The sequence below is a fragment of the Colletes latitarsis genome, chromosome 6 (genome assembly GCF_051014445.1).
Source record: "Colletes latitarsis isolate SP2378_abdomen chromosome 6, iyColLati1, whole genome shotgun sequence".
In the NCBI taxonomy this organism is placed as follows: Eukaryota; Metazoa; Arthropoda; class Insecta; order Hymenoptera; family Colletidae; genus Colletes; species Colletes latitarsis.
In genome coordinates this window covers 19,846,754-19,980,176 of record NC_135139.1, presented here as the reverse complement: position 1 = coordinate 19,980,176, position 133,423 = coordinate 19,846,754, and the positions used below count along the sequence as shown (strand labels likewise).

Below are 133,423 nucleotides of genomic sequence, written 5' to 3'. Positions count from 1 at the left end.
GAGCAGAACGAACTGGAACAACGTACTATTGTAAAGCTAAGTGTCGAAGCGAACTTTCGAGAAAAAAGAAAAGAAAAGAGAAACGAGTGCGAGGAACTCTGTCACGAAATGGATCTCTATTATTCGACAGACTACGTTTGTGTGTATAAGTTGTAAAGAAACGGAAACCACGTCGCGCGTTTAAGGATCGAAGCGTATCACAATTGTACAAGTCGCGAGGAACTATCCTTTAGCCAGTCGAACAGCGGGGCAATTGCATACCAAACGGGAGAAAAAGTTTATTATGGAATTATGTGATCAAGATACGCGTTTGAATTGCGTTACAGCTTATCGAATAAGTTCCATTTTTATTTTATATTTTCAAATGTATGCAATACGGTTCAGTTTTTGTTTTTTAACCGCGTTTGATATGGAAATGCCCCATTGTGCGCCGCTTCGATAACCGCGCTCGCCGACCTCCTATTTATATTTATAAATATCAATAAATGTTATTATTAATTTAAGTCCGCCGCGAACCAGATTCTGTAGTATTAAAACGTTCTTTGCTATAAAAATAATGGTGTTTGTTGCTTTGATCGCGTCGACTCTCTTCTTCCTTAACATCAATAATAACGCGAGGTCTCAAGAAAGCTGTTTGCTACAGTCCAGAGAATCCAGTGGCTCTTTCAAAGGATTATGCAGGAGCCAGTAACTCCAGTGATTTCGTACTTAAAAATCCCGTAACGTTAAGAAGATCCATAGAACAACGTTTACGACCTCGGAAACTTGGGTCTTTTTTTCAAGATTTTTCATCTTTCCTGAGGGGAAAAAAGGGAAATAAAAAAAGTCTGAACTCCAAAGATTCCGCTACTTTTTTTCACAGAATTAGGAGCCAGAAAGCCTGGCTCCTTTTTTGGTTATAATGAAGATAATACGGTCGTCAACGGTGCGACAGATTTCTATTGGAACAGCTTGTTGCCTGTCCCTGCCATAAAAATGACGAACACGGAGTTTCCTTTCGGCCAGCAAGGATACACTTATTTGAGCAATATGGAGTTCCCTCGGACGTTCTTTCGGTCATGTGTTCAAATAGTCCCGCGGCACCTTTTGTGAACGTTCCTATAAATCATGTGTTGCACCTCTGCGCAGTCACGTCGACCACAAGTAAGAGAACGAATCATTATAAATCGTACAAGTACCCATAGTGCTTTTCCACGATCCTATTCGACCCAGAGAATCGAGAGACGCGATTGCTTATGTAATAAATTACAAAACACTGCGCGCGATAGCGAATCGCATGTGGTGTCGGCTTGCGCGAAACAGATTCATCACAGACATTAATTACCCATTAAGATTTTTCTTCCCGACGAAGGCGTCACCTATCGTCACGTACAATGACGTAGTGGATTCGTATATTAGAAATTACAAATATCGTATTTAAAAATTTTCAAATGTTTAATGATTATTTAAAAAATTTTTCAATAAAATACCTGTAAGGCAGCTAAACGGATGTAGTAGCGTTTTTATACCAGCCACGTATGTACTTTTTGGCGCCATTTTACAAGGTCACAGGTAAACGTCCTTAAAAGTGAAAAATGAACTATTTTAATATTTTACTTATTATTCGTAAAATAATACTGTTTTTTGTTAATCTGTTATATACAATTAAATACTCGAGTGTAAAATTTCCTAACCTTACATCTCTTTATATTGGTAAAATCGACATCGACATTATTTGGGCGCCAAAAAATGGCGGGAAATGGCTAAGTATTTTTTGTCCCGTGAAAGCCGGTTTCTTGATCGATTTTTATTGACAACACGCGATCCCGATACTAAATTGGTACGAAAAGAGCCACTGCTCGTCCGAGGTCGTCTGGAATGCACGTAAACTGGAGGACGAATATGCACGAGGTGCAAGAGGAGTCACTCAATGATGCCGCTGACAGGCTATCCGCTGTCTTCTGGTTGTGCTTCGATGAGTACAGCGTTTCTGCGATATTTCTCGAGATAGATCGTACATCTTATCCACGAAAGTTATAAGTACATTTTCTAGCATATCTATTATCTTAAAAACCAGAAGAATATACTATTCACCGATACTGCAGAAAATGTAACGATCATGGCAACTTTTGCTGCCCTCTATGAATACATTATGCATTCATTGCGACATCTATCTCGATGTAGATTTTTTAACTTGAAACCATACTTCTACCACAGACGAGGTATACAAGTAGACCTATCACCACAGACGAGGTATACGAGTAGACCTTTCACACAATGTATTTTTTCGTCCCATTTTTCTGGGGCTCTAGAGCCCCAATTACCATTTTCGTGTCACTCGCAACGTTACCAACAGATTTAGAAATAAACGCAAGTGCAAGTGAGACAGAAATTGAAATTACAGAGATTTTAGTATTTTTTAACGAAATGAAAGCTGTACAGTCCAGAATTGAGCACCAATCGATTAAGATCATTTAAAGATATCAAGATTATTAAAATACGTAAGAATGTACCTCATTGATAAATACGCCGCAAATCCTCTATTTTTTTATTTTGAATTGTAATGTATCGTTTATTTAAAAAATAACTCGGTAAAAATGTATTTGCGACTCGAAATCGGTGTTATCAGACCGCAAACCGAGACGAAGAAGGTATGTGAAACTATAAGAAGAACGCAGCCATTAGCTCATATTATTTGCTATGTAATTAATAATTATATTAATTGCATAGTAAATAATAATCCCCAGGTCTCACCGCGCGGAGGTTGCTGCGTAAGGAGACCCACCCTAGCCTCGCCCCAACCACCCTACCTTTGGCGAGGAATTCGAATACCTATCTAAGAGAGAAGCTACAGGAAAGTTAGAAATGAGTGAGTTCTTAAAAGAACTACTCAATCAAGAGATGAAAAACCTAACAAAATGTCAATACATGTGAGATAGTCCACCACATGTTTTCTGGAAATGAAATTGGAATGTGCAACTGCACGTACAAACTCTGATGAAGAGATCGAAAACCTAACAAAATGTTGATACATGTGAGCTAGTCCACCACATGTTTTTTAGAAACAAAATTGGAATGTGCACAACTGCACATACGGACCTTGCATATTAGAATACCAATATGTACCTTAATAGTAATCATTCATACTTAAATGTGCACACACGCTTCGGTAATATTTAATAGGACACCGGGGAACACTTCTTTATCTTATAATCTATATAAATTTGTACTTATATTCTAACGCAATTTGTAGAAACGAAGAAATACGAGGAACTATATTTTCTTCTTGGTGTCTTCGTCAATCCCACGACGTTTTTCTAAAAAAGAAACTCATATACAACAAATATAACCGACATAAAACGAAGAAATACGAGGAAATATTTTCTTCTTGGTGTCTTCGTCAATCCCACGATGTTTTTCTAAAACAGAAACTCATATCCAATAAGTACAACTCATACAAAACAAAGAAATATAAAAAGATATTTTCTTCTTGATATCTTGATTAATCCCACGATGTTTCCCTGAAACAAAAACTCAGACAATAAATAAAATTGTACGAAATATTTCCCTAAGAACGATCAAGTTTAAATCCATTTACTATTTTCAATTTCGTTCTTCAATGTTTATGTACCCTGTAACAAAAACTTGTCCAAAAGATTAGTAGCTGAAATAAAAGTGTATTAATGGGCACAGAAAAAGAAGAAGCTTCCACGAGTAAAAATTGATATTAAAAAATTGAAAAACATAAATATTACGCGATTGAAATCGAATGAAAAATTAAACTCGTCTCAGTGTTAAGATAAATACGAAATAGATTGAAAATTTTATTCATTTATTACCGTAGATTTTATTTTTCGTTTCGTTTATCAAATGAAAAATTTTTCAAGACGTATACATTGCAATAATTATATTTTACTGTATTGAAAATTAAATTAGGTTCGTACAAACAAAGCAATAACGAACAAAAATTTCGATTCCACGCGGAAATTAACTCTCAATATGAAATATCGAATTGCAATTTGCATATCCTTTTGATGCAAACATTCTATTTTCCATCAATTAAAACAATGATCGCGAACAAACTTTGATTTATGCAAAGAATACGGAATATTTATAAAAAAATTCACTATTTATAAATAACAATTGAGTTGCAAAGGTTATTATATCCCGTAAAAATTACCAACTCTAATAATGAATAATTAGTGATATATATTGGAATCATGAATTCAATCTACAATAAAATTAATCATAATATAGCATTTTTAAATGCATCACAAATCTGTGTTAAAAATATATTCACATAAATTACAGACTTTAACACGTTATAAATTCGTCTATTTACAACAGTACTTTCAAGCAGTATTTCTTTTGAGAAATATATAAAGAAAAGATGTATTTCAGATAGAATAATCGTCCACTCGTCTTAAATTCAAACAATCCGTGAGTGGACCATTCTTTCTTTCGCAACACTAATTTATTAATATAAAAAAGTATACGCGAGTGGTGCTTGTTATTCGTTAAATGAACCACACAGGGTTCCCTTATTAATTAAATCGCGTGCACCCATATTCAATAATGCGCAACACTAATTTTAATAAGAAAGTTGAGCCATTCGAGGCTTTGCAGAATCCCAGCTTGCTTCTTGGATGATCCTGGGTGCAGTGGACAGCGTTTTGGTCAGCTTTTGGGCATTGGATCGCAACTCTAATTAATAAAATACGCGACAAGTCAAGATCGCAACGCTAATTTATAATAGAAAAATTCCAAACGCGATTTGTAACAATAAAAGCAACCGCGAATGGTAATTATTCGCAACACTACCCTGAAAAGTAAACGCGAAAAATAGTAATTCGCAACACTAAGAGCAAACCGATCGGTTAATTCGCAACACTATTCTTCAATAACAATAAAAGCAATCGCGTATGGAATTCGCAATGCTAACCTGAAAAGAAAACGCGAAAAATAGGAATTCGCAACTCTACAAGCAAACGCGATTATTGTATATTCGCAACTCTATTTTTAATGGAAATATATTTATGCTTCGCAACGCTAATGCAAATCGCGTTGCCCAAAAATGCTGGATCGGGTGCTGGCGTCTTCGGTTGTAGCTGCAACATACATGCACGAAATAAACTAACTACTTCGAGCTATTTCAAACTACAATAGAGTGGCACATATGGGGATGAAGTTAGACGTTTTAATATCGCAACACTACGGGGCAACAACGCGATAAATCAACAATCGCAACGCTAATTTATAATAGAAAAATTCCAAACGCGATTTGTAACAAGAAAAGTAACCGCGAATGGTAATTATTCGCAACACTACCCTGAAAAGCAAACGCGAAAAATAGTAATTCGCAACTCTAATTCGCAATCGCGTTTACTAAAAATTCGCAACGCTATTTTTAAAGCAAACGTCGGGTTCCTAAGTTTGCATTAAAAATAATCGCGAATCGTCTTTATAAGCAACACTAACACATCAACGCGATAAATTTTTGGTCGCAACTCTACGAGCAAACGCGAACATTGTACATTATTCGCAACTCTAACTTAAATCAGGGTGTGATGGTACATGTAAATTCACATGTACTAGCCACAAACTAACTACTTCTAATACTACAGTTGGGGTCGAATTTTGGCATTTAAAGTATCGCAACGCTAAAGAAAAAATCGCACGATTAATCAAGATCGCAACGCTAATTTATAATGTGAAAATTGCAAACGCGGTTGATATCCATTATGTGTACAAAAGAGTAAAAATGCAACGCGAGTCGTGATTGTTCGCAACACTACCCTGAAAAGCAAACGCGAAAAATGATAATTCGCAACTTTAGAAGCAATCGCGTTTATCAATAATTCGCAAAACTATTTTTAAAGCAAACATATAGTAGCTAAGTTTGCATAAAACCAATCGCGTATCGTGTCAAGTCGCAACACTACCCTGAAAAGGCAACGCGAAAAATAACAGTTCGCAACTCTAAAAGCAACCGCGATTATTGCACATTCGCAACTCTATGGATATTAAAACCGCGAGTTGCCCTGATGGCTGGCATGCATGGTGCAATCATGTATACATGCATACGTGAGCCAGCCAGAAAAATAAACAAACTACAACTACAGACGAGTTAAGCGACAAAGTAGTAACAGAAATGACTTTCCATCCTCATCCAAAGATGAAGATGAAAAGCCATTTGTTGTAGCCCATTCTTGAGACAGTTTGTCAGGGCCTCTTCAGCTCATTGAGAGCCTTTTCTTTCTTCGGCGGTCCTGCCGATACCTGAAACTTACTGAAGACGTGGCTCGAGATTTTGTGCAATACGTAGTCTTCCAACAATATACAAATTGTTGAAAGAGCATACGTGGTGAATCTCGAGGGGACGAGCGTTTCGTAAGGGACCTAATCGCGACCGCGAGCGCGAGAGAGCGACTTTAAGAGTCGCGCGATTCGAGAAGTCGAAAATAAAGCTAAAACAAACAGCATGCACTGTTTGGATCAGCAAGATTTCTACTCTCGAAATCGTAACTACAGGAACAGAACTGCCACGCGAGAAACGCGCCTGCCCGAATTACTAATGTGGACAGTCCTGCCCTGACCCTACCTACTTAAATCTAGCACACATACCAGAAAGTTACCTACCTACCTAACCCTATATTTAAAAAATTGCAAAACTCAGTCTCTCAAACATACACTCCACGGTTCTCATTCTGAATGTCCGGGCGCGACCTAAACTAGAGAGGACTCCCCGGGGGTTCCTCCGACACCCGGACATAACACTCCATTCATACTCTAAATGTACATACCAGTTTCTGAAATCGTCTGACAGAGGCTAGTGTCCATTGCGTATTTTTATTATATGCATAAATATTTGTATAGAATGTTTTAATATATGGAATATAGTATTTAATAAAATATATTGTATGGATGTATCATTATAGAAAATTGAAAAATATTAAGATTGAAATCCATTAAGGTCGACAATTTTCAAATAAATGGTAAATTGAAAATTGATATTATTACTGATAAAAATCTAATGTTATAAAATTCTGTATGTAAATGACAATTATAAAAATATCTGAAACGACGCACTTCCACAACCTAACCACAACACACACATGTGGACAGTACGTCGCGCACGATTCACTAACCAATGTCAGTCGTTAATATGTCGTTGAATTGTTATAAATAAAGTCATCGTGCCCCGTTGCCTTCGCTCGTGCAAATAGCACCTGGGCATGTGCATGAACTTGGGCAACGAACACGGAAAAATTAGTCTGGAAATCCTAACTAGAAAAACTGGTTAATAGAGCTAAACGGTATTTCGTATTTAATTTTTAGTTAAAATGACTCGACTTGTTATATGTAATATATCAATAATAAAATACGTTAATATTGAAAAATACTATTATTCAAACAAAACTGATATGATTGAAATTTAATTACTTAAAATGAAAGACTTTAATTAAGATTTCATGATAAAATAATTTACTTAAAAAATTGAAATGAATTCATTAAATTATTATTCAAAATATTCAATTATCCTTGGTCGATTCTGTCGTCAAAGTAAATTTTTTAAAAAATCAAACTAATATAAAATGCATGTTACTTTGACTCGAAAATCGACCTGTCGCGAAATGCCTTCTTGCACGTTAAATACATCATACGATGTATTAATTAAATAAACGATCGATATTTAATAATTTATATTAATGTTGTAAATATTATTGTACAATGTCATATTATCATTCATATTCTACTCGATCACGTGATAAATATAATGTTTCTCACATTATATTAATTCATTTTCTATTCGATCATACAATTCATACAAAGTTAATAAAAATATTTCATATATTTTATAAAAATTGTATTATATATATTTGTAAAAATTTTATAATAATCATAATGTGTAATATTTATTTGTGGTATTAAGAAACGCGAGTGCAAGAAGACCCTAAAACCTGCTCTAAAAAATATAACAGTTGATGTTACTACTCACGGGTATTTTTCATACCCGTGGTCGCTTAACTCATCAAAAATAGCAAGTATACAACTGGTCACCCGTGTTGATTCGGATCTTTCATCCTACAACATGGTTGGGGACCAGAGGAACACAAATAACATGCGACTGACCTGTGATGACTGTAAATCATCCAAGTCCTCCATCAGTCAGCATGGCCCTGTTGGTTGGGTTCAGGATCAGGTCCAGATACTGTAAGAAAAATGCAAGAAAATTAGAATTTATTGTTAAAATTACAAAGATTTTTAGCTAATAAATTTGAAAGTATAAATTTATACTTACGTTGTTCGCTCGTGGTCCACCGCCCGATACCCCCCGAGTACTGCTGCTGGTTTCCAAAATGAGGTCCATATACTGTAAGAAAACTGTAAAAAAAAACAATTAGAATCTATTCTTAAAACTCTAGAGATTTCTAATTAAACATTTCAAAGTATAAATTTATACTTACACTGTTTGCTCGTGAAGCATCGCCCAATAGTCATCTTCGGTGATGCACTGACTCTAATTCCGGTAACGAGGAGTTTAAATTTCAAATTGAAAAAATAATTAATTTGATTAGAAAGTATTAAGTTAGAGTACCGCGACCGAAGATTGAAATCGGCGAGCAAAGGATTCTATTTACGCGATTCAGGAAACAAGGAGAGCCACGATGCTCTGTAAGTAATTTAAAAACTGCGTAAGAAACACTGACGCTATTATCGCGTAACCTAACACGAAAACGGCTCAGGGTCACTTCGCCCCGAGAAACAAACTTGTTGCTACGCACAAACACTGAATCTACCGGCCGCATTGCGCGCGGCCAACCAAATTTCCTGGAAAGAAAAACCTGAAAAGAAAGGGACAGGAGACAAGAAATACAACAAGCACACGTGTGCTTTTCCTATCAGTTTTTCTCTTTTCTTTTTCTTACTAGAGTTCGACAACAGAAATACTGCTTTACTTGGTACTGCTGTCTACACAGTTTGTCGCGTAAAAGGTTAATGCCACGAAGGCGAAATGTTCTTAATCAATGAGAATTTCAGATATTATCTACAATTTATAAACATTATATCACCAAGTTACATAGTTAGAGTTGTAAGCATGATTATGTTTACTTTATCGAACGTTAGAATATCCCGTAATTTTTATAAATATTCCGAAATTTCCAACAATTAAAGTTCGTTGGTTATTTATGCTTGAATAGCATATTCCAACTCCGCAGTTACTACGTTTACTGAAACTTGTATCGAAATATATATGGAAATTGCAATTACAACAATTCATAAAGAAAGGAATATAAACAATCAATTAAATAAATAACGCTCGGAAATATTCAATCGCGATCAGAATACAGTTAAATATAAATTATTCCAATTTATCGTTGATATCTACCGACGCCATTTCTGTATACTTCGATATATATCGAAGCGGATAAAAAGTTTGTTAATGATATTTATATTTTATCTTAACAATGGCCGATTAGAAAATTATGATCATGCTTGCAACGAATGATTTAATAATGAAATAAAAATGTATAAATATTGATATGCCCGTTAATTTTTGTTATAATTGTTTAAACGTTACCAATATTCCCTCCAAAATTTGTCGATTTGCCTGCCATCTGTTATGGTGTCGTTTACGCGCCAATAAAAGTTTCCATGGCGTCGAATTTCAATCAGAGACTGCAACAGAAATAAAATACAAATCAAATCATAATTAAACAATAATTGATAATAATGACGCAATATATCAAAAGGTTAGAAATACGTACTTCGTTGGTCGCGATACACCGACACATCTTGTATTTCGAAAGGGAATTTCTTCATTTCGAATTCCAATAAGAGACTGTAACAGAAACGAAATAAAGATTCATTAAAGTACATAAACGTTTATTGTAATTAAGTAATAAATGGAAACCGTATGACAAGAGATCGTAATTAAAACGCGAGCTGTAATAATGACGAAATATGAATAGGTTAGAATTACGCACCTCGGTCGCGAAACGCCGGTACGTCTTGACGCGTCTTATTACGTTAATCGTCAGAGTACAAATGGCGACACCTCGGTAATGCTCGCGAATTGAGGGGCGGGGTGGGGGAAGGGCCGATGTCTCGCGAAGCTTGTATTACGAATCCGAGGAATGCCTCGGATAGAAACACCGAATGCAAACAAATGAACGAAGAACGAGGATAGAATTCACAACTTGGTAGGAAAAAGGACAAAATTTCTCGGTTACTTACCAGAACAACGTATAATACCTTGACTTTAGAATCATATTGATGGATGGCGATACATATAACGTACAAATTAAATATAACTCACACTTTTGTCGATTTATAATAGCAGATGACAGGATTCTTGAATTTGTTAACATTATTCACTTCGATGATTACATGCAAATTACTTACAACTTTAACTAATCAAAGAATCGCGAATAATACGTACTTCTCAATTCATATGCATTTACACGCAACTAGCCTGTTTGCCTATCACACTAATTCAGTGAGTTTGTCAACTGACCACCATCCATGAGAAGAGGCCGCTAAAATCACCTCCGAATTTTCAGGTCGGTATGGCAGACAGATTGGCCCACGAAAGTCCATAAGGTGAAAGCACAGACGATGTATACGAGTAGACCTTACACCTTATGGACTTTCGTGGCCCAATTTGACTGCCATACCGACCCGAAAATTCAGGGATTGAAATTCATTTCTAAATCTGTTGGTAATATTACAAATAGCACGAAAATGATAATGGGGGTTCGAGACCCCATAAAAATGGATCGAAAAAATACATTGGGTAAAAGATCCACTCGTATACCTCGTCTGACAATGCTCTAGAATCTTTGATGAATCAATGAGAATCAAAACTAACCTAGCGAAGAAGCTCTAAATTCATGATGACCTATGCAAGGCGGATCGCAGCCAATTTGCTAATATTATTTAGTTTTTAATTAATAATTGCATTACCCAGCTAAGAGTGATACGATTATTAATTAAACGTAAATAATATTACCCAGGTCTCACCACGAGGAGGTTGCTGCGAATGGAGACCCGAAGGGAGATAGATGGAATCCAAGTTCCATCGATCTCCCTTTTACATCCTTAGAAACTAGATTAGTCATGCCAAGTAATTATTTTGTTTAAAAAGGGATGAAGCTAAATTGTTGGAGACGCGACGCGACGCGATGCTGAACCGCGCAGCAGATCTTCGGATCGAATCAACACTACCCTTGGTAGATTGATTTCTATTTCTAGAAATCGATCTATCATTGGCAGGCGACTAGATCTTTCGGACAAACTGGGCGGCCGATCACATGTTTCGTTCGTCGAAACAGCGGTGATCGAAGCGAGAAACGAGAGAACGAGTCGAAAGAAGCTACTTGTTAAATAATTACTTGGCAATATTAGGAGACGCATACAATAGGGACTTAAAATTAACGTCGAAGCTCAAGTCTAGTCAAGTTGAAGCTAAAATTCGGACGATAGAAGGAAACAAAGTTCCTTGACTTAATTGTACCAAGCAATTATGTGGTTAAAAAGAGGGATGAAGCTAAATCGTGGGATACGCGACGCGACGCGACGCGATGCTGTACCGTGCAGCGGATCCGAGGATCAAACCTACTGCCCTTGCTAACTCGATCTCAACAAGAAAACAGAGAACTGCAACTCCGAATCGAGGTCTCCATTTCTCCAACGCAACCCGCCGGGAGCCCGAAGGACCCGACTTAGGCTGTCTGACAAAGAGAGAGTACCTGAGACAGAGTCGACTTCCGCTGGAAGGTATGCGTTTCCGCAGAATACGGAAACTCCACACCTTCCAGCGAAGTGCCGTTTTCCCTCAATCAAGCTTACCAAGGGAAGGCGATTAGATCTTTCGGACCAGATACACGGCCGATCACATGTTTCAATCGATGAAACAGCGGTGACCGAAGCTAGAGACGAGGGAACGAGAAAACGAGAAGCTACTTATTGAATAATTGCTTGGTAAAACGCGAAAATATGTAGAATAAAGAAATCTTCGACGTTAATTTTAAGATTCGCGACGAAGCTTAAATCTAACCGACTTAGAATTAAATGTCCCTCGGCGGATGTGGCGTACTCCCTCGATGTCCCTGCGAATAATCTGAAACTAAAATTGATACCCATATTAGTGACATACGAAAGGAAATTTAATAAACACCATGCAAACTAGACGAAGCGATGGAATAATTAGTCGTGCTGATGTACCTAAAAGTGAGAATCTATAAGATTCTCGATGCTAGACTTACCTAAGGAAATGTACAAAATTTACACATGTTACAAACAAAGTATTCTACCTATACTTGTGTAACGAGAGTATAATGTCGAAGTAAAATAGCAAATGACTACAAAAATTGTCCGAAGAACCATAGAAATTTCAAAGACGAACAAAAACAAAGATTGAAAATCCAACGCAGAATTGAAAATCCAACGATGAAATCAAAGAATGAAAATACCCAAGAATTAAACAAAATATCTTAGCGAAATAGAACAAGAATAAAAATCTTATTCTAATTAGTGACATCGAAATTCATAAAATAATATACAAACAAAAATGGTACATGATCCAACACAATTATGCCAATTCAAAAAATAAGGCAGAAGTAGAAATAGAGGAGGAACACATAATAACCAGATAAAACCGGACAGTAAAACAACACCGAATTATGACCAAACAAATAAAATAAACTGGTCAATTCTGTGATAATAACATAAACAAGTAAAGTGAACTTACTACTTGTTGAGCATTAGTTACCATTACCAAGGAAGCAGCACCAGAGGTCCAGCTGTAACATAAGAAACGATTCGTAATTTAGCAAAAGCGTTAGACAGTTCCATAACGTTAAATTGGTGTCAAACGACAAAATAGAAGTGGGGAGAGCAATTTTAAATAGTTCTTACCAGTGGTCATCACGGTCCGGCACTGGTCAGTAGTGGTCAGTAGTGGTCAGTCATCGGATCTCCACTGGTCAGCACTGGTCAGTAGTGGTCAGTTCTGGTCAGTCCTGGTCAGTCCTGGTCACTCCTGGTCCCCCCAGTGGTCACCGCTCCACGAATGGCCTGACTTCGGCCCGCGAGACCCGATTCCCCTGGATGCTCCAGGGGTACTGAAGAATTTGTCCAGCGATAGTCTTCGAGGGGGGAAGTCGAAGAGTGGGGAGACAGTGACAACATGAAGAGATAAGAACCGTTAGAGAACAATGCTATTTCGATTGATCCCATTTCTTGACCCTTTCTGGATCTTCACTGGACCGCTGACCTTAATGTCAATCTCACTGTTGACCACCAGTGACCATAAGCTAGCCATTAATCGACCCATTAAAACCATTACGAAGATTAAAGCCTTCTTACGAGGATCCCCTTACAATTTGATGCATGATCTTTTTAACATTTTGTTCCATTTTGGAGGAGAGTATCTTATGTTATAAGACACTCATGGTACAGCGATAGCGTTCATCCCACTAACGATAGGTCTAGTCTTTACCTCGGATTTCAACTGTTTCGAAAGCAAGAAAAAAAGACTCACATTCGCCTTCTTTCTTGAATTCTCGAAGCTGTCCATGCGTAAATACATGTGAATTGCGGTATACGTATCATTGAGATACATCCTTAGCTATTTTAACAATCTTGAAATTTTTAAATAATCTTAATCGATTGATTACTCCAATGAAATTAATCGATTAATGTTCAATTATGAACCGTACAGCTTTCATTCCGTTAAAAAATAATAAAATTTCTGTAATTTAATTTTCTGTTTCACTTCCTCTTGTGTTCATTTCTAAATCTGGTGGTAACGTTGCGAGTGGCACGGAAATGGTAATGGGGTTCTAGAGCCCCAGAGAAACGGGCCAAAAAAATACATTAGGTGAAAGGTCTACTCGTATACCTTGTCTGTAGTGAAAAGTCTACTCGTATACCTGGTCTGTGGTAAAATCACCGTCGGTAAAACTTCGTGCTCGCTCGGTAATAAATATGCTTGAAGTGCCATCTACGTAACTCGAACATTGTACAGGCAGTCGAAGAATTTTCGTCGTTCGTAGCGGTGCTATATCTTGTTTAAGTAACACAAAAGTCAGTAGACACGTTAAAATATGTATCCATAATAATTAAGTTGTCTACTGTGTTTGTAAATGTTTTTATTTGTAAATTAAACAAATTATATGAAAAGAAAAATTGATTTAGAAATAAATTTTGTTCGCGGTTTATACATGTAATATCGCGCATGAGCATTGAAATATCATATGGACGTCACCGACGACACCAACAGGTCAGAGCAACGGTGGTAGACAGCCGGCTACTTTGTTCGGAAGTACTATTAAATACATATTTTGTTATTAACATTAACTCGATAATGGAGGAAATACTATCGAAGTTACTTGTAGCTGATAACACAACGGTTGAACAGGTATGTCCAGAAAAATGACTGCTTACAATAGGAATAAATGTTACGATGTTCAAAACGCGTGTTCGCATCGGCTGATAACCATTTTAAATGCTGTCGAAGTTATTTTATTAGATTCACGTCAGGAATTTTATCAACGATGCTGTTTTTTCTGTACGATCTGCTGTTTATTGTACGAAATAAATTAAATACCGTACAGCCTGTATCGCTTTTCCTATAGCTACCACATTCATAATTTAATATGCGTGTCAAGTAGCTTTAAGTCTTAATAAAGACGGGCTGCGCTTCATTTATTAGCATGTAGCTGTCAAGCACCTACACGCAGGCACTTTTATGTTTTACATAACTCAGCAAAATATTGTACTGATGTAATTTCCAGGGAACAGCTGAACTCACAGAGGCTATTAAAAAACCAGAGAGTATATCAACATTATGCCAACTTATAGTATCGTCACAAAAATCTCAGGTTTGTACTTTTGCTGTGTAAATACCCTATTTGGTAAATATACTGATGAATCCTGTAAATCAAGAAAATTGTGTTATGTCCAGATACGACAATATGCAGCTGTATTGCTTAGAAAACGTTATGAAAAAGGGAAACATTGGCTACAATTACCACAACATATACGCAGCCTATTTAAGACAGTAATATTGCAGGTAATAATATTATTTAAAAAATCACGTTTTTAAAAAAAATTATATATAATCATATGATTTGTATTGTTTCAGGCATTGGTCAATGAACCAGACAAATCTGTAAAAAATGCAATTGCACAGTTAATAGGTTTAATAGTCAAGCATGAATTGCCTACTAATGGTTGGCCAGAAGTTTTACAATTTGTTCAACAATTAGTTACTAGTGAAAGTTTATCTGATAAAAAGGTATGAAATTATTCTTTGAATAATAGATGACAAATAAAAACTAAGGGACAATTTTATTATAGTTGGGAACCTATACTTTATCAATTATGACAGAAATGGCACCCGATACATACCTACCACATGCAGAGTCGCTGATGAGTCTCCTGAATCAAACTTTAAGTAGTTTAGAAGATTTAGGAAACCCAGTAGCATATTACGTTCTACGGACATTGCAAAACCTTGTCCCATTAGTTCAAGGCAATCAAATGGTAAGTTTGTACAATGATTACAAACTTATCGAAAATAGTGTTAAACCATTTTTATGATTAATTACTTTTAAGATGGTAAACGCTTATCATCAAATGATGCCACTAGTAATGACCACAATTCAATTTCGTATTGCTAACAATGAAGATGGTGTACAGTGCTTTGAACTAATAAATGAACTATGTGAAAATGCAGTTGCTGTGATAACACCTCATGTCAAACTTCTTGTCAGTATGTGCCTTGGTATTGCTAGTAATAAATCGTTGGATAATGCACTTATAGTTGAAGCTGTTGATTCCATTGGCTTGATAGCCAGAATAAAGAAGAAAGCCATATTAAAGCATAAACTTGTTGAACCCATTATAGGTAAGTTATATTACATGTATGATTTTATATCGTTGCGTAGGGATATAATTTCCTACGGCGATTTTGTAGACATGTTGTTCAATCTTATGTCCACACGATCCGAGGACGAGGATGATGAAGTTTATTTTACCGATGATGAAGACAATACACTCGTAGCTTGTGCTGCGCAAGTTTTGGATGTACTTGCACTTAATTTACCTCCAGAGAAATTAATTCCTCAATTGGTATTATTTAAAACACATGTAATCCTTCTCTTTTTAAAATATTAGTTTAATGTTTTGTTTCTATATAATTTTTATAGTTGCAATACATAGAACCTAGTCTTCAGGGAACAGACATATACGCTAAAAAAGCATCGTATTTAGCAATGGCAGTGTTAGCGGAGCGTTGTTCGGAATACATCCGTACTAAATATCTTGAATCTTTCTTGCGTTGCACTTGTCAAGGGATTACAGATTCCATTACTGTAGTACGGAATGCTGCTCTTTTTGCCCTGGGACAATTTTCTGAATATTTACAACCAGACATTTCTCAATATTCTTCGGAATTATTGCCTGTGTTACTTGAGTATCTCGGTCAAATATGTGCTCATATTAAACAAGAGAAGAAAGCACCACCCTCAGTCGATCGTATGTTTTATGCATTGGAAATGTTTTGTGAAAATTTGAATGAAAGTCTTCTGCCATATCTACCGACTTTAATGGAGAGGCTTTTCGAAATTTTGAATACCGACACTCCGATTCACGTTAGAAAACTTTCATTGAGCGCTATTGGCTCGGCTGTTCTGGCCAGTAAAGAGCACATATTGCCATACTTTGAAAAGATCATTTCCATTCTTGATAGTTATCTTATGGAAAAACCAACGGAAGAAACTATGTATCTCCAAGCACAAGCTATTGGTTCGTATGTTCAAAAGTACACTTAAATGATAAGTAATAGTTAATAATATTGCTGAAAGTTAATCGATATTATAGATACTCTTGGAATAATTGCAAGAACAATAGATGATAAAAATTTTGCACCTTTGGCTGCCAGGTATCTTAATTTTGGAATGAAATTACTAGAAGAAACCCAAGATCCCGATTTAAAAAAATCTATTTACGGACTGCTTGCCTCGATCAGTACCGTAATGAAAAAGGAAATGGCGAGTGCTTTGCCAGAAATTATCGAGCACATAATACTCAGCATACAAAGCTCAGAAGGCATAGTGGTATGTAAATTGTAAAAAGAGTACAAATAACGCAATGATATTTTACAATTATGTCGCTTTATTTTTTTATAGGCTCACTATAAGGAAGATGAAACTTCTCTTTTTCCAGTGTACGAAGATCTTAGCGACAGTGGAAATGAAAATGACGAAGAAGATATTGAAAATACAGATAACGAAGAGGACGATGACGATTATGACGTGACGCGTTACAGTGTGGAAAATGCATACATCGATGAAAAGATAGGAGCAATTTTAGCCTTAAAGGAAATCGCCGAACATACAGAGTAAAATATTTATTACAAACATATTAATTGTACATGTTTGATTATATCATTTTTATATTTATTACTAAATATAAATTATTGTAGAGAGGAATTCCTGCCATATCTTCAAAAGTCTTTTGAGGAAACTTTTAAATTAACGAATTATCCACAAGAAGACATTCGTAAAGCTACCATTGATGGTCTTTTACAGTTTTGTATTAATTTTTCCAAAATTGATAGTAATGAAGGAAAGGAAGCGCTACTGAAAGCTCTTTCTGTATTTATACCGAAATTATCAGAATTGATAAGACTAGATAACGAACGAACAGTAGCTATTAGAGGTTTGGATGCTTATTGCGAACTTTTAAAAGAAATTAAGACGGTTGTTCTTATTGGAGAAGGCCATAAAGATGCTATAATGAATTCTGTCACAGATGTTATGTCGGGTAAGTAAAACAAGTTGATTACATTTTATTCTTTTAGTAATCGTATATGTATGCAAGATACTGTTTATTATAGGTAAAACAGCGTGTCAGGACGAAGAAGATGCAGAAGAAGTGGAGACTGAAGCCGAACAAGATGAATTATTGATTGAATGTGCGGGTGATGTGTTATCTAATTTTGGAGATGTAATCGCTCCAGACGATTTTGCGCTTTACTTCCAAGCTGCATTGCCAATGCTTATAACAAGATTGGTATGATTCTACCTATACGTGTAGTCGAACATTGGCTGATTATACGTGTAATAATTAATTAATATTTTCAGAAAAAGAATAAGTCCGAAGCACAGAGATCGTTTGCGGTTGGTACAATTTCGGAGTGCTTCTCAGGACTTAAACATACAGTAGCAGCTTTCGTTCCTCAGCTTCTTCCAACATTATTGAGACTCACAAACGATCCTAGTGCCGAAGTTCGCAATAATGCGATTTATGGAATTGGTGAATTAGCTCTACATGGCAAAGATGCTGTTTATTCGTATCCTTTTAATTTGTCATTTAAAAATATTCTTAGAATCCTGTAGCGTAATTTTAAAAAAGAGCAAAAGAATAAGATATTGAAATGTTTCTTAACAAAAGCCTCAGACATTACCCTGATATTTTGCAAGTTTTGTCAAGTTTGATCGCTAAAGAGACTCATGCAGGAGCTCGCGATAATGTTGTCGGAGCAATTGCACGGCTCATTATTGCTAATTACTCCATTTTGCCTCTAGACCAAGTATTTCCAGTTTTTGTTAATCAATTGCCATTGAAAGAAGATTTCGAAGAAAATAAGGCAGTTTTTAAAAGTATATTAGTATTATATGAGGCTGGTCATTGCATTTTACAACCGCATATGCATATGTTGCTTAAGGTGGCACTCAGGGTATTACAAAAGGACACTACTACCGATTACGGTGTGTTACACAATTTTTTTTTTTATTATACTATCAATTATTAATATATTATTATAATACGTATGTAACTACTACGATTAATATGTTTGTTATATATTTATATTTGTTGTATAGAGACGATCAGCTTTGTCGTGGAATTTATCAAATCTGCGAAACGAGATTTTCCAAATGAATGGAATTCTGTGTACACCGAACTTCCAACAGAAATTGGGAATATAGAATATATGCTTCTTCAGATCTCCATATAAATTCGAAAACAACGATCCTTCATTGCTCCGCATTAGATAGTTATCAAAATTTGATAACTCATGCAGACTGATATACGAAGATATTTTTGTCTCAAAGAAAATGATACAGAAGATTGTTCTTTTCAACATCAGTTACTCTCGTTTAAAATCATTCATATATGTATATATCGATTGGACGACCTATATTAAATTCTAGTCTCCCAACTTTTCCTTTCTTTTTCTTTTTAATGCTTGAAAATTCATCATATAATTGTAAATTGTTTTAAAATAATAGAATTTAAAATTGAAAAATTTCAATCAGCAAAGTTGAACCTATTGCTATCAAATCGCACGAACTGGTGATTTGAAATGAAGGATATACGCTCTCCATAAAGACGTAGGCATAAGAAATGTTATTAATGAGCGGATTTTAACATCGTGTCTCTTGTTTTATTATAATCGAGAATGCTCGTTATTATATGAAGCATTGCATGTACACATTGAACATAAATGTATTATTTGAAGAAATAAATCTATTGTGCTATATCCTTTTTATAAATAATACTTGCCTTCTTTATTTAAAAACTGCATTGTTAAAAATATTTGTAACCTTACTAGTTAATGTCACCTAATGCAACTGGAAAACTTTCACTAAACATATATAACGTGTCCGGTTTTTAAAATGCCATGTTATACGTTTATATTTATTCCAAAATGTGTAATTTAGATGCACGTTTTGAAATGATATTTAGAAGTGTCGACAGATTCACTATATTTTAACTTTACAACCGATTATCACGTCTGTCTGAATTTAATTACGATTTCTTGAAATTTTATTTCGTTTCTGTTACAGTCTCTTATTTGAATTCTAAATCAACGGATTTCTGTTCGAAATAGTAGCTATTCTGACAGCGGAACTCCCCCCCAATTCGCGAGCGTTGCTGCATAACTCGATTGAAAGAAAATGTTTCTTCGCTGAAAGGTGTGGAGTATCCGTTATATCTTTGTTAGAATTCTGTATAATTCACTGACAAGAAATGAAAGATGAAAACTTATGCAAAAGAAAGTATCGTATAGAGGTCAAAAGATCGAAGAAATGAATACGTGATGTACGATCTTGATTCTCGACAGAAATTCAAAGAAACTTTCAATCTCCTCGAATTTGTCCATATTTTCATACCTATTGTTCGCAACAATTATTAATTAACATCAGGCAATAGTTAAAATAATGCTCTATAGCATGTGTTGTACAAATAATCGTTTTTGATACCCTTTCGCGTGGAATATTCATTTTTTGGTCGAAGAAACGAATATGTGATTTACATGTCTGACCTTGGTTCTCGTTAGAAACTGAAAGAATCCTTTAGTCTCCTCGAATTTAACCATATTTTCATTCCTATTGTTCGCAACAATTATTAATTAACATCTGGCAATAGTTAAAATAATGCTCGATAGCGTGGGTTGTATAAATAATTGTTTTTAATACCATTTTGCGTAGAATATTCATTTTTCGGTCAAGGACACGGTTAACTGTTAATTGATTGGTGAACTTGCCAAGGACGGTCTTCCCCACTCCTTTAATTCTTCTGCCTGAGGCTACGTTGCACTGCCGGTGACCAGCTCTCTCCTTCTTCTCTGGGCTGGTGGACATGGCGGAACGTCGTGGGGCTGCGCGCCATTTCTACTGGCCACTACTGACCACTGGCGAGCTCTGGTGACCGATACTGACCAGTACTGACCAGCAGCGCCCACTAGTGGCCACTAGTGGCCATGACTGATCACTCGTGAGAAGTTCGTGAGAACTGTTGACCACTACTGACCAATACTGGCCATTGCTGACCAGTGGTAAATTATATCAGAATCTCACGTCTACCATTTCTGTTCCGAAATTTACATGTCTGCTGGCCTTGAATGTGTCGATTCGCCCCGATTTTGTATATTTGACCCCCTTACAGGTATGACTTCTTGCTACTGGCTTGATTCGTTTGGTGCATATTTCATATTGCACATACAAATTTGTTTCACCGACCAGTAGTGAGTGAATTCCGAATCTCCCGTTTGTAATTTCTTTTTCGACCTTCAAGCGTCTGTTGGGCTTGAATGTGGGGTTTCGTCTCGCTTTTATTTCTCTAGTCTCCTTCCACATTTTACTACTTGTCCCTTCTTTGGTTTGTTCGATGCATATTCCATATTGCACGTACAAATCTCTTTCACTGACCACTATCGACACAATGGTGAGTGATATCTCAATCTCCAATTTCTCACTTCTTTCTCGACATTCAAATCTCTGCTGGGCTTGAATCTATCGTTTCGCCTCGTTTTCATTTGCCTGGTTTCCTTATTTTATTTATATCTCTAATGTTACTGGTTCCATATCTTGTGCTCCTCTCCATGTCTATTTTCACGTCACTGATTTATCTCTGCCCATTTATTTTATTTCAGGTCTTAGTGTCTAACGACAATTGATTATAATTAAATGTTTAATTAATAGCAAATGCAGCCTTTTTCAGTTTCAGCTTACTTACAGGCCTTCATCATCGCGGGACATCGTGGGATGACAACGCAAGGACATCAAAGGACTTTTATTTCCAGTGTGCTTAGGATAAATTTATTTTTAAGGCCGCGATACCAAGTAATTATTAACTTAGCTTCTCGTTCTCTCGTATCTTGATCGTTTCAAAGATCCGCTGTACGGTACAGCATCGCGTCGCGTCTCCCATAATTTAGCTTCGTCCCTTTTTAAACAAAATAATTGCTTGGTATAATTAAACTAGATTTAAGCTTCGACGACCATTGTACGCGTCTACGTATGTGCCAAGTAATTGTTCGCCAACTAGCTTCTCGTTCTCTCGTTCTCTCGTATCTCGCTTCGGTCACCGCTGTTTCGTCGAACGAAACATGTGATCGGCCGTGCAGTTGGTCCAGAAGATCTAATCGCCTTTCCTCGGTAGCTCGATTGAAGGGAAATGTTTCTTCGCTGGAAGGTGTGGAGTTTCCGTATTCTGCGGAAACGCACACCTTCCAGCGGGAGTCGTCCTTGTCTCAGGTACTCTCTCTTTGTCAGACAGCCTAAGTCGGGTCCTTCGGGCTCCCGGCGGGGTGCGTTGGGGAAATGGAGACCTCGATTCAAGGGCGCAGCATCCGTTTTCCTATTGAGATCAAGTTGGCGAGGGCAGTAGGTTCGATCCAAAGATCCGCTGCACGGTTCAGCATCGCGTCGCGTCGCGTCTCCCACGATTTAGCTTCATCCCCCAGTTTAAATCAAATAATTACTTGGCACAACTAAACTAGAAGATCGAAGGGACTTTGGTTCCTTCTATCTTCTCAGAGTAGTCATTCTGATTGTAAAATTGCGAAAGGGAGATCGATGGAACTTGGATTCCATCTATCTCCCTTTGGGTCTCCACTCGCAGCAACCTCCACGTGGTGAGACCTGGGGATTATTATTTACTATGTAATTAATATAATTATTAATTACATAGCAAATAATATGAGCTAATGGCTGCGTTCTTCTTGTAGTTTTACGTACATACGTTCTTCGTTCCGGTTTGCGGTCTGATAACTCCGATTTCGACTCGCAAATACGTTTTTGCAGAATTATTTTTTAAATAAATAATGTATTACAATTTAAGATATAAAATAGAGGATTTGTGGTGTATTTATCAATGGGGTACATCCTTACGTATTTTAATAATCTAGAAATCTTTAAGTAATCTTAATCGATTGGTTACTCCAATGAAATTAATCGATTGATGCTCAATTCTGGGCCGTATAGCTTTCATTCCGTTAAAAAATACTAAAATTTCTGTAATTTCATTTTCTGTCTCACTTCCACTTGCGTTTATTTCTAAATCTGTTGGTAACGTTTCGAGTGATACGAAAATGGTAATGAAGCTCTAAAGTCTCAGAGCTTTTTTAGTTACTTTTCAAATGTTAAAAGCATCATTTGTTTGTATTCGTAACACTGGTCAACAGAAATAAATTCTAGTCCCTGTTATGACTCTAATTACGAAAATGAAAGTTAAAGTAAAATATTTACTCCAGTTTTTCAACACAAACTGAAAGTAGACATTTTATAATATCCAAAAAGGGGTCACTTTCGTCGACTTTTCGACACATAATAAATCACCTACAATGCAATCAATTATCGACAAATTTAACATGAACCTTAATAAAGATATTAACGAGTAAAAGTTATGTAATTAAAACGTGAAATGCGAGATACACATAACAAACAACACCTTAAAACGAAATATGTCCGTAAATGTTGCCTATATCGATACCATACAATTTCAGTAAAACTGTTGATCTCGGTCATGTACGTAAATTTTCTCTGTAAAAAAAATTAAATTAAACACGTAGATAATGTGCGAAATACATATGTAGATGCCATAACGTAGAGATGCTATGTAAAGGTATCATAACCTGTAATAATGTTAACGCTTTCCAATAAAAGTAGAATATTAGACATTTTTAAAGCGTAAATTTTGATGATGTAACGCTTTAACGTGGCCGAAAGAGACTACAATAAATTTCCTGCTTCCGTGTAACGTTTTCTTATTAACGACTAAGATAATTTTCACTAAGTATTTATTTAGTGTTATTACTTTCGTGCAAATAATTATCGATTTCCATATTCGACGTGATCGAAAATTGAAATACTCGTACCACCTGTTGTTGTCCAGAAATTAGATGGCAAAATTGGAAGACGTGATATCTATATGGAGGAACGCGGATGCAGTCACATTTGACGTCGATTCCACTGTAATACAAGAAGAAGGAATTGACGAACTTGCAAAATTTTGCGGAAAAGGAGACGAAGTTGCTGCCTTGTAAGATGTTTTTTTTTTCTCATTTCTGTTGACTCAAACACTCGTCCGTTTTCGAGTTAACTTTCACGACACAACCGTGCTTCTAATTTTTTATAGAAAAAATAAATTGTAAATGCTTTTAGAACTAGTCAGGCAATGCAAGGCAATGTGACATTTCATCAATCGTTAACGGAAAGATTGAATATTATAAAACCAAGTTTTATGCAAGTGAAACAATTCTTATTGTCCCATCCACCAAAACTTACGCCTGGTATAAAGTAAGAAATAATTTCAATTGAGAAAATATTAATGCAATATTCTTTGTTTCTTCTAAAACTAATTAAGAAATTTTCAGAGCTTTGGTAACAGCCCTACAAATTCGTAAAAAGCAAGTGTTTTTAGTATCTGGTGGTTTTCACTGTTTAATTGCACCAGTTGCCATATCGCTTAATATTCCAGTAGAAAATGTCTTTGCAAACAAACTAAAATTCTATTTTACAGGTTATCATTTATTATCTATTCCCCCTTGATTAGCTTAATATATCTGAAAATTCAATAAACGGTACTTATAGGAGAATATGCAGGATTCGATGAAAATCAACCGACTGCTGCAAGTGGTGGGAAAGCAAAAGTAATTGAATATCTTAAAAAAGAAATCAGACTTAAAACTATTGTCCATGTTGGTGATGGAGCAACAGATCTAGAAACTATTTCAATAGCAGACTCGTTTATAGGTATATCTCAATTACTTTAAACACTAATTTATTATATATAAATAATTTTGCTTGTTTCTATTTAAGATTAATATTATTTTTGTCTCAGGATATGGAGGAAATGTAGTTAGAGAAAGCGTTAAGTTAAGAGCTCCATGGTTTATTACCAATTTTAACGAACTTACAAATGCTTTATAAAAGCAAAGAGATGATATTCTAAACGTTAAATTATTCGTAACGATTCAACAACGACCGATAAAAATGTTTAAACGAACGTGTAACATATGAAAACTTCATAAATCAATTTCGATTTAATCAATTGATAAAAACTAAATTTACACTATATATTTCGATAATTGAAATCAGTTTTATTTCAAATTCGTTTATAACACTTACCTCGGTCAAACTAAATATAAGAAACTTCGTAAAGTGCAATTTTTACATTCATCATAAAATAACAAACGTTTAGCTCTATGTTTACATTGTTACATAGATTATCATAGAACACGATATTTTGCACAACATGCAATATCGAAAGTTCTACAAAAAGACATCAATTACAGGACAAAATTGATATTTGTACATATCTATAATGAGAATTTGTATACAAAAATATATGCCCTTGTATATTATAAAATAACAAAATTTAAACTGAAAGACATAGACACATGGTGGGTTTGCCATAGATCACGTTTTGCTGTCTTTGTTACCTGAAACCTTAAGGATTTACTGTATTTATCCATTTCTTCACAGCTACGAAACTTGACAAATATGCTATGCATACAATCGATCGCCAGCTGAGTTTTATTCTTGAATAATCACTAAGAACTTCGTTTCCTTTCTTGCTTCTTTTGTTGTACCCATTCTCGTATTCGATGTTGAAGTTCGACATCAGATTTTACCATATCCAGAGTGAGGGGAGATCGATTAAATGGATCGGTTTGATCGCTTAGTAAATGCCTAAAGAATATCGATAGTAAATATGATTTAATATACTTAATCATGTTCCTTATTATCAGTATCAACCTCGAAATAGTTTGACGATCGATAGTTATTTTAGAAGATGGAAGAATGACAGGATCCATCATCAGTGTAGACATAATAGGATCCAGGAATTCTTCGGGAGCATTGACCAAAATTTCATCCTCCTCTCTCTTGTTAGTTGCAGCCGCTATTACATTTTTTGCAAATTGATCCAAATCACCTAATATACCCACACCTCCAATGCGAACTGAAATATTATTGATCGCGTTTAGAAATTCACATCATATTTTGTGTTCTTTTTACTAAAATTAGTCGTGCATAAATACTTACCGAGAACATTATCGGCTAATTTAAAAAGTTCAGGACTGTATGATCGACCGTCTTGAGAAACGGCGAGCGTAAAAGATTCACTTTGACTAAGATTTATATAAATTTCACATATATTTAATACTAAATTAGCTGGATTGAATGCATATTCTTTTTGATCGTTCACCTGAAGACAAATCAATCTATTAAAACTCTTAGCATTCAACAAATATGGATGCATGATTATACTTTGTACCTTAAGATTCTTCTTGTTTGGTCCAACCAACTGAAGTAGTAAATAATTAAGCATAAAAGCAATGCGATCTACCATTGTTGGATGACAAAAAATAGATTTGATCTCTGTCGTTAACATTTTTAACGTCTGTATAGTTTTTCTACCTAATATGTTGTCAAATCGCGCAGTCATTCCAAGATGTAGAAAATAGTGAGCCTGTTGATCGCGTTCGTGTTGTGGTAATTTATTCCATTCGCCACTTTCCCTTTCAATTGAAATTAATATCGTCTTACTTAACAACAAAAAAACTGCAAAACTCTATCGACTACTGATTAAATTCAAATCAAAATCAGAATTGAATATTAATTATGTATACATTACAACATATAACAAATGGAATACCTTGCATGAAGCAATTGTCTCAACTGCGCCATATTTAAAAGTGCTTCGTCTAACAGAAAAATTGCATCATTCGTTAAAAGATTAATAAATCGCAAAAATAATGGTGGTTGAGCTGCGTCCATATTAGCCTCTGCTTCTTCGGCTAAAGCACTATAAGGCAAATATTCAAACTAAAGTATTAATATCAATTTGTACTTCATGTAAACAGCTTATGTATGTACTTTACTTTTCACTTACATGAAGTTATTACGATGTTCTTGAAGTTTCCATAAATACTCCATAACAACGTACATTGGTCGTCGATAATTAAACTTTTGTTCAAATTGTACGCTTTGTCCAGTCATTTCAATGCTTACAAATACTTTAAGTAAATTGGCAACGATCTATATTACAAAAAATATAATTTCATGAGAAAAAAATATTTTACAAATTCAGAAGCAATTACATACATGCTGTCTATATGGGTGTGTCATAAATAATTGTTCTCTATGGAATGTTCCCAAATTGGATGTTGAAGGGCTCGTGGTTTCATCCATTGTAGGTAAAAGAGCTTCTAAACCCTCTGCCAGACGGGCTCGTAAATGAGGATTGTATAAACGTTGTTGAGACTCCATTAACACTATAATCTAAGGTAACATACCTAATTATTTTACTATATCGCGTTAATTTTAATTTATTAAACATACTTTTGGCTCACCTCTGTTAACACCGGGGTCAAAAAAAATGAGCCTTGTTCTTCAAAAACATTTGGGTTAAAACGGCGCAAAAAACACAAAAATCTAATGGTATTTTCTACCACGAATTCGGGAATGCATCTAAATGCAAGTAATGTCTCGTTAAAAACGAAAATTATCAATACGAATAAAAAAGATGGAACATTCAGAAGATTCTTCATACATACCTCAGAGTATCTGGAACAGTTTCTGGCAAAGGAAATGTTACCGTTTTATATTCCTTTGGAGCATAATTGCTCTGTTTGCTATCATCAACTTGTACATCATTTAGATAAACTTGCACTAACCAGAATGCTGTTGTTGCATGGAATTTAACCAAGAGTTTTAACATTTCTGGCGCCAAAAGACTTGCTCTTAAAGATAGATACCTATAATTTACGATAAATTATTCACAATGGTGTATATAAGATACATATTTAAAAAATGTATTGCATAACAAATATTTTTAGATTTGAAAATAACGAGTTCATACTTAGTCATTTCTTCGTTCATGCGCTGAGATATTAATTCTGATACTTGTGAACTACCGCCAGTTTGTGCATCCTGAAATACTCTTTGTATTCTCACCAAATCATGACTTGTTCTACAATTATGAAAAATAATAATTTTGTTAGAAATTTTACTTTCTTCCTAGAAAAATTGACAGAAAAATTACAAACCTTAAGAACTTATCTAATACTACTCTGTAGCCAAGGTCTAAAGCTCTATGAGTTAAAAAAAAACATTCTGTAGTAAATCCGAATGTCTTTGCTACTGGTCTCGTATCGTGTTCCGATACTGGTATTAAACAAGTTTCAGAAGACATTCCTTTTAAATGTATAGTATGGTTTAAACATTCATTCTCATTATTTGTCTAAAAAATTAATTAATCTTTATAAAATACAATGCTTCATGATACCCATTTGTTAAATATTGACTAACCTCTGCAGCACAATATGTTGGATCTATTTTAGGCACTTTTGATTCGTTTAGTTTAATGCAAAAAGGCTGACAAAGGCGTAATAACACATTTCCCAGATTTAACATAAAACCATCAGAGACACACGCGGCGTTAAAACTCACATCGCTCTGTACATTCCAAATTTTTCCCCTACTCGAATTTGAATAAAGACAATTCCCTATCCATTGTAGAGTTAAATGACGAACTTCCGCCGAACATTTTAACAACAAATGGAAAACCTTTTGCAAAGATTCACTTAATACATCTAGGCCTGTCCAAATGTTATCTTCGATAGTAGAATTAGACTACAATGCAAAATTTAAATAAACGTACATAAAAAACAGTGCCAGTTTGGAATTCGGGATTACTTTGATGTATTACTTGCCTCGTGGAATGGCGTTTCAAAAAAATTGAATTGTTCTTCTACTGTTTTTGGTAAACAACTTAAACTAAAGAGCGCACCTAATAATGTATTTTCATAAGCGCGACCTTGATTATCTTCGGGACTATTATGATTAATTATTAATTTGGCTAAAGATTCGTTCAAAGAAAAGAGCTGTAATATAGTAAACCAGTATTTATGGTACAAGATAAAATTACTCTGAGCTACTTCTTTGTAAATTATATTAAGAATAGGACTAAATGATGCACCAATTATATGGGTAGCATTTTCATTGTTTTCTACTTGCAATTCAGTTACAATACCATTGGTAAATGATATAAGGTCTGGTTTCAAACCAGCTACATCCATACATAATGTAATAAATTGTTTGTGAACCTGAAATATATAACAAAGTTAAATTCCATTTTTCCAAATGTCATCTATCCTTTCATCTTTGTAAACATTGAACAAGATACCATATATAGGATGCTTTGGAAATATGTTGCTAAACTTTGGTATCATTTTCCACTCTCTCAAAAAAAGGTGATATAAACATAGCTCTGGAAACTTTTCCTCTTCAAGATACAAGTGCTTGTTATTCGTCTCAACATATTATACGAATAGCTGTAGAATTACAATTATTGTCAATACTTCTGTTAGAAGTAAATACTAATATCAAAAACAGCATATGATTATGATCTTAATAAATAAGATAGTCTTATTAGGAGAGCTTATTCTAATATCAAGTGAGCAGAGTTTCTACCAAAGAAACCTTTCCTTTTCACATGTGACAATATTTGCAATAGACCAGAAATTGTTAAACATGTTCAACATATTTCTAAAACATTGATGTAAAACATATATTGTTGCTAAAGAAAATCAGTTTCAAACAAATTTTAAACAAGTTTCAACAGTTCCTAAAATACTTCACTGTAAAGAAAACTTATTTATATCTTGAAAAGGAAGAGTTTCCATGCCTATTAAGGAGAATAGAATATGACACCAAAGTTTGGCAACCTATTTTTAAAGTACCCTCTGTACAACTATATATGTATATACCTCTTGTCCTTCAAACAGGTATGGCTCTTGTAATGCAACACCTGCATTTTGTAAAATAACCTGATGTATCTGTCTGTAGATATCAGATAATTCTAATTTATTATTGTATCGTTGCAATCTGCAATAGCTTTCAAATAAATAAGATATTGCTTGTTCGTCTAATGTATGAGAATCACAGGGCATTTCCTGATAATCTTCCACAGGGACCAATTTAGACTCAAGATCAGGAAGCATTAATCGCTCGAAAACTGCTTGTTCGATCGTATCAACGTCAACAAATATCAATCTCTGCTTTTGATGGTCGTTCGATTCTGTTGCGTGCAATGTTATCCCAAATATGTCACCGAGTAGCTGATTAATCTGAATATTGATTTTCGAATCTTTGGAATTTTTTAAATCTGCGGGTTCCGTCGCATCATGAACATTTATATTCTCAAGTTCCGTAACACAATTAGTTCCATTATTTTCGTCGATAACCGTCTGATTTTGAGACGAGAATGACATGGCATCGTTGATGGTTGAAAACAATCCAGCGAATGGATTGTTGTTCACATTATCGCACATGGTTCTTTCGTTAAAATTCGATCACGGTTATTACAAACATAATTGATGTAAAAATAAATTGCTGAGATTTAATTTTCAAATTAAAAAGTGTTACAAACGAGATAGAATATCCTTGTAATTACTCCCCACTACTTCGTTCAATTCCGTTCACGGAGTATGCATACAGAGTACGGTTATACGTATATCGTATAAAAACGAAGTTACATTTAGTCTTCGTGCTCGCATCGCCAGGAGACACTGACGTCGAGGATCACACTTTTTTTGGTCGCCTATCTTAGAGCTTCGTGTATGATCCGTGAAAATATCTAGATATATGACTCGGAATTCTTTTGAACATGAACATTACAAAATGTAATCAGCTGTTTATACTCAATCATATTAATAACATACACATGTATACATATGCTCATTCATAGGAATAATAAAAATAATTTCTTTTTTCAATAGTTAAAACATGATCAGGGGGTCTTAAAACGTGTATTTCCGTGTACATTTTTTTTCATTATGAAGTTTGCTTATAAAAATGCCTGAGCAGTCGAGATTCGAAATTGTACTGTGCTTCCACGAGAAGAAGGCACAACGTGTTACATCCCCACTCTGTTGCAGCCCACTAATCACAGGTATTGGTCGAAAACAATGACGAAGTCAGTGACAGCCAATCAATGGACTGCAGCAAGAGCGGGAATGTAAGTTGCGTTAATTTGATATGTCGACTTTCCTCACTAGATGCTAAGGAAGTTCGTCGTTAGTAGTGTCGCCAGTCGATGCATTCAATTATGCCAAATCTGGCCACACTAGTCTAACCCAACCTGTTAAATCATTAATAACCGTAACGAAATTAGACTGTTGTATTTGCTTACTTACAATTAAGGTAAACAGTGATCGATTTGATGTTTTAATTTTCAGATTGCAAAGAATATACGAGTAATTAGCGGAATTTTTTTTCTTAGATATTAATTTGTGTTAATCTAGTGCTTTTAACGTAGAATTTATTATTAAATCAGAATCGTGTATTGGTCTTTCAACGTTTTTAATAAATACAAACAGATACTTTGGTAATCAATTTTCATTATTTATTGTAGTATGGTTTGAAATACTAATCATAAAATATAAGATAGAAGTAAGTGATGGTTAATACTAAATAAAATTTATCAAATTATTCAAATCTTGAAATACTAAGAAGTTGTAAAACAGGTATCCAGTATACTAAGTTTATAGTTTCTGTTGTACAAATATTTACTTATGTTGAATTCAATTATATTTGTTAAATGTGCATTTTAATGTCCATAAATTCTATTTCAACTTTACCATATTTTTTTTTAAATTATTGTATAATGTACGACTATACTTATGAATAAAAGCTACCATCATTTTCTATAATGCTTTATTTAATTTTTTTCCAGATTACTATGTAACATTGTCATCTAATTATTTTGTTCATATTTTTGTGAAAACGAACGGTATGTTTGTTAATATAATATTTTCTGATTGGTGTGCAAAGAAATATTTTGTTTTCTATCCACCCTAGACAAGAGCTATTATCAAGACAAATAAGTATTCTTTGGTTCATTTATGTTTGCTGTAAGTACATATTTAACATCATTTTTAGCAGATCTGTTTAAAGAGTTAAAAATATGGAAGCTCATTCATATATTTCATGTATCAAAATTAACGGAGTTCCTATCTTACCACCCATGGTATGCATATTAATTATGTTGTATCATAATAATATTTATTGGACAATGTTTACTCTATAATAGGACTTTATTATTTACAGATGACTAAAGATATTAAAGAAGAAATGTCTAATTATAAACAAATTGCAATTAATATAGAGAAAAAATTGGCAATTTTACATGTTGCTCAAGAACATGACAATTTCAATGCAAAAACAATTAGGAAAGAATCTAAAAATTTGCAACTTAGAAAAAGAATTTGTAATTTGAAAGAGAATTTAGTTCCTTTTGAATGCAAGAATATTGATCAGAATAAAAATAATGTTATGGCTATTAATGATATTTCAACAGACACTTCTGAAAGTCCTAATGAAAATGTAGAAAAAGTCACACAGTGGGATATGCGGAAGTTAGATACAGAATATAAGTCTGAATGTCAAATAAATCCAGGTTCCAATATTTATTCAAAACCAGAGTTGATTACTATTGGCATTGACACAGACCATTGTTTAAATCAAGTAACTTCAACGAAATTCAGTACTTCTAAAAGAGAGTCAGAGATTTCAAAACCACAAGTGCCTAAAACATTAGATATTATTCCATTGATATTGAGTAATTATAATTCCAGAGAAGATGAAAAATATCAAAGGAACAGTTTATCCAATACAGGAGATATTCCTAAATTAGTGCGTCAAGGTTCTTATGTGCTGGATACTCCAAGTCCTATACTACTGGCACACATGCAAATGGAAATGTCTAGTTCGAATTCTGACCCTTGTTCAGAATATGTTCCAACAACGTGTACAAATACAATACGTCGGAAAGAATGGAATATTGCACAAGCCAAGATTGAGTGGCAAAATGAATCCAAGAGTAAAGAATTTGTTCCTCTAGAATCATATAGAATAGCTCCTAAACAGAGAAGACATTTATATTCTAGTACCAATCCCAAAATACGTAAATCACATTCATTGCAGTCAAAACCTGAATCTGTTTATGTAGCATATCCAGCTACAAGATCTGTTGATTGCATTCAAACAATGTTAGCCAATGAAAATGGTGACAGAAGTAATGCACAAACTAATTCCAATAGACACCATGCTATGGACCATAAAAATGAAAAGAAACACCGATTTCAAAAATGGAAAAAGGACAACAGCTCCTTTACTTTTCAATCAACGTACAAACATGGTGGTTCTTTGGAAAATTTAACCAGCATTAGTGTACCATTTTCCAAATACATCGAGAGCGAGCATAATAAAATTTCCATGAATAATAATTTCACAAGAGAAATTTCAAGGAACATAGAAACAGAAGATTCTATGTCCAATTTAAAATCTTCCATCGCATCTGATAAACTTCTAACAGTTTACAAAAAGGTGCAAGAAATGCATAAAAAACAAATGAATGAACTAGTGTCTCGACAGCAAAGGGAGCAGACACTGCTCCAGAAGGAGTTTGAAAAGCAACAATTACTTTTACTCACAGAAATCAGAAAATCCTTCCCGGAAATTTCAGTTCCGTTGCTCTCTGAAAATATTTTGTCTTCCGCTTTTAGTCAGGTTACTCCCAATGGAGAAAAACATTTCGAAAATAACAATGATACTACAGAAAATATCAAAAACCTAAAAAGTAATTTACAAGAGGAAAGTGAAATAGGGCATTTACGAGACAATAATGCAAGTTTGATTCCATGCCCACTGGATTACATTTATTCCGAAATGAATGTTTGTAACTTGGAACCTTGTTCTACTAAATGTTCACATTCAGTTGATACATTAGAGTTGAAATCATCGTGTAAAATCAACAATCCTGTAATAGCAGTTGGAAACAAAGACTCTGAGATGCAACTAGATAATAAGACTCATGAAAAGATACCGGTAGAAGAAGGCCGCGGGTGGAAACGTTTGAACGTTAGTCGACAACTATTTCCTTTAGATAGTAAAACTATTCATGTACCAGTGCTTGATAGGACAATGTATGGGACAAAACATGTAAGAAATCATATTTCCAAATTCATATTTCCATTTTAAATGACAACAAAAATCTTAAAACAGTTTTTATATTACAGACAGAGGCAGTAAACGTGATCAATGCATATACAAGGGGCTATTTAGTACGTAGATTGATGCGAACAGAACGCGTGATTGCTTTGAAAAATACATATAAGGAAGCTTTACACTATATGCTCAAGCTTCACGTTGATGCACCTCTTAATCGGTCAGAAATTAGTTTTCTACATCGCCTTCAACTACAGGTAATATTAGCAGCAATTTGATAGAATCATATGCTTCTTTTATATTTAGTAGTTTACTCGTTAAAATCTAGTTTTACTAGTTATACATATACATAGTAGTATGATATTTGTCATTTCTTCTTTATTATTCATATTTTATAGTTATTGGCGAGTAATAAGATATAATAGAGAAAATATTTTATACTTGGCAAGACCTATTAAATCATTGTTAATTTTCATATATGACTTATCGAAGTTATTATCTCGTTATCGGCCATAAGTAAAAATAAAGTCATCTTGAGACTGAAAACTTCCACTAAAAGATTGTTTATAAAAATTTTGTGATTTCTAAAAGTGCGATGCAGCTTCTATGAATATAGTGGAGTTATTTGCCCAAAATCCCGAGAAAAGAATGCAAGTAATAGCGCAAGATCGTGAAATCAAGCAATCTCGCATAGAACGTCCGATGTCTGCCAGATCATATTCGTTTGCAACTCAACGGACCTTAGCCAGGAAAAAACAGAAGGAGTATGACTCTGCATAGTATAATTTACTTTGCCCTCTGTAGAAAATTCGATAAATACTTAAGATGTAGAACTCTATCAAAAAAAAATAAATTATTTCATTATTTGTTGTTACCATTTGCATTAAATGTATTTATTATCATAATTTTGTCAATGAGTTAATATCTGTCGCGCATACTTAACAACTGGCTTTGTGCAATGCTGCTTTGTGTTCTAAACATTTAGGCGGCTTCTTTTGTACAAAATGGGAATTTGAAAATGAACAATTACATGTATATTATTTCCATTCTTATGTCAATGTAGTATATAAGTATTTAAATTTTAAACAGTAATAAATATGCTGTGATTTATTTATTTATTTTTTTTTTGTCTTGTCAGGATGGAAGAATATCAACCAACTTCATTTGCACGTTCATGTTTATCTAGATCTAGATGTCAAACTTGGACGTCTGATGTTAAAGAAAAACTTATTTCCCCAAACATTTTATGTAAGTTATTTCTTTTTAATGCAATGATTAAACTGTAAAATTAGTTATCACAAATAGCTTACAAATTACTTTAATTCTTCTGTAAGAGTTTTTTATTTATTTGTTTGCATATTTGATTTGGTCATATTTATAATAGACTACACATTCGTAACAAAAAGCTTTTAACTTTCAGGTCATAGTATTAAAAGGAGTACTAGTGCTGGGACTGTAAGGAAACCATGGCGGTGAAACTATAATAGTGCCTTTTATTATTCTAGTTTTATTACTTTGCATACATGTAAAAAATATAATATGTAAACAAGCCCACTCCGTGCCTGAATTTTTAATAAATTTGTTTTATATTAAGAAATAATTTTCTATGTAATACATATAGATTACTTAGAACTGACCAACATAAGCCCAAAATATTAATTTATGATCATAATGCAAATAATTTTGCACTAATCAATCCTGATGTTGTGCATCATTAGCACCTCTGCAACTAAAAATAATTTTTTTAAAGCGATTTGAAATTTTCTAATTTTTCGAACTGTTTCACACCTACTCCAATTTTTTTCTAGAAAGTGGGTAGGATTTCGGGGGTATGTCTATTGACCAAAAATGCTTATAATTGACCCCCGCAACCAAAACTAATTTTTCCAGAACTATTTGAAATTTTTTAATTTAATTTGTTAATAACTGTTTAATGAAGCCTCAGTCAAGAAATTGATATGCTTGATTTTCACCTTATTTTGGCCTCTAGAATCTCCCATTCAAATTTTTCCCAGGGATAGCCGAACACAGCTGTTCAAGAGCAAGAAGGAAAGGCTTCCATTCACGTTCTTTATCGAATTCCCGAAGTTGCATGAAGTGCTGACCTAGTATAATATGTGGCTGTTACGGTAGGATATGTCGGCTTTTCCCACCACTCCGTTAAACATTAAGGAAGTTCGTCGTTACTAATGTCGACGTCGATGCATTCAATTATGCCAGATCTGGCCACACTCGTCGTGTGGTAAGATATGTCGGCTTTCCCCTTAAACGCTAAGAAAGTTCGCCGTTTCTAGTGTCGAACTGTCGACGTCGAGGCACATGTTCATTTAAACAAACTACGACCAAACTAATCATTATTAAATAAAAAAGAAAAAAGGATGGATGCGTATGAGCTGTTTCAAATACTTTCTAGTGGTGTAAAATTTGACAAAAATCGTTTTCATGCTGAAGCAGAAAAATTTCAAGTACTTTTCCAAAACAGTAAAATAAACACTTTAAATATACTTCAACAGTTTTATAAATGTTTTGTTTGTCGTAGCTTGTAAAAAAACAGACAGAAAATGGGTTCCAGCATAAAAAGAAAACCAATACTTCAGATAACGTAAATTCTTTAATATTGCCCGCAAAAAGAAAATATGACGAAATTAATAAAGAAACAGAAAACACCAATAGGTTAATACTGCTCGATGGAATATCTGTTCCTAAAGATGGTAGTAAAATAAAGTCTAAGAAATCTAAAGAATCTTTAAACGAAGAGAAACAATTAAAGCTAAAACAAGAAAAGGTTTAAAACATTTTGTTTATACAATTCAAATGGTTGTAAAAATTAATTTTTAAAGAACTATACTTTTGTTTAGATTAATCAATACCGTAATCAACATCATATAAATGTGACAGGAAGTCGTGTGCCTGATCCAATATTAAAATTTACGGATTTATCTACAACTTACTGTGTCCCTGAAAGATTAATGAACAATCTTGTAGAATGTAATTATGTACATCCTACACCAATTCAAATGCAAGCTATGCCCGTTATGTTACAAGTAAAGTAATTGTGGCCTATAACTTCTAATGTTTTAACAATAACAAAAATTTTGTTAAGAAAAAAAGTATTGATTTTTTATATTTATGATTAAAAAACAGGGTAGACAAATATTAGCATGTGCTCCAACAGGATCTGGCAAAACAGCTGCTTTTTTGTTACCAATAATTTACCATTTAAGTGAAGCACAGAAGAAAGGATTCAGAGCTATTATTTTAAGCCCTACGAGAGAATTAGCTAAACAAACATATAGAGAATGTGTACGCCTTGGCGAAGGCTATAATTTGAGAGTTCATATTATAAGTAAAATTAACCAAGCATTAAGCAAATATGGATCTAAAAGTTCACAAAAATTTGGTTAGTAAATATATATATAGAAACTTGCTTCCATAATAATTATTTGGTTAGTTGCAAAAACTGTGACATTTTTAATTTATAGATATACTAATTACTACACCAAAAAGAATAATATTTCTTTTAAATCAGGATCCACCAGCTGTGTCCTTTAGCAAGTAAGATTCATCAATTTTTTTTCACATTGATTCCATTTTAATAAAGCATAATATTTATATGATTAAATTTACATAGTGTTGAATGGCTGGTTGTGGATGAAGCAGATAAACTTTTTGAAGATGGGACACGGTGTTTTAGAGATCAGTTGGGAGAAATTACAAAAGCATGTACAAACAAAAATTTACGCATGGCAATGTTTAGTGCAACCAATACTCCTGTAGTGACAAAATGGTGCAGACATAATTTGAAGGGTCTCATAACAGTTACCATTGGTCATAGGTATACATTATTTCCTTTTATTCTTTTTCTAACATTTAATCGTGAAAGTTCTACATTATTTTCCTAAACAATGTATTTACAAGCATTGTACTTATTACAGAAATGCTGCGACCAATTTAGTAGAACAGGAACTTTTATTTGTTGGAACAGAAAGAGGGAAACTCGTAGCGATTAGAAATATTATTAAAAAAGTAGGATATAATAGTGTATATAAATGATTACTATTTCTACTCAAATACTTTTATTTTATCTATTTTATCTTCTCTATATTCAATAAAGGGAGTATTGCCACCTGTACTTGTGTTTGTACAAAGTAAAGAAAGAGCACAAGAATTATTTAACGAACTTATATATGATGGAATTAACGTCGATGTTATTCACGCTGACAGAACACAGACACAGGTAGTTTTTTTTATATGGATTATTATTTATTAATAAAATCGAATTCAGTACAAAAATTGTTTTCCTTTTGTTTTAGCGAGATAATGTTGTTCGTTGCTTTAGAGAAGGAAAGATATGGGTTTTGGTATGTACAGAATTAATGGCAAGAGGTATCGACTTCAAGGGTGTAAATCTTGTCATTAATTATGATTTTCCGCCATCTGCTATTTCTTATGTTCATAGAATTGGTACGTATTTCTAAATTCAATGTAGAAATATGTAGCTTAAAATTCTAATCGTGGATTAAATAAAATAGGTCGTACCGGCAGAGCTGGACATAAAGGAAAAGCAATTACTTTTTTTACTGAGGAAGATACTACAAACTTGAGAAGGTAATTATTAATAATCGATAAAATTAGTAGCACAAGGATAAGTAGCTCTGTTATACATATTAATATTTTAGTATAGCTGCCGTGATGCGAGAATCTGGGTGTAATGTTCCTGAGTACATGTTAACTATGAAGAAACATACAAAAAAAGAAAGACGAAAACTTGAACGTAAAGCTCCTACCAGAGAAACAATATCTACAATACCAAAATTTAACCGGGTACATAATAAAGGAAAAATAAGGTATAATACTTTCGTATATACATTTGTAATCGCATAAGGGCGGTCGCAAATTAGATGCACAATACACGCGTAAAAGCATGTGCACGTGCGTGAAGTGCATAGTTTGATCGCGATCCGTAATATACGAACAGAATTTAATTATCTTTGGGATACGATGTCCAACTGTGATTTATATTGGAAAATTTAGTTTTAATGAGATTACGAATGCATCTAGTATAGTTTCCATTTAAACTCTGAGGTTAGAATTGTTCGAACGTACACACACATGAACACACATCCAATGAGTGACCGACCCGAAACATTACTATTTATAATTGGATTCTTTCGTTTTTTTTTTTCTTCTAATTATAGGAAGACAATTAAAAACACTCCTGATATTAATTCAAGTTAATTTTGGATTAAAATAAAAAAAAAAAACATTACGAAAGACGTAAAAATCATGGATACCAAGGTAATAATTTATTACTGTTTCTAAAAATTTTTAATTAAACATTATACGCAATAAGATAAATAATAACATTTCATGCATTTTGAAAATATCCCATCAGTATATTTTTATTATAAGATATTAATGATAAACACCAACAACAATTTATAATAAAAAATATCACATCTTTATTGCGCAATAACAAATAATTAAATTTACGTATTTGATTTGCGTTATTATCTTGCATTGAAACATACCACATTTCAAATCAATTATAATAGATTAATATTAATTGATATTTACCGAAGTAAATTATTTTAAATTAAGAGTGGTCACAATATTGCTTGCAAATAATTGTACTACAGCTTTTAGAACAGTACTAAAAGCGTTAATTAAAAATTTAAATTACTTAAACAACATTTATAATTATAAATAATTTTATAATGTTAATTATTGTCGAAACTTAAAATGCACAGAGGTTCACTAACCTATTAAAAGCAATAACATTTAATCAAATTGCTATTGAAAATCTCAAAATTTAAACAGTTAATCGTATTAGGTTAACATTTTAGTCAGCCTTTGAGAAATTTGCGACTAAAAAATTACTGTACACAGTTTACATTTCCCTTAATAATGGTTATCACATTATTCTTTAACCAATTCTGATCTTTCTTTTTCACTGCAATACATCGTATTTATAAAATTTGATTTACTCGCGAAGCTGCCGAATAAATTAACCACGTATATACAGAACTTACTATAATTGCAATTACATAGCTATATGCAACAAATTTATAGTTTAAGTAATCGTTCATATAAAAAATATTGCTATTTATTTTAATATTCCAGTTGCATATTACTGTCTATCTCTGTGGTCACGTGTGTTTAGTACATATAGGAAGGCACTTAGAAAGAGATGTAGTATATAACAGAATATTAACACATTCACGATGACACTTGATTTCGTTCAGTAGATCTCAGTATTGTTATAAACGATTGACGATGACTACTTATATATAATTTGTTTTATGGTTCAGTACGAACGAGTAAATACTCAATAATTTACTTTGTGCGGATGACAGAGCACGAGTCACCGATAGAGCCGTCGTGAGCGTGTTAATAAAATGAACGATGTTCAATTTTGTAGAAATAGTGTCAAGATTTTGTTTTGCTTGATTCAGTGAATTATGAGTAACAATATAACGCTAGGTCTCGCATAGCCAGTCACAAGGTAATTTTGGCATTTTGTTTGCTGGCCATGGAAGATAACCTGCTGTTTTAAAGATCCAGTAATCATAAGATACTTTAGCTATCAGACTTATTAAAAGTACGACTTCCGTGGCAATAATATAGTAAATATAATCTGTCCAATCACCTGGATAAACGCACATCTTTGATGGTTCTAAATCAACGACTTTTTCTTTTACATTTTCGCATAACACTTCGTCTGAATCTAATATGCGGGATTGCAGCCAAACCTGAGATGTAATTTTAAATATTATACATATATACTTATCTCCACATTTAAATAATGTATACGGACCTTTAAATATTTAGCCGTATTGCAATCGCAATGTAGTTCATTTCCTCCAAGTTTTACCAACCGCGAGCTGATAATACTTTTATCATGCGTATTATGGCTCAAAATGTACGTTGGAAGCTAAAAATTTAAATCAACATTGATATTGTTCTCAACGTAGTAACACTCGCTATTTATTACAATCTTGTTACTGCTTTTACTTACAGATTTGATTTTATTATATCGCAGGCTAAGTAGAGCATAGTTATCTAAAAATTTGGAACCTTCCAATTTATTTATGGACGATATATTATTATAATCAGCATAAAATTCTCTAATATCTTCGTAACACGGATTAGTACTAAGATCGTCCAATGCAGTAATCTGTAACAGTAAACCATAGTGGTTACAGACATTTAAACAGTTTTTACTAAATTAAAGGAATGAAAGGATAAAAAGTGTACAATAAAGTACAAAAATAATATTTTTTCTCATGCAATACCGACAATAATCGACATAAATAATGCAATAAAGTGTAAAATTTACGTACATTGTTATACGACACATTCAGTGTTATGGTATTGCGAGGTAACTTTTCAGGTAATTCGGTAATTTGAATTCCACTGCAATCCACGTTTACCGCTAAAGTTGGTGGTTTACCTGCAGCAATATCCCATCTTCCAAAATTGCATTGACATTGCCATGTATCCCCCTTAGGGCATTCTGTTTGTAACTGTAAGACAGTAAAAGCATTTTTAAATATTGTTATGCTAAAAATGTTATCTGTATTACATTTTTAGAAAATATTACCAAACTAAGGTATCGAACTTGTTTCAGAGGAACTTGTTCCGTAGTATTGAACCAGTGCCATGTCTTACTTGCTGAACATACAGTTTCATTTTCACGATTGAAATTAATTTGTTTTTCCCCTGTTTTATTAATATATTCATAGATATCGTGACACCAAAGTGTGTTTGTTCCTAAATGTAACAAACTATATTACTTGTATGCAATACTTAAAAAGTACTAGTATCAAAAGAAAAGTATCTTTTCTCTATGTCTATGTGTTTATATACCTGAAATGTCCAGCCAGAATTCGCGGCCATTCATTGTATTTAAGGCTGGTAAATGTGTAAGATTGTTGTAAGACAAATCCAAAGTAGTAAGTTGAACTAAGCGAGTAAGCGAATTATTTTCTACTTCAATGAGAGCATTGTTTGAAAGGTTTAAACACAATGTTGGTGTCATCATCCGAAATTGTCCTTTCACTCGATTAATTCTTCCATCGGTTATTGCAAGTGACTTTAATCTTCTCCATCGAATTTCACTTACATTAAATACATCTAATGTTGCATTTCTTATATGTATATAAGATATATTTGATGGAAATCCTACAAAGTATACACAAGCATACCATCTACAGAAATTGACTATTTTATTGAATGATAATATAATAAAATAGTCTTATAATGACCTGCACAAGCAAGCTCAGACTCAAAGTTTTTGCTGTCCAGATTACAACAAAGAACAGCATTGCCCTCAGGATTATTATGAGCAAGAATGATCTTTTTGCAAGAACATCCAGTTGCCTCGATGCTAGGACACTCGGATGATTGTTGATGAAAACATTGATCCAAAAGTCCACCAGACATTCCTGTAATCGAGATCGATGAAGATGTTTGTTGATCTTCTTCGGTTCGTGCACTTGCTACTCCTGCATATAAGCACATTATTATGGCAAACCACTGCATCTGTAAATTTGATAAAATTTTTTAAAGAAATAAAAATGCAAGGAATATTTTGTACTTTATATAAAAAATGAAATTGAAAAGCATAGAGAGTGCCAATGAAAAATGTAGTTTTTGTATGCAATTCATTTCTCATTTTTAATTAAAACATTTTAATAAAAAATTATATTTAAAAAAAACTAAAATTTTAATCAAAACACTTTTGCAGTTGGATGCAACTTCCATTATGACTTTCATAATTCGTCAAATTGTTCTTAGATTATACCGCGTTGTTTCCGTAAAAATGTGTGCTAAGTAATTTCATTGAAATTAATAACCCAACTGTTTTAATCATATTTCTTCTGGTTTTATTCTTAAACGAAATATTAATTGCATATATGTATTGCTCAACACTTTATTTTTTTCTCGTACCCTCGTATATTTAGCAATCGAACATATTCAACTTGTACAAACAATGAGACACATCATTAAGAATTTGTCTAAATTTTGGTAAATTAAACTTAACGGCAATAAATCTTTTAAATTCACGTTTCCTTACGAATATTTATCGCTACACATTAAATATAATAGCATAACGATCGCAATACTAAGATATTACGACAAAAAATTAATATAATTTAACTCAACTTTTCTGCAATACCAATCCATCATATTATTATAAACATATGTTAAATCCATATAAGCAATAATCTTTTAATGTCAGAATTAAAATTTCTATGTTCGAACTTCAGTTACGTTGATGAACGTAACGCATAATTTTTCTTGTATATTATTGCATATTTCATAGTTATGTACGCTTTGTGAGAAATTTTATGCATATGATTGCATATACGGAAGTTTACCGCCATACATTTCTATATTTGTCATATTAAACAATTAAAAAATATCGAGTAAGTCCTATAAGCATATACGTGTATGCATAATTCACATACACGAGGATAAAAATATTGCAACAATAAAACATAATTGTGACTCGAATAAATTGTTTTTTCTTGGAAAAATATAGTTAATCGCATATTGTTTGTAATATAAAATTTAACCGTTGATTTTTCGGGTTCATTTACAAACAAAGCAACAAGAATTATGTATTTAAGTTGTTCAAGTGAAGTTGTGAAACTTCAAATAAAAGTAATGTATATTTAAAAGAGAAAACCAACACATATACAATTAATAATCACATACTATACAAATATATACAACTGTGTATTTTATATAGTATTAACTGTGTTGAACAAAATTTACAAGATTTATATATTCTAACAAATTTATACGGTATTAAACTATATCAACAACTTTGACAATAGGGAAAGATAACGTAATTGCGTTGATTATATTAATTTGTTTTAATAACAGGGTATTTAAATCGGATTGGTTGTTTGGTCATTTATTGGGAATGAAAATTATGTGTTTGTATTTTAATCGATATTATCGATTACTAGTGTGAAAAGAGAAATTTTGCGATAAATGGTTTTTATTTAAATTACCTTCATATCGCATAGGTTTATGATAAACAAGATTACGATCGCGAGAATTCCACCTACATTGCATGGAATTTCTTAAGATGAATAGCCTTCAATTTATAATAGAACTATATTGTTCATGCAAATTGTACATACAAGATAACTCTCCCAAACAGAAGTAATCACGATTGAAAACAAGCAGAATATTGTTTTTGCAGGGAAAATGTACACATTGCGTATTCGCACTAAGAACGTGGGTAAATTAATTCGTTTAGTAGTCTCTGACACTTTGGGTCATACGGGTCGACCTATTAATGAATCAAAATTGGTTAGCAGCTAGCAGAATGCGTCACTTTATTACACTCGTTTGCCCTGCACGAACGATAAATCACTATACGAACGAAGTCAACGTTGTGTTTCTCTACTACTTTACTTCCATGCATTTTATTTGTTTCATTTTCATGAATTGCAATACATATGCCAGTAGTAATGTTACAGTACCATCTATAATTTCTCACTGTGCATCGAAATAAATTTTAAACGTAAACATTTGTAAGAATTGTTCTTTGTTGAGAATGTTGAACTAAATACTGTACTTCCTTAAGAGATGCATGTATTCGTAATTCGTACTACCGCTTACAAATTTTATAGTAAGAAATTTAGTAAATTATTAATGATATCCTTCTACACTCAAATATTATTAATTACCGAGTAAGAGATTTGTGGCTATGTGAAAAAATTAGTTTAGATCAATTTTCAACTCAATGTGTCTGAATTATTCAATGGATTTTAACAACTGTATTACTAATTATCTATTTGATAATTATTTAAATAATTTAATTTAAGTTGTTTTCAAGTTCTCGTTGAGTATTTGAAGGGAATGTGTCGTCTAGTAGCTTAGTAACATGATATAGTCCTCTCGACACAATGAGTCATCACGTAGTCTCTTTTTAGGGAAAGTTAATTAGTTAATAACATAATGACTCTGCTCAGTTATGTCGCTCAACCGTCAAACGTTAAGAAAACGTTGTAAATTCGGTGCTAGTGATTTTCCCCTCAAAGCGTGGTCATATGTTACTCTATGGTGTATGACCAGAGGTTACCACTAATGACAAAGATGGCATAGTCGAGCTGAGAAATATGGTTTTTTTAATACGATTTTGGATAATTGAACACTCAGTGGATTAGTATATAAATGGCCATTATAACTAAGTGCTAATTATAGCTGAAGCAACTATTACGAGTAAAAACCTACCATATATTTTAATATGCAAAGTAGGAAATATTAGATGAATTGGCGAAAGGATATTTTCAAAAGCTGGACTAATTTAAAACCATCAAAATTATCTATGTTGTTATTTTTAAATAATAACCCAGACCTAACCCAGCTTTTCTCATTGCTTAGACTACATTACCATGCAATTAAAATGTGGCGCATTTGTAATTCTTTGAATTTCCACTGAGGGGAGTTAGCGGAACACTAACGATCACAGTTAATGTGAACCAAAACACAATCTTTCGGGTCACGGTCGTGAATGGAATTTAATCACGAGCGTGATCGTGATTTTGTGATCACTGTGTTTGCACACTATCTCTACTGGCTAGTAGAGCAATTTTCTAAACGCGTAAACATTGTCGAGTAGTGTCAAAATAGAGAATATGAGACACGTTGTATAAAGAAGCATTGATTTAACTGTGCACAATAAATACTTAACAAAGTACAAACTTTCGCTGTATATTACTTAAAGCACATTTGTCAAGAGATTCAATTATTTCGATATACAAAGTTAACCTGTCTTGTATTGAAAAGATTTAAACGATGTAGACAAGTGAAACAATTTCGTTTGTCTTTTGATAAGAAATACCAAAGTATCGAACGAAGAAAGTACTGTACAAAGTCAGTATAATTTCTCTTCAGTTGTGACTTGCTTTAGCCTTTGGCATACGTCCATTTGAAAGTACAATTCAAATGCAATGAAAATAAACGAGAAAAATATGGTAGCTTTCGCGACTTCGGCAACACCGGTGGATCGTGAAGGTTGGTTAAATAAACGCGGTGAACTAAATCGTGGTTATCAAAAGAGGTGGTTCGTTCTCAAAGGAAATATATTATTTTACTTTGAACGACGTGGTGATAAAGAACCAGTGGGTATGATAGTCTTAGAAGGTTGTACTATTGAATTAGCAGAAGATGAGGAACAGTTTGGCTTTCAAATTGTATTTCATGGACCAAATAACAGAAACTATGCTCTTGCAGCAGAATCCCAGGTAGAAATACTATTATAGTGCCATGCTTTGTTTGTAGTCGGTACAAACATGTGTGCATTAATGTTTTAGGAATCAATGGAACAGTGGATGAAAGCTTTGGCTTGCGCGAGTTATGATTACATGAAACTTATGGTGGCAGAATTACAAAGACAGTTGGATGCTGCGGAAGAGGAAACTACAGTGGTTGTACCTCCCGCGCAATCGCCTAAAGCACCACCAAGACAGCGACATAATCCTTTTAATCGTCCAGAATCTCATCATCGTTCGCAAAGTGTCAGATCTGCTCCTGGCAGAACTGAAAATATTCCACGAACAAGGATAACATTTCGTGAACTGCACACTATGTACGGTAGGAGAATTTTAGCTGATTTAAATGAATGGAGGCATGCAAGGAAAAATGCAGAGGCTCCCTTAATTACTCTTTAACATTATGTCGCGTGTGAACTGTAAATATTTAAATGGGAATCATAACCTTAATTACGAAGTGTTATTAGAAGGTATCTTTTATTTTTTGTAACAAGTTTTACAATCGGAATGTAATGAAATACTTTTGATCATCATTAAGTGATTACAAATTATTATGATCCCTTGTAAGGCAATAATATATTTGTAGATGAGGCACAATCACGTTTTACTTGGCAATCATGCTACTTTGAAAATATGCACAGTTATGCTTAAAATGTAAACGGAAGATTAATCAAAATAACAGTGTATTAACATTATACAATGTTTAAACATTACAAATTTAGAAAAAAAAACTATTATAAAATGAAACACATAACGTCTATTATATGAGTTTAAATTTTATTGTACAATTAGTATAAATAGAAAAGTTTATGAATATCGTTTCGTTTTAATAAAAATACTCAACGCGCAAACGATGTACATAGTCTAGTCTAGGTACTATATGTTGAATACATCCGACTTCCTTCTTTTAGTAAATATTTTATTACAATAAATACCAATATCTAGGGGCAGGAATAGTAGACTACTTAAATTTGAATACTCCTTTCTTTCTCGCGTCACCGGGTAGATGTCTAGCTCCTAACAAAAGTCGAGCTTTATCTTCTTCTTGCGGGGCGGACTCTTCCTGCGGGCCTCTTGGCTTGATCTGTAATTTTTGTTTAATAGCCTGACTTAATATTACGCGTCTAGAATCACTTTTCATAGCCAGAAGTAAATCGAGCCACGTCCATGTGACATTGTGATATTCCAATGTAGGTATTACTAGAGCAAAGTCACGAACGTCTTCTAGATTTTTTTCTTTATTTCCCTATAACGAAACAATCAATTCAGAACGTTTGCCATTATAAGATAAGTAATTTAGATGTCTTCGTTGTTTACATAGATACCTTGTAAGAAACACGAACGGGTACTTCTGGTATTTTTATGTATATAAAAAGTTTATTTTTATCCGCTCTTTCTTTCATCTTTTCAACATCATCTCTTCTTTCAATTGGTACGTAAAACGAGGAATCTCGTTGCGGCGCAGGTGGTTCTTCTATTCCCTCTGGATCTCTCTCGGGAAAACAGAATTTGAGCATGGTGTTGAAAAATTTCTTCGTCAAACCTAAATCAAATCAGAAGTTACAAATAGTGCGATCGACAAATTCTATAATTTTTAGTTGATTTTTGCAGAAAATAGAATCTCAAGTTACCTATCGTTAAAGGAACCACGTTGATCTCGAAATGTTCTTTCACGGATATTCCAGCAACCGGTGCTTTTTCCCTACAAAAAACTCGAAGGGCTCTTTGCCTATCAACGGGCATGTTACTTTGTAATTCCGTGGGTGTCAATACTTCTGTGTAAATTTGATTTGGTAATAAATTAGTCATCCTAACATATCCCAACTCGAGAAGATGCTCGACTGAGTCGTCGGTTTTGCTAGTTTTGGTGTATAAGAAATTGGTTAAGATAAGGTCAGCGATACCCAATTGTCCATCTGCGTCCGTCAACCTCCATTGGGCATGCTTGAAACAAATTTCAGCCACCCTCGCAACCGCTGCTGGTTTATCCTTTAAAGTAGTCGAGGCTGTGGTGGGGGCGGTGGTTTCTTTATAGCAGCTTAACATTACATCAAGCTCTTCCGCCTTTGCACTGAGTTGTTCCTTGCACTCGAAAACTCTCACTTCCAATCGTTCCATTTCTGCTAACAACTCAGGACTGGATTCATCCGCGAGAGCTTTTTGCACCAAGTATGTTTCACGTTCCAATCTTCTTAATTTCGCTACCAATCCGCGCACGGTGTTCTGCAATTGTTGAATCGGTCGTTTCTGATCCTCTACCGAGTGTAGTTGTAATTGAAATCTCATTCTCTGCAATCGTTCCTTTCTCCTTGGTTCGACGTAAAGCAATAGATTGTTCACAATATCTAAAATCATAGCGTATTGCAGGGAATTCGTACAGACATCCAAATCGTGATGCATTAACGTGAATGCATCAGCTGCCGAAAGTTCTTTTCTTTCCCATAAACTGACTTCTTCTCTTGGAGGCGGAGGAACTTGATCTATAGATCCAACGTCTAGCACCTGGCCATAGCCAACGTAGAAAAATTCACATTTGCATCTCGAGACGATTCGTTGGAGTTGGTGTTGCGGTCCGCCGCCACCACCAACGGTTTGACTCACAACACCGCCTACGCTCTGTCCGGAACCTACCAGTGCTGGTACATCCGGTAAACCAGCTATCACAGTTGAATCTTTTTCCTTAGGTAAATTTAACAATTTTGTTAATTTTAGTATTACCGTTGTCAATGGATTCTGTATGTATTAATTTCTGTTTATTTAGTACCTGTATGTTGTCCAACGTTAACCACATTATATTATCGTCGATATTTTCGTCAATGTTGGCACTGACGGTTGCATAATATTGCATGCATTCCAACGACCCGACCCACGTTGTCTTTGACACCAGAGTTCTCTCCTTCCATACTGGTTGATGAATTCTCTGCAATATTTCAGCCTTGGCTGCGGATAAAATCACGTAACCTCGTGTTTCAATACCTTTCAGCAATACTTGACTGTTTACCAAGGCAACTGAAAGAGACAATGCACAATTACAAGTAAGGTAAATTGTAATGATAACAATGATAAAGAGTAAGGGTAATAATAGAGCTGGCCATACTTAGCCAATTTTTGTGCAAAACGTCGTCTTGATGACACGCTGCCAATCCGCGCAATTGCTGACCTCTCGTTTGTACCGAAAGATCGTCGCTGAACGCGACCGGCTTATTCGCGGCTTCGGCTATCAGTCTTTGCAACATCCCGACTGCCTCCCCCTGTTGCGGTTTCGTCGCAGACGACGAGCTTATTTGCGCTGCTGCGTTTTGCGACTCGACGGCTCTTGTTCGATTCTTATGCGCTGTCACAGAATTTTCTCTGTGGAATCCTTTCAGAGCAGCGGTCGAAAGATTTTTCTTCAGCTGTTGAGTTTTTATGAAGGAATCGAAAAGCGCAAAGGCAACGTCTCTGTTCGTTTTTGTCCAAGCTCCCTTCAAATCGTGCACGACGAGCCTGTGCGTAGGCGTGTCCCCTCCGCTCACCCCGGTTACCATTGCCTCTCTGCCGTAACTGACACGAGCCACGCTCAAACAATAACACTTCTCGACCGGTTGTCGCAGCGAAGCACTCTCCTCGTCCTCTTGGAGAGCGCTCTTCAGCCAAATCTCCGCATCGCTGAGCTCGCAGTTCATGTAGACCACCGACCATTCCGCTCGCGGCCGATGTATCAAACCGTCGCCGATCGGATGCAACGACAAGTTGTGCTCAGAGCTACAAGCCACCCTGCCGCCAGTCACCTCAAATCCGCGTTGCATTGCGAACGACATCCAATAGCTAACGTGAAATCGATGGAAAGCCAAAGTCAATCTGACTTTTCTGTAATGTCTGCTAAGTTGCTTCTTCCGAGGTCTGATGTTCTTAAAAAGCGGCCCTTTCCTCGTTGGCCTCGTCGCTCCGGACAGAATGAACTTGAGATTCTCGAACCATCTTAAAGTGCTCCCGTAAAGTAACGCGGTCGGTGCGCTTGTGAGTGCCGGAGACCCGGAGATCGGCTTTGTCTCGAGCGAAAGACTGACGTTTAAATTCTGCGATCGAAATGCCCTGAACGAATCGTGCTCCTGGTTGCTCGAATATTCCGGAAGCCGATCGGCGGCGCAAGGTATTGCGGCATGATGATCCCTGGGGTCGCCTAAGCAAACCCATGCCAACTTTATGCTCAAACGTACGTTCGGTAGATGAAGCAATCTGCAATCGTCGTATTTGCTCGCCGTGCGAACGTAAACGTCCAGATCCCCTTTCACGATAATCTTTCCCTGTGTCCAATCCAGTTCCAGCCCCGACCATGTCAGTTCCATCTCTTCCGTTGTGTTGTACGGATCTAGCGAACCATGAAGCAAAACCGTCAACTGTTTCACGCAAAGCGTTAATCTTCCGTGAAGAGCCAGTCGCATTTTATCCCAGAATGGTAACGGAGGACTCGGGTCTCGCGACGGATGGAGTATTTTCTCGAAGCTGAGATTGCACTGCGCTATCACCGGTTCCCAACACGGTCCAAAAGCGTATCGAAATTTATCGATATCCCAATTCAGATCGTGATAATATTTCAAGGACGTCATTCCTCTTTCTACAACGATATCCTTCCAAGGCGCGCCGATCTCGATTCTCACGGTACGCCTTGCTCTCGGCGGTGCCAGGGCCTCCGCGCCAGCCAGTCTACCCCACACGCTTAAACTTTCAACTAGTAACAACGGCTGTGGGAAATCTCGTAAGTGTAGCTTCCATTCGGCGCATTTCAGGCTTATTCCTCTGACCCAGAGCGCGCTAAACTCGAGACCATCCTCGGGCCAAGGCGTCTCTGCGTCCATTTCCCGGAGAGCTTTTGTCGCATTCTCCATACCGTCGATCGACGGATCTGCTAAGATCAATATTTCGAGATCTAGCATAGACCACGCGAACAATCGCGTTCTCGCTGGGCCAGCGCGCTGCATTTGCTTCCATCTTTGCACGTAAATCTCGGCGTTCTTCTTATTTAAACTGGCATATAATTCTTCGACTTTATCCTGGGGCAGTAACAAATGAGCACGACAAAGCTCTTGAACTTTAGCATCGAGCATCGCCTGACGTTTCAAGCTTTCCTTGTACTCGTCCTCCAAAAGCTCGTAATTGTCCCGCAACCGTACCTCGAACGGGTCATCGCTCACTTCGAATACCCACTCTTTTATCTGCAATCGTGTAAAATGATTTTGGTTTTGTATTTATCTATATACATATAGCACGAACTGTAACTCCTGCCTTTTATTACTTCCCCCGAAGAATGCTTGGCTAAAAGAACTTACCTTCAGAATCAAATCGCGCGGTAAACGCTTTTCTTTTTTCCCGCCCGAAGCAGAATGAATTTCCTTCAACCATTTCCTTATACTAAACAATTCGTTTTGGATAGCGTCAGTGAACTGATGCTCGTATGGGAAGCAAGCCTTCACCGATTCGATGTTAAGCACCCAAGTCTCGTTCCAATCCAGAACAAAACCCTCGTTACTTTGTCTTTCTATTCGTATTTCTTTATTTTCCGATGCTTTAACAAGTTCGAAACCCTCTATCATAATTATGTCGGCCATATCTAATGTAGCGCGAACATAATTTAACCTCCATTCTCCTTGCGACCAACGCAACTGATCCGACGAAAGTTCCAGAAAGTGTTTCGGAGATATATCAATTGACAAATTAATACCACCGGTGGCCAGTATATCCACCACCCGTTTCTGCTTTTCAACTTGTTTGTCTGTGAACAAAATTTAGATCGGTATAAACTGTACCGTGTCTCAACCCACTACTTGTATTTCGCTATAAACAATCGAAATGGCGAAAGAAACAAAAAAAGGAGTGCACGGTACCTTGAACATCGATCGGTGATGCATCTTGACCTATAATCGATCTAAAATCTACAGACTCTAGCCATAGCTGTAGAAGTCGAAGATGTAAATTCGGACTCCAGGCTAAATTGGTACCATCTAGACTAATATTTATCGTTTCGGAAGCGACAGCGCCTTTACATTTTCTTATAGCTAAAAATGGATGAACTAATGCTTGTGCGTGTTGACAAATAATCGGCTCGTTTTTATTCAGAGTTATCGCGCTCACACCTTCCGCTACGGCTACAAGCCGTTTTGCACTGTGCTCCAAACTCGCAGTGTCCAAACGTGCCATTACAGATACTGTAAATAAAGAAAAACTTTATGCGACAACCCAAAGCTACTGATACATTTATACCCCGACGAGTTCAGATGTCTGCTCCTGAGAGATAGAATGGAAGTTGAAACACCATATACATATATTTGTGGCAAGTGCGTGCTGCTGAATGTATCCTTCAGACGCAAGCATCTCACTCGACACGGCATACATTTATTTTAATACGCATATATATAATACGTACGATTATTTTCCGCGATAAAAAATAAATTGCAATTCGTAATTTTGAGATTCAATTGAATAACGTTGTCCGATTCTCGGGTCTTCTTCATTGTTTCAGATTTTCTGTACCTTTGACAACATCTAAAATAATCAAACGTAGTTATCGGAAATATCAAGATGTGCTTCGGATATTTGCTCGAGGCGGTTGTATGACTTACTTAAACGCCTCTTCAAGAAATCTAGCAAGTTCTAAACTCCATTCAGTTACGAGAGCGTCTACTGCAATTCCTATAGCATTGGTACGCGTTGTAGCTAACAATACTCCGATAGACAGAGGTGTTCCCCATCGATGGGATGTTTCCGCGGTAACGGTACTGGAACCGTTTAAAGTACAATATAGAGATTCCACTACTAATTCCGTATTCCAACCATCGGTCGTGTCTATCGAATTAAACGACTGCTATTATTATCTTCGTTCGAATTAAGAAGCTTGATGTAAAAACACATCACACCAATACCTGTAAGCGTATTTAGAGAACATTTCATATGAGCTACTCCGCACGAAACTTCATCAACATCCAATAACTTGACACTTAAGGAGGAATCATAAAATTCGGTGTTCACCCTTACATCTAACCAAGGTAATTTATTTTTTAACGTTATACTACCGACAGGTCTTGAAATTTCATGATCAGTGCTGCATAATATCGTCTCCCAATCTTTATGATCATAAATAATGGAAAGATTATTGATTTGAGTAGCAATTTGCAAAACATTCTGTTCCACCTATGTAAGTAATATTATATAAATCAAACCGACTTATTAGCAAAGCAAATAACATGCAAACGATATAACGTGTAACATCGTTTATTACCTTTGAATTTATTAATAAGGATCGCAACGTCAAAATAGGAAGTTTGCTACGAACAGACAGCCCGTCCAAATTTAAAGTAAGGTTTAACTGTGACGCACATGGTTGAAATTTTGTATTAATTTGAAGACCTTTCATTGTACCTTCGAAACCAAGTACTACGCCATCTTCTCTACCCGTGATTATAGAAGTATTTCCTACTTTCAGCATGAAATCCTAGATATTTTTAGTTTGTATTTAATCATATTAATAAGACCTATGTCTCCTACTACTGAGCGCCAGCGAACTATACCTTCGGTATAACCGGTGCTAATCGAGCCAATAAATCACTGGAAGAATCGACGCGTGCATCAGAATACGAAGATGTTGCAGTTAATGAGCTTCTGTCTTTGAAGAAAGTAATTAGACCTGCTCCTCCAGAACCCTCTGTCTGCGTTATTCCGATGTACAATTTCTATAAATTAGATCCTGCTTGATTCCAATTTATTCCCATTTCAAAGGACAGTTGTTCAGGATCGTCCGTTAAGTGCGCTAAACACAAATAGCTACCATTCAAAGCATTGAGCTGAATTCTTGGTTTGCCGTATAAATGTCGTATTACTCTATAGCTTTTGTAATTTGCGCATAAAAACAATTAAGCTGTTACGATGCATGCAAACGCTGTAAACAACATCTCCTTACCTCTACAGAAAGTTCTCCTTGCGCTTTTAAAGTAGCTTCCGCAGTACCGGCAAAGAATACTTGTGAAAGACACGCATCCGACGCATGGCGTAACAATTTCATCGCGCCACCCATAACGGCTGCAGACGCAAGAAGAGTACGAGCTCCATGAACAACGCTACCATCCAAAGTGAGACTTTCTGCGCTCCCATTAGCAAGCCAACCATTACCCAAAACCAGAAGACTTAGATTTTCTACGTGCACAGCCATAAACTAGAAAATTTTAGAGTGGTCTTAGTTAACATCTAGAAATTGCAATCATAAGATTGAAGCAAGAATTAAATAACTTTTATAAAATGATTTATATGGTTATACGTTTCACACACTACTAGCCAAACTAATGGCAAGTGCAACAAATTTGTTAACAGTGTGATATGTTTTCTAGCAAACATACCTGTACAAACGTTATAATTATGGGTGGAATATTCTTATTCCTAAAATCCACTGGGTGTTTGGGTTTCTTTGTCACGCATGGAATTTTCATTGGGACATCCTTATTAATTCTAACGTCTTTCATGATAACTGCCAAAAGTTTTGCTACATCGCTGCTAAAGAGACTGCTACGTATACTGATTTCTTCAACTTGCTGAAATTAATTTTAATTTGTAAAATTACGCTCGGTCGTATAGCAATTTTTTAACGCGTCGATGAGTGAAAAGCATTTGTAAAGAGTAATATTTCATAACAACTTACCAACGTAAAACCATTTTTAGAAACATTTACGTCCCGAAGTATAAAATACAGTAGTGAAATGTGGCCGACTCGTAGATAAATTTTGTATCGTCTCTTCACTAGCCATGCTAGAAGTCTCGGTATCACCCTGATAAACGAATTAAATAAAATACTGTATTTTCGACTATATATAGAAATTGTAATTTTGTATAACTGTTAACCTTACCAGGTGAAAATGCAGTAGAGGACAAAGCAAATCGTACAAAAGACGATTAATCCAGTCATTTTTACGAATTACATAGCACAAAAGGAGTGCAAATATATTCATTTAACGACATAACAATTTTCGTCAAAATGATTCAACAATTAGATTAAATGAGAACAGCAGCGAAATTACTGAAACGAGCATTCATGATCATTAGTGAAATACTGGCAGCTGACGAAACAAACTATTTACGTATAGGTATGTTTCTAGTTTTTCCTTTGAACTCGTCGATATATCGATCTTACGTTTTCGATACTGTCTCAAGGAACACGAATTTTTTCAACCATGTTTAATAGTGACGCGAACGACACAGGTTTTACATAAGTTACGAAAAACTACAGTTATCTTTAAGTATCGTTAAACTTTAAATACGTTTCTAGTCATCTCGTAAAGCGGAGCATATTTTACTTCAGTTACACTAGAGTGTGTTATAATTTAAATAAAATCCCTGGGTTAACCTATAAATTGGACGCAAGAGTAAGGTTAGTCAACATATTTTATCTGTAAAATAGTGCGTTTTAAGATTTAAACGAATGCGATATGTGACGCAACTACTTTTAATGGTTTACTCGTGATACGTTCAAATGTAAACAAATTAAGTGACTGACTTTCTGTTAAAAAATTAATATTAAGTTAGTTAAATAGTGATTAAAACAATATAAGAACATACTTTTATCGTTTCGTGTACACTATGTTGAATCGATGTAAAAACGTAGCTTTTAAACTAATTCGCATGTGAAATACAAATTACTATGCGTATTCACAGGTAACCTTTATTTGAAGTTTAACAAGCTGTTATATGTGAATAAAAAAAATACGGTGTAAATTAAAAATATAATAATAATAATAATAATAATAATAGAATTAGTCTTCTTAATGAAATCGTTCGTAATTAAACGAAAAAGATACAAAACATAATAGTTGTGTATCTACGTTGCAATTTGCAAAACTATCGCTGAACGATAAAGTGCAGTTTTGCACATAAGAATGTCGAATTTTCCACGTGTCAATAATCCGAAAGAAAATTATACTTTTATCTCGATACGTTGCACTATTCTAGACACAAAAATATCGGAACACGGTTGGTAAAGTTGGTAGATATTTACGATTCTGCATTTTGTTCGATTATCATAAATACGTGTATTCCATATTGAATCGTTCGAAAAGTCTACATCCGTGTTGTGTTACAAAAATGGAATATGTTTTGGAGAAAAAATCGTCAAAGGGAAGGTTAGACCACAGTTATAGAAAACGTGAAATAGCAACGTTAAATTTCCGAAAAATATGACGGAAGTGGGGAACGTAAATAGAAGAGGGTAAAGAACGATGTTTACGGTAGGTAAGAAAATAACGATTTATGCAAAAGGTCGAGATTCGGAGGAGAGCAATTATCACTATTGTGTCTAGATTCATGGAAAATTCAACACGTATTTTTAGGGTCGTTTACGCGACTACGTTGCCATGCGAGTATCGATTCGGCGAACTAACTCGTAAGTCGCAAAGCGCGTTTCGTCGAATGGGACATCTGACCGAGTTTTCCCGAGACGTGTCGAGGAAAATCGCGATGTCGCGTCGCGACTAGTTTTCCGGCAAGCGGTCCCGTAGTAACGTCGATGGTCGTTTAATGGTGAACAAGTGTAAAAACGAACGAGTCCGATAAGAAGCGCAGATAAGGAATAAAAGGGACGAGACAGTGATGGGAGGAACAAGGAGAATAAGAATTTCAAGAACAGGAAGGAAAACGTCGATCGGACAGAGGTGACAGGTTGACGAGGAGAAAAGGGCTGAACAGATTAATAGTGGATGGGAGCTGAAAGGGCGGCTCGTTATGCGAAACGAAGCCACGAGCGACATCGTATCGAGATGGTGCTCGGGCCAAAATGCGTTCGTAACACCGGAACGCAGAAAGTTTAGGCGCGTGCACGGATTACAGTTTCCGTTGCATCCCCAACAAGTGATCGGCTGGATAGTGATTCTGGTTATTGTGATAAACACGTTTGCAGTTTTAACGCCGCTTCTCGAGACGAGTTTACGTCCGGTTTTCTCGATTTCGATAGCAGCGATTTTTTTTACGCATCTCTGTTCTCATGTGACCGTGCTTTTGTTGGACCCGGCGGATCCCCAAGTCAGATCTCAACCGGCGAACAAAGTTGTACCGGAATTCGACAGGGCGAAACACTCGCGCGTTATCGAGAATGGTCGGTGTCACCTTTGCAACATAACCACCGATAGCAAGAGGACCAAGCACTGTTCGATATGCAACAAATGCGTTTCGCGGTTCGACCATCATTGCAAGTGGCTCAACAATTGCATCGGAGGTAGAAACTATTTGGCCTTTCTTGTGTGTCTGATCTCCGCGATACTGGCGAGTCTGTTCGTCGCCGGCCTTTCTGCGACGGAATTGTTGCTGTCGTTGGTCCCCGATCGGATCGCGAACGCGAGTATGGAGAACGCGACCGGTCCTGGCCTATCTATCATCCCAGTTTCGGACACTGGCTCTATAATCCTAATATCCGCGATCGGAATCCTCTCTGCGATCGCGGCGGTGCTCCTGATTCATTTGTGCTTCTTTCACGGTTACATCGCTTGCCTTGGCTTGACCACGTACGAGTACATACGGAACAAGCGAGAAAGAAACACGGTCGCAACAGCCGTCGCGGCGGCAGCCGCCGCTGCTGCTACTGCCACCGCCGCTGCCGCTGCCGCAACCGCCGCTGCCGCCACTGCCAGCGCTACGGTCGCTGCCAATAACATGGTCGCGGACTCTAACGAGAACGCACTGCCGGCTGCCATAACGAAAAGCGCAGTTAACGTTCCCGAGTCAACGACCCGACTCAACGGTTTTCGCGGGTTCGTGTCTGGCCATAGAACCGCTGCATCTCTTCGAACCGATACGAATTCGTGTTTCAGCGGCGACAGGAGAATAGACCTCGAAGGGGAATCTAATCGAGTCGCAACGGAAATTCGATTCGGTCGTCGAAACGACGAACGGAATAATTTTCGACTTTGTTTCACGTACAAACTCCAGTCGACCGTTAACGAAACTTCCATAGAGTTCTCGTCGCGGATACCGGCCGACACGGCTCGTGACCAATCCACAATCGTGTTCCGGGATTCGGTCGGTGTCGTCGGGTCTTCGACGCCCTCGCCGGTTTCCTGTTGCTTCGCTGCTGCTAATTCGATAGCCGTGCGATGCCGTTCGACAAATAGAACCGACAAATCGAAGAAACGACCAAGCAACAGCGAGGGTTCGCTCGAGTCGGTCCATGCTCCGACGAATTCTTGCGAAACCGTGGAAAGAATAGGAAAGTTTCTGCGAACGTATCTGAGAAGAAACGGTCGTCGACGGTCGTCGAACGCGAGCGCCGTTCGCGCATCGAAAAACAAGGTGGTTCCTAGCACCGACACGGCTCGACCGGAAGTCAAGATGGAAGACACCGTGCCTGTCGCTGTTCTCGCTTCCGATCCCACGAAAACATTTGCGGTCTCCGTTCCGCGTCCACCTGCCAAACTTCCGCCGCTGCGTTCGTTGACCGGACACCCTTGCGAGCATATTCCGATTCAAACGCGGAAAGTGGTGGGATCGTCGACGATGAGGAGACCCGCGACTCACATCTACACCCGTCCTCGACGGACTTCTTCCTTCCGAAAGAGGCCAAGATTGAAAGCGAATTCACGCGTAACGCAATCCATACAGCTCTCTCCCATTTTGGAGTCGGATTTGTCGAAATCCGCGTCGCCACGATCATCGTGTTCCCTTCTTTCTCTTCGTTCTACCAATTCTCCTCAGTCGTCCCGCATCGCGCGTTCCTCGTCCCCTCGATTCGATCCGCCATCGTCGAGAATGTGATTTCCATCGCTGCAACCGACTCCTATAATTTTGTATCTCGCCCATCGAGGCTCCCGTGCACCGTATAGCTTGGACTTTCGATACTCGATTCGTCGTGAACATGAAGCTTCAGCAACTGTTCGATGCGTTCTTGAGGCGAACGAGTTCTATCTCGTATACGTAAACGTGAATCGTTCGACGAGAAAGAGTGTTCGCGTGACCGTTTTCTTTGCGCGTGCTAGTTGCTAATCTGTAAACGAGATAGATCGCGTGTGCTTGTGCACTCACGGCCAATTTCCCCCCCCCCCGTAGATGACATCGATTTCAGCGAAATCGTTCTCGACCGGCCAGGCTGTCGATCCTAACGAACCAAAGGCGGACGATAATATCTGGGAAAGCGTGTTGGGTTCTCCGCAGTACATAGTTGCGCCGATGGTCGATGCGAGCGAGTTAGCCTGGAGGCTGTTGAGTCGACGGCATGGAGCGCACCTTTGCTATACACCGATGCTTCACTCATCGGTCTTCTGCAGAGATCCCAAGTATCGACGTGAAGCTCTTGCTAGTACCGACGAAGATCGGCCGCTGATCGTTCAGGTATAAAACTGCATGTAAATAAATTTGCTTTACGGCATATGAAATTTTACGAGACAACAGAGGATTGCATAAATTTTCAAACGATTGGTTTTAATACGTATTAAATTGGATGGAGTTTCTGCAGTCGTCGTCCTGTCTGGCCCTTATTTACGTGCATTCGTTTGTTACAGTTCTGTGGCAACGATCCAAGCACCTTGCTGGAGGCGGCACTTTTGGCCGAACCGTACTGCGACGCGGTAGACGTAAATATAGGTTGTCCCCAAGCTATCGCAAAACGCGGACGCTATGGTGCTTTTCTTCAGGATGATTGGGATTTGCTGCAACGAATCGGTTCGTACAATAAATTGTGGATAGTATTGAAAATCAAAGTTCCTTTATTAGTATTTTAAGATATTGTGGCGCTGCTCTGCTGCGGGTAGGAACTTAGAGTATTCGTAGGACAGAAAAGGAAAGGAGGGCCTGCTAGTGGACTTATCAGTAAGGCTTTCTAGCAGGCCCTGCCTTAGGCGATTGGGATATTGGAAAGTCGGTTGAGTATACTATATAGCAACCGAGGGGTCGGTCGAGCGCTTGTGAGAACGCGACCCCCCTGGTGACGAGCATGGGAGGCGACGCCACAATATAATAAATTATAAATTTTACACTTCTTTGTACATTTCCTTTTATCTAATTATATTTGTCTTACTATAAAATGTTACAGTAAGCACCTTGAGCAAGGGACTCCGTGTACCTGTAACTTGCAAATTACGAGTATTCGCGGAGATTGAGAAAACCGTGCAGTATGCTCGCATGCTCGAGAGCGCCGGGGCACGATTACTCACCGTGCACGGACGAACCCGTGAGCAGAAAGGTCCGTTAACAGGTGTAGCGTCTTGGGAACACATCAAAGCAGTTAGGTATAAATAGCAACGAATAACTGATCTGTGTTTTCTCTATCCAATCCATTAGTACTTTTCTCACGTTCATGATCCTTCCTTGCGAACGTTAGGCAGGCCGTCGCGATTCCAGTATTTGCCAACGGCAATATACAATATCTGCAAGATATCGAGAGATGTATAGAGGAAACCGGTGCGAACGGTGTAATGTCGGCGGAAGGCAATCTTTATAATCCTTACATATTCGAGGCCTGTCAACCGCCTAGCTGGGAGCCAGCGCTTGAGTATTTAGATTTGGTGGAACAGTATCCAACTCCAGCTTCTTACGTTCGTGGTCATCTCTTCAAATTATTCCAACACACGTATGTATTGGCTTTGTCGGTGCGATCGATTTTGCTGCTTGGCAACTATCCTGCGCTATTTTTGCTACTTGTAACTCGCGAATGTTATTGTAAATTATATATTGAATTGTGTGTTCAACGTTCTTTTAACTGGAGACTAGACTTTGTTTAGCAGAGAATAAAGAAGAGAGGGAGAATTTAGCCAGAAACTCTACCATGGAATCGTTTAGAAGCGTCGTGTACTCTTTAAGGGATCGATATCTACCGTACCACGAAGGACGTCTGACGTGGCAGGAAGAAACAGCCGGTCTGTATGCGACTGTGTTCTTTACATACAGATCGATTCAACGAATCGATCAACAGTGTTGTGCATTGCCTTTTCTTTCTCTCTCTCTATCCTTACAATAGTTGTTATTGAGGTATTTGTATTTTCGTTTCAGACTATAACTTGAAATTACCACCGTGGTTATGTCAACCATACGTACGGAATTCTCCGGAAGAGCAGATGCAACGGTTAGAGACGGAAAAGCTCGAGACGGTTAGTTACGTAGAACATTTTCATTTTTCACTACTGAAATTTTTATATACCTCCCGCTCCTACCGACTGTTCCTAATTTTTACAGAAAAACGAAAATGGGAAGAGAAAATTTAAGGACGACGATGGAAACGAAGTATCACGAAAACGTTTAAAGAAGCTTAGACGAATAGCGCGTCGTCCCAACAGGCCTGCCGTTGTTGTAAAAAGAAGATCCGTCTTGTGTTATGATTGTCCGAATCCAGTAGTTAGTAGAAATTAACTTTAGTGATTCTATATTTTCTAACATTTCTAGTTAAATGAAATTATTTTATTCGTTCGCGTTCCTTCGTAGGGTCTTAAGTGCATTTACAAATTGTGCCGACAATGCTGTCGAAACAAATGTTTTACGGAAAATCTAGATTGCACTGGACACGGGAATTTAGCTAAAACCAGGAGACAAATGGCGATAGAATTCGCTGCGAAACGGGAAACCATCGATAATACGATATGACCGTGTAAATAATAAAATTTAAATAAACATGTGAATATGTACGTATATGCGTATAAAAATTGCATTTAATTTAGCATCTCAAACGCGTATCTTCCGAACTTCGTCTTGCTAAATGATCGAGTAAATTGAGTGATATAGCGACGATATACAACACAAAATAATTGTTATAAATAATTATTCTGTAATTATATTATTCTATACAATACTTTGTCGATGAGTGTCTTACGGACTCGTATTTGTGTACAGTTTCAAACGGCAGAATATCGCAACGATTTGTACTATTATGAGCAACTATGATTTTTGATGGAAATTTTTTGCTAAACTGTCGAAGATGCCGAAGTTAAACGAATACCCACCAGTCTGGTTTTCTTTACACTTTGTCATATCTTCCTGCTTCTCGATAAACCAGTATTTCTTATTGACGAGCATAAGAATCATGAGCACCGGTAGGTGAATTAGCGAGAAGCGAAAGAGTTTTCGCGAATTTCCACTATCTGAATGCTTATAAAACTTCCAAGCTAGAAAAGAGAAACTGACATTAGATGATACTCGTGCAATCATTTGATCCTTTGATCCTTTAATCCTATCAACAGCCACTTCTTTTTTTCAACGTACCAAGATAAAGGAAGTACGCGTTAAGCGGTGTTGATGTCAGAGCAAACCACCAGGTCGTTACGTCCATGACAGGTGCCAAATAGCAAAGACCGGTTAACGCAACTGTGTAACGTAGTGCCGTTTTGCGACAGAGATTTGGATCCGTCACTGCCATCATTCTGTAACCAGCGCGCGAATAATCTGGTCTCAAGTTCCATGATAGAGCATTAAAGTGAGGAAATTGCCATGCATATAGCAGACCAGACATAATCCAAGCACCAGGAGACATCACATTACCGACACAAGCTGCCCAACCCATTAATGGTGGTATGGCACCAACTAAAGAAAAATTGTTATAAATTCAATTAGTACGCATTAGGTTATGTTTGCAAAAGATATTCGAGTTTACTCATGGAAAACTAGCAATATACTTACCAATAGAACCCACCCAGGTATTTAAAATACTAATACGTTTCATTGGTGTATAAATAAGGCTGTAAAGGATTAGGTTAGATAAACCCAAGATAGCTGTCAATCCATTTACTTCATTAATGAGTAATGCCAATCCACCAAAACCAGATATTGCTGCAAAAGTCATTGCATGTGCTGGTCTAACCAAAAAGGATGTAATTTACATGTAGTTTTATTACTGTAATTTCTAAGCATTAAAAAATATCTTATTATGCAATATTATATTTACGTTAGGTAACCTCTGACTAGTACTCTGTTTTTTGTTCTTGACATCTGAGCATCAAAAGGAACTTCAAAAAATTGATTGATGCTATTTGCTGTTGCAGAGAGCATCCCGGTTCCAACAGCACATGCAAGAAAAGTAGTAGTATCAAATGGACCAGGGGCTAGTGCATATCCAGCCATGGTTGTTACAACCACCAGTGCTGTAATAGACCACAAGTTGTTGTTCTTTCCATTCGAATGCATCAAACCACAAATTAAACTTACAGAGAAATGCTAGGTTTGCTTACATGTTAATCTTATCTTGGACAACATAAAACAATGGTCCTGCAACTTGACAGGGTTTAATGTCATATCCCTCCATTCTGACTCCTTTAAGGGTATATCTTTCTGGGTATTATTTCCTGTGTCTTTACGTACTGTAGATTTTCTATGGTCAAAGGATGTTGATGCTTTGGGTGGAACTGTTTGAGTTTGAGTTTGAGTTTGAGCATTTTTTGCAGCTGATAAATAGTAATGCCTTTGCGAAAATGTGAATTTCTTTATACTTGATGTAACCTTTGTGGAATACTGTAACACATGTTAATTTTTTAAAACTTCAAATCTTTCACAAATTTTGAAAAAATATATAAATTGTTTTACGTACCGTTGTTAGGGGAAATTTCAATAAAGGGAATAAACATGGTATGTTCCGGGAAATTCTGATCGAGCAGAAAACAAATACCATGATAAAAACACGTTTTTAATAACTCCTTTTTTCCATCCTAGAAGCAATGAAAGTGTTTTACCATTCGGTTTCCGATTTGCGTTTCGTCTAACCAACGATGAAAGATAATTCAAATTCTTCATAGTTTCTTCGAAATAAAATATCCAACTTACATTTTAATTAGTCTATGTTTTATCAATTTTTGTTCAGTGTTATGTAATAAAATTTTAAGAGAACACACACTGCGCTAAAACTGAAACATTTCACTAGATCATTAGAGCCTACATTGCGTTCGCATACGTTGTATTGAGGACACGACCGATATCAATGATAAGAGAAACGTGTTAGGATCGTAAATGCATCGATATTTGACCGAATTACAGTAAAGTATCATCTTAAGATGTACATTACATAGTACTCTGGAGTCTGGACTCTGATCTTCTTTGGTCATTTATGGTGAAATTCCAACGAAGGGATTTTTGGTTTTTACACGAACGAAAGCATTAAATTAAAGAATAATCTATTTTTCTTGCCTTACTGGTTCAAATAAATATTTACTCATGTATGTATAGAACATAAATAGCACTGATGCAGTGAATATAATACTTTCTACGATATTTATCATACATATTCAAAATGTTAACAGCACAATTTTCTCAATCATGAACGATTGTATAGGGAATCGAGATCAGTTAAGAAGAGATGCGCGCGCACACACGTGTAGCATACACGAATGACCATACAACGAAAAGGGAAACGAAGATAAGCACTGACACGTTGACGGAAAATGTACGAGCAGTCACACAGGAAAGAAAGACTTTGTGTTTTTGGTTTCACGCGTGGATAATCTTCAAAATTTTGATCAGTTTCAAACAGTAACATTGCCTACAGTGATCGACAGTTATTTTTGGTGATTGTCTACATTACGGAACGGAAGGAAGAACAATGAGGTTATATCAGTGTACGTTCCATCACACTTGACATATTTTTCTAACAAGAATAAAAGAGCGGATTGAGATCGAAGAACCAGATGCAACTGTACTGCGGCAGAGCAAATCGATCGGTATGCCGGCGAACGAGCAGAATGTGATATTTGCGCGGGTCGGTTCCGCTGTGTTTTATGGATTATCATCGTTCATGATCACGGTCGTGAATAAAACGGTGCTGACTACATTTGAATTTCCGTCGTTTCAAATGCTCGGCGTTGGACAAATGTTGGCTACGATCGTGTTGCTGTTCGTCGCAAAGAAATTGCATTACGTCGAATTTCCTAACCTAGAAGCCAAAACCTTTACGAAGATATGGCCATTACCAATTATCTACATCGGCAACATGGTCTTTGGATTAGGCGGCACCAAGCAGCTCAGCCTACCGATGTTCACCGCGCTCAGACGATTCAGTATTTTGATGACCATGTTTGCCGAGTATTATATCCTCGGAATAAAGGCGCGCGTTTCCGTTCAGTTGAGCGTCTATACGATGATTCTAGGAGCAGTGGTGGCGGCATCGAACGATCTCGCTTTTAATTTGGAGGGCTATCTCTTTATCCTGCTAAACGATTTCTTCACCGCGGCTAACGGCGTCTATATGAAGAAGAAGCTAGACTCGAAGGAGCTTGGAAAATATGGATTGATGTATTATAATTCTTTGTTCATGGTTGTTCCAGCAATTACTATTGCTTGTTGGATGGGAGATGCGCGTTCCACAGTGGAATTTCCACATTGGGGCAATGTTTTCTTTGTTGTACAATTTGGGCTTTCGTGCGTGATGGGCTTTGTGCTATTTTATAGCATGATTCTTTGCACCCTGCATAACTCTGCCCTGACCACTACCATAATTGGGTGCTTGAAAAATATATGCGTCACGTATCTTGGAATGATTATCGGCGGTGACTATATATTTACATGGCTCAATTTCATAGGACTGAATTTAAGCGTAATCGGTAGCTTAGTTTACACGTGGGTCACCTTTCGCAGAAAGGAGTCCGGCGAACACAAATACTCGCCGCTTTCCGAGGACCAAGTAGTCAAAGCACAAACTGTATGATCGCATATCGTGAACTGTTGTTCAAACAACGTTATCTCATTCGCTCCCTTTTGTCACAAAGTTCCATGTAGTCAATGATCTCGTAGCTATGTCGCGTTTTTAATTTTTAATCATGGACGTATTTGCGGTGAGTGAATTTTCTTTCACCATTCCTTTTCTATCCTATAGTTTCACCCTTCCTGATTGCTGTTTCCTTGTGTCTCGTTGCGAGGAAATATTGCGATATTGTCCGGAGGAAGCGGACGTGCAAGGACATAATAATAAGAGACAACGAGTGTCATACCAAAGTGAATATATATCGTTACCGGCTAGAATGCGCTGTGCCATAGCGTACCGGTTATAGCGGTAAACGCGACCATTCGCGATGTAAAGCGTAATTTGTACATATATACATACTCGTACACTTAAAAGACGCAGTGTCGTCATCGTGCGGCAATGTGTACATACAAATTTTATTGAAATAAATTCTATTTATGGAGAAAAGTAATGATCGATTGTTATTGTCCTCGATCGGTTTCAGGCAGTTCGATTCGATGGTTTTCCAGCGGCGCACAGTTCGCGGAGGATTATGCGAAACATCACGTCTCTTTGTCGCGCATGCAACGCACGGTTTTGACGATGGGTGCAGCCGCGATATCCTTCGTCAGTCCGTTTCGCGGTGACATGATTGCATGCCTGGGAGAGACTACCGGCACCGGTGCACTTTCCTACTGTCACCAACAAATGCTAGCTACCTCCGAGGGACGCCGCATCCTCGTCGAAAAGCCCCGCATTTCATCTTCAACGGTTGACCTTTCCGCGTTAAAACGCTTGCCAAAGGGGACCGTCGGCAGGACATATCGCGAATTTTTGGACGTGAACGTAAGCTCTCGATGCTCACCCGTGTATTCTACCTGTGCGTATGTCCCACTCGTACTCTTTAAGTCGTGTTTGTTCGCTTCTTAACGTGATGTTTTATCAAGCCTATAAACGTTCGTGTTCCAACAAACACGCAATGTTTTGAATTTCTTACCAACTTTATCGTCGCGATCCCATGGCCACGCATCGTTTTCAACACATTTTTATTTGTCTTTCGTTACGTTACACTAATAAAAATTGCACGTACACGGGAACAAGTACAGTTCTCCGAATATGTTCGTCGAGAGGCATTCGATTCAAAGTCAAGGTATTCGTTATTTTGCAGAACGTGTCCCCCGATTCTAGACCTGCGGTCAAATTCGTCGAAGATACCGAGTTGGCGTACGTAATGCAACGATATCGAGAAACCCACGACATTTTTCATGCGATACTTCTAATGCCAACCACGATGCTCGGTGAAGTGTCAGTCAAGTGGATAGAAGCGTTGCAATTACGTTTGCCAATGTGCTTGAGCGGAGCGATATTCGGAGCGTATCGGTTACGTCCAAGGTAAAGGGAACGGAATACAGCAATGCACGGTTAATTTTCATAAGATTTTGGACCCAATAGAGAAAGTTACGCGCGTAGAATAGCGGTTTTTTTTGTAGAATTGAATTAGACAAAGAAAGAAAATGATTACAACGAAAAGAACGGCTGAGATTCGGCACTTTAAAAGATGCCGTTACGATAAAAAAAAATAATCGTGCAATATACAAAATTTTACTTTTCGTAGCTCTCACGTTATATATTTTTTCAGATTCTTCTGATAAAAATGAATTCAAACTTTCGAAACTGCTGCGTATCAGTTTAAATGTACCAAGCGATAAGAAATCGCAACATGTTTATGTTAGGATTTGATCAGAAGGTGTTTATCGAAGTAATATAAAATCATGGAAAGTTACACGTGTAGATTTTGGTGCGAGTTAACCGTGCATTACTATACTTGTTTCGACTGTATCCGAGCGTCGCTGGATTTCATTTCCGGCTTTCAGGCAAAGGAAGATGTACCTCGAACATCATCTTTCGTGGGCCATTAGGACGGGAATCAATGCGAAATTCCTGTTGGGAGTTTACTTCGAGGAACGGTGGGAGCAGCCGCTCGTTGATTTTCATCGAGAAATGAATATCGTCCCTTTGGTGCAAATAAAAGATTGAAACGGAACGAAGAAGTTGCTAGGAATCGCTTGGACGAATTCTTCTTTCCGTGGTCCTTCCGTCATTGCACAGAAACAGTAACTTCCTAGATGGTATAACAATGTTTATTCGTCGTAACTTTGGAAATATGAAGAATATAATTTTTGATGGGATACGTGTGCGATTTGTATTACAAATTTCGATTAACTGTAACCGTAAATGGAAAAAATTGTTCGATAGAAACGAACGCGCGATACCAGCGCGATACGATGACACGATTGATTATCGATACGCGCGCGAGCGTGAGAGTTGCAAGGGCACGAGACTCGGAAGTGCAGAAACTGTTAACGAGCCCAAGTGCAGATAAACAGGTACCAGCGAATCGATCGATAATTACCGTTCAACATACGTATCGCGTGGTGTATGAAACAACGTTTGCGAAATTGATTGTCCCGTTTCGTTTATAGTAACGCGCCCAAATAATTTACAGGCTATCGCTTAATTACGAGATTAGCGCAAAATCGATCGTATCGTTGAAACAAGAAACGAAAGGGAATGCGTATCGCATGAATGCCCGGGTACTCGTATTCCCTACTTAACCCGTTTTCATCCATGGACATTCGTACGCGAGAACCCTTTCGCGAACGAGTTGATTTTAGTTTCGATCAAGATGAACGCTTAGTCGAGAAATTACATAATAGGAAACCTCGATTTTGTCGCGGAATCGAGAATAACGCGATTGGATTCAAGTTTTCGTCGCGTTATTCCAAACTGGTGAACCCTTACTTACGTTTACTTACATAATATCGTATATCGTACGTATAGCGAGCGGTAGCATTATCGGACATTAACGAAGGTCCGAGGTGTTGAATACTTGAATCGGCGCAATCGCGATGTCTGTTCGTATCGCGCAATACCCGCTGCCGATCTCGGCGGGCAACGCGACGCTTGCCAACTTCTGAGTAAACATTTTATCGTTCGCGCAATATTCTAGGTCATAGACGAAAAGACGAGAATATGTATTATCATTTATAAAAAACTTTGCGTTTACCCACGTGATGGTAAACGTATTCGACATAATATAATATATTCTTATGTACGTAAAGATCGACTCGAGTAAACCTAGTTGAGCATTACGAGTTGATGGCCAGAGCATCCTGGAGCGACGCGTCGATTTGTACGGTTCTCCCGTGGAAAGAAGGAATCTTGCATGCTTGGAAAGGGAGGAGGGAGACGCACAAGTAGAGTAATCTCTCGTCGTGTCGAAGAAGAGGAACGGTGAAACGGGGAAAGGATGTGGATGAGCGTAAAAAAGATAAATTTACGTACACAGGACAGGATGCTTCTTAGCTGATTGTAACCGATTTGGTCCGTGCTACTCGATCGAGTATCAAACGTTCAATCGAGCGCTAGTCTCTCGAGATAAAGATAGATCTCCTCGAAGGTAGGTCTATCCTCGGTACGTTTGCTCCAACACTTGTTCATCATACGATAGAGATCGTCCGAGCAACGGTTGGGCCTTGCAAGAATTCGAGGCCGATTTCTTTCGTCGTTGGCACCGGTTCCATTAACGACACACGTCTCGCTCTGGTACCAACGACCGCAATTCTCTAGAACTTGTTCCGCCGTTAACTCCGGATACGGTATCTCCTTGCAGTTCATGAAAACTTCCCAAACTGTTACAGCGAATGACCAAACATCGGCTTGGCAGCTACGCTTACTCTGACAAGAGAAATAGAAGAGGCACCATATACAATCTGGATCCAAGCAAACGGAATCACGAACAGGAAGGCTAACGCTTACCAACAAAACCGCTTCCCATGCCATCCAACGAAGAGGAATTTTCGCGTTGCAACCGTCGATGTAATAATGATGATCGTATTTGCTACAATACATGGCATGGTCGGATATCTTTATCGTCAGATTTTGATCAACGATACAGTTCCTGAAACGCACAGAGCGAACGGACGCCCGTTAAGTTGATTCGATCGGTGGATCCGCAAGTGAAGTACTTACCTCGCCGCCAAATCACAGTGCGGGATGTTCATGGATTCAAGATACTTCATACCGGATGCGACTTGCGTGATGAAATTCAGACGATCACCATAGCTGGGAACAGAAGTAAGTTTTGGTTTGTCTGCTGCACGTGCCCGATTTCGATCGGTATAAACGAACATTTTACCTGAAAGTGTCCTCGTTACCAGACTTCTCGCGACTCTCTAAGAAGGTTGGCAGATCTCCGTGTTGGCCGTACTCAAAAACAGCCCCAAACGGTTCTTCTTCTACCAGCGCGATCATTTTCGTCAAGTTTGGGTCTCGAAGCGCCGCCAGCACGAGCATGTCTTTCGTGAAATCTAGCCTACGAAGCCCAGGGCATCAGAATAATCCGCGAATAGGGAATAAAAACTATTCAAATTCGATTAAATGGTGTATTAAAAATTACACGATGGATCTGCTTACCTCAAAGAATCTACAACGCCTCGCCAGAGAGACCTAACGATCACGGTCTGCCGATTTTGGATAGATCCCAATTCCGGATTCGTAATGCCCTTTGCCTCGCACAGATGAACCTGTTCAAATTTCAATCCCATTTTATTACGATCGATTTCGATAGAGCGCGCGATTCACTCTTACCAAACCGAAGTTTCCCTCGCCGAGTTTGTCTAAAATCCTCAATCTGTGTTTAGAGATTCGTTGAACGTCGTATGGATCGAGAGTACGCGGCAAACGTACACCTTTCTCGCGAATATACAGCGACGTAAATGGACTCACAGTCGATGGAAGGACTCGCCTTTTTATCTGAAATAATATTCTGTTATATACAGGGTGTTCGGCCACTCCTGGGAAAAATTTTAATGGGGGATTCTAGAGGCTAAAATAAGACGAAAATCAAGAATACTAATTTGTCGATTGAGGCTTCGTTATAAAATATTCTACGTCTCGTCTCACCGTCAAAATATCCGTTGCCGCGTAATATCCTTCGTGTACCTTCTGAGTTGTTTTCGCTGATTGGTAGTGGTGTACCTTCTTCGATCGCAATTCGGTCGATTTGTCTTTTGCTAATCCTGGCAGACATTTAAAATCTGCAAGATTGTTTGGATAAAGATTGGAAGCGTTGTAAAAAACATGTCGATCATCTTATGCGACGTGTAGACGGGAAATCGCGAGTCAGACTTACCGGTACACGAATTGGTTGTACAAGCGGACGCGTTCGGCTCCGCGTGAACGAAATTTTCGTCAGAAAATAGCTTGTAGGTTCTTTCGTAAACGGTGGAAGGACGACGGTCAGAATCGGCGGTGCCCCGAGAATTTGTTCGCGTACGATCGAATTGATCGGGCACGTTGTTGGCTGCAAGGTTGGTGGCGGAGACCACGGTGGCGATGGTGATCGGTTTGCGGACGAGCGACAATCCGTTCACGATCGAATTCGGGAGTTTCACGTCCTTTGGACTGATCGCGATCCCAGGCGCGGACGAGTCGCAAAGAAGGGCCGTGTGCTTTTGCAATAAAGCCACTTTATTACGGCCCCTCTGTTTGATCAAAAATATCGTGCAGGTTAAAAAGAGAACGAGCACCGTCAATAGACCGCTCACGAGGCCGACGTAAGTTTGCGAAGTGCCAACGGGAAACGCGTCTGGTGTTAAAACGTCTTCCTTAGTTTCGTAAATTTCTGTCTCGTTGAAGCCGGGTATCGTCCCTTCGGAGTTAGGCGACCTTGGTTGTAACTCGCTCTGATTTCGATCCGCTCGAAAGGATCCATCGATCGATGAGTAAGAATCGGTCGAGCGATTCTTGATACACGAGACTGTCGATTTCAAACGTTAACCGATTACCTTCTCTGTTCGTTCTATAGACATTAATCGTTCGTTCTTACCAGTGTGAAAAGTGATTTCGCTGAGGAGCAACCATTTGCTCGCTAGACTTAATTCCAGTTTCACGAATTTACCGATCCTAGATTGCAACGCGATCGACGTCAAGATAGCCTCGTTGATGGTCGGGCTGGCATCGATCAGCATAGTTTCAAATATTTCCGGATTGGCCTGGTAATTTTCGCCGTCGGTGGAGAACCAAATTCGCAAAGTCGAAAACGTCTGCAAGCATCGATCGGTTAGATCGCGACTCGACTGTGCTAACTTATCTTGAAAGTTGATATTCCCCTGATTTGTCTACAACCGATTTTCATTCGACAGATTCCTTGGATGAAAACGAATTAGAAATCAGGAGGACATCGAAAACGCCTTTCAGGATGTCACGATATCAAAAGGGAGAATGAACCTCGACTTCTAGTTCCAGGGAACGAGCCACGTGGATGGAACAATTTTCGAATTCTCGCAACTCTTGGAACTCAAAGATCAGCTGGACGACGTCGCGATGGGACCAGCCGACCCAGTTCGTGCTGGTCGTCGAGGCGGTCAGAATTTCCGAAACCTCGCCTAGAATTCCGTCCGTCAGCTGGCCCAGACCGTTAACGAGGATCGCGTCCAGCTCTGTGCCGTCGTACGACGAATCCTCGACGTTGCATCCCTTGGGGCCGGGCGTCGATCCTTTGGGAGCGGCGTACCTCGCGACGTATTCTGCGGGCAAACGATCGAGCGGCCACGAGTCTCGATCGCGATCACCGTCTCGACGGCTGAAATATACTTACGTTCCCAGACGCATCCATAAATTTCGACTCGCATGCAAACCGTTCGCGGATGTTGGCTGTAAGGAACGAATCGCACTCTGCTGGCGACGAACGGCAAGTCTAGCTTTTGTTTCTCCACCAAGTAGGTGTTGCTGTTTCCGCGTAGTACCTGAAACGGGCGAGCTTCGATCAATGTCGCCAGGAACCGAGCAACTTCGTCTCTTCGACCAACGTTCACCGGAGACGTCTCGCTTTGCTTTCGAGTGATTAGAACGAGCCGTCTCGAACCGAAACCGAGAAGGATATCCGACAAACACGCTCGCTCCGTGTCTCTTTATTATTCTATCGACGCGTTGCTTGTCCCATCGTCGGCAGTTATTTAACGACAACGTGTTCGAAGCAACGCGGACGACTCCCGGTCGATTTACCGACGACACGAACTCTGTCACCCCTCAAATTCTTGTATTGATGCCACCGCGCGTCCCGCCAATATTCGAGAAAGAAGGCCTCCGCGTACTCCTGACCTTGGCCATTCCCAAATCGCCCCTGAGTTTCTGTCCACGCGATCAGATGATTTCTCGTCAGGTCGATTTCCAGATACTCCCGTATCGCGCTGCTGATCTGCGCTTTCGGGCACCAGGCGCCGCCATTCTTCTCTTGTCGTATTCTACGAACACGCTCGAAAAGAATAAGATCGTTGGTTGTTTAGGTTACAAGAAATTATTTATAAATCGCTTTTGTTCGTGTAGGTTTGCCTGTGTAATTATTTAGATTTCAACTGACCGCGTCTCTTCTTTATTCTCGTCTCTCCTTCCTTCCGTCTAGCTCTCTTTCGATCGAATTTACTAACAATACCTTTCTATGATATTTATGTTACAGACTATACAGCTTAGCCACCCTCGTCGAGAAAAAAGAGCGACCACCAGACGAACGATCATCGATCGAACGAATGGTCACGGTTGGGGATCAAGGGTATTATACGTAAGTATCTATTTTTATGAGGCGAGGTATTCTTATACCAGACTTATACTATAATGTTATTCCATTCGTTACTAGCTACACGTCGAATGTACCTCGCGTTTTGAGGGCCCACCGATTTAGTCTCGTAACTGGAAGAAGCTGTGATCGCATCGTCTGGAATTTTCCCCTCTTCCATGCCCAGCGGTAGAATGCACTGGTCTGAAACGGACACACGGTACTCATTATATTCCATCAATCGTTTCTACTTCCCGTACGAAACGTGTCATTTACCAAAAACGTTCCTAGTCGAATCCTCCACGGGCGAGGACGCCGCAGCGAAAAACACTACCAAGGAGACGATCGTTAGCGTGCGGCGCATCTTGATATCGGGTCCTGGCATTCGCTTCGACTTGTTTACAGCTCATGATAGGTTGAGTAGCTTGGTATCATCACTTGGTCCACTAAAACTGTAGAACCTATTTGATCGATGAACTTGTCTCGCGGTTTTTTTGCTACAAATATTCCGTCCAAGGACAGATGTTTCTCTCCTTTTTTTCTTTAACGTAACTCGAACCGAAAAGATGATCAATTTTACTCGATACCGAATCACCACGAATCGATCTTCTCGAATTCGAGGAAACTTTTGGATCGGTCGGACGTAGAGGCAAGAAATATCGCGTTACCGCGAAGCGAACGATTTTCCGGACGGGAAAATTGTGAGAGAGAATTCCGTATGTATTTTGGCTAGGAGTCGACGTGACGATCGGCAGGATAGACTTTCGAAGGATCGATCAACGACTTCTCGCGATCAAGAATCGAAGACGTTCCCACCTGTATGTGGGTATCGCGTTCGTGTAGTTCGTCCGTACGTTAATTAGATTCGCTGATGGAAAATGAAGACAAAGAGGGTTAGGGAATGCGCACGGAGTCGGAGGCTGCTATGCGTGCAACAAGTAAAGCACGATCAATACGAGCGAACCGTAGGAAGGAAGAGATCGACCATGCCTGTTCCGTGGTATATCCTGGTTCGTATGCAATAGCTATCGCGTAATTTCGTTCGCGATACGAGCACGACCAAGATGACAATTTCGGCCTTGAACGATACAATGACGATGAAACTTTTGTTGAAACGTTCCTTCGATTCCTCTGGAAATCGAGGCTACAGGGTCTTCCTTTTTTTTCACGCGCACGCTCACACACACACACACACATTTACACTTTCGAGACCATAAAAAGATCATTCAGTAGACTCAGGTACGCGTTAACATTGCTACCAGTCTTATCGTTGCGACAATATGAATACATATGCCCGCGTGCGAGTTTTTGCCCCTTAGCCTTTCAATTTCAGCTTCCTTGTTGCGTAACGAACGATTCTCTCGAAGGGAAAAGCCCGAGGGTGCAATGAATTCAAAGAGAATAAGAGTTAAACCATTACAGAACCTGCCCTTCGTTGTGTTTGAGAAAGTACGTCGTAGAACCGTTTTACACACCCGGGTGAAAACCTGACCGCGTTAACTCAGATGCACAGTCGTCGTCAAACGAGAGAGTATGCAATATTTGAAAATACATTTTTAGAAGCGAAGTGTCGGAGCCGTTCCACTGTATTTTCGTACACCTTGTTAGAAAAATGGGATACGATAGTTTTATGCACAACGCTCGTCGAGTAGTAAGAATGTTCCATCCACACCCATGATGGATGTGCTGCCCGAATTCTCGTCGCGAGAGCACGTTTGCGCGACTCGTAATTAACTGCTGTGCCTTCGTACGTTAAAATATCAAGACAACGTTCGATCGAATTCGAAGGATCCCTTACCTTTCAAGCTCGGCATCTTCCATTCTTGACGCGTACCGCGGAAACGGAGTGTCCGGGAAACCGAGGGAATTTCACCATGGTTCAATGCAATCGGATCAACGTGCACCGAATTGTCATAATTTTGATTCTCGCTTTTCCTTCATCGACCGCGCGCTTTTTCGCGCGATCTCGCAACGAAACGCGAATTTAAAAAGAAAATCTTTAAAGTGAAGAAACGAACGTTGATGTATCGTTGCTCACGGCACTACACCCCTCGATATTTCGCATTACTCGCGCGTCCGTCTCCTTTCCGTCGTTTTTTCGAGCGTTCGTTCGCGTTCCGAACTGCTTAGTTTCCCGAGTCGCAACTCGCCGCGAGTCCCGTTGCGGTACAGGGGTTTAGCCAGCATCCACGATATTGCCCCGTGGTGAGCCGGCTCGAAGATACGAACGCGATGGAAAAGGGTGGGAGAACGGGGCGGTAGCAGGAGATGTAGGGGAAGGTCACCCTCCCACGCGTCCACCATCCAGTGATGGTTCTTGCAACGACGGTAATGACGTTGCTGGTATTATAACGTCGGCGTTGATACGGTGACGACGTTATCAAAGAGGACTCCATTTTTCTATCGAGAAATGCGGAAAATACTGTTACATAAGGGAAATGACTACAACGTACAATTTTCGACCAAGTTCTGTACATTTATACAACTGGTTATCCTAATTACAATGTTACGGTTTCATGAATATTTGCATGTCGGAATGTGCTCCTCGTTGGTTCCAATTAATACATGGGTGTCAGGTCTTTTCATTGAGAAGCTGAGAAAATTTATTTTCCAGGCGAGATGCGAAGAAAAGTATCTCAAATATCAAATGAAATAGTATTAACCAAGCAAACATTTTTCCTTAGCAGTCACACTGCGATAATACCGTGTCTCTAACAATCGGTAACACGTGCTTTCGCGTAGCGCGTATATTTCTCTGCTTGTAGATCAGTAAGTTCCATTTTTCATTCTCTTCGTGAATTTCCCTTGTCAAGGTCAACTCGAGAGACGGTTCAGAGGCCGTAGTCAACGCGTCTACTATCTGAGGATAATAAAATCGAACGAATCGGTCTTTCGACATTTTAGATGTAACGCGAGAATAGAAAATTTTGTCCACTGCCAACCTTCTGTTTCAGTCGATCGCCATTTATCGAGAAAATAGCAACATCTCGGAATTGAGTCCCCTGCTTAAACTCCATTCCCAGCAGAACGACGATCGTGGTGCTTCTAGACTCGGCGAAAGGTCGAAGGGCTGCAGACGCATCTGGTAACTTGAGAAAATCCTGAAATGCATTTATAAGATACTAATAAGATACTTCATATTTATCCGTTAGGTAGACCGAGCTATTCGACACGCTTTACCTCGAACAGTATAGGCATTCCGACAATTGGCACTCCAGCAGTGACTTTCAAATCTCTAATTAGGAGATCGCTAGGAGTTAGCTCGCTGATATCGGATTTTGCTTTCAAAATCTCATTATACACTTGATGTCTATCAAGATCCAGACGCCCGATTTTCTCGAGAGCCTCTACAATTTCAACGTCGGTGGAAGTGGCGCGACCTGCCTCCTTCGATAAATTACAAGTGTCGATCAAAATTGGACCTGTTGAAATTTACGCGGATGGGTATACATGAACGATGTAATTATTTGACGATATTTTTGCCTAAATAGCCTGTTAAAACGACACGCAGTGACCTGCCTCGCAAAAGACTCGACAAGCAAGAGTCCATCATTTCCGGATGTTTGCGAAGGAAATGTTGCGCCACCAAAGTCGCGCAGCTACCGACAATTTCTAGGTGAACTTTTCTATCGGGCCAAGGCCACCGTATGTCTTGAGGTCGATGATCGATAACCTCGATTATAGAGTCTTTAAGAAAAATGTCTTCGTCCCGGAGATTGTGATGATCAACGAGTATAATTTCTAAATTCTTTTCAGTATCTTCCTTTAGAGCTTTCAGATCTATCTGATCCCTACAAACGAAAAGAACGGTCGTCTATATACATGTACATATATCGTCTGAACTTCAGCTACGTTAAACTTAAAATTCGGCTCACCAAAATGTCAATGAACTCGAGGAAATGTTGTGACGTTTGAAAAAATACATGACTTCCGTTTTCACGCGATATTCTCTCTCGGGTATATTCATTAATGGAATTACTGTTAAATCCATTTCTTTGTTTTTCATTCCATCTAGATACTCGGAGAATCCTTGAATCAGGGCAGATACGGCGGAATCTAAATCGCAGGTCCCGTTCCCCAAAACAATGCGTATTCGTTTGTAACGAGATAAGTCCGACTAAAATAATGGTGAAAGTCATAAGAGAATTATTCCCGCGTTTTTATTCTGCACTACTCTCTTCAATTTTCAATTCAATTAATCGATTTGTACAACCGTTCAAAGTGTAGAAAACTAGAAATTATTTGTTCTTTGGTTTGAGAAATATTTCTACGTATTACCAACTTCCGGTTTTACTTTTTCAATTAGTTTTTGTGTGTTTAAGAGAGATGGCGACACTAGTTCATCGGCGAAGTACGTATCATCACAGATGAGACCTCGTCTCATTTACATGAATAGTTTCTCAGTTTATATTCAGTATAAAAAAAAACAAATATGAATTTACCAGAGCTGCTTTCGATGCCGAGAGGAACGATTCCATGGTCCTTTGTTTTGGTACACAGTTCTTTCGAAACTTTTGAATACTTTTTGCCTTCTCGACGATTCGCTCACTTAATATTCTAAGACGTAAAAAGGCAAACTTGAACTAAATATGAAAAAGAAGCAATTGTTTACTCATTCTATGACATTTCTCATTTTCCACGAGACGATTTACCGACATTACTTATAGAAACGTTCGGAAATGCTCGAAGTTGTTCGGAAATGTTCGGCGATGGTCGAAAAAAAACCGACGCCGAACGATCCGGCTGGGCATGACAATAATGTCCGGCACTGCTCGCTTCGCCGTCCTACATAGTAGTCTTTGTTACACGATGTAAAACACGGTACACGTTCCTTTCGCTTTGGATAGATCGTTATTTGAATCGTTTCAACATAGCAACTATCGCGTTTTCTTAGTTTCGTGCATGCGTATTTGCCAACAAGCATGTACATTCGTTTAAACGTTCACGCGACCAGCAGAGTCGTTGCAATCCATTGCTTGAAATTTGTTTCAGACGAATGCTAGTTGTTTCGGTAACAATCTGAGTCAAGACGCGAAATGTGTGCGTCGGAACAAATTACGAGGACAAGAAGGGCCTCGAAACCGATTTCTGAGAGGACACCAAACGATACTTTGTCCACGAAGGTTCGTTATGGAGCAGTGCGACAAATTCATCTGTGACGTCGTGTTTTCGCGTAATAATTTCCACCCTTATTTGTTCTCGAATAATTTCTTTCCCCGTTCGTTTTGTACGATAAAGTCTCGTATTCTTTGTTAGCCGCCAGCATTTAACGATTTAAAATTGTTTCTTTGCACGAGATAACGAAATGCAAAAAATTCGCAAGGTATCGGTAAACGTGATTAAGCGAGAAGAGGACAGACGAGAGGTCGTCTCGAGATGAAGCGAGAGGGCGCGAGTAGGCGGAGGAGAGAATCGCAAAGCGCAAGACGCGTAGGAAGGAATAGGTTAGAGATCTCGTAGACTCGATGTGTGACAAGCGCGTTTGGTGAAATCGGAGACCCGATACGTTTTATCTTGTTCTCGTTTGTTGATCAATCGGCGAATATCATGTAGCACGACGGGGATTCGACGCACGTGTCGCTAATTGTCTGATTCTTGACAGATGAAGACAAAGAGAACTTCGTAACGTGGATTATCACGAATAACGTGGGTGTAACCGACGACTGTCCTTCGAGATGCGATTCAACAAGCAGGAATTGCTGACTCTGGCCACGCAACCGTCGCAGAAATTCGAGAAGGAGGGTATATTGTATGTACGCGAGCGGCAAGAAGGCTTCTTTCGCAGAACTGAGAGTGAGTGACCCAATAATTGGCAAATACGAACGATACTAGCGCGACTGGTCGCCTATTTTAATCGAGTACATTCTATTTACATGTATTTTGCCACACAGGCCGACGCATGTTTCTTCTCCCTCATCTACATTGTACATGTCTGATCCTTGAAAATAAACTCACGTGATACGCAAATTCTTCGTTTTCTGTTTAATGTAGAGCCCATCATCTGTTACGAAAGTACGGGATTCGTGTGCTCGCTGAAAACTTGAGATTCATCGCGCTACGTTTGTTATGCGACGCTCGTCTACGTTCGCAGTTATACGAGACTTGCCGCATCCCTCTTGCGACGATCGGCTGATAACGTTATTGAAACACGCTCGTACGAACGGTACTGACGTTCACGAATATCGACGAACCGACGAGCGTCGACGTGCCCTTCTCCGTTTAAAGGCGAGACGCGACCGTAGAAAAGATCATGTCGCCGTGTACGAAGAATTTGTTGACCTCGTGCAAACCTACGATGTATGTATAGGGTGTTGAAGCTACGAAACATCCCGAATAGACCGTTCTACTCCTTGCTCGATATTGTAAGTAGATCTTATTTCGAAACACACACATCGCGCGTAGAATAATTGTTATTGTTATTAGAGAATTTCTCGGTATGTATACAGAGTGTCTCTGAACTTAAAAAATATCGAGTTGGGTATATTCTTGTGTTAGTTTTTTCGTAGGCGGACGCGTCAAGGATATATGAAGGTCAACTGTGTTTCTTTAAATGGAATGAGGTACTTTTTTATGCATCAAACGATGCAGCTAGACATTCTTCATAAAAAAGTACTGACGTCTGTACGTCGAAAAAGTAAGTAGTTTAGGAGATGTTTCAATTTAAATAATTTAAGTACAGAAGCATCATTTCTGCCGCAGTAAGATGTGAGCTCTGTTTATACCAATCCGAAATAGGCTGAGACACCCTGTATATTTACCGAAAATGATCTTATAATCTTCTACTATAGAGGGGACATTTTCTAATTGTAGCATTGTGTCCAGAATTGTGGAGTTTCGAAGGAAGATAGCACGCTGATTTAATCTAATGGCTCGAGAACGAGATAAGAATTCACTCGATGAATCAGCCATTTTGCAATCGTTAGATTGTCAATTCGGGATGTCGCATAATTGTGGATACGCTCTATATAGTATACGACAATTTTGTCAAAGGTCTAGACTTATCGTAGCTTGTATCTTCGAGTTTGTAGAACCGTCGATTGTGTTTTTCTTTTTATTTTCGAAATATCTCGATGCATCTCGTAAGTGCCCGTCGAGCATGCCTTTGAATCTGACGATCAGCCGAGGCTCCCCGAGTCGGACGTGCTTGTGGACATCGTTCGACTCTCTTTTCTTTTCGAATACATACTTCCGAGTCGAATATCAGATAACGAAATACCGTGGGCTGCATTCTTCCGGCTACTTGTGCCCTAACGAGGTCTCGTGTAACGCGTAACTTTAACGGAACGAACAACGAATTCGAGACAGAGAAAAGAAACGCTTAAAGCGAACCAGGGATTAAAAATACTTTTTTAAATAAATACTCGACCAAAATATACACAGAGTGTTTGGTCAATCCTGGGAAAAATTTTAATGTGAGACTCTAGAGGCCAAAATAAGACGAAAATCAAGAATATCAATTTCTTGACTGAGCCCTCGTTAAAAAGTTATTAACAATTAAATTCAAAAATTTCAAATCGTTCTGGAAAAATTATTTTCGGTTGCGGGGGTCGATTACAATCATTTTTGGTCATTACACGTACCTTCGAAATCCTATCCACTTTCGAGAAAAAAAATCGAGTAGATGTTGAAATTTTTCGGTGAAAAAAAAAATTTTCAAATCATTCTTAAAAAATTATTTTCGGTTGCGGGGGTCAATTACAATCATTTTTGGCCATTACACATACCCTCGAATTCCTACGCACTTTCGAGAAAAAAATTCGAATAGGTAGACAAATTTTTTGGCGAAAAAAAAAATTTCAAATCCTTTTGGAAAAATTATTTTCGGTTGCAGGGGTCAATTACAATCATTTTTGGTGAATAGACATACCCCCAAAATCTTACGCATTTTCGAGAAAAAAATTCAGTACGAGTGGAACTTTAAATGTTAATAACTTCTTAACAAAGCCTCCATGAACGAATTAGTATTCTTGATTTTCGACTTATTTTGGCCTCTAGAATCTGGCATCAAAATTTTTCCGAGGAATTGGTAATTATAACTTTGAGATTGATTAAATACATAATTAGCTTGGTTAACTTTATCCCTCTAATAAAATCAACTCAGGTTATTTCTCTAACGTAACTGTAACTTCGAGGCGACAAGAGTTGAAGCAGTATCGGGCTAAATGTGATGTAATTAGATTTGTCATGGTTATTTCTATCAAGTAATTATACTGTAATTATATTGCAATTATACGGTAATTATAATCGTAAATCATTAGACTCTATAATTACCGTGAAATTACAATATAATTACAGTACAATTACAGTGCAATCGCTCCGTACAATTAATGGTGTTAAATATAATCGGATTATTTCGATTTTAAAGCGAAATTGGCCCTTCGAAAATTATTTGGACTCATCGAGTCAAATTACAGTTACAGTTGAAACATCCGTTCGTGGAATAAAGTTAAACAAGATTAGTCGAAGCTTCGAATAACGAATAACGTTAGATTTTATTCGATTCTATACTCGGTTAAACTTTCGCCCAACTCTGGAAACGAGCAACTATCGTGCAGATTGAAGCGCGGATCCGCGGTTCACACGCACGAAAAGCCACGTCCGACTGCTTTTACATTTTCGAGCAAATTAAAAGCTACCCGTAGCTACATGTAATTTGCAGGTACAGGTAAACAATCTGACAACAAATTTCAAAAGGGAAAAACGCATAAGACACTGCGAGACTTCAGTTGCGTTACAGCCAGTACGAGTAAAGGTATATTCGAGTTTTTTGTTTCTTTTTTTTCCCAACATCGTATCCTTCACTGTCTTAACTCGATCCATCCGTGATTAACACGCTTTGTCGCCGCAAAAAACTAAACCGTATCGGTCCTTTTCACGAAGGTTGCCCCCCTTCGACGCGCAGAGCAACGTTAGATCGAAGAATCGCTTCGTGCTTTCAAATACACATTTTCCCCCGCCCAACCTCGTCCCCGAAAATTCCTCGTCCTTATTTTTGCCGTTTTTTGATTCCGCAAGGAACTGGTCTAACAGTCGGGGCTGAGGGATTCGCGAAAGAGAAGCGCCCTTTTTTTTTTTTTTGCACGGGTAGATATTTGCAAGAATATGCGACGTACGATAAACGGTGCCTGGCATGACCTTCCTTCAGCGAGATTCGAGTTTCGTGTCCGCATGTTAGACATAATTGCATGATTTATGTTGTCTTTTCTGTCATAAGCTCTGTTAGATTACTATGTATCTCGCTTGCTCGTTGAAAACTATTTTGCACGTATCGTATCGAAACGCGGCTAAATTACGACCGACCCAACCAGACTCTATCGTGGTTCACGACTTCTTATGACTCATAAAAAAACAAAGTATCGATTGCTTTTCTTTTTTTTAAATTGAACACATTATGGACAGAGCAAGTCAATTATTTCTTTTCTGTCGACCTCGGAACATGTGTAAGATAATGCATTGTTCGTCAAGGTACTTTAACATAATAGTGTCGCAAGTGTTTTTATGTCACACGTTTTTTATTAAACTCTTAATCACGTTTCTATTTTTAATTAATTTTATGACTCATCGCCACGACTTTCTTCGTATACAATAATCTTTAGTTTTTCTTTTTATTCAGTTTACTTAATTTAGAATAAACTTACACGCGTTTCTGGAATCCTCGTGCTCTATAACGTCAAAAGAAAAGTTATGGTTGCCTCTCTGTCTGTAATACAGGGTGTTCGGCCACCTCTGGGAAAAATTTTAATGGGAGATTCTAGAGGCCAAAATAAGACGAAAATCAAGAATATCAATTTCTTGACTGAGCCCTTATTAAAAAGTTATTAACAATTAAATTAAAAAATTTCAAATCGTTCTGGAAAAATTATTTTCGGTTGCGGGGGTTAATTACAATCATTTTTGGTGAATAGACATACCCCCGAAATCCTGCGCATTTTCTAGAAAAAAATTCAATATTGGTGAAACTTTAAACGTTAATAACTTTTTAACGAAGCCTCAATCAACAAATTGATATTCTTGACTTTCGTCTTATTTTGGCCTCTAGAATCCCCCATTAAAATTTTTCCCAAGACTGACTGAACACCCTGTATACAGGTTGGCGAATCATTTTTCTTCGACTTCCATCGATGATCGGAACAATTTTGATTCATTGTTGCGCGATGATACTTGACCTTAAAATTCGGAGAAGGGTCAAGGATCTCTGTTTCGTAAGAAGCTTTCCCAATGCTGTCTCTTGCTTTTGGTTCTCCCCCTCCCCCCGTGTAACGGTTAAATTCACATACAGAGCACACGTATACACACACCTCACACATACCGGAACGTCCAAGAATCAGGCGCACACGTGTCGTATCGCCCTTGCGTCTTTTGTTTCTGGTCATCGAGGGGTCCCATAATCTCTCCCCATGCTTTTCAACATTGTTAACACTCGGGAGCTTCGAAAAAGCTTCTAATATCTAAACGACGTTGAGAAAGTAACGCACAACCGTTGTCTCCTCTGTTGGATAGTAAGTTTGGAGAGATGGTGCAGATTACGGGGGAACCTGTTGTTTTATTTCAAATCGCGAGAGCAATGGTCGGAACCCCTGGGAGTAATAATACTCGAGCAATGCTTCGTTCGTGTAGAACAGCCGAGCAATCATATTCCCTATGGATTCAGCATAGGTAAGTTTCTTTGCTTTATTACGAGTCATTATTATTAACCCCTTGCTCCCTCGTGTTGGTCGCGCGAGCGAGGATAATGTATCGCGTAGAGACGCCATGAATTCGTAATTACGTCGGAGTGAGATAAACCGTACGAAAAGCAATAAGACGAAAGGATGCGTGTTCCACTTTCACGATAAGAGGATCCGCAGCCATAAAGTAAAATTGAAATTGTTCGATGAAGTTTGCGCGTTCACGTTTGCTTTTTAGGGTAAAATTTTTAGCTTCGGGGCTTCCATGCTACCGCACTCTGAATTAATTTGGTTCTTAAGGGGCAAGACCACTGTAAAAACCTGAAATAAAGTGTTTTTTTGCGATTTTTTTATTGGATGAATGGAAAAATAAGAGGATAATAATATTCAAGAATGTTATTACAAAAAAAAGGGAAAAAATATTTATTATAAATTCTGGAAAAAATACAACAAATTTTCTCTTAATCTACATGAGTATAGCTAGAGAAATACGTAGGGGATTTTTGAAACATTAATTTTTATGTGATTGGCGAGCATTTGAAGTAGAAAGTTCAATTTTGGCGATCATTTGTCAATAAATAATGTTAAAATTAACTTATCGAAGATCTCCTACGTATTCCTCTACTCGTGTAGATTAAGAGAAAATTTTTTGTTTTTTTCCAGAAACAAATTTGCATCAGAGCGCCTCAAATTCAAAACACGCCTCGCGAGAATGGCTCCAGCGTCGTTACTTTACACTATTTTTGAATAAATATTTTTTTTTAACACTTAACGACATGGTTAATAACATTCTTGAATATTATTATCCTCTTACTTTTCCATCCATCCAACAAAAAAAGAAAAAACGCTTTATTGCAGATTTTTACAGTGATCTTACCCCTTAACATTGTTTTAAGAAACGTCCAGGCGGGGATTCTAATTTATCGTTTTGCGTTTTAGTCTTCGACGGAGGTCTGTTTCAAGCGTTGGGCGCAAATTCAGCCGAAGAGAGAGACAGTTGGCTGCAGGCGCTTCAGCTGGCCAGCTACGAGTGCATGAGAAGCCAATTGCTGGCGTTGAGGCAACGAATAGAAGCATTTAGCGGGCACAAACAGGACACGGACATTCAAATGTTGCGACTGCAACGTGGTATTTCGTCAGGTTCGTGTTTTTCTACGCCCGGCGCACAGAATGGGGTCATTGCACGCCAAACGCGGTAAAAAGTGGTTTTATACAAATATACTCACAATGAAATAATGATTCACTGATAGTTCATGAGACACATGGGCCATGACAGTGTGATTTCTTTTACCATTGTCGATTTTTGATACGACTATATGATTTTCAAATGTTCAATCTCAAAATAAAAATTATAATCATCGTGTATTATTGCTTTGGTTCTTCAAAGTAAATGATGAGCAATTGAATTAAATTTACTTAGTACTACTTAGTAATAATAATAATTTGAAAATCATATAGTCGTATCAAAAGTCGACAATGCTAAAAAAAATCACACTAAGTGATGGCGCATGTGTCCCAACTATTAATGAATCATTATTTCAGTGTGGGTATATTTGTATGAAATCACTTTTTACCGCGTTTGGCGTGCAATGGCCCCACTGTGCGGCGTCCGGCTACGTTCACTCCATCCGTATTCGCTATTTCAGATCCTGCCGAGATACCGATGTGCGAGATATCGTTGGCGTGCGACAATCTCCTCTGTGACGGTCACGGTCGGCCGCCTAATCCGGTTCTCGAGGTAGACGTTCAGGCAAAGGGTTCCAAGACCTGGATCAAGTACGCGCGAACAGAGGTGGTGGAGGTGAGCTCTGCGTGTTTTCGAACGAATCCTCTGTACCTGTATGGTTTCTGTGTTCACGTTACGGGGTCTGTAACATGTTCATAGCGAAGCAGCAATCCCGGTTTCTTAACGACCGTGAGCTTCAGAGCCAGCGACGGCTTAACGACAGGAACGAAAGCGAGGATAACAGCGTACGACGTTAGGGAACGCGTGAGTCAGACAGCAACGCCGATAGGAACCGTGATCGTCACCCTGAACGCGGTTCAAGATACTCCCAGGTAATTCTAGCGACTCTCGTTTCGATATTGTCTCCTTGGTACTATGTTTCGACGTTCGCCGAGCTATCGCGTTTTTGACTAGCGATCGAACGATTTTAGATTAAGGATACCGTTGAAATCGGCGAAAACGACCACCGTTGGCTTTTTAACTATCAACGTATGGAACTTAGAGGCAGAGGATAAAGGGAACAGCACAGAGAGCACTCCGTCGAAGGAACCTACTTCCGGGTCGAATCAGCAGGTAAGATTACATCGTGATGTAACTAGCTCTCTATTGACTTCCTCCATGATCTCGTTCTGGTTTCGATTTACTTTCTCGTCTCTCGTTCATTCACTCGATCGTTCGCTCTTACCCGGCAGATACTTTCGCACAGGCGTTCGCAATCATTGCCACCCCGACTAGGAACAAAAATCAAATTGCCGCATCAGGGACAACTCAAGCTTCTTTTCGCCAATCCGTACATGCAAACTTACAGGTATATTTCAGCGAGTAAAATGAAAACGTATAGCCCGGGTCACGATATAGCGAGGTCGTAAACTAAACTCTTGAGGGTTGAGATCTTGTTTGAGGATGCCTTTTCGAATGCCTTTCTGTGTCCGTAACTGCACTACCTTTTTTCATTGTCTACATGCATATATTATAAGCAGGTAAATTTACCTATTACGATACCTCTAAAAATGGCGACACTGGATAAAACATTTCTTCGTACGGCGCTGACCATGGTCTAAGGCCCGTAGCTGCTCATATTTCTGTCAATTCACTTATTCCGGGAGCTGAAACGTGTAAACATTGACACCTACTCGAGTTTACGACTTCGTTATATCGTGGTGACCATACCCTATTGTTCCAACGCGGTCTCTGCAATGTCGCCGTTTCAGGTTTCACTCTGGCTTAGGCGGGGATATCTGCGTCCACGAGATCATGGCCGAAAGTAAACTTTGTTTTCAGTTTCCGCAGCACTTACTGTGAGTGAGATCACGTGTATCATATAACGAATAAATAAATAAATAAATATCTTGCACGGTGTCGCCGCTATGGTCCGAAACTCGAAATTACCCCTCAAAAAATCTGTCCAGTGCAATTTGGATTCAAGAGGAGAAGGAATTGCTGCAGGAGGTGGCCGGTATGGGTGAACTACGAGAACCTTGGCACACCAAGCAAATCGAATTGCTCGATCGTCATCTACATCTCTTGCACCTCTATTCGCAAGCTAAAGAGAATTTATCTACCTTTAAAGGTAAATACACGCGTTCTTTTGCACTCCTTCGTTTTCATCTATATTTCTGTCTTATCTTCCTCAGGGAGTTATTTTAAACGGTCATCGCGTAGAAACGATAGGACGCTAGAGTTTGCACCACTAAATCTACACCTTCAGAGAATGTGGGTTCATAACGATACCTTGAACAAGTGCGGATTTTACGATTTCATAACCGTCGGTGCGTTTACCGCGCATTCGCATAAAAGCAAAAACGGAGGTCTGATAAGGTAATTGGAATTGCGTTCGAGTTACAGACCTCGTTAGAGACGCATTAAGATACGTCATTTTCCACCAATAAAAATTCTGTTTCAGATTGGTGCAAGCTTTAAAGGAATCGCCGACACGCGGTAGCCAGTTGTATCAAGGAACGTCAAAGATAACGATGGCGCACGATGCGATTCAGGCGATCAAGCAACTCCGACGCGACGTCGTCGACGCGATGCGCGCTCTGATGAAACTCGCGAAAGAAAAGCAGACTAGCGGAATGTTGCCGATTTGCGAGGATATGATTACGAAAACCAGGATTCTGCTTAGTCTTTGGGATCCGGGTTTGGTCGAGGAAGCGTTAACGTTTCTCGAAGAATATAAAGTAGCCAAGGTTCCCGAAGACGCGAACGAGGACACTCTGAACTTGGACTTCAAAACGAATCAATCGTTATCCCCGTTCAAGCGGATCACCCAACAATTGAATTTCGATTTGAAGAGTCCGGATTTCGATGATTTCGTTACACCCGATACTCCGGAGTGCGTCAAGGATCTATGGATGAAGGAAAACGAAAAGAACACTTACGCAACATTTTCTGCGAAAACTGAACGGGAACGTGAACGGGACCGCGAACGAGCGAAGCATATTAGTTCTATTGGCAACGACGATTCCGTGGCCGAAGAAAATTTTGTACTTTTCCCAGGGGTTGAGAATGATACCAGCAAAGAAACGGAAATCGAAACGTATACGGAAACAAGTTGCACCGCTTTTGGTGTCCGTCAGTCCCAAAGTGCTGGTGATAACAATGATAATGACAATGACAACGACAATGATAACAACGATATCGGTAATGACAATGCGAATGATAATATTGTCGTTAACGAACACGAAGACAACGAAGAGAAAGAGGAAATCAAAGGCGAAATCGATCCGTGTAAACGGTTCTTAGATACTCAGAAAATGTGCAATTCACCTTCAGCGAATTATTACAAGCCCACGGATGAACCGGAGCCTTGGGACCTGACGCAGCTGAACATCGAGGCCAGCGTGATGTGTTTGGTATCGAAGGTCAAGTTTCTGTGCGGCAGATGCAGCAGTCCGGCGGTGCGTTTGCGGAATAAAAATACCGTTGGAAGATCGCACAGCTTAAAAGGATGCATGCCGAACAATCGTAACAAAAGTGTCGAAGTTGTAACGATTCAGCCAAAAAACGACATCAAAAACGACGAATCGATCAAACTTCTCGAAAGTGTGGAGAATCGTATCGCCTCGCGACAACATCCGAGCCCAGGAACGGAGAAAACGCTGCCAGCCTTCTCGAAAGCCAAAGAAGGTACGAAACGACGACACGTTAAATAGTATTCTCTATCCGTTTCTCTATCGATCAATTTTCCGCTTGCTGTAATCCGTTTCACTGATTTTTCTTTCTGATATTTATTTATTTGACGGAAGGATATCGGTAATAATTTTTCGTTTCATGGTTTCCGATTGAAAGTGTGCCAGGCGGTTGACTCGATGACGAGAGTGATCAAAAGTAATTCGGGACAAAGAAACAAGTTCACGGAGGGTCTAGATTTTGCCTCGATCGTAGACTGGACGAGCGAGCTCAGACCAAGCATGAAGAAGTTACGTCAAGCTATGGACGGGCTCTTGAAAACTGCGAGATTGACGCACTCGGTGTTCAGAGTGCAAGAGGACGCGAAAATGGCTCAGCGTGCTTGTAACGTTCGATACAGGCGAGACGTGTGCTTCAGTCAAGCGGTAAGTTTTGCGTTCAACTACGAAGTGACGAGTTTCGTATATAGGAACTGTTATTTGATTACAGTTGACCAGTTTGGTATCAGGCATAATGGCGAAACTTTGGTGTCAAAGGCCCGATCCCATGTTTCTCTTAATTTTAACTACCCTCGGTCCTCTGGTCTCGTTCGAAGGGCTTCTTAGCTATTACGGGGATGAGATAGACATGTGGGGAGACATGGCTGTGGCAGTGGAGGATATGCATACTGTAACTTTTACTCTGACCAGATGTGGTATTCAGTCGAGGTACATACATTGTGCATAGTATACACCTAGTATGAGAAAAACGATCTAACCGATTCCGATTCTACCGTTGTTTAGGCTCGAAGGAAACTGCAACGGTCCGCTAGTTCAACTTCCACTACCAAGAGTACTTGGGTCTCGTGCCGCGTTAACGGTGATGCTTCCAGTGCCGGACGCGATTTATTCTTTGCTTCCACTGGTTCCTTCTTCCAGACAAACTATCTCCTTTAATGTTACTCCCGTCTTCTTCAATGTCGGTATCAACGAAATGGCCTCCCTGGCGGAGAGCCTAGGAACCACGAAACCGCAAGAAAAGAGCAACATGGACAATTTCGACAGATTAAACGAATATTATCTGCGATTTAAGAAGCTCAGCTTGCCCACGGAAACAGCATCGACTCGACGTAAGCTTTCGTCATCGTTCGTGCTTCATACCTGACGCGACGCGTAATCTCTGTACGTTTATTCGTACCGTTGGTTGTATACTTGTGTTATTCCGTTTTTGTTCGACTTAGTCGGCTCGAGATCGGCGCTTGGTCAAACGTTGGCGGAGCTCATGGCCAATCTGAAGACGAGCGTTCAGGCTAAAGTGAACAAGAATGTCGAAATCTTACAGCTGTCCTCTCAGATCTGTCGAAGGATGCGCGGCTTGAGGTTCACCAGTTGCAAAAGCGCAAAGGATCGGACCGGTATGTCGATTACTCTCGAGCAAGTGAACATTCTGACCAGCGAGTACCATCTGGCCGAGCACGAATTCCCGAGGGCTCTCGACTGTATGCGAAGGTCAATTTCTCCTTCGACTAATGAAATTCAAGGTACAGACGATCTCTTCGATACGTTACAAAAAAACGTTACTTTTTATTTTAGCGAGGGATGTCGACGAGAGAATACCTGGAAAAATATCGGAATTCGGAAATACGCGTTTAATAGTTTGCAAATTCTGACACTTCCCAAGTTGTATCGTCCGCCGACAGGAACTTATGGATCGGCGCAAACTTAAGTCGAAACGTTGCTTACCGTTAAAGCAACTTTTCTCCGACGCACAACCTTGTTTAACACGTTGATCGCCGCATTTTTTTTTCTCACCCCGGACCCACGTAAGTACATATCCAATTGGATACGCGTGGCGGTCAACATGTTAATAGTACACATGTGCCCGAAAACATCAACCACGTAAGACCAGTACTGTCACGTATGAACGATACCATGAAATTTTGTTGTTTTTTTTTTACCACTAGCGATCATGCGTGGAATTTTTACAGAATTTTTGAAATTCGTTTTGTTCCGTTCGTTGAATCGAGGAAAGAGAGTGCCATTTAATATATAATGTGTCGCGTTTTAGCACGAGTTTAGGGGAAACTATATAGGAGGCCGTTGGATTCGAACAAATGTATTTTTATTATTTCTGTACATAAGATTTTACTCGATAAGGTTAGAAACGAAAAAAAAAAACCGGTTGAAATTTTATCGAAACACGTTGTGCCAATGGTTGTATCGGTCGTATGCTTCGGCGAAGATGCGCGCTGCATTTCGACGATGACCGTTTTCTACCAAGTAGAATATACCCACCGGCAGAGTCGTTGCAATTTTTATTGACATCGTCGATTCTGCGTGCAAAATGTGTACTGTGGTCGCGGTTGACACGGAACCGCGTAACGTTGTTTCTCATTTCTGGAAAACGAGTAAAGTAGCGACGAATAAGAGAAGTTAGACTACAATTAGCTGACTTTGCATGCAATTTTTGTTCGAAATTTATTCGTCGCGAGCGAGTTTTTTTATCGTAATAATCGCTCTAGGCGACAACACGTTCGTCGACGGTCGAATGTCTCTTTGTACCGTGCTGCGATCGTAATACCGACAACTACGGTACATAAATTATGGTCGTACCGTAATCGATAAATAGAACCATGCGCGCACTTCCTTAGAAATATATAGAATTTTAGGTCTTGTCAGGGAACAAGTTGTTTTCAATAAATTATTGACCTTACGCAATGCGCTCACAGTTTACACGTATTCTTTCCCGTTCCCGTAAAGCTCGTCGTTTTGAGAAAATAGGTAAGACGATTCACGTTTAAAATGGGTGTATCTTCCATTTGGTCAAACAATTTGAAATAATTTCAGCGTCTTCAAAAATTGGTTAATAAAGATAAAATCACCGTGTGTGGCTGAACGAAAACCCGAGGAAAAACTCACGAACCGGAAGATAAGACGTTGCGAGCAAAAACGAGTTGAATAAATTCAGATATCGAGAATGCGTAGTTATCATATTGTCCAGGTTGGATCGAGAATGAAGCTAAGGTTTTTGAGTACGTTTGACGATTGAATGATGGAATTGGTAGAGACAGAAGCAAAAGCCAGATTGTTTAGCAAAGGAGTGGAACCACTAATAAGGAGAGCGCTTTTTTGAGGGATTTAAACTTAAATCATACGATACAGACTAGATTTGTATCTTGTCAAGGTCTCGTACTAATTTAATAACCACTTGTCGTACCCAAGTTAATTTGGGTAACATATTCGCCGGATAAATAAGTGAAACCATGTAACGAAAATAGTAACATAGCGACTAAAATGGTAGAAAATAAAATAAAAGGTGGAATATAAATATTATGTTATCTATATTATGTTACTCTTTCCTTTTTTTTTCTTTGATGTACAAAAAGAGTTTAATTCCCTTTGAAAACGAAAAACCTATAGGTAAAAATGCATGTCACGATAATCGTTCACTGCACGATCGACAAAAGCAACCAAAAGATTGCACGGAAGTTGAATCATAAAGAATCCATGGACCGCAACGCGTAATTGAATATGTGACGCTCAAGAGAAATTGTACCGGTCGAAGATGAGAAAATTACTGTCATCAGCAAACGAAATAGGTGGAAAACGGATTCGAAGATTACTGGTACGGTTTGCACGGCTACATGGTCGAATTATCGTCAGAAAGTCATTGCCACGGTCGCAAAATAAGCGAGAATATTTGACACGACAACGTAAAAATTGAACAACCGGCCATTGGAGAAGCTATTTAACGGTTCTACAAAAGGATGATCTTTTATCTGGATCAAGTATATTGGAAGACAATTTTGAGAAGTACGACACACACATAGACTACTTTTTAATTCATTTTAACTGTGCCTAGGGTATGCAAGAGGGACTCGAGGGAAGCCAATATAGTCGAGATGGAGGGACAAGAATGTTGACTGGAGAAAAAACAGACCGTAAACGAATAATAAAAGGAATTTCGCGGTCGAGGTGTCACAGCGGGAAAAAATAGCCGTGAAGGGTCAACGAATACAGGGTGGAACACGTGCGTTATCGGTATCGGTATCACGATCGGGGGCGCAGCATGCACGCACGAGACAATACAAGTGAAGCGGTAGTAGCGGTTGCAGGCGGTTACCGTAGCGCACCTGCGCCTTGGGTTGGGCCCATTTTGCCCCCAACCTTTTACGGAAAGTACGAGGACGATATAAAACTGGTGGGGCGGATTTCGGTCGGGCCAGTGAGCTTTCGGTGGTGGAACATCGCACGCGCACGGCACCGCGCGCGTTCAAGTTCGACCAGAAACCGCGAACAACTCGAGCTCGATTTGAACGAACGTAACGGATCGTTGTGACTTTGTACCAACGAACGCGAGTTCTCGAGTATTTACCTCGCTGTTCGATCGTCGGTTCGGTTTGGATTCCGGTCCGAAGATGACCGGGCAAACGTGGTTGTTCTGGGTAACGTTCGTTATCGTTGTACATAGTAAAACTCGCGCCGAGGAGAACGTCACCGACACGATACGATCTCTGCGGGAGCAAGTGAACGCTCTTCTGGACCACCGGCAACAGGATTACAACGCTCTGGAGGGAAGCTTGAAGCGCGCGATGGAAAAGAATACAGAGTTGTTCGTCCTGAAGGACGAGGTGAAACAACTCAGGTAATCGCGTAGAGAGCCTCGAACGGTTGTTTGCGTATTAACGAGGCTCGTGTATTAATTTGCGTATTGTTCGATCTTCGTCCCCTCAGAAAGGAAGTGAACGCTCTTCGCGGCGGTAACGGAAACGAGGCGAAGAACGAGAGATTGCGGGTACAATGGCTAGGAAACGCGGTGACCGAGCTTCAAGGGGAGGTCGCGGAAGTCCTTATGACCAGGAACGCGAGCGAGGAGCTCGCCGAGAGGTCCAGGATGAGAAGCGAGCTGTCTCTGTTGAAAAGCGACGTGGACGCGGTCGGCAGAGGTGTACGAAATCTCGGCGGCAGGATCACCAAGATCGAAGCTGTCCTCGGCACGATTCGCGTCGATATCGTGGCGGTCAAGGAACGCTTCGGTCAGCTCTCTCGCACCTGCGCCGACATCGCCAGTCAGGTACCGTCCACTTTGTCGCTCCCGGCACGCTGTCCCTTTTCAATCCCTTCCAAGAGCTGCACGCTTACTTTCCCCCTGGTCGTCGTGTTTTTTTTTCCCTTCCATTCTTCTTATCCTTCTGTCCACCTGCTCGTGCCCGATCGAACGCACATCTGCCTCGATTTCGCGTGTTTTCTTCGTGTTTCTCGTTTTTTTTTCTCTCCCTCCTCTTGCGTAGCTTCGTTCATGATACGAAGAGACGCAGAAAACGTAATTGGACGAGCCACTATCTACTTGGCGGTCGCTCATTTTATTACGCATGATAAATTCCGCGATCGCGTCGGGATATCTGCGAACAAACGCGGACACCTCTGCGTTTCGGCGGTCCCAGCGCGCCCGCTACGCAGCTGCCTTTTTCCACATCCCCTCCGCGATTCGCTCTGCTGCCAGTATTAATTTCTACCGGCATGCTTGCTTGCCCCGTTCCCTCGATTCCCTCTCTGTGTTTCTACGTTGTTGGTTCGCATTCCATATGTCCCGATAGTCTCGCGCAGCGCTCGCCCGGTTCCACCTTTGTTACGTTTGTTTCCTCCGGTGTCTTTCCAGTCATCCCTCTGTTCCGCTTCGAGATCCTCCCGTTGCTTTTACGCGTCTCGATAGGAAAAAAGTCTCGGTATTCGAGGCTGCGATAGATAGCGTTGGGCGCGACCGTGACAGCTGCAGCTGCCGAGGCCCGCGACCAGCTGGACGCCCAGCTGGCGTTCGTTCCTCTCTTTTTGAATGCCGTCCGGGAAGAAACGAACGTGCCTTTTTCTTTTTGCCGAGACATGGCCATTCTCTGACCATTCTTCTCGTTTCAGCTGAGCGCGGTCCAAGTCGAGGTGAAGTCCCTGGGGTGCGAATTGTCGTCGGCCGAATCGGGCAAGTCGACGGTCCGCCGCGACGAAAAGAAGTCGAGGATCGAGCCTGAGTCATCGGGGAACCTGGATCGCAAAAGCTTGGACGCGACGACGTCCAGGCGTCGGGTCCCGAGACGGCACGGTTACTGGCGACGAAGCGAGGAACGTCGTATCCGAATCGAGGAGCGTCTGAAGAACCTGGAACGCACGGCCTCTTTGCTCTCGCAGCGACGAGCGTTGCTGGAGAAACGGATCACGTACGAGAACGAGGAATGGCCGATGAACCTGAACAAACGGATGAAAGGTTTGGAAAAGAGCATGGCCGAGCTGTACCGGCAGATCTCGAACATCAGCGAGAACGCGATCGCCGAGCGAAACGTCGGCGAGTCGCTCGGTTTGCAGCTGATCGACTCGTTGCGGGTGCTGGGGGAGGCCGTCGAGAGAAACGACTCGGCGACCAAACGGGAATTGGTACGGCTCAGCGTGAACGCGGCCCAAAAAGGGGCCGAGCTCTCGCTGACCAGGGAGGAGCTGAGCAATTTGCGTCGCGCTGTTCAGGCGTTGAGCGTGAGCGCGTCGAAGCTTCAGGAGAGAAGCGACGGCCAGCAGGAGGCGATCGATCGCTTGAACGGCACCTGCCTCGGCGCTTTGGATAAATACTCCGCTCCGGAGCCAGAAACGGAGTCGTTGCCTTCGAACATGCTCGAGCTGGAGCTAGAACTCGAGCAATTGGACGACGAATATCATTTGATTGCGAACAGTTTGCCGACCGATTGTGAAGATCGGGACGGACTTACGCTTTTGGTGGTGGGCCAAGCTCGCAAACCGATGCTGGTTTACTGTCGCGACGGTTGGATGGTGATCGCGCGTCGTCGCGATGGCACGCTCGATTTCGATCGCAACTGGCACGAGTACTCCCTCGGTTTCGGTTCGCCGGTCGGCGAGTATTGGATGGGCAACGAGATGCTCCACAAACTCAGCCACGACGGTTGCGCCAAGCTGCGGGTCGATCTGTTGGACATTTACGGCGAACGTTGGCGCGCCGAGTACGACTCGTTCGTGGTCGATTCCGCGGCCAACGGGTATAGACTGTACGTGAACGGTTACGCCGGAAACGCGACGGACGCGCTCTCCTATCAGAACGGTATGGGTTTTAGCGCCAAGGATCGCGACATGGATCTCAGCAAGGTCCACTGCGCCAGCAACTACCACGGCGGATGGTGGTTCAGTCGTTGCCAACACGCGAATCTTAACGGCAAATATTCCTTAGGATTGACTTGGTTCCGTTCCGACACCAATCGATGGATGTCGATCGCTACCTCAGAGATGTCCGTCCGTAAAAACCCAAACTGTTGACGATCGCATTAGCGCTCGTTGGCAAACCCTTCTTCGCGATACCAAAGACTTTCTATTACGTTACGTTAGATTATATTAGGTGTAAGCGCGCGCTGGATTTCGATGCAAGCTACGAGTGTGTATAATAATAATAATTATTATTATTATTTATTTAATGGGTTGATTCCCCTTTGTATAAGAAATCCAATTGTTCATAAAACTTGTTTGCATGAATTATTGTGCGATTTATGCGATTATACATAGGCAGTGTTGTGACCCTCTTGACGGATGAGAATATAGTGTTTTCTAGAAGTCGTAGCACCTTATACAGGGTGTTCCGTAGCATGGAAGAATCGCTTTAGCAATGGATTTTGCACGTGGAAACAATAAAAAAGGAGTTCGTATAAAAGTGTATTCTATTTGATCTTGTTTTCGAGTTATAACGAGTTTCATGACAAGCTTATACATTCGAAATAAAATACAAGATTGAACGTTAGGTACTGTGTTCGTAGTTAGTTCAACTATGTCCATCTTTCGTATAATGAACAAATCAATCTATAAATTCTTGTATATGGATTTGTTAAGAGAATCAGCCCCCGAAATCGGCGCTACCGTTCAGTTCTTTTTTAACCGTAGGTTCGCGTTCGTTGCTAACCTGAAACTTAGCTTTGCATTTCTTTTCGTGGGCGAACAAGCTGCCAGAATTTTTATAGGTGAATCCGCATGTTCTACACGCGAACGGTTTCTCGCCTGTGTGCGTGAATATGTGTTCTTTGAGAAACTTTGAACGATAGAAAGCTTTGCCGCAAGTTTCGCAGCGATACTTTGCCTCACCGGTATGGAGGTTCAAATGATACTTTAGGCCGTTCGAAGAGGCGAACCCGGCGCTACACAAATGGCACATAAACCGTTTGTCACCCAAATGAGTTCTCTCGTGCCTTTTGGCGTAACTCGGGAGAACGAACGCTTTGTTACAGTGACGACACACATAAGGCTTCGCGCCAATGTGTGATTTGAAATGTAATCGCAATCCGGATTTGGAGGCGAACGTCTTGCTACATACGTCGCACATATACGGTTTACCCGTTTTGTCGTCGGTCGGTTTCGTTCGATTTTCGGAATCGTGATCGTGATTGTCGTCGCCATCGTTTCTTTCTTCTACTCCTTTAAGTCCTACCTCTTGTACCTTTTCGTTTCTCTGTTCCCCAGAATTTTGCATTGTTTTCTCGACTCCATCCTCCTTTCCAATAGTTTCTAATTGTGTCTCATTCTTCTTATTTATCCCTTTTCTAACAGTTTCGAATTTTGTCTCGACCTTCTTCTTTGACGATCGATTTTTCGCCAATGGAGCCTTATCATTTTTCCGTCTCCTTTCGATTCGTCCAACTCTCGACAAACATACCGCAACCTTTTTACCGCGGGACGCTTTTCGATCATTGTTTTTCTTTTGTCCGCCATCTTTCGTCAAATCGACCGCTAATCCTGACCAGTTAGTCTGTACACCGTAATCCTGTCGAAAGTAAATAAAATTGTTTTATAGATGGAAATATGCAGTTGTCGTCGAACTTACCCGAACGATTTTATAGTTTGGCGTATTCGGGCGATAAAATTCGTTCCAATAATTCGATCCGTACAGCGATCGAAGCCTTTGTTCCGATTTTCTGCATTGCTCGCGAAATTGGTACGTAACCGCCACCTGGTGTTTGCACTCGGTGCAAATCGCCTGCGGCAGCCGGGTGTCTTCGGACAGCTGAACGATTGCGGAAGCGATAACATGATTGAGGGGGTACACGAAGACGCGAGGGAAATTAGAGGCTTAATCCAGTGATTTCCAAACCTTTTAGAAGTTACTCCTCGAAGGAAAAAGAAATTTTAGCAACCGAAATAAGGGATATACGCCCAGTGAAAAAGTTGAAAAACACTTGCCGCCATTAATTTTATTTAATTATGATTATGATTTTCTACAGCAAAAGTGTACGTACGATGGGTCGGAGGGATTAATATAAAAAAATGTGTAAGTTATTAACCCTTTTCTACATAGGAGGTGTACCTTCTACTTTGAAAAACACTGGCCTAAACGATAGAGAAAAAGGTCCGAGAAACTCACTGTGATTGGGCAGCAATCTAAAATGTGGGAACGTAAACGTTGAGATTCTTCTTCCTCGGTAAATATTGACGTTACGCAGTCTTCGGAACGAAGACACAGTCTACACGCGTTAGTGCTCGTTAGGCCAGCTTCAATGGAAGTCTGCGATAGCTTCATTCTGCTTATAACGGTTGTTCGCTAAAAACTAATTGAAATAAATAACAAGCATAAACAAGAAACGAACGATTTTATTCGCAGATAGAGCTGTAGACATAGGTTAGCTTCGTCTATCCGATCGTTTAGAGGATTTCTCCCTTTTCTCGTCAACCCCACAAGCATTAATTTCGTTATCTTATCGCGACAATGGTGTCGAGATAGAACAACGCACGACACTCTGTCATAATCGGTTTGTTTTGCACTGTGTTACAATCGGAGCACCATACACGCAACATAGAATCGAGTATTATGGAAATACATTCTATGCAAGTTATAATAATCGCATATCCTGAAGTACCGGCTAAGTGAAAGATCAGTTAAGCGCACTCTGCGTGTATGGGCGGCGATTCTAGGAACAGTACGCAATCCAGCTGTCGATAAAAGCTGTAAAATCACAGACGAGGTATACGAACTCGTATATAAGGTGGTTGTGCATTAGTGTATGTAAGTGGAGGGGTAGTTTTCTCTGGGCACTGCCTTTTTCAATCCCTCCCATAGTCACGCACACACTACAGCTGCTGTATTACTAATGCCGTGAATAGTTTCTCAACTGACCGCCATCCATGAGTAGAGGTCGCTAAAATCAGCTCCGAATTTTCAGGTCGGTATGGCAGTCAGATTCAGCCGCGAAAGTCCATAAGGTGAAAGGTCTACTCGTATACCTCGTCTGTGCTCGTAGAGTAGAGATCAAGTATACGAGTATACTTCGTTTGTTCTATACTCCATACCTGTGTTAATACGTAGGGTAATGCTGATACACATATCTAAATTACTCATGTGTATTATATGTATTTATTCACATATATGAATAATGCATACGTATACGTATTCGTGTACCTACTGCATCGTCATAAAAAATTTATGTGTATGTCAAACGTATACATATTTTATCCATTTTTGCTACTTTAAAGCATTTGTTGTATGCAAATTGTCTTCTATCTCGCAGATAGACTTAAATGAAATCTGCATTATTTTAATTTTTTTTATTTAAAACCAATTAATGAATTTTTGTTGAAGCTACATGAAATCGACTTCGTTGAATGTTTTAATTGTAAAGAATTTTAAAACAGCAAATCAGTTCTGGTTTAATGTTCTATACAGTATATCTTAAGTGGACTTACAGAACTTGACCCACAAATCAATTTAAAATCCATTCTGTGCTTTGAATGTCAGGGCATCAGTTTAGTGGATACATTCGACCATCGTGAAACGTGTATTTTCATTATTAAATATTCAATTTAATAAAAATATTCGGATAATTCCATTAATTCCTGAATGGCTATCGATAGTGACGAAAACGGATAACCACATAACGTTACTCAACATACTTTTCGTTGTTTTGATCATATTGGTTTAAGCTCAAGTTAATGTCAACAATACGTTTTTAGATAATGGACGTAGAGGATTCTATAGATCCAAAAGATGTGAAAATAACTCTTGAAACATATAAAAAGTTGGCCCTTGATGTTGCAAACCATGACACGATCTTAAAGGTAAAATTTTGTTTCGAATTCGTTAGTATTTTACTATTGCCACGATTTCTCTGTTCCAGGACAAGACAGTCCTGTCGTACATAGCATACGTTTTAGAAGTACCCGATGTTGAAATTATGACTTTGAGCTTAGATATTCTCGAATTATTTGTTAAAAATGTGGATAATTACGTACACATAACCTCTACTTTTGGTGTTCGGGAAGCTCTGGATGCAATTATAAATAAATATAATATAGATGAACCAAAGATAGCTAACCGAGCTCAGTATATAAAAAATGACATAGAAAGAATGAAACCCCCAATATATAATCTACGTAGTAGATGTAGAAGAGTTATTGAACCTAAAAAACTAAAAACTCACGTTATTGTGTTACACGTTCAAGGGCTATTACCAGTAAGTTCAAGCAATATATGCGTGTCTTGCTATTATAAATTTAGCATTTCATACCAATGATATGTGAAATAGGAAACCCGTTCAGATTTGGAATCAATACTGATAAGAATCGATGGATTGGTTTCTCTTGTAGTCGATGTAGAACATCAGCGTGTTACAATGCGTACTCTAAGTTATGTCACAGCAAAACAAATTGCAGAAGCTATTCAAAACAATACAGAGAACATGGAAGCAAGATTAGTTACAAGAAATAAATTCAACCAAGAGTATCTTGTTCCATTGGTAAGTATATATACGTAAATTGAATTACATATTTTCTTAATAATACATGCTATAATTTGCAGATTAATATAGAAGACAGTTGTGACACTGATGATATGCCAGATTATTTACCCGAAGAAGATGATCAAGAAGATGAGAAAGAGGGTGTTGTATCTTTATTTACTGGATTAAGACAAAGTGCTTCGTCATTATACAAATCTACTACCGAATTTCTTCAGAATTCGTTTTATTGGTAAATTCAAAAGTAGTTACATTAAGCATAATTTTTTTTTATTTTATGATCAGCAAAATATATAATAAAAGTAGTAAATGTTTGAAGTTGTTAATTCGTTAAAGAAATGTTTCAACCAAATTTATTTTGCATATCTGATTAATAATCTCGTAATACCATGACATTTTTTTAGATTTTTATTTTTTCATTATATCACGAGTGAGAACCTGATCATTTTTCATCACTTTTAATAATGTACTTATACAATAATCATATTTATTACAATAGTGACAGGTACACAGATCATTAAGTTTTTCTATGTATTTTCAAGACTGTCAAATGTATACACATTAAATAATGTAGAGAAACGTTAATTTTACTTTACATCCTAAATAGCAGTGAAAATTTAATGTTGTTAACGTTTTTTTCTTTTATTAGCCTGTATATATATATATGCAATGTATTTAAATTTCTTACAAATTTATAACTAAACGAAGAATTATAAAACCTTGAAAAAGTACAAGATATAAAGTCAGTCATAAAACCTCGATCTAATCATATGGTATAGTAAAAGAAATTATAATTACTAAGTTGTAGAATGTAAATAAGGTTGTACAGGGCAAAGATTTTATTACACGCATGTGTATCAATGTAGCATTTATGTTATAAAAGCTAATTTCTTTCAACTTATATTCAGTTTCTTAAATTGTTACTAATAACTTGTGAAGAATGGAAATGTTTGAAATATCTAATTATTATATGCCTCTTCTATTAGAAACTCTCTTGCATTAGAATGCATACGCTTTTTTCATTTTTACATTATTGGTTGGAGTGTACGGATAATCCGAAAAACTTGCGTTCGAACCATCAGGAAAACGATGGATTTGAGCAAAGCTCAATATATCTGGTGCAACTGATCCGTTTCGAGATCGTTCGATACGATTCGATTCAAGATATATCGGACTTTGCTCCAATTTGCCGCTTTCTTGACGACTCAACTCCGAATTCCGGATTACCCTCGGTTATTGGAAAGAGTCTGTGTGAATATTTATTATATGTATTTTAGTAAGTTAATATATTTTTATATAAAGTGAAATTGTGGTATGTATTATTGGTTTTCTTCACACGAATATATTTATTTTTTAATCAGATACAGATATAAAATGATGTATTTTGTTTCGAAATATTAACGAATACCAATCATTGAGGTCTTGTACTTTGCTTAAAAGGAATTTCATTTAATTTCACGAAAATTTGAATATAATATTCGATCGATGATATAATTCGAATAAGGTTAACCACAATAAAACGAAGCAAATAGATTATTGTAAATCAACTTTATTATTTGTAACACAAATTTTATGTACCGCTTCTATTATTAGAGAATAATAGAACTAGTCAGTTTAGCTGCCACTGCACAAGGAGGAACAATTTATGCAACTACCTGCATAAATATAATCGATACAATATGTATGATTATTAGAAAGTACATCTCTGTATGTCTTATTAATTACTTCGTCCAAATGAGCACATCAAAATGTTATACTGTATCTTATTTACTATTTGCTTAATTGTACGCGTTGTATTGTCTATATTTACAATATATAGTAATTGTCATTAAGGCAATTTGAGTTTCAAAACAGGTACAATAGATGGATGCAGAACAGTACTCTGGACAATTAAGTTGACAATATCGTCTAGTTATGCATACGTAATTGCAATACTTATTGTTATTAATTTGAAAGAATGAGTATGACTTTCATGTACAGTCCAATACTATTGTTGAGTTTCAGTTTGAAACTCAGACAACCTGCACTGTTTTCACTATGTTTACGATACAACTTATACTAATTTTATTGTAAACAGAGTTATTAAATTAGATTTTTTCATCTTATAATTGAGAAATGAAATAAAATCTATTACATGCATCAATAATAAGATTAATCGTAAAAATGTACTTTTAGTGCATCAAGAATATTTCATGATACTGGTGTAATGAAGACCTTATTAGATATTACTTAAGTAATACCTCGTGTCGTAATTTAATTTAATTCTTTCTCAAAAGTAAAACGTTCGCATAATTGAAAACGTATTGTACCGAAATCATTTTATTTCCAATTATAAGTTTTAATTGTTTCATATTGCACATTACAACTTGATTCATTTTTAATTTTTTTTTTGTTCTTTTTTTTTATATTTTAATAGTCATTGTTTGGTGTACTTTATGCAAATTGCCACAGGCACTTATGTTGTAAAATTTATTTAATCATTGTCATTCGGTTGCTTATTACCTAAATCGTTTCGTAAAGTATATATCTTTCTAATGAAATATTTATTCTTTTACGACTTCATTGTATTTATATACAATACTTTCTTGTAGACTACCGTACAGTCATACGAGTTTTCTATTTTCTTTAATTGATTTCTACGCTACGGTAAATCCTATATATACATACCAACGAACACAATCATCAGTAACTGATTTTGCACTCATTGTACAAATTATTAATCCAAAATTGAATTTTTTGTTAATAATGTGAAACAAATGCAATACATGATAACAATGAATTCATACTTAGCTGCAATTTATATACCTACTACAAGGAACTATAAAAAAATAAGAGATAATGGAATGAATATTTTATGAAGCAATGAATTATCTTCCCCTTTGTATGAAAGTATGGATGTATTTACAAATAATACTATATAGTAACATGTCGCTAAACATGTTTTTGTAAATTTTCACCCTTATTGAAAATATTATCGATCTATACTCTATTTTTTTCATAGAAAAAGTAATTAGTTTTAAGTGTCCATTTTGTATAACATAGAGCGAACTACACTATAAATAATTATAGAAAGTTCATTTTTCATTAAATTAATTAATCTACTGAATGAACCTGGATGGTAAACATTTTCTATAAAATAACAGAAGTTGTACTTAGTTTCAGAATATGACTCAAAATTGTTTCACGTATTTTCAGCTAATGTCCAAAATGTTTAGAATATTGATGTAACATTTCATTGATAAATAATGCATAAAATTAATGTACATACATATCTAACGTATATCTTAAATGGATAAGTATCTACAATATTTAACATAGGATCGAATGAGAACATACACTACAGAAATGCACTTGCTATTAGGTACTTATAACATATCACTCGTAAATGTGAGATATAAAAATCGTGTTAATCTAAACGCTGCTTTCTATTTTAGAATTTGCATCTACTGGTTGAGATGCAATTGTAATCTCACTGACTTCATCTGTTTCTGATTGACTCGATGTATCAGAAACATCATCTATTCCTTTCCTCTGAATAAAAACAAAAATTTAACATGCCATACTATATCTCACATATTAATAAATAAGAAATAAGTACTTTAACCCACCTTATGAGAATAACGGATGTTACGAAGTTCTCTTTGCACATCAGGGTTACTCTCTAACGTGGAGGATTGGCTGGACGGAGGATGCGAATATTCAGAAGTGTTTTCCTCATCAGATGGTAACACCCGTTCTATTCGTACTGTTGCGTGTTTAAATCTTCTTAATCTACATCCAGGACCAATTGGCCTTCTTGCGATACTACAAGTACGAAATTCTTTAGTTTAAAATATATCTATACTAAAAAAACGTATTATACTTCCGCTTGTGATTTTCAAAATGTACCTTCTTCTTCTAAGAGAATAATTATATGTATAACTTGGATCTTCGCCTTCTTCGTCTGACCAGCTTTCTTCGTAAGCATCATCTTCAGGGTCACATAAAGTATCTACACTATCAGAACAAGGCCGTGTTTTAATTTCAGATTGTTCTTGTTGTACATTAGTACCGTTAACGATAATTCCACAAAAATGTCCAGACAATTTCACCGATTCCTCTTTACCTCTGAAATTGTTTATTAACTGTTGTTTATAATAATAATGATAATGATTACTATTAAATGTTATATACAAAATATAGCTTACCTATGTGATATTATCACATCGTCACAATTTCCATTATCTGTCGGAGAAATAAGGCGATTAGCATTGATAATTTCACTAACTTTTCGGCCAAGAGTTTCAAGATTATCGTCATCGCTACAGTCCTTTAAACGTTCATTTCCATTTGCATGATTTTCATTTGTAGGTTCAGGACTGGAACAAGGACTAGATTGCATTCCATAATGAACTTCGGACAAAATTGAATTTCCATTTAAACATTCTGGTACTTGTTTACTTAATGACTGTTTATTAATGCTATTTACAGAAAGCTTTTCTGTTGGCGATGCTGCTGTTGTGTTTAGAATAGGACTAAAATCAGTTTCACTGATGTGCATTATATCTGTTTGTGTTTGACTGTCCACAAAACGTACACACACTTCTGTACTCTGAAAACAAGTATTTAACATTACGCTCCGAATATATACATATATGTATAAAAGTATATACGTATATATTCAAGTATGTAAATACGTACTTTTCTTTCGCGATGAGGACTTGATCTTGGGCTGGAACTCACACCACACCCGGATCCTACTCTACGATGTCTGTATTTGCGTTGTTTGAAACTATTACTAGGAGCTAAAATTGTCTCCGGTTTATTGGATTCATTTAATTGCGTGTACATAGTGGCTTTCACCGGGCTCTGAGGACAATCTGTTGGCGATGGTGGAGTTGTTGGAGTAGATGATGTTGAAAATTGTGTTGCAGGATTACGTCTACGATGGAGTCTTTCTTGAGCTTTTAAAAGAGGATGTACAAGACGTCTCTTACACTGTTTATATCCATTTTGTTGTTCCCGTCTGAACAATAAAAAATAAAACGAAATCATTATATGTAACCATTCTATTATCGAATACATTTTAAAATGTAAATTTACTACTTACTTGATTACTTCTCGTTCACGCTGTTCTAATTGTAATAAAACAGCATTCAACTCTAAGCACAAATTATTTGTACGTTCAAGTTTACGTTCGTAGTGTTCTCGAATATCTTGAGCATGCCTCAGTTCATCCTCGCGTCGTCGGATCAGATCAGCTTCAAACCTTGGGCTACTACAACTATTTGTTTGCATTTGTTTCATGTGATCCCTGATTTCTTTCTTCCACGATTGCTGTAATTTACCGCAATTATTAAGTATTTTAATTTTAAGCATAGTATTATGTTCCCTTAAGAATCTTTCTATTGTATTACCTGTGTTTTAAAATAATCATCAGGTTTTGTACATAATACTTCGACTGCCGCAATGCCAAGGTGAATTTCAATGTGTTTAAAAGAAGGTCTGTTACGTGGTTTTGCAGCCCAGCATTGTTTTACGAGTAACCTGTAACCTTCCGGGCAACTTGCAGGGATTGGTAAATGAAGAGAGTTATTGCCCACGCCCCAAATAATCGCGGAAGAATCTACATCTTTGTAAGGTACTTCTCCACTTAATAATTCCCACAGTACTACGCCATACGACCATATATCTACTTTTTCAGAACAGAGCTCGTTTCTAATTATCTCGGGAGCCATCCAGGCAACAGTGCCGGCAAAACTCATTCTTGTACTAATTTCATTCCACTCTCTGCTTGTTCCAAAATCACTTATTTTTACTACTTCTCCTTGTCCTATTAACACACTGAAAAGAATACGCAATATTATACAAATGTATAATTTTCAGTGAATTAAATCCTTTCGTCAATGTAAGTCTAAAAATCACAACAATTTAGTTATATTACATTAAATGACATACTTTGGGCTTTTAAGATCTCTGTGTATAATTTTATGTGCATGAAGATAAGCCATTCCAGCTGCAATTTGTTTTGACCATGATACCAATCTAGGAGGTGGAACTGGTTCTCCAGCCCTAAGAAGATCGTATAATGGTCCATATGGGCAAAATTCCATTATTATACAATAACATGGTGCTTGTGTACAGACCCCTCTGGAAATGTATAGAGACGTTTTATATCGTTATATTACATGGTTTTACACCTAGGTAATATATTTGAAAACTTACTTAAATTGAACAATATTTGGATGATTAAGCTTTCGTAAATGTCGTATATCAGTCTCACGTGGTTCACGTACTTTTTTTACAGCTACGACATCTTTATTTAATTTTCCGCTAAATACTGCTCCCTGAGCTCCAGACCCAAGCCACTGAAGATCGCTAATCGACTCAAACGGTATTTCCCAATCATCCGCTATAATAATTTTTTTATCAATTATATTTATAAAAAATGTATTAAACATATAGGAGATAAGTATTTACTTTGATGCCCTTTAATCTTCTCATTTACAGCTGCTTTTGAAAGCATAGTCCATACTGGACGCATACACCCTAGTATACCTTCCACCCAACTTGTTCTTTGTGCATCTAACGTTACAGAGCCTGGAGTGCATTTTGTTGCAGTTTCACTAGAATTACTATTGCTTTCGGAATTGGTATGATTGTTATTAGGTAATTGAACATCACGTGTGTCAGTGATTATAAGACCACCAGCAATACCACTCAGCTGACCCAATTCTTCTTGAATGCATAACATGCTAAAACAAATGATATAGGATATAAAAAAAATGATCATTTACAGGTAATTTAAAAAAATGATATAATAATAAAAAAATAAAATAAGAAATCTTTAGATGTGCAATATGATCAAATTTATCTATATAACTAAATTGTATTTCTATTAGTTGTTACTTCCGAAAACGAATTAATCATTTCTTTTGTTTCGACACGACAAAAGTAACATTTTAAACAAACGATATTACTTAATTTTATTTACAAACCTGGAATAATACATATAAAATATGATAAATCGTTGGAACTATTTTCCAATTTATTTTTTATAATTTTTAACATACTCTGAGCGAAGCTTTCAAGGTCGCGCGTGATTAGTAATGTTTAGGTCAAAGATGACGGAAAACGTGATGTATCCGTGGAAGTTTATCTTATGTGCTTGTGTTTATACATATGGTAAAATCTGTAATATGCTTTCTTTCTATTGCATCTCGCGATAAATATTCAGGATTGAATGTCACGTATGCAAGGTGCGTGTACCTATACATACGCATAATGTTCATTATGAATTCAAATAAATTCATAAATAAATGCACAAATAATAATATTCATGCACTAAGCAAGGAATCGTATACGTATATTTATTAATGTAAACATAGTAATAAATTCGTGTTTAAGCGGGGTTTATGTATGAATCGATTATCAATTATTGATTTAACAGATACGTGTTGCAATGCAACCAAATACTTCAAGGGCTTTTCATCCATTTAAAGCTGCATAATTACAATAACGGACAGCGCGTACACAGTCACTGGACTAATTTAAGAAAAGTAAATTATTTTATAAGCTTTCGTTTCAAATATTATTTTATTCGTTCAAAATGAAGAATGGTTTCTAAGAGTATCTTATTCGAAGAACAAAGCATATAAAGAAACGAAGAAATAATTATTCGACTTTAATATTCGAACGATAGCCGAACGTGGATTCGATTTATACGCGATATAAATCGTAAAAATTGTAAGTAAGTTAATTAAGTCAATTAAAAAAAAAGTCCTTTAGAGATTATGAAATTAGTGAGAAAATAAATTATTGTTTTGATTTGCAGTTTGGTCTTATCACGGTGCAAACAGTCAGCTGATGATACAATCGCGTTATTATGTTCGCAGTCGAGAAACTTTCTTCGAGGAAATTGTGTTATTCAAGAAATATAATATGCAGTTAAGTATCTTTGAAAATTTAAAGCACTGTTATTGATTTCATTTTAGACATAAAAATAATTTAATAAACAAATCTCGAATTTAGTACATTAGCATAATATGTAATTATAATACAAACAACATAAAGCATACCACGCAAAATTAGCAATGAATACGAGTATTGCCTTCCATAAAATGTCGCGAAGTAAATAATTAAAAATTAATAAGAAAATAAGGATTGCATCATACTCGTTAGAATGATTTTTGTACGTGATTTGTACACCTGTCAAATGTTTAACCAACAATTATAAATCGTAAGCGTAAATCAAAACAAGCAATGTTACACGTAAAACGATATCGCCAGCAATATAGGTAACCGTAGAACAGACACTACAAATTACGCTACTTCGAAATTTATTATACATCCTATGCTGTATCATTTTATTAGAATATGTATTTCAGGTGGAATCACGTGTTAGAATTATATATTCGTTAAAATCGAAAAGGATAGAAAGATGCAAGTGGAAACAGACCGTGCAAATGGAAACTATGTTACGGGATATCTGATAAATGAAAAATATTGCGAAAACGCGAGTTTATATGCGGATGTATTGGTACGAGGACAAGATCGAAGCCGTCAACGATGGTGCCGTTATCGGAAGCGCATTCCGACGATTTGGCCTTCGAGCTCACCTCCTCGTACCGACGTTGTTTGGAACGGCCGCATCGTCGTTCCGCGTCTTCCTGAGGAAAAGCCGTGTAAAAACCATCGTACAACGCGTAGCATATGGATATAACACTCTTGTCGCATGCACTGACAGAAAGTGTTACAAAATCATGCCACCGATCGAACGTTTGCGAGACGAGCAGCAAATAAGTACGAGAAAAACTACACACGATATACACGAGCACGAGACATATCGTAAACTGGCGAATTCGCCGGCAGAGGGCCGCATTTACCGTTTGCCTCCTTCAATATGACATACGCGTGACGATCAAGCGTAATGTATTGTTCGCAGCTGCCAATGTATGTGGTTCGATAATATTTAAACTCGTGTTGTTTACGAATCTTAGACTTATTCGTAGCGTTAACACGTATGCTAGAATACTTGTCGAAATCGATGATACAAATCAGGACTGTCTTCTATCCTATTTAGTGGTCTAGTTTGAAATAATAATTTACGGTATACGCACAACATTAAGCATACGCATGCGTGACTCTAACGCGCGTAACTTTATGGAAGCGCGTCGTTTCAAATGTATATTTATTAGAGATTATGGTTTTGGGCGTATATTATTATAAAATACACGTGCACACAGATTACAAGTGCACGTATCGAATTTAGATATTTGTCGTGCATCGATTCGGTGGTCTCCAATACTCTTACCTATTAGTAAATATATGCGCTTCTGGGTGTGACGGTGATAAAACAACCTCATTAACACCCGACGATGCTTCCGTTTCCTGAAATTCAAGTTTATACATCTCAGGTTGAGGTAGTGTCTCGGTCTCAGCAGGGGTGCGCATTCTTGTCTATCTTTCCGTATTCAATTTCTAAAACAAGAGTTAAACGCCTGTTAAGTAGAATGTTTCCTTAGATCACACTTTCTTTTCTTATCATATTAGAAATGTTTCTCTTTACCCCATCCTGTACACGTGTACACGCGTAACACGTGCAAAGTGTAATGTTATCCGTTACTGTGTTACAGAGGATGAAGCAACGGATGAAAAGGAGAAGAGACGAACGAGAAATCACCTTTGGCATAATATGGGGAGGTTGGGTTCAATGGAATGCCGATCTAGTAACAGGCGTGGTATGTGACCGTCGCATACCTAACTTAACCGTGGTTTTATTTTTCGTGTAAATTCCTTATATCAGGCAGGATCGTATTATTTGCATTTCTTAGCTAACGATCAAGATTTTATCTTTTGGAAAAACTGAACCAACATTCCGGGTAGAGGTAACTACACGTGCTACCTAATTTAATTGTGTGTAAAATCAATTTTTCTTAATGAATTATCATTAAAATTTACATGATAGGGAAAATTGGAGATTTTAATTAAATTTATGTATCATCCGATATGATATTAAATCGTAGATTTATTATATTCGATATTTAGTCGAAAAATAGAACAAACGAGTTGATTACGCATCTAACCAGATCTATTAACTACCATATACTGGTTTGAACGCGGCACCCTTTCGTACCACGAAAAAAAAAGAAAAAAGAATACGAAGTTTTGTACAGTGAGTCACTCGTAGGCGTGCCTTGGATTAATCCCAAGCACCTGTACTGAAGCTAGGTAAGCTTCTAACACTACTAGCAACCCCCGAAACCTTCTAAATCTCGTGTCAGTCAAAGTTCAATTCCAATTACAGATAAAATGCATAACAGGAACTGCAATAACCACATCGTTTCAATGAAATACGTTTTATTGATTGATTTGAACGATTACATGTACTATACAAAAGAAATTTGTACCATTAAGCTCAATAGACATTGGATATAACTTTAGTAAATCATTTATTATTCTGTAAATTATTTACTAAAAACTATCAAAACTATCCACACTAAAGATAAAGAAAAACAATTGACGTATATTTTTTCCTACTTTTTCATTGTTATTTTGGTATATTTGAGAACTGCTATTGTTTCATACAGAAAAATGCATGTACACTTCAAATTTTGCTTGAGTTAACGGATCGATGTTCCAAAAGAGTGAGCATGTTGCACCCCTTCTTTTTTAGGCACTGTTAACAACTCGGTGACTAACGTGAAGCGACAAATTTAATAAAGCTAACAGAATATATTACATCACCTTCAACCCTTGAAATATTTGTCATATACGTATATGTGCATAACTTGGTTACAGTTGAAACGGTTATCGGGTTTTATAATAGTCTAAAAATATTTCCTAATATCGAGGTCGCTGAATAGTACAGTTAAAAAATAGAAACATAAGCGAAATACAAACGGTACTAATTGATTAAGTTTGATTATTACCATCTTTTTATTCATATGCATTTACGTCACTCTCGTTATGCAATTTTGTATAACCAAGTAAAAATAGGACTTACGTATTGTTAAATATTTCGCTAAAGCAACACAATTATACTGCACATCCTAGCATTGAAATCACTCGATAAATTCAGTGATCGCAACGCTGCTACAATATCAGTGATCGGCATATGCATTGTCACGGCTAAATTTTAAATGAACGCAATAATATTCTGAAAAATTAATTCTATTATATATGAAATTTAATATAATCGATATATACGAGGATATGTGGCAAGAGAAATATAAAAATTTGATAAATGGACAATTGTTAAAATTTCAATACACAAAAAGTGTACGTACATCGTTTAAAGTGTAACGAATTCAACGAGAAAAATTTTTCCCGGAAATATAGTATTCTTGAAATATAAATTGTAAATATTTTCTTGTCCCAGTGCTCAAGTTTAATGTTTTACTGGTTTCGAATACATCGGGTAATACGAAATCATTAATACTCATTTTGGTTTTGATATCATTGTTCAACGTTTAATGAAATGTTTCGAAAATCCATTTCGATTGTAACGCTACTCTTTTAAGAATTCTATTTTATTAATTCGTATAAAAATAACCGATACACCTATCGAAAAGGTAAACGGAGTGCAGTTCAAAGTGTCGACAGTTCGACCCTAGTGACGTTTCAATCCGTGTAACACTGCAAGAGAGTAGTACAAAACGTGTGCCGCTGCGACGGACGCAACGAGATCCGTACTCAATGCAGAACGATTGGGAACGAGCTTTCACTTTCCTCGAGCGGCTTGCACAAGCGAGACACTATCGTGGCCAGGGGCTCGCGATATTCGGCATGAAAAACTCGTCGAAGCATGAAGCGTCGCGTTTTTGCAAAAAGATGGAACAAATCGAACGAGACTCCCGTGTTTGGAACCAAGGAAGAGGAAGAGAATGGGAGACGCTTTATCGATTAAGCTCATGCCACTACCCCTCTTCTTACCTGGAGAAAAAATTTCTGCCGACAGCGACGGCGACAACAACGATTCCCTACGAAGTATCCATAAAGTTGTAACTGGCGCCATGCATTTGTGAAGCCTTCGCAACTGCTGAGCCTGACACTATAAGATGCTCGAGAGTCTTCGACTCTCTCAGGGAAATTATCCTCGTTTTGCACGTCACGATAATCATACGGGCGAATATGCACGTATTGCACTCTCTTGAACGTGACACTGTACGAATTAGTTCGAGTTATACGCAAGCTCAAAGAGCCGCGAATATCTTTTTGTTGACGGTCATGAAAACAACCCCGCAACACCCCGACGCACGACGCGTCCAGCGGACACTAAACAAAATGGCGCGCTCTGTCGTCCGCAGCTTCGACACCAGAGTGCGCTTGTTCTGTATTGCGTATAAAGACGGCGTCACTGTATTATACAGTGGAGGGGGACAAAGTTGGAACAGGTCCATCTATTCAAACCACGCCTCTTAGTATTCGAGTCGCGCACACCGATTCACTGCCTATTGTGCTGTGTGCTGTATGCAGGTTCGCAGGGACGCATGCTTCTAAAATATACGGTATAAAAATATAACCTCTGTTTGTATATTTTTGTGACTCTTTCGTTATAAAGGCTTTAACCGATTTTATTGTTCGATATTATGGTCGTAGATGTTATATAGAAACTATTGTACCTTGAAATATTTCTACAATAAACAAACATTTGTGAACTAACAAGCGTGCGTCCCTGATTACGTTAGATGGCGCCACAATTTTACATGTTACTTCCTTCTACCCCGTATGTATTAGCAAAAATCGCTAACACAAAACTTTGGTGCATTATTTTTTTGTTTTATCGAGAAAGAAAAAAGATTTTATGAATTCAATGTGAATTCTTTATACTTTGAAAAATACGAAGTAACAGTTATATATAAATCTTTTCTCTTTTTTTCTGACGACACACACTATCGTAGGGTCTAGGAGATTAGTGGTGGGGTGGTACGTTTAATCTTAAGGTGCTCAATAGTTAGGATATACAGTGGGGGTGATGAAGGGGCAGCAAACGAGTTCTTGACAATCGTGGCTGTACCTGTAACGCTTGACTGATGCTAGAGAGCGGTGTGGATAGTGCATCTGTCGTTGTTTATGTAGTATTCACCACACTATAGATCATTCTTCTTTTTCTACTTTTACGTAACGTGTCTAAAACTTTGACCTTGAAGCATCTTACGTAGCTATAGCAGGACGTTTCACCAGAAAATTTTAACTATTAGTAAATCTAAGGATTTCTTTTTATTTTTAACGTTTTCCATTAGATATTTTAGATTACGTATTTTACAAAAAGTTAAGAAAAACGTGTAAATGTAAATTGTGATGCCCTTGAAATAATCTGAAAGTATTAAACGCTTCATTCATTGTTGAAATCTTTATCAATTGTATATACATTTTTATTATGTTTATGTACAATTATATTTAAAAAATTGTATTGTATCGGACAATATTTGCAATATCAAATATGTAATTGTAATATCAGTAATGATGTGTCGGTAAAGATGCATGATGTGGAAGCATTGCCAAGAAATTTAGTTTTTTTTACTCTTCTGGGATAGATATGAAAATATTTAGGGAAGTAGAAATGACCATCGATTCCAAAGTCTTTTCATCATTTCTCAGAAATGGTCAGGGCTTTTTCGTTCTGCATTTATATTGTTCGACGAATTCGGTCGTCCCTTTGCACAAGCGCAGACATGTAAAAGTTGTAGAAGGGATGTGTTTAGCTGGGTAGCCCATTCTGTTTCATCTCACTCTCCCCGCGTTGAACTTAAAGCCGCCCTCGGTCTATTTTGTTCTTTTTTCTTCGTATTTTCATTCCATCTTCCTTTGTTCTTTACATTCTCCCAGTCGTCGTTGCATCTTTTGACGCATGTGTATGCATTTTCGGCGTCGCAAGTTGGTCGATTCCCTAATGACGTCATAATTACCCTCTTACGTGCACATTTCTTAGCTCTCGCGTATGCAGCACTTTAATTTTTTATTTGTAAAAGAAATATTTATGACTAAAAATAGTTTTTAAAAACTATTATGAAATTAAATTAATTATGATTTTGCATGTGGAACTAATTCCTTGTACTCTTTTACGATATTTTCGACTACTGCAAATGCTTGCAAAAAATCATCCTCTTCTAAGCCAAATTGTTTATATTGATGCAAAAATGCAGCATGAATGTAAGATTTCCAAGTTTTATTTAAGAGTATGTTCATAGGATGACAAATTTGAGAATTATTTGTAATCAAAGCAAGAAATTTATCGTGATTTAACAGTTTTCGTTTTTGATGCAAGTGGGAAAACCAATCAGTTGTATTCCAGTTTGCATATAAATGTTTCTTTCTAAATTCATCGGGTAATATAAAGTCTTTGTTTGTTGTAGGACCACGTGTTACTAGAATATTTGATATTGAACAGGTGTAAACATGATGTGTGGTACTTCCTCTTGAACTGGATGGCATTTTTAGTTCAAGATCAGTCAGCTGTGAATTTAAATTGGGCATTCGAAGTGTTTGTTTTAAATGATGTACATATGAATTCCAATTACATATAGGTTCATATTCAGAAGATGTTGTACTTATATGCGGAGTACTTTTAATTGTTGCTAATTTATAAGAAGGATGCGATGCTATTTGAGACACTATTGAATTTATGCTATGCCTTGCATGATTTATTGGCTGAAAAACAGCTAATAATTTTTCTGAAATAACTTCATTTATATCTTGTAAATTTGTAGCTGACTTTTGTAATAGATTTTTACATATATTATGAATCTGTTCATTTTCAAATATAATATTCATGTCACATTGGTTGTATAGTTTTGCTAAAGTAAATAATGTATTATAGTTCTGGGTGCACACTTCACCGAATGAAAATGGTAATATTGTTGTTGCAACAATTGACTTTGTTTCATATTCTTCTCGCAATAGTTGTGCAATGTTGCTCCCAATACCAGACCCAGTTCCACCCGCTGAACTTAAAAGTAAGAGGAATCCATCAAAATGATCAATTTTTTCTATTTCTTGTCTTATTGCATTTAGTATCATATCACTCAATTTGTATCCTTTTATCAAATAACCGTATGCCCAGTTATTCGCACAACCCCCATCAGCTTGACAAATTATATTTTTATTCCAATACGTCCATGGAATAGTTGTGTCATTACACATTTTATTTATTACCTTCTGTTCTGTATCTACAAGAATTGCTCTTGCTAAACGTTTACCTTGTTTAGAAATACCATTAAACCATTTATTAAATGTATCTTCTGAATATTGATAATTAGTATTATAAGATACACCTGTATTCACACATTCTATGTCAGCTGATAATTTTGAAAATAATGTATGCCCTAGTTGATTTCCACATTGCCCAAATTGTACTGTCAACATTTTTAAATATGTTCCTACACATTTATCAGTTTAAGAAGGGTTTTCTACTTGAAAGCACAAAATGTCAGTAAATAAAATTATACAGATGTAGAGTCGTTAATAGGGTGCTGTTTGATCGGTGAAAGGTAACATTTGGAAGTAGTTCAACAAGCCACCGTAAGATGTCGCAGATACAATGTGCGATAAAACAGTTAAAAATAGCAATTAAATAAATTCACGAATTATCTGTCGATGCATTTTGAAGCATAAATTGCAACCGTGTTTTAATAAAAGTCTTAATTACAAATTTCATTTTTTGAGCAAACCGTGCAATTTCATTCCGTAAGATTCCGTTCACGTAAACAATTCAACTCGTAACAGTTTTACGTTATGAATAATAATGAATAATGAATAAGATTTTTAATGGTCGTGTGTAAGGACGTTGATTTTCAAAACGTTTAGCAATGTATACTATATTTTTATCAGTTAATGATTCACTAATGTACATCACGCAAGTACTTCGAAGCATTCTACGCACACAGCAAACGTTAAATGTGAAAGTATGATTACATATATTTAAAACTTGATAGAATTGTTAAATCGTCAATTATTTAAATTTCATGTATAGAACTTGTAACGATATCGAAGTCAAGAGTTACGATTAGTTTTCAATCAATATTTATGTGTCTATAATAAATAGATATTGTTTTGAGTGCAATGTTTGTCTTTTCTTAATTACAGAAAGAGAAATGAAGGATTTCATTTTATCTTAAGTACGTGCTTAGAAAGTTTAGTTTTATCTCAACCTTTGATCACACGCAATTACCGCAAACGTCGTTAGAATACGTGATTGTAAATCGTTTTTTACTGTGATTATTAAGAGAAGTGTCTTCGAACGTTCTACGTTTTGCATTGCTTAGCCGAAGACCGAATCACCATTAAGGAAAACAGGGTCGCTTAAAATGTGAATATCTATCACACTTTTTAAGGTTATAATATATTAATAGCTTTATAGAATATGTCCACGAGATTAGCGATTCTGTACTGCTTATGCACGGATGTATTTGCACATATCGCTTCGACAGATAAAGTTCAACAAGACACGAATGTCTTTTACCAGCTCGTGTGTTTACTTGCAGTATCGATAGACGTAACAAGATTTTTATTGCGGTGAAAGTATGTACAATTACAATGATACACCATCGAAGAGATTCATTCGATTCGTACACTAATTTATAAATAGAATAGAATAAGTAATACCTGTTTACCTGTGTTTCCCTCTATTTTGGACACGATCGTGATAATCGTGAGAATAAACTGGGAAAACCCTAGCTTAACCTGACGGTTCGTCTGCAACCGTCGCATTATTTAGGTGTATCAGAAGTTCCACGAATAACAAACTGGAAAGTCTGTGTAATCGGCGTTACGAGTTAATTCGACGATCGTGTGCACACGCGAACACTCGTGCAGAATTTCCAGTTGCAGACGAAGACAGGAAGATACAGAGTGGGGTGGCAATTTCGCAGCTCGATCGTCGAAACACCGACAGTTCGTCACAGTGACGATTAGCGGAAAGATAATGCATATCAACATCGGTCGCGATCCGAAACCGTAAACGGTTTAGTTTTCATTGATCCTCGCTTCCGTTCTTATCGTACGTCGCGTTACAAGCGAAATCGTCGCCAAGTCGCGTGGACTTTCTACCAGCGACCAGTTTTTGGGTTTTTTCATTTTTATTTCGATTGACTCGTATGACGTATCGGAGACCGCGAAGATTTCCTCCAACGAGCAGCGTTAGCGACAGTCACGTCCTTCGTGAAACTCGTCCCACGTCACGAAGCAGTGACGTAGAATTACAAAACTAACGATACACGATACGACGTACAAAAGAATCCACGGGACGTTACGGATGTGCCATTTATCGAATCAGTTATAGAACCCTGCAGTTTTCGTTAAGAATTTCGTTCGTTTTTTCAAGGATCATCGAGTAGATCTAAATAGTCGTGTCGCGTACAAGTTTTAGCTGCAGCTGTGGTGGCCTTCGGAAGATGCGTGGTTTCACCGGCTATAGTGCCCGCGACAGTGCCGTAGAATCACGATGAGGTCGTTAATGCGTAATTTGTAAACGAGTTTTTGATAATCAACGGATCGTATATCGTGGTGCAAGTACTGTTGGTAATCGTGCAATTTTGTAAAAGCTTATAGAGACAAAGGAGACTGATTTAAGAAGACGCCATGTTGTAATTAGTGGTGATCAAACGCTGGCGATCAAACGCTGGCAGTGACCGCGGATAAGGGAAACGATGATTTGTACGAGGTAATTACGTTTCAATTGTACCACACGCGTATCGAGGAACAAAGAGAAACAACCGGATCGATTGAAATCAATTTTATCGGTGTCCATCATTGTTACAACTTTTTTCAACCTTATCGCCATTGTTATTATCATTTGTAGCACCATCTGCTGTATCGTTTTCACCGTAACTTCTGATACACTTCCGTTCGAATAAAAATGACTTTTTTTATTTTGTCGCGTACAATCCTCGGTAATTACGTAAATTTTGCGTGATACGATAAACTTTGCCCTTTAACGACACGAATAGCACGCTCTACGATGCAACGAATAAAATGGTAGGCCATTCAAGCAAGAAAAAATCGTAATATCTTTTGAATTTTCGAATTTTTGAGATAATCAAAGTTAGTTTTGAACGAAAGTCAAAATTAGCATACTAGCGTTATGACGCATTATACGAAACCATCGTTTAATACCTTTCGAAAATCATCGACTTAATGGATCATGTAAATAGTTTTCAGACACGATATGACATCATTTGTTAAATAATTAGTGCTTTTGAAGATGTAGGTTCCTTATGTTATAATTAATTGCAAATGAAGTGTAGCCGCTGTACGAATGTTTACGTTGCTACATCGTATGCAAAGTATATGAAACAGTACGCAGTGTCCTAGAATCCACAAGTATAGATTGCACGTACTACACGTGACTGTACAAACCTTAGTTCATGAACCGTTAACGAGAAGCATTGACCTATTAGACCCAGTTACTTTACCTCAATGTAGTCCACTGAGACTTGTATCAGGTAATCTATACAGGACTAAGTTAGGTTAGGGAAAATATTTCGTTAATGCGTTAACTCATTGAGTCGTGTTGCTCGTTAAAAAGAGTATTTCTCTTGATTATCGATCGTCCATAACTCATCGTGTATTATAGTCAAGGTAAATAGTCACGCTTTATAATCGAGTCGTGATTCTTTCGGAACAAACGATAGCACGGAACGTTATTCTTCAGTGCGTGGGCATGGTGACATTGGTGCAGCAGCATCAGCAAACAGTACCGGACGGGAACCGATATCAGAAGGACCAGGAACAAGCCAATTGTCACGTTGTCATCGAGAGTCACGAAACAGTGAGCAATTGTGGCGAAATTGTACACCCTCCGACGGACACCGCGGTCGTCGTCGCTGGAAATGACAACTTTGTTGGTTCCTCTACGCAGTGCAGTGACGTAGAGGACGAGGACGAAGATGAGGAGACCGATATCGAGGATGGAGAATGGATAATCGATTTACCTGTGCCGACGGTGTTCCAGCACCACCAGCAAGTAACCACCACGAATGGCAATGTGGCGCTGCCTCACGCCGACGCCTCGAACTTCGGTGATGTGTGCGTAAAGAATTCAGCTAATGTGCATCTTGGTAACAAGATATTTTACAAAGATCCGGTGACAATAAAGCAGTTCATTTACACCAATCCAATTGCGATAAAGGACTGCGATACGGTTACGAGCGACACCAGTCGGGTCTCGAATACCAACGCATCCGATTTATCAACCGCTAACGGAGATCTGTCTGCCAATGCCAACAGACCAATCTTGTCTCAAAATCCTGCCATCGATAAAGGTGATTATGATAAGAGCACTGTGTCAATACGGGTAATTCTCGCCATTCTGAATTCATTCATTCCAATACCTGTTCCCGACGATTAAATTGTTTCCATTGAAAATTGTGTTAAATTCGCAAAATGAAAACTGCCTGTATATTTCATTTATACAGTCTGTCGTATAAAGATTTCACGAAGACCAATAAGCGACCTCGGTGGGGGGTTATAAATCAGATATATAAAATCATGAAACAATTAAGAATATATCAATTGTAGACCTTATCGATGACATTTTAACAGCTTGTAGGATTAGAGTTAAAATATTTTATCTAAATCGGTCATTGCTGAACTCATGATCGTGGAATCTTCAGATTTTTCTTAAGCAAACATCTTTTATCTAATCCGCCAACTCCTGCGGCACTTGAATTCTATCTTTGCGAGATTATTAGATGACTTCGATAACAGTCTAGAAAAAGTAACGGTAGGCGAGGTCGTGGTTTAAAAATTTAATAAATAAGTTTGAAAATAATTATTTGCCAAATTTTAATGAGATTCTAGGGACCAAAATAAGATGAAAATCAAGAATACCAATTTGTTGATCGAGGCTTCGTTAAAAAGTTATTAACGTTTAAAGTACTGTCGATACGTCAGTAAGTTTCTCATGCTGAATGAGAACCACTATCGTGCGCACGCAGCTGTTCGTAGATTGCCGTTCTACAGGCGGAACTTTAAACGTTAATAACTTTTTAACAAAGCCTCGATCAACAAATTGGTATTCTTGATTTTCGTCTTATTTTGGCTCCTAGAATCTCCCATTAAAATTTTTTTAATGTAGTCAGTTCTTCCGTATTTGATAATTTAATGCTGTGAACAAATAAAAGTATAACGCTTTGATTCTTTCGTTTAAAGGAACTCTTTTATATTATTTCAGTAACGGATTGGTTATGGACTCGTAGATGCGCGGCGATTTTTTGTATACTAATTTTAATTGTGACTGCTGTGATCTTCGCTTGCGTCTACATCGCTAATAATGTTGCTATACCATCGGCACCTATTTTTCCGGAAATACCAGGTATCTATCATATGTTGTTTTCGTAAATACACGGGGTACTGATAATGCATAACGTATAAACGTGTATAGTATAATATTAATGCGTTCTTGGTTTATCGCGAAATATGTCGATATTTTTCGTCTCAATAAAATTGTGATATTTAAGTTGCAGATGTTGACGCGAAAAATGTACGTTTTGTCGAACGAAACGAATGGGGTGCTCAACCACCTTCAGGGCCTTTGACAAAACTAAAACTTCCGGTACCATACGTGATTATCAGTCACACAGCTACCGAATTCTGTTCGACTCAATCGGAATGCACATTCCACGTTCGGTTTGCGCAAACGTTTCATATCGAGTCTCGAAAATGGGCGGATATCGGTTATAATTTTCTTGTTGGCGGCGACGGGCTTGTATATGTTGGCCGAAGTTGGGATTACATGGGTGCCCATTCCTTTGGATATAATAATATAAGTATAGGTATTTCTTTTATCGGTACGTTTAATAGTCTTATACCACCGAAAAATCAATTATATGCTGCGCAACGGATCATCGAATTGGGCGTAGAAAAGGGTAAAATTACGCCGGATTACAAGCTATTAGGACACCGGCAAGTCTCTCCGACATTAAGCCCGGGTGATGCTTTGTTCAGCGTCATCAAAACTTGGCCTCATTGGTCGCCACAGTCATAATAAATTTTAATTCATATTTTGTGATACATTGACTTGGTGTGCTTCACATTCATTTAATCGTTTATATCGTCTAAAGTTTTGTCTAAAGTTTTATGCAATTATACGTTGACGCGATTATTTAAATAATAAGCTGATAACCATTCAAAATATAACACTGAGTCTAATTTAATAATAAACAAATCTATATCGCTATAATGTCTTTAATACACGTTCAAAGTAGAATAAAAAAAACTTGACATGATTAAAACGTAAACAGAATACAAAGATCTCTTTTCTAGATTAGTTGAAATTAGTCGGAACATATCGCGTAAGAATTTCATATTCTCGACTACAAATGTGATGTATAAATATTTTAATAAAATACTGTTGACTACTGTACGTTATACGACGTAAAATACAACAATTTTATAAGTCGTTCAACGAACGTTAAAAGAATGTATATAATGCGTAAACGCGAAAAAATGTATGTATATATGTATTAAATTTTTATTGTGTAATAAATATGAATATTTCGCATGAAAATTTAAATTCTTTCATATGTAGAATTGCATTAAATATACGATGTAGACAAGATACGATACATTAACCAAGATGTAGCATCCGTTCCGTGTAGAGGGCGTTGGATCGCTTGAAATCTTTAGGTCTTGTTTACAATATAGGAATGTTTTAATGTAGAAGCATTGCGGAACGCAAAATGGACTCAGTGGTTAGAAATGATTGATTACGGAATACATATGTTCGAAGCAACTGTTACTAATGGTATACTTGAAGGAAGTAAATGTATAGAGCTCTCAGGGATTAAAAATTTTTATAAATTTTTTATAATTTTTCGAATTGTATGCCAACATGACATCGTTATCAAAGAAACGAATCGTGTACGAATCTACAGTTTGGAAGATAGCCATTTTGGCGGGTGACGTGTTTGTATGCCGAGTATTGACAGCCATAACATAAATGAACGACATTGTACGTAATATGGCGATAATCGCTTCCCCGATGCTCCGGTGGCAGAGAACATGGTAATTCGTCATTCAAATGAAAAGAGATTGATACAATTTTTCACTATGGTGAGAAATATTAATCAATTCGAGTACCGCCGGATGGTAAACAGAAGAAAGGCCGCGTATAATTTTCAGCTGCGCTAGGGGGGGCAATGCACCATGGGAACAATTTGCGACAGGCGCATGCGCAGATCAGTTTACAGTTGGAGCTTGGAAGAAAATGGCGTCAGCTAAGTTTCTGGAGGAAGCTCTGAGCACGGACGTCGATGAATCCGCAGTGAACGCGATAGTGGGCTCCCTTGAGACGCAACTGGTAACATCGACGCCGGCTGTCGCTGGTCATCAAGCAAGTTCTGCGTCAGTCAGCCAGCAGAATCATCAGGTGAACAGTGGTATTTCCAACGGGGGCACCATCAACGCGGTACAGCCACAGAAACATGGTGTTTCGAACGGTGGCGGTGCTACTACAGTAAATAGTCTGATGACTCAAGAAGTTACGAAGTCCATTACCACGAGCACTCTTCTCCCAGTAAACGTGGTTACCTCAAACACAGTGGCGCCACAGGTTACTACACAACAGCAACAGCATACACAATCAGCAGTCCCCCCTGCTGCTTATATCAATCAAGTTACTACAAACCAGGTGACCAGTAATCAAACAACACACATACCAAGCCTTACTAAAGCACACGAGCCTGTCAAGATTATTTATCCGACTGTTGGTCAGGTAATAGCAACTACGGGGGTAGCAAATGTCAATAATAAACTTTCCTTTCCTGCGCAAACTGTTGGACAGCTAGCAAATGGTACTTTGGGAATAACATCCCAGGGAGTGTTACAGACATCATCGAATGTTGTAACTAATGTTAGCTCCGTTAGTGAAACGGGTAGTCAAACAGTGGCTAGTGTAAATAAGCCGACAGGTACAGCTTTAGTGATAAAGACTAGTGTAGCACCCAGTGGTATGGTTTCCGTTCCAATGTCTGTTCCTGTTTCTGTGTCTGGCAATGCTGTCAGCACAGCACTACAGGGTAAGGCTGGGGTTACATCTACAATAGTGCCCAGCAATGTGCAAATTCTTAATGTGAATGCAATGCGTCCTGGCACACCAGTGGTAGGACAGCAGGCAGGAAAACAAGTTGCATCTAGAGTAGTAATTGGTCAACATATGATTGGAACAAGACCTGGAGCTCCAGGGGTAAGATATTCATAGTTTGTAAACAAATCTATGTGTACATTTAAAGGTCATATTGCCAATTCATATAATTTTCACATTTATATGTATATTTTATCTAAATGTAATAATATATTATTGGAAACATTTTTTCATGCATGTTTGTTATATAAATTTTATATTTTTCTTTTTTATAAGTTTCTGTATTGTAGCACATTGTTACAGTAATTGTTTAAAAATTTTTAGATAACATTACAAACGCTTCATGGTCTTCAACCTGGGACTCAGGGTCATATATTATTAAAAACAGAAACTGGACAGTATCAGTTAATAAGGGTAGGACCACCTCCGACTGCAGGTACTCCGGCTGGTACTACAGTTACACCAAATAGTATAGCGGGAAATGCAGTGGTTGCTGCACCATCTCCAGGCACTACCTATCGCTTAGCCTCAGTGCCGGCTGTAAGTAGGCTGAACACACAGTTCACTGGCCCACCACTCGCCACCTTAAGAAAAACGGTTCAGGTGACGCACTCTTATACCTCTTACAAGACTCGATGTAGTGCTGTAGTAGACTTTTAGTTTGTGACATTAGTTGGAATGGTGTTATTGGTAAGGCTATGTATTATGTTTATATTCTTTTGTTCTGTATTAATTTACAGTGTTTCAGTCTTATTGAATTTTCTTTAAATTATAACACTTTTATTGCATCTAAATTTCTCTCTTAATTTTTAAAAACCTTCAACATATATTGTATGCTACATAAATATCATCTCAATGTATGCAAGAAAGAAAATTTTCTATTTACAGCTGACTTAAAATTTCGTGTAAACTTTTGTACTTACTACTAAACTTTCAGTTTCCATAAATGGCTGAGAGGTTTTCTGTAGTATATAAAGAGTTTCGTTTTCTTATTGGCTTATTTACTGGGATGCCTTTTTATTGTAGAATTTCTGAGTTTTTAAAAAGTGCAATTATTTTATTAAAATTAATGCCTTTATCATATATACACATATTGCATGTTACATTGGTTAAGGGTATCATAGAGTAATATTTAAAAAAAAAAAAATGGTTGAGTTTGCATAAAATAATAAACCTTCTTTCGTATTTGTTATAAATGTACAAGTTTCGTATTTTGAAATTATTGCATAAATTTATAAATCACTTTATGAATTTTCGAATCACAAGGATATTCATATGAAATAGCCTGAAAGCAATTAACTACAAAGAATATAATTTTTCACGTACTAATTTTCTACTGAGTTTCTATATAAAATTTATATTTTAATAGTTTAATGTACAAACTATTAGTTTTATATAAAACTTTTCTATTATAACTACATAAAATACTTCAATCCTTATACAATGAAGTACAATAAAGATTATAGCAAATCAATATGTATCTTTTAATAATAAATAATTAAAACTTAATTTGAAGTAAAAAAAAATGATGAGTCTGTACAAGGTACAAGTGCGTCTTCAATATGTAGTATAATTAGTATACCGCATCAAAGCAGCATAATTATGTCCGTTCATTTTGAAATATTGAAATTAGTCGAAAATATAGTTTACATTTAGTGTTTGTTGTTTGGGAGATCTGAAGTTCAGCATGCGTAAGAAAACGTATACGTAGAAAAGGCCTATTTATTAGCAGAAATATAGCAACGAAGAAAAATATAAAATATATGATACCGCGAATATTTCCATAAATATTGAACAAGAAAATGCATGTGGGAAGCAAGTTTATTATTATATTTCTAAATGACATTGAGCTTGAAAACATTGAACAACGTAATTTTCCCAAATTAGATTTTTAAACAATGTCTTGTTTGTTCAGTAAGGTTAAAATATATTATATGATAAAAGTAGTAGAAAATATTTATTAAGAAGAAAATCATATACATATAGAACGAGCAATAGAGTATCGGAAATAATAACATATAAAACTTAGAAATATATATTTCAAAGATGAAAGCATGGCATAAATGAAATGTTATTGTTATGTTATAAATTTGTAGTTCTATTTTACTTTTAGCAATGCTGCAGCAAAACATGCTTTTAATTCGGAGTGATACTGCAGTTTCATAAATCTAATCAAATTTTTGCGAAGTTACAAATTTACAGATATTATTTAAAAAATAAACTACACTTCTCGTTTTCTTCTTTTATCATTCATAAAAAAAAAGAAATCATTTAAACAATCTGAGCAATGGAAGAGTGTTACAACATTTGTTTTCATTTATTGAAACAGACTGTGGCTGCAACTATCACAACAGCAACTACAACTCCAGTAACAGTGACCGCTGCCGCCACAACAACGCCTACTCCGCCTGTTTCTACTGTTCAGACGGTTCAGACACCTACACCTGTATGTACAAATAAATTAACAGTATTATGTCTATTGATATGAATTACATCTAGCGTTTTGTTTTGTGATGTTTTTTTTATTTTTAGCGTCAAACTACAGATAATACCAAAGAAAAGTGCCGTAAATTTTTAGCAAATTTATTAGAGTTGTCTAGTCGAGAACCTAAAGCGGTAGAGCGAAATGTTCGAACTTTGATTCAAGAATTAATTGATACTAAAGTCGAACCTGAGGAGTTCTGTGATAGACTCGAAAGATTATTGAATGCATCACCCCAACCATGCCTGATCGGATTTTTGAAAAAGAGTTTGCCACTCTTACGGCAATCCCTTGTTACAAAAGAGTTAGTCATAGAGGGCATAAAACCACCTCCTGCCAATGTTGTTTTTCCTGTCACATCTGCCACTCCTGTAGTTACACAGGTAAGAAACGTATACTAATATGTAAGTGAACGTAACGTAGTGAATCGTTTGTTATAAGAAGTAGTTAAGAATAGTGCTGCAGTTCTATCTATGCTTCTCCCATTTATATGGTACATGTACTTGCTATGTATCTCACATTGTATTTTATAATATAATATAGCAGAATCAGCTGAGACCAACTGTTGCTGTGACACCAGCAACAATCCCCGTAACTGCAGTTACCGCTACTACTCAAATAAGAGTAATGACTCCAATACCTGCAGCTACAACTACAGTCCCTCGACCTACTCAGCCAGTACAGCAAAGGCTGGTAAGATACCGATATAATTTAGAGTTTTTAATATATTTACATTTCGATAATCTTTCTAATATAGTTTCTACAACATTAGTAGATTAATATTTTAATTCCTAGCAATTAGTCTTCAATAGATATTGTGCCGGTAATTAGCATTTTAGAAAAGTAATTTGTGATTTTCTATTTTTTCCTACTTCGCCTCTATAGTAAATTTGAAGAGATGGCACGTTTTTCCTGTCTTTTCTTTTAGATACGACCTGTCACAACAGTAGTTCGTAGCCCCACAGCATATACTGTAAAGTCTACAGTAGCAGTAACTGGAATTCGACCTACTGCTCCTATGGTTCAAAAATCACCTGTTACTACCACTATTGTTAAGACAGTTACGACTACAACACAAGGCAAAACAGTCAACACAACCACTACTATTAATAAAGCCGTAGTGCCTTCTTTTGTTCCAAAGCCAACTACTAAAGAAAAAGAGAAAAAGACATTTTCGTCCGCGGGATACACGTAAGTAATCACTGTTTATAAGCGTGACAATGGTCATAATTTATAAATGTACAGTATCTTTAAAGTTTTAACGCGTATGTGTTACATATATTTCGTAAATAGGGGCGATGATGATATCAACGATGTCGCGGCTATGGGTGGTGTCAATCTTGCAGAGGAATCTCAAAGGATTCTTGGTTCGACAGAATTTGTTGGGACACAAATAAGATCCTGTAAAGATGAGGTATTTTTACATATGACACCATTACAGCACAGGATTAAACAAATCGGTAATTGTTTACATTGATCGTTTAAATTAAATTTATGGTATATCGCACGAGTCTCATAATACGCACGTTTACTTTTCAGTTTCTGAGTATGGATTAGACGAACCTAATCAAGAAGTTGCGGCGTTAATTTCTCATGCTGCCCAAGAAAGGTTAAAAAATTTAGTAGAAAAATTAGCAGTAATTGCAGAACACAGGATAGATTTGATAAAGGTAAAGTTTGAAGATTGTAACAACCTAACCTAAAATTAACATCGATTTATATAATCGACGGATATATTTTTTAAATAAAGTTACGGATATGGGTATTCGTATAAATAAACGGACGCGTATTTTTCATAGGTGGATCCGCGTTACGAGGTAACACAGGATGTTAGGGCACAGTTAAAATTCTTGGAAGACTTGGACAAAGTCGAACGCAGAAGACACGAAGAACACGAAAGGGAATTACTTTTACGCGCTGCGAAAAGTCGCGCGAAAACAGAAGATCCCGAGCAAGCTAAGCTTAAAGCAAAAGCTAAAGAGGTATTTTTGCAAAATTTTACGGATTAACGATATACCGCGAGCAAAGATAATTGTAACGCTTGAATTATTCTAGATGCAACGCGCGGAAATGGAAGAATTAAGGCAAAGAGAAGCTAACTTGACGGCTTTACAAGCGATCGGTCCACGTAAAAAGCCTAAACTTGACGTAGGGGGGTCTGCCAGTAGTCCAGGAAGTAATTCCGGTTTGAACACATCAGCAACCGGAATTAACAGACAAATGCCAATGAGACCACGGTTGAAGAGGGTGAATTTCAGAGACTTATTGTTCCTTCTTGAACAGGAGAAAGAAACGTGTAGGAGCACAATGTTGTATAAATCGTACTTGAAGTGATGTTCTGTGAAGGGCAGGAACTTGAGTGACCCGCCCGATATCTGGCGCCCTACCTATATGGTCTTGTGTGAGCTGGCCTCAATGGACCTTGATGGATCATGTAACGTTAGTGTACGTTGCATTGTACAGTGTTTCATAAGTTGCATACAATGAAGTTTCATTGCGAATCACATCGGGATTCCACATACATTCAAAATAAGATTATTTCTACCATGTCGATAAGCTTCCCTACTGTAAATGACTGAAAGTTTTTTAAATGTAATATAATAGATTGTTCTTTATTTTTCAACGCAAAATTACATCATTGAGAAGGAGCAATGTGTATGAGCACATGCCTCATGTTCAGTCTTGGGTAGTCTGTTTATGGCAAGGATGTCGTATGGCCATATATAAATGTTGTTATATGGTGCGTGCGTGTATGCAGAATGAGTGAGTGTACATTGTCATTTATGTATATGCCCGCTGCATTGTAACACTTGACCTATACTTTTGGACACTGTAGCGCTAGTGTAAAGGAGTGCAGGTTTTGTTATCATAGTAAATCGTATTTTTGCAAATTGTAATGTAATAATATAACGTGAGAGCACACTGTCCAAAAAGTATGGAATAATTTGTACAATACCTTACACATAAAAAAATACTAAATAGTGATAATTTCAATGTTGGTACAACAAAATATAGCTACTCTCCACCATAAGATGGAATTGTTATCAGTATATTATGTTGTAATCTACATTTTCAGTGTTTATAAAAGAATTAGCTGTTACGTTTTTTATTAAAGAAATATTTACAAAAGTAAGAATTACGGATATTTTTTCGATCGATGTTAATTTAATTATTTATATTTCCTCTTCGGAATTGGTGCAGTTTTTTTTTTTTGCTAATGTTCAGAGAAAAGTGTGCTTCGCGTATAATCAATTGAAGAAAAGAAAAAAAAAAAAAGAATTCAAAGCGTGTACCTGATTTATAATGTAAAAGAATTTGCTGCAGATGTACGTGGGTGCCTATTGTCGTACAGAGTAATAATTGAAAAGATATCGATCTTTCCTAACTTGCTCATTACATGAGCGTTCTCACATTACACGTGTTCGACAGAAAATCTTTCGTGCAAAAATTACGAAAATCATGTATGATGCCTATCAATGCAACGGAGTTATTGATTTACATACATTTCAGTAGTTAAGTATGCGTATGTATTGTTTATTGCGTTTATTAGATTTCAACCTAGCGTAACATCAGTTTTAGACTGTCCACAAGCAGTCTATGTTGTAACAGCTTCAATTTTTCACCGTGTCTTGAATGATTTGCGTTCATTCTTGCTGATTTTACGTACTAATATAAAGAAATCAAACTACTTCTGATTCCACTCGATTATTTTGAATATTTTACGCGATACTGATATAAAAGTAACAGTCATATGATTATCGATTTTCGTAGTCTGTAATATAAACTGTTGAGAGGCAATGAATAGAATTTTTTTCTATTATACTGTTGTAGTTCGATCGAAGTTCCAGAATGATAACGTACGAGGTATACTATTTATTTTTCATAGTAGTCGGCTAGAAAGGGTTACTTCAGATTATCCCGTTGTAAATGAAAATTTTAGAAAATTCTAAAGTGTATTCCTGGTAATCTGGATTAACCGTTGTCCTCTAGATGATTTTCGTGCTTCCATGTTCGCTGGAAAGCACGACGATACATTTCCTGACCGGCGTTCGCGAATATTACAAAGGCACGTACACCTGTGAGTCTTCTAGTGTATATAACGAGAGAAACAAAGAGCGAATCTAACGTAACGTTTCAGTTACACAATTACGTGAAACGTCATTGCTTCAACGGTTCAACATATAAAACCATTAAAATACAATACGCGCACAAGACTGACGAAATATGTAAAAATAACGAAAAACGTTAAGTTAAACATGAATCATTAACATTTGAATATCCGTAGCGCCGATTAATTGCGAGACGTATCAGTACAAAAAAAAAAGGAAATTATTTAAAAAGTAATAGGGTGCAATGGTATATTGCAATATTGATCTCAACTATAATTCTATTTGTTATTGCGTGCACCAAGAAGCGATTGCCTTTTTATATAATGCAATTGATATAAGTTTATATTAGGAGAAGGGCCGGTAATTGAAAGGAAATAAAGAAAAGGAAAAGGGACATTGCGGATCGTTGAAGCAAAGTTATTGGAATATAATGTAAATAAATTCGGTTTTAGCTGCCGTATACTTTCATCGTCTGAAAGACGCACATACCATTACTTGTACCATACATTTTGCCGCGCACCTCACATGTAAAGAAATTTTTACTTACAATTAGCTGCGTGTTCCTCTTTGCAATGATGACGAACGCATCATTTTTTTTACGAGAGCTCGGAGATTTAAAAAAAAGAAAAAAAAAATGCAAGTTTTCGAAGTTAGATTATAACGTTCTCCTTACTGCCACTAGGTGGAATTATTAATATAAATATAAATAGAGGAATGTAAAAAAACATAAAAAAAAAAACAACAAAACTAAAGGTACATAGCAGTTTTGGTACAGTATGATATTTTTACAAATTGTAATTGGATAAGCCGTAACCGAAAAAAATAATAAAACACAAGATTAAGATTCACCAAAGAATAGCCCGAATTTTTTATTCTTAGGCTTTTTGTGTTCTGTTTTTGTTCGAAAAAAAGAAAAAAATGCGTTTATCCTGCGACGTGCATTATTTCTCTTTTGATAGCGACGAATTATCGTTTCGTTTCCTTTTATAGTTCGATATTTAGGTATAATCTTCTTCGCGAAACTATAAAGTCTATAAAGTGTCGGGCTGTTAGTGTATTTACAAAATTAAACGATGAAAATGCTGAAAGTAATAATCTGAGTAAATATTATTCCCTATTGTATCGTTTTTTTTTGTCTTATATTTCCAATAATTCATATTAATATTTGAATATGTATAGTGCAATTATTCCTATTTATATGTAACAATTATTTATAAAGTAGATAATAGCGCTCCTACAAACATTTGCAATACATGCTTTTATTTCAATAATGTCTTTCGTCGTTTGTGTTACTATTTTATAGTTTTCAAGCCGAATTAACGCGTTTCCACGTGCAATCGTTTGACTGCTATTTATAGTTGAAGCAGGAAAATTATTTACGTAGCATTTACTATCTTGAACGACACGTTGCTTTGCAATTACCCTTCAAGTTATCGTTTCAAACTTCGATAGTAAAGTGTTTCAAGATCAGAATGTTATCGGGTTCGTGAAAATAAATCGATAATTTTTTTTCGTAAATCATGTCGGTTCAATCAACTATTACAGCAATCTTTCGATTCCACGTAAATGTGAACGTATGAATTATTTACATTCTTTTCTCTGCAATTATAGTACATAAAACGGAATTAAGTACTATTGGGAACAATATAGTAATCTGAATAGAAAATAATATTAATATATTACGGAATTAATCAGTTCGAGCAAACAATACAAAAAAAAAGAAACAAAAAGAAAAAAAAAAACATGACTGGTGATTCAATCGTTATTTTCTCACTTTCAGGAATAATGTGAACATTTTCTGTGTATATTTCTTACGGTTTAAGCATCTAGCAAGTAAGCTACAACTCGTTGAATTTTTCTTTATCACACTTTATCGTAATTTTAAGTTCGTTGTTGAAATAATTTTATTCTTTGTTGCATTTACCTCAATAAAAATTCTGACGAGGGTCAAAAAATAGGGTCGGAACGTTTTATTGACTAATACCATATTTAATACGAATTTCCGCGCGAGCACGTAATATACGTCGTTAACTGAACGTTTAACTAACTTTCGAGAGGCTGAGTGGATCGAAAGTACTTTAATATCACGACAACGGACGCGACTTCACTGGCTAATTCGCGCGAACCGTGGTTCAGTAGTTCGAAAAATTCGTATTAATAAATTAACGATAAAAGAATGCGATAGGCAGCATGCATCATAATAATTCAGTTCACTGTCGTGCATGGAAGCCATTGTGGGTTAAAGTTACGTATTAGAAGCGAACAAAGTAGAATAAATTTCATTCGCCAACAGAACTTACGCAATTCGAGCAAAGAAACATGCATGTTGTCTTGGTCATTGAAAGTGTGTGAAAATTCTGATTATTTTTTAAATTACAGCAGCTAAACTGCGACGAGCAATCTGTCTGAGATATTTGGAAATAAAAAAGAACATAGAATGCAATTGATCCTTTAGCAACGTTAATTTCCAACGACTGACGCGTTAATATTGTTTCAGGTTTTCTTGGTCGTATTAAAAAATACTCTACGACGAAAGAATCAGCTTGGTGACAGATTCGTTTTGTAACGAAAGAAGATTTCAAGAAGGGGGTTGGAAGTCACCTCGAAATGTAAGCAAATAAAATGGTGGCCACCTACTCACGCAAGAGTCACATTTCAATTTCTAAACCGTATCATTGTAGAATCTGAAACTCCAACGAAGGTTCGTCCATTCCAAAAACTCCATTTATATTTATTTTCTTTTTAGTTGCTGCTTTCGAACTTTAGTTTGCTTTAGAACTGTTTTAGTTGCTGCCGTCGAACAGAGAAATTACACCAGAATAACGACGCCATATTGGATTGTTCCGCGAAGCTGGAGAAACGTACACGGAAAGTTTCTAAGGACTCAGGATTAAAGATTGGAACGGGTTCTAAATTGCTTTCAATTTCAGGTTTGATCGTGGAGGAGCAACCCGTTCTCTACGAATAGCGCAACATCGGATTGATCATCTCAGATACGGAGAAACCAGGCGTAGGAGGATGCGTCGATGGAACAGAGAAATCGCGCGTTCGGAGCCACGGGCGGGAGAAAGGAAATTCCAGGATCGTTTATGGAAATTTAATGGCTGTTTTAGCATAAAAATCCCCGAACGTCGGTGTCGCAAAAAAATATCCGTCGAGCGTGCTCGCGCAGA

At 37.6% G+C, this 133,423-nt stretch overlaps 23 protein-coding genes and 1 long non-coding RNA gene across 59 annotated transcripts in view; 14 read left to right on the top strand and 10 right to left on the bottom strand.

Annotated features, from left to right (window-relative positions):
- LOC143342654 (uncharacterized) overlaps window positions 1-123 on the top strand; it is an 8,895-nt gene extending 8,772 nt beyond the window's left edge. Inside the window, exon 2 of the mRNA XM_076766765.1 lies at window positions 1-123. This exon is cut by the window's left edge and continues 269 nt beyond it. The gene's annotated coding sequence lies outside the window, so the exon portion shown is untranslated.
- Window positions 124-14,059: 13,936 nt separating this feature from the next.
- On the top strand, window positions 14,060-19,558 carry LOC143342642 (importin-4). The gene is made up of 15 exons (XM_076766748.1): window positions 14,060-14,404; window positions 14,781-14,867; window positions 14,951-15,058; window positions 15,131-15,283; window positions 15,346-15,531; window positions 15,604-15,895; window positions 15,965-16,119; window positions 16,197-16,794; window positions 16,870-17,105; window positions 17,178-17,389; window positions 17,474-17,814; window positions 17,888-18,063; window positions 18,135-18,343; window positions 18,451-18,761; window positions 18,876-19,558. The coding sequence occupies exons 1-15, from the start codon at window positions 14,222-14,224 to the stop codon at window positions 19,007-19,009; spliced, it is 3,381 nt and encodes a 1,126-aa protein (XP_076622863.1). The 5' UTR covers window positions 14,060-14,221; the 3' UTR covers window positions 19,010-19,558.
- Window positions 19,559-23,186: 3,628 nt separating this feature from the next.
- On the top strand, window positions 23,187-24,992 carry Aay (phosphoserine phosphatase). 4 transcript variants are annotated; one of them, XM_076766568.1, is made up of 6 exons: window positions 23,187-23,306; window positions 23,674-23,820; window positions 23,943-24,077; window positions 24,155-24,300; window positions 24,372-24,533; window positions 24,622-24,992. In XM_076766568.1, the coding sequence occupies exons 2-6, from the start codon at window positions 23,681-23,683 to the stop codon at window positions 24,708-24,710; spliced, it is 672 nt and encodes a 223-aa protein (XP_076622683.1). In that variant the 5' UTR covers window positions 23,187-23,306; window positions 23,674-23,680; the 3' UTR covers window positions 24,711-24,992. The 4 variants fall into 4 exon arrangements, with proteins under 4 accessions (XP_076622683.1, XP_076622687.1, XP_076622685.1 ...); XM_076766572.1 differs by lacking the exon at window positions 23,187-23,306 and adding an exon at window positions 23,324-23,403; XM_076766570.1 differs by lacking the exon at window positions 23,187-23,306 and adding an exon at window positions 23,346-23,468.
- Window positions 24,938-30,362, bottom strand: Ube4a (Ubiquitination factor E4A). Of its 2 annotated transcripts, XM_076766567.1 has the most exons (15): window positions 29,555-30,362; window positions 28,499-28,891; window positions 28,095-28,418; window positions 27,833-28,026; window positions 27,646-27,756; window positions 27,341-27,541; window positions 27,137-27,254; window positions 26,889-27,065; window positions 26,677-26,822; window positions 26,440-26,589; window positions 26,059-26,302; window positions 25,827-25,989; window positions 25,539-25,743; window positions 25,297-25,472; window positions 24,938-25,229 (listed from the first exon to the last, which is right to left on the bottom strand). In XM_076766567.1, the coding sequence occupies exons 1-14, from the start codon at window positions 30,116-30,118 to the stop codon at window positions 25,334-25,336; spliced, it is 3,129 nt and encodes a 1,042-aa protein (XP_076622682.1). In that variant the 5' UTR covers window positions 30,119-30,362; the 3' UTR covers window positions 24,938-25,229; window positions 25,297-25,333. The 2 variants fall into 2 exon arrangements, with proteins under 2 accessions (XP_076622682.1, XP_076622681.1); XM_076766566.1 differs by having other exon boundaries at window positions 24,938-25,472; window positions 29,555-30,361.
- Window positions 30,363-30,872: 510 nt separating this feature from the next.
- LOC143342676 (uncharacterized) lies at window positions 30,873-35,424 on the top strand. Of its 5 annotated transcripts, none has more exons than XM_076766799.1 (7): window positions 30,873-30,989; window positions 31,522-31,815; window positions 31,896-33,788; window positions 33,866-34,051; window positions 34,386-34,558; window positions 34,933-35,042; window positions 35,215-35,424. In XM_076766799.1, exons 2-7 carry the CDS (start codon window positions 31,753-31,755, stop codon window positions 35,268-35,270), a joined length of 2,481 nt encoding a protein of 826 aa, XP_076622914.1. In that variant the 5' UTR covers window positions 30,873-30,989; window positions 31,522-31,752; the 3' UTR covers window positions 35,271-35,424. The 5 variants fall into 5 exon arrangements, 4 of the variants coding, with proteins under 4 accessions (XP_076622914.1, XP_076622913.1, XP_076622912.1 ...); XM_076766798.1 differs by having other exon boundaries at window positions 30,892-31,173; XM_076766797.1 differs by having other exon boundaries at window positions 30,892-31,312.
- Window positions 35,425-35,942: 518 nt separating this feature from the next.
- Window positions 35,943-42,230, top strand: Ais (DExD-box helicase 52). Of its 3 annotated transcripts, XR_013079803.1 has the most exons (13): window positions 35,943-36,259; window positions 36,334-36,579; window positions 36,653-36,838; window positions 36,939-37,194; window positions 37,277-37,349; window positions 37,426-37,629; window positions 37,730-37,820; window positions 37,909-38,031; window positions 38,108-38,258; window positions 38,327-38,402; window positions 38,474-38,641; window positions 38,993-39,092; window positions 42,102-42,230. XR_013079803.1 is itself a non-coding variant. In XM_076766292.1 (12 exons), exons 1-12 carry the CDS (start codon window positions 36,173-36,175, stop codon window positions 39,030-39,032), a joined length of 1,701 nt encoding a protein of 566 aa, XP_076622407.1. In that variant the 5' UTR covers window positions 35,943-36,172; the 3' UTR covers window positions 39,033-39,269. The 3 variants fall into 3 exon arrangements, 2 of the variants coding, with proteins under 2 accessions (XP_076622407.1, XP_076622408.1); XM_076766292.1 differs by lacking the exon at window positions 42,102-42,230 and having other exon boundaries at window positions 38,993-39,269; XM_076766293.1 differs by lacking the exons at window positions 38,993-39,092; window positions 42,102-42,230 and having other exon boundaries at window positions 38,479-38,636.
- Hfw (leucine-rich repeat domain-containing protein hfw) lies at window positions 40,274-44,253 on the bottom strand. Of its 5 annotated transcripts, XM_076766297.1 has the most exons (9): window positions 43,952-44,253; window positions 43,820-43,872; window positions 42,062-42,338; window positions 41,664-41,978; window positions 41,398-41,567; window positions 41,138-41,320; window positions 40,813-40,971; window positions 40,612-40,728; window positions 40,274-40,546 (listed from the first exon to the last, which is right to left on the bottom strand). In XM_076766297.1, the coding sequence occupies exons 2-9, from the start codon at window positions 43,823-43,825 to the stop codon at window positions 40,274-40,276; spliced, it is 1,500 nt and encodes a 499-aa protein (XP_076622412.1). In that variant the 5' UTR covers window positions 43,826-43,872; window positions 43,952-44,253. The 5 variants fall into 5 exon arrangements, with proteins under 5 accessions (XP_076622412.1, XP_076622413.1, XP_076622414.1 ...); XM_076766298.1 differs by lacking the exon at window positions 43,820-43,872 and having other exon boundaries at window positions 43,877-44,253; XM_076766299.1 differs by lacking the exon at window positions 43,820-43,872.
- Window positions 44,254-44,844: 591 nt separating this feature from the next.
- LOC143342436 (sesquipedalian-1) lies at window positions 44,845-46,775 on the top strand. Of its 2 annotated transcripts, XR_013079805.1 has the most exons (3): window positions 44,845-46,063; window positions 46,133-46,560; window positions 46,677-46,775. XR_013079805.1 is itself a non-coding variant. In XM_076766316.1 (2 exons), the coding sequence occupies exons 1-2, from the start codon at window positions 45,770-45,772 to the stop codon at window positions 46,487-46,489; spliced, it is 651 nt and encodes a 216-aa protein (XP_076622431.1). In that variant the 5' UTR covers window positions 44,847-45,769; the 3' UTR covers window positions 46,490-46,568. The 2 variants fall into 2 exon arrangements, 1 of the variants encoding a protein (XP_076622431.1); XM_076766316.1 differs by lacking the exon at window positions 46,677-46,775 and having other exon boundaries at window positions 44,847-46,063; window positions 46,133-46,568.
- A 259-nt stretch (window positions 46,776-47,034) lies between these two features.
- Hob (bridge-like lipid transfer protein family member hobbit) lies at window positions 47,035-55,184 on the bottom strand. 3 transcript variants are annotated; one of them, XM_076766275.1, is made up of 16 exons: window positions 54,961-55,179; window positions 54,756-54,882; window positions 54,457-54,648; window positions 54,024-54,275; window positions 53,635-53,796; window positions 53,346-53,558; window positions 52,990-53,257; window positions 52,690-52,912; window positions 52,494-52,612; window positions 51,955-52,275; window positions 51,400-51,842; window positions 49,188-51,285; window positions 48,855-49,099; window positions 47,722-48,769; window positions 47,416-47,633; window positions 47,035-47,336 (listed from the first exon to the last, which is right to left on the bottom strand). In XM_076766275.1, exons 1-16 carry the CDS (start codon window positions 55,017-55,019, stop codon window positions 47,052-47,054), a joined length of 6,273 nt encoding a protein of 2,090 aa, XP_076622390.1. In that variant the 5' UTR covers window positions 55,020-55,179; the 3' UTR covers window positions 47,035-47,051. The 3 variants fall into 3 exon arrangements, with proteins under 3 accessions (XP_076622390.1, XP_076622392.1, XP_076622393.1); XM_076766277.1 differs by lacking the exon at window positions 54,024-54,275 and having other exon boundaries at window positions 54,961-55,178; XM_076766278.1 differs by lacking the exons at window positions 47,035-47,336; window positions 47,416-47,633 and having other exon boundaries at window positions 48,300-48,435; window positions 48,542-48,769; window positions 54,961-55,184.
- A 72-nt stretch (window positions 55,185-55,256) lies between these two features.
- Window positions 55,257-61,666, top strand: Dus1 (Dihydrouridine synthase 1). Of its 2 annotated transcripts, none has more exons than XM_076766300.1 (9): window positions 55,257-55,481; window positions 59,141-59,422; window positions 59,593-59,752; window positions 60,123-60,318; window positions 60,411-60,659; window positions 60,800-60,945; window positions 61,079-61,176; window positions 61,262-61,420; window positions 61,508-61,666. In XM_076766300.1, the coding sequence occupies exons 2-9, from the start codon at window positions 59,141-59,143 to the stop codon at window positions 61,664-61,666; spliced, it is 1,449 nt and encodes a 482-aa protein (XP_076622415.1). In that variant the 5' UTR covers window positions 55,257-55,481. The 2 variants fall into 2 exon arrangements, with proteins under 2 accessions (XP_076622415.1, XP_076622416.1); XM_076766301.1 differs by lacking the exon at window positions 55,257-55,481 and adding an exon at window positions 57,260-57,317.
- On the top strand, window positions 56,309-59,143 carry LOC143342426 (uncharacterized). The gene is made up of 2 exons (XM_076766290.1): window positions 56,309-56,334; window positions 56,437-59,143. Exon 2 carries the CDS (start codon window positions 56,828-56,830, stop codon window positions 58,847-58,849), a length of 2,022 nt encoding a protein of 673 aa, XP_076622405.1. The 5' UTR covers window positions 56,309-56,334; window positions 56,437-56,827; the 3' UTR covers window positions 58,850-59,143.
- Window positions 59,734-60,675, bottom strand: LOC143342437 (uncharacterized). Its single transcript, XR_013079806.1, has 3 exons — window positions 60,538-60,675; window positions 60,244-60,456; window positions 59,734-60,152 (listed from the first exon to the last, which is right to left on the bottom strand). It is a non-coding gene; the product is annotated as an uncharacterized LOC143342437 (long non-coding RNA).
- Window positions 61,667-61,957: 291 nt separating the features above from the next.
- On the bottom strand, window positions 61,958-64,316 carry Cox10 (Cytochrome c oxidase assembly factor 10). Of its 3 annotated transcripts, none has more exons than XM_076766305.1 (7): window positions 63,833-64,316; window positions 63,600-63,717; window positions 63,244-63,523; window positions 62,971-63,156; window positions 62,696-62,866; window positions 62,282-62,599; window positions 61,958-62,184 (listed from the first exon to the last, which is right to left on the bottom strand). In XM_076766305.1, the coding sequence occupies exons 2-7, from the start codon at window positions 63,678-63,680 to the stop codon at window positions 61,958-61,960; spliced, it is 1,263 nt and encodes a 420-aa protein (XP_076622420.1). In that variant the 5' UTR covers window positions 63,681-63,717; window positions 63,833-64,316. The 3 variants fall into 3 exon arrangements, with proteins under 3 accessions (XP_076622420.1, XP_076622417.1, XP_076622418.1); XM_076766302.1 differs by having other exon boundaries at window positions 62,696-62,871; window positions 62,961-63,156; window positions 63,833-64,314; XM_076766303.1 differs by lacking the exon at window positions 63,833-64,316 and having other exon boundaries at window positions 62,696-62,871; window positions 62,961-63,156; window positions 63,600-63,819.
- Window positions 64,317-64,357: 41 nt separating this feature from the next.
- LOC143342435 (ubiquinone biosynthesis protein COQ4 homolog, mitochondrial) lies at window positions 64,358-69,459 on the top strand. 2 transcript variants are annotated; one of them, XM_076766315.1, is made up of 4 exons: window positions 64,358-64,985; window positions 66,219-66,566; window positions 66,889-67,112; window positions 67,595-69,459. In XM_076766315.1, the coding sequence occupies exons 1-4, from the start codon at window positions 64,725-64,727 to the stop codon at window positions 67,755-67,757; spliced, it is 996 nt and encodes a 331-aa protein (XP_076622430.1). In that variant the 5' UTR covers window positions 64,358-64,724; the 3' UTR covers window positions 67,758-69,459. The 2 variants fall into 2 exon arrangements, with proteins under 2 accessions (XP_076622430.1, XP_076622429.1); XM_076766314.1 differs by having other exon boundaries at window positions 64,364-64,620; window positions 66,226-66,566.
- On the bottom strand, window positions 65,842-75,646 carry LOC143342424 (discoidin domain-containing receptor 2-like). Of its 4 annotated transcripts, none has more exons than XM_076766287.1 (15): window positions 75,134-75,646; window positions 73,612-73,781; window positions 73,434-73,539; window positions 72,802-73,027; window positions 72,382-72,529; window positions 72,012-72,310; window positions 71,611-71,827; window positions 70,915-71,541; window positions 70,686-70,819; window positions 70,371-70,535; window positions 70,197-70,306; window positions 69,919-70,095; window positions 69,753-69,845; window positions 69,540-69,681; window positions 65,842-69,458 (listed from the first exon to the last, which is right to left on the bottom strand). In XM_076766287.1, the coding sequence occupies exons 2-15, from the start codon at window positions 73,718-73,720 to the stop codon at window positions 69,135-69,137; spliced, it is 2,877 nt and encodes a 958-aa protein (XP_076622402.1). In that variant the 5' UTR covers window positions 73,721-73,781; window positions 75,134-75,646; the 3' UTR covers window positions 65,842-69,134. The 4 variants fall into 4 exon arrangements, with proteins under 4 accessions (XP_076622402.1, XP_076622400.1, XP_076622399.1 ...); XM_076766285.1 differs by having other exon boundaries at window positions 73,612-73,796; window positions 75,134-75,645; XM_076766284.1 differs by having other exon boundaries at window positions 73,612-73,787; window positions 75,134-75,645.
- A 162-nt stretch (window positions 75,647-75,808) lies between these two features.
- On the bottom strand, window positions 75,809-78,113 carry LOC143342433 (exopolyphosphatase PRUNE1-like). 2 transcript variants are annotated; one of them, XM_076766308.1, is made up of 7 exons: window positions 77,778-78,113; window positions 77,211-77,452; window positions 76,855-77,126; window positions 76,516-76,757; window positions 76,278-76,436; window positions 76,027-76,195; window positions 75,875-75,928 (listed from the first exon to the last, which is right to left on the bottom strand). In XM_076766308.1, the coding sequence occupies exons 1-7, from the start codon at window positions 77,811-77,813 to the stop codon at window positions 75,918-75,920; spliced, it is 1,131 nt and encodes a 376-aa protein (XP_076622423.1). In that variant the 5' UTR covers window positions 77,814-78,113; the 3' UTR covers window positions 75,875-75,917. The 2 variants fall into 2 exon arrangements, with proteins under 2 accessions (XP_076622422.1, XP_076622423.1); XM_076766307.1 differs by having other exon boundaries at window positions 75,809-76,195.
- LOC143342423 (inositol polyphosphate-4-phosphatase type I A) lies at window positions 78,096-92,784 on the top strand. Of its 6 annotated transcripts, none has more exons than XM_076766279.1 (19): window positions 78,096-78,156; window positions 78,328-78,458; window positions 78,938-79,128; window positions 81,995-82,087; window positions 83,836-83,991; window positions 84,942-85,142; window positions 85,649-85,803; window positions 85,888-86,060; window positions 86,160-86,301; window positions 86,421-86,536; window positions 86,940-87,026; window positions 87,138-87,298; window positions 87,363-87,546; window positions 87,632-88,857; window positions 89,020-89,285; window positions 89,350-89,567; window positions 89,643-89,968; window positions 90,080-90,347; window positions 90,432-92,126. In XM_076766279.1, the coding sequence occupies exons 3-19, from the start codon at window positions 79,011-79,013 to the stop codon at window positions 90,562-90,564; spliced, it is 4,023 nt and encodes a 1,340-aa protein (XP_076622394.1). In that variant the 5' UTR covers window positions 78,096-78,156; window positions 78,328-78,458; window positions 78,938-79,010; the 3' UTR covers window positions 90,565-92,126. The 6 variants fall into 6 exon arrangements, 5 of the variants coding, with proteins under 5 accessions (XP_076622394.1, XP_076622397.1, XP_076622398.1 ...); XR_013079802.1 differs by adding an exon at window positions 92,701-92,784 and having other exon boundaries at window positions 78,149-78,458; window positions 90,432-92,626; XM_076766280.1 differs by lacking the exons at window positions 78,096-78,156; window positions 78,328-78,458 and adding an exon at window positions 78,491-78,508.
- A 163-nt stretch (window positions 92,785-92,947) lies between these two features.
- LOC143342427 (protein scabrous) lies at window positions 92,948-96,513 on the top strand. Its single transcript, XM_076766291.1, has 3 exons — window positions 92,948-93,483; window positions 93,573-93,912; window positions 94,752-96,513. Exons 1-3 carry the CDS (start codon window positions 93,257-93,259, stop codon window positions 96,144-96,146), a joined length of 1,962 nt encoding a protein of 653 aa, XP_076622406.1. The 5' UTR covers window positions 92,948-93,256; the 3' UTR covers window positions 96,147-96,513.
- On the bottom strand, window positions 96,428-98,778 carry LOC143342432 (uncharacterized). The gene is made up of 3 exons (XM_076766306.1): window positions 98,233-98,778; window positions 97,696-97,875; window positions 96,428-97,635 (listed from the first exon to the last, which is right to left on the bottom strand). Exons 1-3 carry the CDS (start codon window positions 98,386-98,388, stop codon window positions 96,715-96,717), a joined length of 1,257 nt encoding a protein of 418 aa, XP_076622421.1. The 5' UTR covers window positions 98,389-98,778; the 3' UTR covers window positions 96,428-96,714.
- On the top strand, window positions 98,767-104,380 carry LOC143342434 (armadillo repeat-containing protein 1). 4 transcript variants are annotated; one of them, XM_076766312.1, is made up of 6 exons: window positions 98,767-98,785; window positions 99,816-99,920; window positions 99,980-100,315; window positions 100,388-100,597; window positions 100,660-100,829; window positions 104,250-104,380. In XM_076766312.1, the coding sequence occupies exons 2-6, from the start codon at window positions 99,819-99,821 to the stop codon at window positions 104,260-104,262; spliced, it is 831 nt and encodes a 276-aa protein (XP_076622427.1). In that variant the 5' UTR covers window positions 98,767-98,785; window positions 99,816-99,818; the 3' UTR covers window positions 104,263-104,380. The 4 variants fall into 4 exon arrangements, with proteins under 4 accessions (XP_076622427.1, XP_076622426.1, XP_076622424.1 ...); XM_076766311.1 differs by lacking the exon at window positions 98,767-98,785 and adding an exon at window positions 99,146-99,172; XM_076766309.1 differs by lacking the exon at window positions 98,767-98,785 and adding an exon at window positions 99,224-99,292.
- On the bottom strand, window positions 102,876-112,852 carry Wnd (Mitogen-activated protein kinase kinase kinase 13 wallenda). The gene is made up of 12 exons (XM_076766289.1): window positions 112,511-112,852; window positions 109,890-110,056; window positions 107,057-107,331; window positions 106,802-106,988; window positions 106,535-106,726; window positions 105,994-106,420; window positions 105,687-105,913; window positions 105,278-105,602; window positions 104,785-105,188; window positions 104,486-104,704; window positions 104,206-104,401; window positions 102,876-104,128 (listed from the first exon to the last, which is right to left on the bottom strand). Exons 2-12 carry the CDS (start codon window positions 110,027-110,029, stop codon window positions 104,009-104,011), a joined length of 2,712 nt encoding a protein of 903 aa, XP_076622404.1. The 5' UTR covers window positions 110,030-110,056; window positions 112,511-112,852; the 3' UTR covers window positions 102,876-104,008.
- A 699-nt stretch (window positions 112,853-113,551) lies between these two features.
- Window positions 113,552-117,424, bottom strand: LOC143342292 (tubulin delta chain). The gene has a single exon (XM_076765990.1). It carries the CDS (start codon window positions 115,940-115,942, stop codon window positions 114,602-114,604), a length of 1,341 nt encoding a protein of 446 aa, XP_076622105.1. The 5' UTR covers window positions 115,943-117,424; the 3' UTR covers window positions 113,552-114,601.
- A 62-nt stretch (window positions 117,425-117,486) lies between these two features.
- Window positions 117,487-122,014, top strand: LOC143342293 (peptidoglycan-recognition protein LC). The gene is made up of 4 exons (XM_076765991.1): window positions 117,487-118,238; window positions 119,229-119,838; window positions 120,750-120,890; window positions 121,036-122,014. The coding sequence occupies exons 2-4, from the start codon at window positions 119,238-119,240 to the stop codon at window positions 121,560-121,562; spliced, it is 1,269 nt and encodes a 422-aa protein (XP_076622106.1). The 5' UTR covers window positions 117,487-118,238; window positions 119,229-119,237; the 3' UTR covers window positions 121,563-122,014.
- Window positions 122,015-122,216: 202 nt separating this feature from the next.
- LOC143342291 (transcription initiation factor TFIID subunit 4) lies at window positions 122,217-132,148 on the top strand. Of its 3 annotated transcripts, none has more exons than XM_076765988.1 (10): window positions 122,217-123,761; window positions 123,984-124,262; window positions 125,989-126,105; window positions 126,192-126,524; window positions 126,688-126,834; window positions 127,070-127,332; window positions 127,435-127,601; window positions 127,681-127,811; window positions 127,941-128,123; window positions 128,197-132,148. In XM_076765988.1, the coding sequence occupies exons 1-10, from the start codon at window positions 122,784-122,786 to the stop codon at window positions 128,473-128,475; spliced, it is 2,877 nt and encodes a 958-aa protein (XP_076622103.1). In that variant the 5' UTR covers window positions 122,217-122,783; the 3' UTR covers window positions 128,476-132,148. The 3 variants fall into 3 exon arrangements, with proteins under 3 accessions (XP_076622103.1, XP_076622104.1, XP_076622102.1); XM_076765989.1 differs by having other exon boundaries at window positions 123,984-124,199; window positions 126,685-126,834; window positions 128,197-132,147; XM_076765987.1 differs by having other exon boundaries at window positions 126,685-126,834; window positions 128,197-132,147.
- The last annotated feature ends 1,275 nt before the right edge of the window (window positions 132,149-133,423 follow it).

What these genes read in the sequence shown, in the direction of transcription:
- LOC143342642 (XM_076766748.1), top strand. Translation starts at nt 14,222, where the DNA reads ATGAGCATTGAAATATCATATGGACGTCACCGACGACACCAACAGGTC. An exon ending in AGAAATTAATTCCTCAATTG is followed by an intron (nt 16,120 to 16,196) that starts GTATTATTTAAA and finishes TAATTTTTATAG; the next exon opens with TTGCAATACATAGAACCTAG. An exon ending in AAAGCTCAGAAGGCATAGTG is followed by an intron (nt 17,106 to 17,177) that starts GTATGTAAATTG and finishes ATTTTTTTATAG; the next exon opens with GCTCACTATAAGGAAGATGA.
- Aay (XM_076766568.1), top strand. Translation starts at nt 23,681, where the DNA reads ATGGCAAAATTGGAAGACGTGATATCTATATGGAGGAACGCGGATGCA. An exon ending in GGAGACGAAGTTGCTGCCTT is followed by an intron (nt 23,821 to 23,942) that starts GTAAGATGTTTT and finishes AAATGCTTTTAG; the next exon opens with AACTAGTCAGGCAATGCAAG. An exon ending in AATAGCAGACTCGTTTATAG is followed by an intron (nt 24,534 to 24,621) that starts GTATATCTCAAT and finishes TTTTTGTCTCAG; the next exon opens with GATATGGAGGAAATGTAGTT.
- Ube4a (XM_076766567.1), bottom strand. Translation starts at nt 30,118, where the DNA reads ATGTGCGATAATGTGAACAACAATCCATTCGCTGGATTGTTTTCAACC. An exon ending in ACCTGTTTGAAGGACAAGAG is followed by an intron (nt 28,892 to 29,554) that starts GTATATACATAT and finishes TATATATTTCAG; the next exon opens with GTTCACAAACAATTTATTAC. An exon ending in CAAACAAGAAGAATCTTAAG is followed by an intron (nt 25,990 to 26,058) that starts GTACAAAGTATA and finishes ATTTGTCTTCAG; the next exon opens with GTGAACGATCAAAAAGAATA.
- LOC143342676 (XM_076766799.1), top strand. Translation starts at nt 31,753, where the DNA reads ATGGAAGCTCATTCATATATTTCATGTATCAAAATTAACGGAGTTCCT. An exon ending in TTCCTATCTTACCACCCATG is followed by an intron (nt 31,816 to 31,895) that starts GTATGCATATTA and finishes TATTATTTACAG; the next exon opens with ATGACTAAAGATATTAAAGA. An exon ending in CAATGTATGGGACAAAACAT is followed by an intron (nt 33,789 to 33,865) that starts GTAAGAAATCAT and finishes TTTATATTACAG; the next exon opens with ACAGAGGCAGTAAACGTGAT.
- Ais (XM_076766292.1), top strand. Translation starts at nt 36,173, where the DNA reads ATGGATGCGTATGAGCTGTTTCAAATACTTTCTAGTGGTGTAAAATTT. An exon ending in CCAGCTGTGTCCTTTAGCAA is followed by an intron (nt 37,350 to 37,425) that starts GTAAGATTCATC and finishes AAATTTACATAG; the next exon opens with TGTTGAATGGCTGGTTGTGG. An exon ending in CTGACAGAACACAGACACAG is followed by an intron (nt 38,032 to 38,107) that starts GTAGTTTTTTTT and finishes CTTTTGTTTTAG; the next exon opens with CGAGATAATGTTGTTCGTTG.
- Hfw (XM_076766295.1), bottom strand. Translation starts at nt 43,013, where the DNA reads ATGGATTTAACATATGTTTATAATAATATGATGGATTGGTATTGCAGA. An exon ending in ATTCTGGCTGGACATTTCAG is followed by an intron (nt 41,568 to 41,663) that starts GTATATAAACAC and finishes TGTTACATTTAG; the next exon opens with GAACAAACACACTTTGGTGT. An exon ending in GATATAATAAAATCAAATCT is followed by an intron (nt 40,729 to 40,812) that starts GTAAGTAAAAGC and finishes TTAAATTTTTAG; the next exon opens with CTTCCAACGTACATTTTGAG.
- LOC143342436 (XM_076766316.1), top strand. Translation starts at nt 45,770, where the DNA reads ATGAAAATAAACGAGAAAAATATGGTAGCTTTCGCGACTTCGGCAACA. An exon ending in CTCTTGCAGCAGAATCCCAG is followed by an intron (nt 46,064 to 46,132) that starts GTAGAAATACTA and finishes TTAATGTTTTAG; the next exon opens with GAATCAATGGAACAGTGGAT.
- Hob (XM_076766275.1), bottom strand. Translation starts at nt 55,019, where the DNA reads ATGACTGGATTAATCGTCTTTTGTACGATTTGCTTTGTCCTCTACTGC. An exon ending in CTCTACTGCATTTTCACCTG is followed by an intron (nt 54,883 to 54,960) that starts GTAAGGTTAACA and finishes TTCGTTTATCAG; the next exon opens with GGTGATACCGAGACTTCTAG. An exon ending in TAATTATAACGTTTGTACAG is followed by an intron (nt 54,276 to 54,456) that starts GTATGTTTGCTA and finishes AAAATTTTCTAG; the next exon opens with TTTATGGCTGTGCACGTAGA.
- LOC143342426 (XM_076766290.1), top strand. Translation starts at nt 56,828, where the DNA reads ATGCGAAACGAAGCCACGAGCGACATCGTATCGAGATGGTGCTCGGGC.
- Dus1 (XM_076766300.1), top strand. Translation starts at nt 59,141, where the DNA reads ATGACATCGATTTCAGCGAAATCGTTCTCGACCGGCCAGGCTGTCGAT. An exon ending in ATCGGCCGCTGATCGTTCAG is followed by an intron (nt 59,423 to 59,592) that starts GTATAAAACTGC and finishes CGTTTGTTACAG; the next exon opens with TTCTGTGGCAACGATCCAAG. An exon ending in GGATTTGCTGCAACGAATCG is followed by an intron (nt 59,753 to 60,122) that starts GTTCGTACAATA and finishes AAAATGTTACAG; the next exon opens with TAAGCACCTTGAGCAAGGGA.
- Cox10 (XM_076766302.1), bottom strand. Translation starts at nt 63,680, where the DNA reads ATGGTATTTGTTTTCTGCTCGATCAGAATTTCCCGGAACATACCATGT. An exon ending in TGAAATTTCCCCTAACAACG is followed by an intron (nt 63,524 to 63,599) that starts GTACGTAAAACA and finishes CATGTGTTACAG; the next exon opens with TATTCCACAAAGGTTACATC. An exon ending in CGCGTACTTCCTTTATCTTG is followed by an intron (nt 62,185 to 62,281) that starts GTACGTTGAAAA and finishes TCTCTTTTCTAG; the next exon opens with CTTGGAAGTTTTATAAGCAT.
- LOC143342435 (XM_076766315.1), top strand. Translation starts at nt 64,725, where the DNA reads ATGCCGGCGAACGAGCAGAATGTGATATTTGCGCGGGTCGGTTCCGCT. An exon ending in GCGAATTTTTGGACGTGAAC is followed by an intron (nt 66,567 to 66,888) that starts GTAAGCTCTCGA and finishes GTTATTTTGCAG; the next exon opens with AACGTGTCCCCCGATTCTAG. An exon ending in GCGTATCGGTTACGTCCAAG is followed by an intron (nt 67,113 to 67,594) that starts GTAAAGGGAACG and finishes TCCGGCTTTCAG; the next exon opens with GCAAAGGAAGATGTACCTCG.
- LOC143342424 (XM_076766287.1), bottom strand. Translation starts at nt 73,720, where the DNA reads ATGCCAGGACCCGATATCAAGATGCGCCGCACGCTAACGATCGTCTCC. An exon ending in TTCGACTAGGAACGTTTTTG is followed by an intron (nt 73,540 to 73,611) that starts GTAAATGACACG and finishes TGTCCGTTTCAG; the next exon opens with ACCAGTGCATTCTACCGCTG. An exon ending in CATGGGAAGCGGTTTTGTTG is followed by an intron (nt 69,459 to 69,539) that starts GTAAGCGTTAGC and finishes TTCTCTTGTCAG; the next exon opens with AGTAAGCGTAGCTGCCAAGC.
- LOC143342433 (XM_076766307.1), bottom strand. Translation starts at nt 77,813, where the DNA reads ATGGAATCGTTCCTCTCGGCATCGAAAGCAGCTCTG. An exon ending in CTTGTCGAGTCTTTTGCGAG is followed by an intron (nt 76,758 to 76,854) that starts GCAGGTCACTGC and finishes AAATTTCAACAG; the next exon opens with GTCCAATTTTGATCGACACT. An exon ending in GAATGCCTATACTGTTCGAG is followed by an intron (nt 76,437 to 76,515) that starts GTAAAGCGTGTC and finishes AATGCATTTCAG; the next exon opens with GATTTTCTCAAGTTACCAGA.
- LOC143342423 (XM_076766279.1), top strand. Translation starts at nt 79,011, where the DNA reads ATGCGATTCAACAAGCAGGAATTGCTGACTCTGGCCACGCAACCGTCG. An exon ending in CAGTTTCCGCAGCACTTACT is followed by an intron (nt 87,027 to 87,137) that starts GTGAGTGAGATC and finishes AAATCTGTCCAG; the next exon opens with TGCAATTTGGATTCAAGAGG. An exon ending in GGAAACAGCATCGACTCGAC is followed by an intron (nt 89,969 to 90,079) that starts GTAAGCTTTCGT and finishes TGTTCGACTTAG; the next exon opens with TCGGCTCGAGATCGGCGCTT.
- LOC143342427 (XM_076766291.1), top strand. Translation starts at nt 93,257, where the DNA reads ATGACCGGGCAAACGTGGTTGTTCTGGGTAACGTTCGTTATCGTTGTA. An exon ending in GACGAGGTGAAACAACTCAG is followed by an intron (nt 93,484 to 93,572) that starts GTAATCGCGTAG and finishes TCGTCCCCTCAG; the next exon opens with AAAGGAAGTGAACGCTCTTC. An exon ending in GCGCCGACATCGCCAGTCAG is followed by an intron (nt 93,913 to 94,751) that starts GTACCGTCCACT and finishes TTCTCGTTTCAG; the next exon opens with CTGAGCGCGGTCCAAGTCGA.
- LOC143342432 (XM_076766306.1), bottom strand. Translation starts at nt 98,388, where the DNA reads ATGAAGCTATCGCAGACTTCCATTGAAGCTGGCCTAACGAGCACTAAC. An exon ending in TAGATTGCTGCCCAATCACA is followed by an intron (nt 97,876 to 98,232) that starts GTGAGTTTCTCG and finishes GCAATCGTTCAG; the next exon opens with CTGTCCGAAGACACCCGGCT. An exon ending in CAAACTATAAAATCGTTCGG is followed by an intron (nt 97,636 to 97,695) that starts GTAAGTTCGACG and finishes TACTTTCGACAG; the next exon opens with GATTACGGTGTACAGACTAA.
- LOC143342434 (XM_076766309.1), top strand. Translation starts at nt 99,239, where the DNA reads ATGCATACGTATACGTATTCGTGTACCTACTGCATCGTCATAAAAAAT. An exon ending in TCGTCATAAAAAATTTATGT is followed by an intron (nt 99,293 to 99,815) that starts GTATGTCAAACG and finishes ATACGTTTTTAG; the next exon opens with ATAATGGACGTAGAGGATTC. An exon ending in AAGAGTATCTTGTTCCATTG is followed by an intron (nt 100,598 to 100,659) that starts GTAAGTATATAT and finishes TATAATTTGCAG; the next exon opens with ATTAATATAGAAGACAGTTG.
- Wnd (XM_076766289.1), bottom strand. Translation starts at nt 110,029, where the DNA reads ATGCGCACCCCTGCTGAGACCGAGACACTACCTCAACCTGAGATGTAT. An exon ending in GCGCATATATTTACTAATAG is followed by an intron (nt 107,332 to 109,889) that starts GTAAGAGTATTG and finishes CATTTGTTTTAG; the next exon opens with CATGTTATGCATTCAAGAAG. An exon ending in CCAAATATTGTTCAATTTAA is followed by an intron (nt 106,727 to 106,801) that starts GTAAGTTTTCAA and finishes ATACATTTCCAG; the next exon opens with AGGGGTCTGTACACAAGCAC.
- LOC143342292 (XM_076765990.1), bottom strand. Translation starts at nt 115,942, where the DNA reads ATGTTGACAGTACAATTTGGGCAATGTGGAAATCAACTAGGGCATACA.
- LOC143342293 (XM_076765991.1), top strand. Translation starts at nt 119,238, where the DNA reads ATGGTGACATTGGTGCAGCAGCATCAGCAAACAGTACCGGACGGGAAC. An exon ending in AAATCCTGCCATCGATAAAG is followed by an intron (nt 119,839 to 120,749) that starts GTGATTATGATA and finishes ATATTATTTCAG; the next exon opens with TAACGGATTGGTTATGGACT. An exon ending in TATTTTTCCGGAAATACCAG is followed by an intron (nt 120,891 to 121,035) that starts GTATCTATCATA and finishes GTGATATTTAAG; the next exon opens with TTGCAGATGTTGACGCGAAA.
- LOC143342291 (XM_076765987.1), top strand. Translation starts at nt 122,784, where the DNA reads ATGGCGTCAGCTAAGTTTCTGGAGGAAGCTCTGAGCACGGACGTCGAT. An exon ending in TTTTCGTCCGCGGGATACAC is followed by an intron (nt 127,333 to 127,434) that starts GTAAGTAATCAC and finishes TTTCGTAAATAG; the next exon opens with GGGCGATGATGATATCAACG. An exon ending in ACAGGATAGATTTGATAAAG is followed by an intron (nt 127,812 to 127,940) that starts GTAAAGTTTGAA and finishes TATTTTTCATAG; the next exon opens with GTGGATCCGCGTTACGAGGT.